This window comes from Brienomyrus brachyistius, chromosome 10 (assembly GCF_023856365.1).
Source record: "Brienomyrus brachyistius isolate T26 chromosome 10, BBRACH_0.4, whole genome shotgun sequence".
In the NCBI taxonomy this organism is placed as follows: domain Eukaryota; kingdom Metazoa; phylum Chordata; class Actinopteri; order Osteoglossiformes; family Mormyridae; genus Brienomyrus; species Brienomyrus brachyistius.
The window spans coordinates 18,730,866-18,835,559 of NC_064542.1; the positions used below are offsets into that span (position 1 = coordinate 18,730,866).

At 44.7% G+C, this 104,694-nt stretch overlaps 2 protein-coding genes and 1 long non-coding RNA gene across 4 annotated transcripts; 1 reads left to right on the forward strand and 2 right to left on the reverse strand.

Moving 5' to 3' along the window:
- The first annotated feature begins 2,215 nt into the window (after positions 1–2,215).
- On the forward strand, positions 2,216–6,930 carry LOC125750975 (uncharacterized). Its single transcript, XR_007400470.1, has 3 exons — positions 2,216–2,476; positions 5,633–5,713; positions 6,562–6,930. It is a non-coding gene; the product is annotated as an uncharacterized LOC125750975 (long non-coding RNA).
- chrnb1 (cholinergic receptor, nicotinic, beta 1 (muscle)) lies at positions 6,929–26,828 on the reverse strand. The gene is made up of 11 exons (XM_049029366.1): positions 26,604–26,828; positions 24,671–24,804; positions 23,400–23,444; positions 23,200–23,309; positions 19,598–19,706; positions 19,261–19,405; positions 18,651–18,836; positions 17,010–17,233; positions 10,865–11,037; positions 7,516–7,663; positions 6,929–7,409 (listed from the first exon to the last, which is right to left on the reverse strand). Exons 1-11 carry the CDS (start codon positions 26,659–26,661, stop codon positions 7,257–7,259), a joined length of 1,485 nt encoding a protein of 494 aa, XP_048885323.1. The 5' UTR covers positions 26,662–26,828; the 3' UTR covers positions 6,929–7,256.
- Positions 26,829–39,952: 13,124 nt separating this feature from the next.
- Positions 39,953–91,439, reverse strand: fgf11a (fibroblast growth factor 11a). 2 transcript variants are annotated; one of them, XM_049029557.1, is made up of 7 exons: positions 91,167–91,439; positions 90,859–91,028; positions 89,840–90,690; positions 62,939–63,049; positions 55,283–55,386; positions 40,717–40,915; positions 39,953–40,103 (listed from the first exon to the last, which is right to left on the reverse strand). In XM_049029557.1, exons 3-7 carry the CDS (start codon positions 90,030–90,032, stop codon positions 39,973–39,975), a joined length of 738 nt encoding a protein of 245 aa, XP_048885514.1. In that variant the 5' UTR covers positions 90,033–90,690; positions 90,859–91,028; positions 91,167–91,439; the 3' UTR covers positions 39,953–39,972. The 2 variants fall into 2 exon arrangements, with proteins under 2 accessions (XP_048885514.1, XP_048885513.1); XM_049029556.1 differs by having other exon boundaries at positions 89,840–91,028.
- Between the last annotated feature and the right edge of the window lie 13,255 nt (positions 91,440–104,694).

Sequence of the window (104,694 nt, forward strand, 5' to 3'; positions counted from 1 at the left end):
AGGGGCTGCGTGTGAGGGGCTGCGTGTGAGGGGCTGCGTGTGCGTGTGAGGGGCTCCGTGTGAGGGGCTGCGTGTGCGTGTGAGGGGCTGCGTGTGAGGGGCTGCGTGTGCGTGTGAGGGGCTGCGTGTGCGTGTCAGGGCTGCGTGTGCGTGTGAGGGGCTGCGTGTGCGTGTCAGGGCTGCGTGTGCGTGTCAGGGCTGCGTGTGAGGGGCTGCGTGTGAGGGGCTGCGTGTGCGTGTGAGGGGCTGCGTGTGAGGGGCTGCGTGTGCGTGTGAGGGGCTGCGTGTGCGTGTCAGGGCTGCGTGTGCGTGTGAGGGGCTGCGTGTGCGTGTGAGGGGCTGCGTGTGCGTGTGAGGGGCTGCGTGTGAGGGGCTGCGTGTGCGTGTGAGGGGCTGCGTGTGCGTGTCAGGGCTGCGTGTGCGTGTGAGGGGCTGCGTGTGCGTGTCAGGGGCTGCGTGTGCGTGTGAGGGGCTGCGTGTGCGTGTCAGGGCTGCGTGTGCGTGTCAGGGGCTGCGTGTGCGTGTCAGGGCTGCGTGTGCGTGTCAGGGCTGCGTGTGCGTGTGAGGGGCTGCGTGTGAGGGGCTGCGTGTGCGTGTGAGGGGCTGCGTGTGCGTGTCAGGGCTGCGTGTGCGTGTCAGGGCTGCGTGTGCGTGCGCGGCGTGAAGGAGCAGCCAGCCTGAGTGAGGAGTCAGATCCTCAGGAGTGGTTTTTAAGCTGAAATTCTGCGGTGTGTTTGTGCAGCTCTGAAGACACGTTCGATATTGTCACACACACGTACACAGAGTATATATATATATATAATCCTGTATCCTGTGAATGTGTATAAACACACATATTCACAGGATTAACCAAAGGGATTTACCCAAAATATACAGAAGGTCTTCCCCCTGGCATCTCATTGACCAGGTTCCATAGTTACACAAGCATTCCATGAATTAAAGCAGACAAAAAAAAAACACAAAAATTCACAATACTTGCATTTTATGCTTGTATTAACAATCCTCATATTTAATCCTTGTGTTTAACTGACCAGATGTCAAAGCCATGCGTACATAACACTTTATTTCAGGTTATATCGTAGGCCTACTACAGGGCTGCCAACTATCACGCATCTTCCGTGACATTCACACTTTCAGACTCTCACACTCATGCACGAAATGCTACTGCAAATCTATATTATTCCATTATAAACCTAAGCTGCATCAAAAGCGCTGGCGTAGTTTGCAAACCCTACAGACTATTTACAAGGTAATAAAACTGTTATATACAGCTAAATGTGTGTGTGGACTCGAATACAAAATCTCTCTCCTGCCAGCTGACAAAAACTGGTGACCTGGCTGCTATTTATTTGCTAACAGTAAGCTTTAAATCCTTAAAGAGGACGAAAAAATGCTCAGTTAATTCCGTTTTAAACAGCTGGACCGTGACTGTAGTTCCGTCGGTAGCGCGCGTCTGCATTTTTTCTGTAACAGGCCTGTGTGCTGCTCGGTGAACCTGAAATACATACATACAGCATTGCACAGTACTGCACTGTGAACAGAAAAAGTTTGCTATCACAGTAAGTACAAAACACAATTGCCCATATGGACATCATCTCTTGGAAAAAGCGTCAGTAGATTAAAAATTAAGATGCGTTTATCACAAGATATTTCAATTAGCAGTAGAAAAATTAAAAACACTTAATATGTAAGCCCATGCTTAATTTTAAATATCAGCCTATATGCCGTTACAACTCCCTAAATGAGCTTAGTTATTTGATATGTATTTTTATTTCTTTATGTGTTTTGAAAAGGGATAAACAATTTAAAATAATCCCTAAAACGGTCACAAACTAGATACAATACATACCAAATAAAATATCGAAGGTGAAATTAAAAGGACCCCAGACGGCACATATATATTGAAATGATACTGATTCCATATCAGACAAAAAGGATGAAACAACGTTGATCTTCAGTCTTTCACTTTATATCAACATTGAATCAAGGTTTTGCCACAATCGGTTTTTCAATATTGAAAATCTGACCAAAAATCAATTCAGTTTCAACGTCGATAATTTAACACTGACCATAATTCAACACATTTAACTGTAATTCAACGTTGAAACAATAACGTGATGCTGACTGGGATGCAGTTACATGTGGTCCGCTGGCGATATAGCGCTGGCTGCCGACGGGCAAGATCCAGGTTATTTTACATTTGGACTTTTGTCGGTCGCCTGCCCCTCGGACATCAGAAGAGAAATACAAAGTTAATGATTCATTAGATTCTAAAATTAGATTACCTTGGCTTTTACTGGTTACACTGGGAGGAAGTCCCGGGTTAAAGTTCCTGCATTTGTGAGGTTGATCGGCGGCCGAGTCCCTTCCAGTGAAGTCGGCGGCGCTTCGCGGCTTCCCATCACTGCGAGTCGGAAGACGGATCACACGGACATCGCTGCGGCGAGCCTACAGCTCACAAAACCAAACGAAAAAGGTACTCGATCCTCCTTCTTTGGCAATACAAAACATAAGAAAAGCATCCGATTGTCAATTTCAAACTGATTAAAAAGTCACATTAAAAATTCAAATAACCGTTTAAACTCTCCTCTTCGGGGGACGCTTCAGTGTTAGGAAGACTGTTGCATTCAACCGCATGAAACTACAATTCATGTAATAAAATATGAAAATAATTTCTTTGACATGTGTTAAAAGAAGTATACGTCGTATTAGGAAGACGTCTAACTGTAGTTTGATATCTGAACAAATATGTTCATGCCATCTTACACAGAGACACATGCACTCACATAGATATACACTTATATTGCTTTATATTACATAGATTTTTCGCATGAAAAGCCATGCTTTAGTGTTCATTTTCTAGGCATATGGAAGAGTCCCCTACTCATGGACTCATTAAACCCTTATTCTGGCCTTTTGTAGGTTAAGCTCTAACTATCAATTCAGCATTGATTCTCTTGCCAGGTAACAGCGCACCCTACTGGGCTTTGACTCAGGAACACTGACGACAGATTTCTGTTCTGGTTCCATCTCTGACCTTAGTCTTGGGTGCTCCATCCATCCAGTTGCTTCGGGTGGGTCTTGAGGGGCCTCCTCTTCAATTGTAATGGATGCTGGTGTGTTGGTATCAAGGGCAGTTAATGATGCTTGGATCTGCACATCTTTGCACAAGCCTCCAAGCTATAGCGACCATTGTTTAAACTGTATAGGGCTGTGGTCCAGTTTGTGTGATTATTCATGCAGGTATTCACTTTGCATAATTGTGAGCCAAAACACTGGCCCCAGGTTGGAAGTCCATTTTAACTTCTTGTCTTGATGAAGCCCTTGGTGCTGGGATTTTAGACTGTAGGTAAAGCTCTGTTGAATTGGCCATAGTAGTTCAGCAGCCTTTAGAATGATTTGAGCTGACTGACATTCTGAAGTGCTGGGGCACCTGCGACAGCCTTCACCTGTGACAGGGCCGTGTGGAGGCCATTAGCATGCCCTAGAGACTCCACTGACTGCTTGGAATATGTCTCTGTGGACTCTTAGGCCAAAATCTCTGGGACACTGTAGTGCAGCATCCAGATTGTTTTGTTGGTCATCTTCAGTTTGTACGGTTACAAAGATATCATCAGGCAGGACACACTAAACCTCGATGATAGAAACTGTGGCCCCTTTGTCGATATCCTTTCTAACTGGTTGTACTTCTAGGCGTGGTGTGACCCGGTAGCACTTTGAATTTCCATCTAGTGCTGGAATACCCACAGTCACGTCCTCTGCTGCCGAATCTCAGCCATCTGTTTCAGGAGTTGCGTTTGAGTGGTTACAGTAGCACGCACAGCATTTCTTTTCTTGGAAACTTTGAGAGCTATGCTGTGTTTCTGTTTTGGGAAACGTTCTTCTTCCCTCTGCACGCTCGACGTGCCCCTTCTTCCCGCAGGATCTATGCTGCAGCTCTTTGCACCGGTGTTCATATACATTAGCTCCCCTTCTCTCATAGCGATTGCATGCGGCCATCTCGTGTATTTTATCCATATTGCTGAGATGTTACTGTGCTTCCCTGGCATGAAGCTCCACACTTACACTAATCGCTATAGCCTTGGCTAGGGTGAGATTGCCTTCACTTGGTATCTAGTCCACACAGCATCTCTGATTGTGACGTTTAAACCTTCTCCGTGTTTGTAATGCTCAGAAAGGTTTTCTAGGGCAGCTTTTGTTCCACCTGATTTCATTTGTAAAATCGGAATCCTTCTGTTATCGCCGAAGCCTCAGAATGTGAACTTGGCAGGTCGACTGTGACTTTGTAACAAACTGAATGTTTCAGCACCCAGGCCCGACACTGTGCTTCAACTCCAATGCCGTTTGCCTTGACAAAGTATTTGAATCATTCAGTGTAAGACTTCCACCATTCCAAATTCTCAGCAAAAGGTTCAATATTCCTGAACCAGTCGTTCAGTTTTTTGTATCGTCTATGTCTCAGGTGTGGTAAGCTCATGGCTCACAGCACTAAGCAGCTAAATATTCCTACTTTTTTCACATGACTGTAAGTATAGTTAAATGCTTGTTAGAAATTGTAACAAACTGAAACTACAGAAATAACTGGTTGAATTATAAGAGCCAAGGCGTAATTTTTCTTGTGATTGCTGTAATTTCAGCATATTACAATTGAACAAATAGCAAATTTACAAGGCCTATTAAATTGTCCTTTTTCACTCACATAAAGTTGATATTTATGTTATTGTTCCTCTAATAGAAAATTTTGACTGGGGTGTCTATACCAGTCAGATACCAGTGATATTTCGGGGTGGTGGCTGCACCATATCTACTCAATGGTCCTACTTAGAAAATAAAATAATGTGTTTTTCTTTTTCATTATTTTGATGTGGGAAGGCAACAGGGGAGAGGTCCCCCCCCCTACTTAGAAAATAAAATAATATGTTTTTCTTTTTCATTATTTTGATGTGGGAAGGCAACAGGGGAGAGGTTCCCCCCCCCGGGCATCCCTTAGATCTACCACTGAGTCGGGCTTTTACAGGAACAGTAATAACAAAATAAAATTTAATCCAGTAGGCAGATTTAGTGTTTAGCCACTTTCTGTTTTGTGTAGCTATGACACAAAGGGGCACTGGGAATCCACTGCCTTCTTTGACAGTAGAACAAGCTGTTTAAAATACTTACACTAATAGTAGCAACTTGAGAATCCTGCTTGAACTTCCATTTCTCTTTGGTCTAGTTTTTTTCTTTCTGCACCAGCTAGTTTATTAATGCCTTTTCCGGGAAAATCTTTGTAAGCTCCCAGCATATTCATAATCTCCCCCGCCAAATTCTTTTTCTCCTGCTCTTGTGCACTATATGTACAGTTCTGCTTATAAGCTACAAACGTGAGCAGGTAATAGTTGAATCCGATGCACATTCTCTGATCTCTGCCAATACTCTGAAGCCTTCTAGATTTGGAGGTGTAGATATATGGCCTCTCTTCCTCATCTTCATCTGAACCTTTTGTCCATGTCTGCCTGCTGCATCCCCTCAAGCCAAGTTATCGTCATCATGTTCATCTTCATTTTTGTCATTATCTTGTGTGCCATGTCCACCCAGTCAGACACCCAGGCTCTTTGCCACTATTTTTCAAGCCTTTATAACCTCTTTCCAGCTCCTCAGTCTGGGTGACTGATCTCTGGTCTACACCCCCCAGTGAGGACGATGGCAGGGCGCATACAAGCTCCTACCACAGGTAAAACAAAGTCACACTGGTGTCTGCCTGCCTTATTACTACTTCAGCATCCCATGGGCCAGCTGAGCTAATTAACAGCTCATAGCCGTTAGATATGAATTATCACTAGTTTAGCTGGAACAGTCACTGCACCTCACCAACACTGTGACACCAGTGGCAGCTCCAGGTTATATTTTCTTATTTCCATAAGCTAGCAGCTGATGTCATCCATGGGAACGTCATTTTAAAGTGGAAAAATGGCATGACTTCACACCCACTAACTCTATCACTCCATTGTAATTTCTTTCTTTCTTTGCCTGCACTGTCTGAAGCCACAGTCTATGTTTGTTGGTCTCAAAATAGCTACGGTGTCTCTGGCTCAGCATCTCTTGGCCCATCTCTAGCTCTGCAAGTTCCCTACATGTAATAATCTTCCTGATTCTCGGCCTTGTGGTAGAGTGCTTCATCTTTGTCAAATAAGTGGCTGCAGTTACACTTACAGCCCGGTGTAGGAAAATAGTCAACCTTCCTATACAGGAGATGTGTTGGTTAAAGGTAATTGAAGTTGAAAGTCATTGGGTCAGACACTAATACGGTAGCTGTAGAAAGTGATAACTCCCATTAAGGAAGCTTAAATAGATCTATTTCTCATATAGTCTCTCCTTTCCTAGCTGCTCATTGCAGGGATTCACAGATTTCAGGATTTATTTACAGATTTCTTCTCCTGTATGTTAATGAGGTGGGCAGTCCTAACCTTTTCCTATAACATTATTGGCCAGATGGGCGAACCAGGCAGAAGGAATAGTAAGTGATGGACTTGTTGCCTTTACCTGTTTTTTTTCCTTAATTTTGTGTGTTTTGCTCTTCAGGGCCACCGTACACATCACTGTTCCTACAAACACCCCTGGCAGCAACATCATACAGTGGGGAAGTTTCTCCTACCTTTGGATTGACATTGAAAGACACGCTTGTGGTGCTTCAAAGTAAACCTGTTTTGGTCCTCTAATAGCTATAAAGTAGGGTTGGGAATGCAGTGTCTTCATCAGGACGGTGAATACAACAACAAACTAAACTAGCTTATGAAGTATGTGCTGCAGCCCTTAGATTCCCATAACTGACCCCAAGACGTTTGACAGAAAATGAGCAAATCTGGCAAGAAAAGTGGACAAAAAAACACAAGAAATCACACAAACTCATGCACAAATCTTTTCAGAAAAAAAAACATTTAGTCCAAACACCTTTGAAATAAAAAAACATCTTTTTTTTATATATCGGATGATATTTGCAGATAATCACAAGAAAGGGCATGCATAATTTGTGATGAAATATGACAGAAATACCATACAGTGGGTAATATTATGTTTGAAAAACACCATCTAGAAAGATGCACAAAACTACTGGAATAACTTGAAACACAAGTAGACACGTACGAATCCTAAGACACGGCTGAAGCTCAGAAGAAGATGCGTTCTTCTTGAGAAACTGACGCAGCTCATTTTAGAAAGTGCATCGTGGTAACCGCCAAGGTAAGGAGGGAGGGTGGTCAGAGTTTTGTAGCGGTGGTTCAAGGGTACGGGTTGACGAAGGGGTCCGTTGGCGTGTAATTGAAGCTGGCGTCAGCAAAGATGCCCAGGGTGCCAATGGTGGTGAAGATGACGAAGAGCCAAAGGAACAGCCGGTCCACCACCATGGCTACGTACTGCCAGTCCTCCTTTAACTGGGCCACAAAGAAAGGGAATGGGCACCAGTTTCAGCTCAGTGGTACCAGCATGCAATGAAATAAGAACTTGCATCCCCCCCCCCCCCCCCCCCCCATTCCTTACTGCTTCATGGTCCTTTTGAGCCTGTAGCTGCTCAGCGATGTAGACAATAGCATCGATGGCTGACTTGAGTTCCGGAGGAAGTGTGAGGTAGCTGCTGGGGCCGTCAATGAACTTGCGCAGGTCGGTACACAAACCCTCCGACTGGTACCTAGTACAGCCCAGAGGGAAGAGAAGAAATATAGCGTATTTATTCAGTCAGGCAGAGCTAAAAAGTCTTCAACGCTCGCCGAAAAACGTCACCGTATCGGTCATTAACTTGGTTTATCCTGAAACAACCCTACAACAAACAAACGTTTGCGGCACACTGGTCAAAGTCAATCTTAACTGGAGGAAACTCTTGGTAGTGGAAGCAGGCAGAAGAAAAGGGGTAGGGGGTGAAAGATAAGGGAGGGCGGCAGGGACGGAATCCAGAAAGAAAGTGCCTACAAATGACAATGTCTGAAATAAAAGTCATGCTGGCTTCCTACCAAGTCATCGCACCTCTGAGCATATTTTTACCACACATATCCTAATAAACATGCCAGCCAAACTAATAATGGGGTATATTTGCCTACTCATCGATCTGTAAGAGCCTTTTTGCTCAAAGGACCATGTACATTTTTGTTGGAGTAAAATATTATAATAATTTGGGTATACCGAAGTACTGACAGCCTCACTACTTACCTAATTAATTTGTACATGGACCAAAGGATGAAAAATGACATAATGCAACAATGAAAAGCAAAGGCGCTGGAATGTTATAAGAGTCCTGAATGAGCTACAGTTAAGTGTACAGTCCTGTATGGGCCACAAACAGGATGTTAGACATAGAGGAAGTGGTCCGCCAGCTGGAGATGTGGGTCTACTGTTTGCTTGCTCCAGATACCAGCAAGCTATTTTGCTTTAAGTCAGGTGACCCAGTTCCATTACCGGAGACACTGGGAATTTAGCAAAGGCAAGGACAAGCAGAGCGGGAGATAAGGCACCAATGACATGAGAGCTGCCTCTGAGCACAGGGTGGGCTCTCTGTCTGCGGCCTCATTCATATCAGTCCATCTGTGCAAACCAAATTAACATACAGCCGTGATAAGCACTATGGGAGTGCCGGGGTACCCGCAGCAATGCCGGAGCAGAGAGAGCAGCCGGCCAGCCCACTGGGACGGCAAGGAAAAGAGATGCCTTACTATGGTGGATCCGTTTCAGACCAGTGGTGCGAGACGGGCGATGCGTCACGCGCAGTTAGCCACGGAAAAATGGATACCCAGTAAAAGGAACGATCTGCCGAACGCATAACGTATAACATGGGTGAAGCGCTGGACTGGTCACTTAAGGGAGGATAATACACCGTACAACCAATCAGGACTTTCAGGATCACATACAAACTAACGCAATTAGGGGAGCCCCTGCCGCACCATACAGTATTCGGTATATATTCTGTCTGAAGCTGGGAAGTGCATGAGCGTGCCGAGCACATACTGAGATCTTCTGAGATGCACATAACTCACCTTAGAGATACCTTTGGATGGGTGAAAAGTACGAAACCTAACACCAGCCTTGCAGCCATGCAATGCGTCTATCCTAATTAACCGTGATATTTAATCCTAAAATGGCTACTGCAGCAGATGCTTTTTTTTCTGGGTGGGAAACCTAGCATCTGTTTTATTACAAATTGCAGCACTTCTAGCTTCCCCTAGAGGGCAGCATGGTGTTACATTTTGCACAGACTAAGCCTACAGACTGTCCTAAAAGCCCTTCACCTACTGTTCTATGTACAAGTAAGGAATGTTGCTGCAGCTGTATTCTCAAGATGAACAAGACATTTGTGGAATTAAATCATTACGTGAACAAACAATAGGCACGGTATGTGCATTTTGACTAGCCTATTCTGCATTAAGGAATGATGTGATTTGGGTACAAACCCAACAAATGAACCAATTAAAATTCCAAGGAGGTTAGAAAATGAGTCTATTTTGACTGAGGTTTGGTTCTCTAATTGACATATACCTTATACACCTGCAGAACAGTTTTATTTAGCCTACCTGATACTTTAATACCAACATCTTGAGAAGACAACTGCATAGCTGAGTCTTATTCAAAATAGATCCCGGCGGAACTGTGACGATATGATCGATATGGTGGAAATGGCACTAACAGGATAACTGCAGAACAATACGAAAACTCAAGATACAGCTGCCAATGTCCAAATGAAAAGCACCAGACCCAGTGTCTCCTGAAGGGCAGGAGATTCCCTCAAGGCAAACCACAGCAATAAGTCAAGAAGGAAAATAGGTGCCGCTCATCTGGTCCTTTCTCCCGGGGTCCTCTCCACCTGAAATCCTGAATCCTCTAGTCGGTAGATGACAGTGACTAGCCTGGGGATATGCTAAGCTTGAGTTCTGGGCTGTCAAGGCACTTGGTAAACTAACCAGGTGACTGGAGGTGGGGCACAGCTGCATAATCAGATTCCTTGGATCAGATATTAGCGACCATTTTTTGTGCCAAACAGACATCAGCGACCAGATCTGTTGTTAAATTTACTGAGACTCCAATAACGACATGTCAACTTCTTGACATGTTAAATGAAGGGGCTATGCATGGGGAAGGGTAGACTCTGTAGCTTAGGATTGCCTGTGATTGGAAGATCGCCAGTTCAAGCCGTGTGATTGGCAGAGTGATGTCATCATTGGGCCCTTGAGCTAGGCCCCTAAACCTAGTTGCTCCAGGGACTGTCTGACCCTGCCTTCTCAATTGTATGTCACTTTGGATAGAAGCATCTTCTAAATAATACATCCATTTTCAGCAGCCGCTCTTCCTATTCATGTAGTCCAAAGACTATCCCGGAGGCAAGGTAGGGTATAACCCAGGATTGAGTGTCAAGTCATCGCAGCGATACTGGAAATGGAAAATACACATCCAGCACCAAGTCAGGTCTTTCTAGAGACTGTGTGACTGAGGACTGAGTTCATAAAAGTTCACATAGCATGGTACCACTGGAGAACTATTTAAGACAAATTAATAAGGAATTGATTACTCTGAGCTGATCAGAACACGTCTCTGTACAAAGAGCAAAGTAACTTGAAGCTAAGCGACCAATCATGAGCCTACAAACTTATCTCAGGGTCTGGCACCCGCAAGCATTCAGCACTGCATAGATTTCGGAAGCGATGGGGGAGGCAGTGTCCCTCTCCATACTCAAAGAGTGTTAAATTAGGTGCATGTGGGAGGTTTGGGGGAGTGAGCTGGTTAATGCCAAAGTTTCTCCCCTAATTTCAACTTAGCTGCAAGCTCTTCTGCTATTTAAAGTGGTTCTGAGACAATGGAAGTCAAGTCACCACTGTTTATGAGATCCCTTCAAAAGCCCTCGACTCACCTATTGGTTTTGGGCAAGAGGAAGAAGGTGTTGGGCTTGCGGATGAAGTACTCATCGGCGGCCCTGCTGATGGCCATGGGTGTCTCCCGTTTTGGGTGATTCTCCAGGGCAAGGGGGGTCTCAGGTTTTGGTCGGAGAAGCCCCAGGTATGAAGGGAGTATATGGATGAAGATCTAGGAAAAAGGTATAGAGAATGAGTACAGAACTACCCGGTTGTCACGGCAGCAGTCATAGACAATGCTGACTCTAGGCAAATGCGATGTCAGCCCAGTAATTGTTTATCCCCCAGGGTAGGAGAGGAAAAAACACAAATCTCACAACACAAGAGTCACAAATGACAAGTTCACAGTGTACAAAGGCCAGCAGTCTAAAGCAAACAATACAAACCTCTGTTCTCTTCTAGGCTGTGAAGAGTGCCCGATTTTTAAAAGCTCTCTACATTTCTTGACACTGAATCTTATGTATCATCAACAGGTGAAGAACACTCATGTGATTAAACTCCATTGTGAAATAGCGGCAGGCCCCGAAGAAGGAATGTATGGTTATAAAAATGTAAATAGGCAGAAGGCTACTTTCATAGCTATACACCACAGCATTTCTATGCTAACACAAACATATGCTAATACATAGCCACACATACGCAAATGACAGCATGCAGCACTCTGAGACAGGGGGGCTGTTGGAAATGACAGCATCATGTTCCCCAGATAACCCCGTCATCTACTCCCCCTAATCTAATGCCTACTCCTCACACACTCACCAAGCTGTACAATTGCTAGAAATACTGGATAGATTCACTGGAAATGTGAAAGCCAATTTGTTTTGTTTACCTGACTAGTTGTGACATGGAACTCTGGAACTACACCTATTCATTTTTCATTTATTGCATATTCCATTTACATTCCAGTTTGCATAATCTTTTCCCCACTAGTTAGGTGGTTACCTGTATTTCCTTGTGCATTTCCTAATGTCCGTATATTAAAATATTTATATTCTTCACAATTTAAGTGTGTGCACAATTTAGTTTAACATTTCTTTGAAATACTACACTGTACTACACTAAAATCCCTAAAATGTGCATAGTTTACTTTTCTGTGCTCTCAAATTAATTTTCAATGTAATTAAATATTCGTATTTTGTTTGTAACCACAAAAGCAGAAGCTGGAGTGGAGTGAGCGAATATTATGAGTTTTACGGTAGTCAATATATTTGCTCACATGATGCATAACTTGGCCTTGTTCTGCTAGACCTGGCACTTGTTCATACAAAGTTTCAACCAAATCTGTGCTGGAAATCAGGCATTATGCTCATCTAATATGTAAAACTGCTTATGGTAATAACCAACACATGCATACACATCTCAGCCCATATCTTTATAATAATGCATAATATGGGTCCCAATCCAAATTTATTTTGCTGTCCCTTTTTAATGGACAAAACTACACTTTGTGGTCATTTAATTTCCATTGATTCCATTCTATTGCCATTCCTCCATATCAGGTAGTTCATTCTTTATAACTTTGCCTTTTATTTTAATAAGCTGGTTACACAGCTGTACATTGCTGCTTTGCTGTACATTACATTGCAACACAAACTAGTGATCAAGTCAAGACCACCTAAACCGAGACCAAGTCATTACCAAGACCAGAGTGTATTAAGACCGAGACAAGACCAAGACCAAGGCAGAGCTAGATCAAGTCAAGATCAGAAACAGACCTACATAACACAATACACTATTAAATGTTGGGGCTAGGCAGTATGGCCTAAAATTTGTGTCACAATATAATTTGAACCAAAGCTTTATCTTAAAATTTCAATATAAATTCTTTTGTATAAATGTAGCATTTTTTGAAATAACACACCTTATTGGTTGAATTTGAACTTTGAAGCATGATGTTTGAAGCAGGATGCAGGACACCCATTCACAATATTGTGTTAACCTTTGATCTATTTTTGAGCGTTTTTCTATCCCTTTGATTTTAGGCTTATTACATAATATGTACATGGGTTAGCCACATATGCTGTATGGTTTTGTTTTCAGGACATTCTGGATTACTCAGATGTGTCATAATTTGATGTGTAAATGCTGACACAGCCTTGTCCCATCTTGGATAATTCCCTGCCTTGCACCCGTAGCGTCTGGGATAGACTCCCCTACAACTCTACATTGGACAACCGGGTACAGAAAGTGAAGTTAGCAGACAAATATTTACAAATCAAAATACTTTTGACTGTAACCAGTTCTTTGCCCACAAAACAACAAGGAATACTGGCAAACCACTGACTTTATCTTGCCTAGCTGAACCGCGTTCTGAATAGTAAAATGTGGTTAATCACTCTTTTTTTTCAGACTTACACACACAAAAGTGAAGCTTGGGGTCCAGTTACAGGGTTGGCTAATTTCTCTGCTGTCCCCAGAGAACTTTGTGTGACTTATGGGGGGTCGTCTGGCCACCACTCTCCCCATCTTTCCCCAAAAAAAGTGACACAATTAAATCCCTTCACGATAAATTTCACCAAGTTCCCTACAGTATAAGGCATTTTTCCAACAGTCAAACAAACAGCTACTGATAAAGTTTGCCAAGTGGGGACGCTAGCGACCACAAAAAGCAATATATAAAGTTTCTTGGTGACACTTCACTACAAATAATGAAGTATTACTCATATATTAACCACAATTCATCATTAATGAATTGTGATGTATGTTTTCTCTCAATCAGTTTTATCTCAAGTAGTAACAAATCTGTATTTGTTATTTTATCTGTTAATTGTTTGTTAACCCAGCCTTTGTGAAATACTGAATGAATTACTAAGGAACTACTGAAGGAACAAGTAATGAAGAACATTTGTCCATCATTAATGAATCGTGACACATCTTTTATCTCTAGTAGTGGCTATATTTGTTCATGACTTGTTCATATTTTGCACTTCAGTAGTAACTGAGTTATTACTAAGTATTTGTGCCCTGTCAGGTAAAGTGTTATCAGATTGTTTTAGAATATTCAGAAAATCATCTCATGCGCCACAGTTTGAGAATCATTGACCTGTACAATGTTTCTGGGAAGTTTGCAGAAATATACATAGAATACATTTAGATGCCAGATGGCTGTGTTTGCAAGATGCAGCCCCTGTTTCTGCCCTCTGCTGCCCTCTGTCCTGCAGTTCCCATTTTGGGCTGACTTGGGGTCTATCATGGGGAAGATTGTCAGGTGTAGATTTCCATATATATAATGTTTTGTGAAGAGGTCATAAGATCCATCAAAGTTCGAATAGTCTATTGATAACAGAGTTATCCTGTTCAGAAGGATAAGCTTCTAATAATTGCATCATTCTCTTTGCTGGCACGAAGTGCTGGTGCTTCAATTTTGGTGCAAATTTCTCAAAAAATTTTAAGTCCACAGCTTCACTCACACAATGAGCCTGTGACGTTTGAAAAAGATCGGACAATTTATTTTTTGATCATCATGCTGATAAGATTGACAGAGCTACACTTCTCTTTGCTATCATCATGTGGCACTGCTTCAGTTTTGGTTTGATTTGTTTCAAAATTTGTTCAATTCCAGATCTTCACCTTCATAATGCTTATCCAAAGGTTGAAAAAGATCTGTCAAAAACCTTTTGAGTTAACGCACTAACAAGATCAAATATCTGAAACTGCCCTTTTTTTGCTATCACTATGAAGCTCTGCTTCAATTTTGTCTCAAACTTTGACACCCCTACGGTGTGTCTGCTGTCTTTGAAAAAGATCTGTAAAATACTTTTAAAGTTACTCTATTCACTAGCCCATAGGTGTGCTTGTGTGAGTGAATGGTGTGTTGAGTGTGTGGGTTGGCGCCCCATTCTGGTTGTTTCCTGCCTTGTGCCCATAGCCTTTGGGATAGACACCGGATCCCCTGACCCTGAATGGGATAAGTGGTTTCAGAAAATGGATGGACGGCTGGATATTCACTAAACCAGGCATCTTCTATAGCAGTTGTTTACTTCCTTTAATGCCACACAGTGCTGCTGCTTCATTTTTGGGGCAATTTGTCTGAAATGAAACCACGTGCAGATCTTCATCCATATAATGTTTTTGTGAAGCAGCAGTAAGATCCATCACATACATTTTAACCTTTCACATTCACAAGGGCAAACATCATCTGCTTTCACCCTTATCTTTGCTGCTAATAAGCGACAGTGCTTTAGTTTTGGGGTGATCTGTCATTAAGTTTGTCACCCATACAATGCAAAGTTTAAAAAAGATCCATCAAATGGTTTTCAAGTTATTGTCTGAACAAGCAAAACACTTCTTGTGGCAGTGGCAACAAAGTCCAAAAACCATATGTATTCCCGGCATCCAGAGAATACAATGATAATTTGAACTGGTAAGAAAAGGCAAGATAAACAATATGATTAGTATGTAATGGAATGCAGCAGATGGCATAGGCTGAGTTTGCCAGATATCTACCCACTGGCTCATCAGAGCCCAGATTCAGTACTAGCTGCACAGCCGGCACCGGTCTCCCTGACGAGTGCGATGGGAATAAGGGGGGCCAGCTGTGACACTGGTGGGAGAGATGCCGGAAGGAGTGGGAGGAGCTGGAGAGGAAATGAGGGTCCTGCTCCAGGCAGCCGTACTTCTGCCTGCTTTGGGAACACTGATGGGCGGCCAAACGGTGCCGCCTCCCATGAGTACAGGGAACCCCCAGGCATAGCTCTGTCTTCCGCCCACTACCCAGACTCAGAGGGACAGACAGGGCCAGTTTCATTAAAATACTAAAACTAATCCCATGGGTGGGATTCTATCTGTGCATGATACGGGGCAGCCAATGGCAAGGCACAGAAAAACCAAAAATGCCACCTCCGCAACCAAGGGTGTAATAGCCCTACAATGAAATGGAGGGCAAACTCATTTCTGCAGGTTAATTCCACTGCATTGGGCCCCTCATATAAAGTAAATTTCTGTACTTCTCTTCAGAGAATCCCTTTAACATTAGCTCTGGATTTCATTTAGCATCGAATAGTCCAATATACAGACTGATCCGATGACCGGAATGTGTAGGTGAATGGTATTTCCTAACACGCAGCTTCGTAAAACTTAAGTAGGGAAACCTAATACTCCTACGAGATGAAAAGCATTATATTTGCCCCCCTCATCTTTTGTGTGTCAAACTGGTTTCAGCCCTGCTGTGCACCAGGAGCAATGAGGGTCGAAGACTGACTAAGAGTGTGCTGTTCTGTGATGTGGCTAAATTCTCTATCGTCACACAGTCGTCTGATGGGCACTGCTTTTCTTTGGACCAGAAAATGTTTTCAGGAATTGTTGTAAGTTCTCTACGGTAACCTTGAGATCTTAAATGTAAGATACTTTTGAAGTCCTATGTGTGTAACTAGTTATATAATACTGTCAGAGTCCAGGGAATACTGTTTGCATACTTTCTTGTTTATCTAATGGTACTCTGATTCAATGCCATTAGTCAGATAAGTTAGGTCATTCTAACTAGACATATCTTCTAAATGATGCATTTTATTACGACGCCACACAATTCTCATAAAAAAAAAACGAAACATATAAATCCAGCATCTAGACTTGTTTCTGCTTTTCATGATAGTGGGAACAGATGGAAATTACATTTCTTATCTAATTCCTTGTGGTTTACCACTACCCTATGAAATCAGGTCCTTCACACACACACACACACACGCACACACACACATACATACAGAGAGAGAGAGAGAGAGAGATCTGCAATCATATCTTTGTGGGGACTCTCCATTCATTTATATGGGAAAAATGTTAATGCTCACTATGATGACCTTAACCCCTACCCAGCCCTAACTATAATACAAGAGTTTTTTTGCAGTTTTAGTTTTTTATTATAGTCAAGGATTATTAGAAAAGAGTTTTCTCTTATGGGGAGCAGGACACTGAGATAAAAAAGCGGGTATTCACCACATTGTAGGGACATTTGGTCCCCACAAGATAAGGTATATCTGGACTACACAAACATACACACACACGCACACACACACACACAATACTTTACAATCAGATCATTAGTATGACCACCAGTTTAATAACAAAAACCTTGAACACAGTCGCATTCTTTCCATTAAAGGCTAAAGATCATTAAGAAGCGCCAGGCGTGCTGGGTTAAGCACCCACCTTACGCACCCACAGCGGCATGTGGTGAGTGCTGGGCGAGCGGTGGTGGAGGTTCAGCACCACCACGCTGAGGATGACCGAGAAGGCGACCAGAACCATGGTGAACATCAAGTAGTTAACGATGATGGGGACGGCCAGGGAGGTCTCGGGAACTTTGTCCGCCAGCAGCAGCAGGAAGACGGTTAAGGTGAGCAGGACATTGATGGAGAGGCCCACCTTCTCACCTTCAGAGACACACAGACCATCAGAAACACGCACATACAGGAAAGCAGGCCTATCCCAAGCATTACATGGTACTTTGTTTTATTCCATTTTGAAATTATTAATATGTTGCATATCACCCATCTCTACCAGCTAATGTCCATGACTACGTATCAAATTAGGTTTATAGTGATCTAGGAGTTCTGATGCACAGTGCACAAGACTGGGCACACACACACACACAAACGTTTCTATGCATCTTTGCAGGGACTGTTAAATTTGGTCCCCACGATGTCGTTTATTCATTTTGTATTCATATCTTTGTGGGGACCATCCATCCATTTCCATGGACATAACCCTAATCCCAGCAATGACAACCTTAACCCCTACCCAGGCCTAACCTAAAATAACCAAACAAAACACAAGGCTTTTGACATTGATAGTTGTTAGATTGTAGTCATAAATTGTTTTATAATATTGAATTTCCCCTTGTGCGTACGAAAATAATGGTCCCCACAATGTCAATATAACAGGTTTTATCGCATTTTGTGAACCAGTTGTCCCCACAATGTAATATATACATGACTACACACACACATACACACACACACACACGTTGTATGTCTTTGTGCTGAGGGGAATCAGTTAGTTAATCCACACAAGCACAGAAAGAACACACATGTGGAATTGGACCCAGATTCAAACTCAGAATCCAGGATGGAACAAGCCGCTCTGCTCCTGTAATCAGAATGCAGCCCTTTAAAATGACATTCGATACAAAGCCGTGCAGCAGGGTGACATCGTGACAAAGACACGCGGGGGTCTTCTCCATAGTCCCCTGCAAAGTGACACCATGCCAACTACGAGGGGAGGGGGGAGGGGGGAGGGGGGGGGCCTTTCTGCAATCCACAGTTTGTGAGACTCACCCCTAGGGCCTCAGCAAGCAATGAGACTTTCAGCATTAAACGGAGCATAACTGAAATGCCTTCCTCAGCGTGGCTGACCGCTGGCACCATGATGAAGAGGTGCTTCACAGAGGCGCGTCGCACGCTTGGTGTCATACCTCCCTTCCTTTTTAATGGCGACGGATTTTTAAACCATACAGTAGGACTTAAACAACAAAGGACCAGAACCCATTGCCCACAGTAGAAACTGAAAAACTGAACCTATGGCTGACAGCAACATATAACCGGAGGTCTTTTCCTTTCCATTCTGCCTTTAAATTATAGTAAATTCACTTTAGTTGAGGATAGCCAGGCCCATTTATTGCTGTGCAAGCAAGCTTGTACAGCAAATAAAGCCACACGCCATGACCAAGTGTGAAATTGATTTACCAAATGAATGACTGTACACACCTTGCCCCTTTTACATGGTTCAAGGACAATAATAACGTGTTAATAGTGATCTGGATGATTAAGTGAGTGACTGACTGATCCTCACCTGCGTCTGGGGGCAGGTAGAAATTGAAGATGGCGATGATGGTGATGAGGATGCAGGGAATAATGATATTCAAGACATAGTATCGCGGCTTCCTCTCGATGATCAAGTAGAAGGTGATGTCCTCGTAATTGTCCTCTCGTATATTCTTCCTGGACGGCTTGTGTCTGATGTGCCACTCGCCACTCTCTGGAGAACACAAGCCAAAGCGAAACTGAAAATAAACATGAAACATGATGGAGGTCATGCCCATACCTACCACTAGGGACACCGAGGTCAAGTCCTCAGTGTTTTCTCTGAAACTCCAATAACCTTGATCCATTACAGGACACACCTAGGAAGGGATAACACTTTAAAAATCCCGGCTATGGCCCTGATGCAGGTGTTCCTCTACTGCACCTGTGCATTTCAACACCCTATTTTAACCTGTCCCATCAAATCAAATCAAAGTTTATCTATCAAATGTACAACGGTACAGCAAACAGCGGCAGGCAATGAAAGTAGTTCACCCCAACCGTGCTTCCAGTCTAACATCCCCCTTCCTGCTTCTGAAACACCTCGTGGGTCGTAATCTCACCCCCCATCCCACTGTATTCCAGCACGAGCCCCTTACCACTGAAGCCTTGATCATACACAATCTCACGGATCTCTTGGCCCTTCTCATCGAGCGAGTGCTGCAGTTCGAGTTCCGAGGCATCGTACGTGTAAGAGTGGAACACCATGGAGCAATTCTGCCAGTCAAATGGGAAGTACGCCACCTGAAGAGAGAGATCAACAAAATGAGAAGCTTTCAATAACATAAAGACCATAGCTGGCGATGGACATTCTTGTTCTCAGTCCTCCTCTTTGAAACATTGATTCGGTGACCATTCTCAGGATACAACAGCTTTTCCCTACACATGATTTGTAAACTCATTTTTAGGTGCTACTACATCGATGATGAACCTTACCTTGACTCCACATGAGCTGCGATATAGGGCTGGAGGTGTCCAGATGACCCTTCCATTGCTGTAGGCTTGAACATGGACATGGAGGGCCACATCAAATACCCCATCATTACTGTAGCAAAAGAAGAAGACCTTAGTTAGGACAAGGTGAGGTGCCGTCCACTACCACTGCAGAGAGGAACCGGTCCAGATTCGCTATAGAGAGGAATCGGAGTGCCATGGGGAGATATACAGCATCGTGTCACCATGAAAAAATATTGCTCATTGTTACGAGATTCAATCTCATAGTAGATAGACATACTGTCCACCTTTACTGCAGAGAGAGAGACGTGTTATTGTTACCCAGGGAATAAGGTACTGCCATTCATTACTCTGAAGAGAGAGAATTCATTTTAACAGTGGCACAAGATACAGCCCCTTCTAAGGAGTCAGGGAGATACGGCCTCCTATTACTGTGGGGAGAAATCCAGCACATCATTGCCATGACAGAGGCTGCCCACAGATACTGCAGAGACAGACCTCATTGTTATTTCAGCTCATATTGTTAATTTCCCAGAGAATGGCCCATTTTTAATTTATCCCATCTTTCTACCCATAGTCATCTGCCAGGCTTGGCCGCGATGACTCCACCTCTACCAGGAAGTTCCTCCAGCTCCCCACAGACTCCACCCTCCTTTCAGGCTGCAGATCACATGATCCACATGGAAGACTGAAGGCCTGATTCCCCCCCCCCCCCCCCCCACACTTCCTGAGAAGTGCCTGGCTGAGTAACAGGGCCGCAGTTGAACAGGAAGCTGAGATCGCCTGGCTGGTTCGTCTCTCTGCTCATTTCACCAGGGCGCTCTATCACTGAATGGCACAGATGCAAGGTCTATGCCTTTGGAGAGCCTCTTCAATGACAGTCGCTGAGGTGCTGCTGGGAAGGAATATATTACATGGCTCTATAATACAGTCCTGCATCTTATCAATGCCTTGGATATAGCCCATACACTAGTAAGGCCAATACATATCTTATCAATATTCTGTGCTAAAACACAATGTACATATACGCTAGTTACTGTACTACAGGTGACTGGGAGTTACAGAGACAGGTATGGTGCAGAATTACTATTAGTACGCATAGCAGATATAGCGTCACACAGACATATTTTCACACACACAAAGGGAGTGTGACGCAAACTGCTGTGCACAAGCAGCATTCAACACAACCCCCCCCCCCAACATACACACACACACACATCAGTCAGCCTGCATTCCTGGAGTGGAGGGTGTTTTCTGGGAACCATCTGTCTGTGCCAGTTTTATAGGAGCTTGAGGCGCATCAATGAACCACGCGCCGGTGAGCCCCGCAGCAATGGTCCGGCCCAGTCCGAGCCAAAGGAGCTAGTTTAGGGAGCCTGGCTGTTTAATTGGCTGCAAGGCAGTGATGGATTGGGTACACAGGGTATATTTACTCCACGGTAAAGGAGAGACTCTCAGCCCTGTACTGTGACCAAAGGCCGGGGGGCGGGGAGGGGGGCACCTATAGGTTTAACCAGGGACGTTAGTAGACATAAAGTTCTACTATGGCACAGGCCACCACCTCCTATTACCTGAACGTGTTACGTTAAGCTGAACGTGAGATTTTTCTGGGGTACATGCGACACCCACAGGTTTAACCAATAGCTATACAGTGACTGTATAATTCACCCCCCCTTCCCAGAACAAGAACAGCACTTTTTTCCTAGAGCCCAGGGCAACGAGATAACTGGTTATTTCACGGAGGAAAAAACGAGAAATTATAATCTAATATTAGTCCGCTGGCAAGAACAACAACTAAAGGCAAAGCAGAAGACTATAAGGTAGGTAGGTATGGCTGAGACGTTCCTGAAGTCCCGAATTCAGCTGCCGTCCTCACAGGCTGCAGGGGAAGCAGCTCTCTTTGGTTCAGCTGAACACTTTAAAAAACAACTTCTTTTTAAAATTGACCTGTCGACCCGAATCATTTTAAATCATGTAAGAGTGAGGACTTGTAATGATATTTCTTGTTAGAGAACTGTTACTGGCATGGTTCTGTTCATGAAATATGCTCACTTCATTCGGCTTAGTATCTTAAACAAACAAAACAAAATAATACTGAACTATGATTTACCTAAGCTATCATTGGTTGTTCAACAACTATGGCCAAATAATGAATTAATTCATCGAAATATCAAACATTGACAGAGCTATTCCTTTAACAGACAATTTTCCCTCTAAAACCTTTGCTTTCATTTCATTACTATAGATGAAGTTCCCAATAAGTACAATAAGAGAGAGAAAACCCTCACCTGAAAATTTGTAACAACTAATCAGTGACATTGATAATAATAGGCAATAAAAATAATTGACAATAAATTTTTTCATCGGGTGGCTGCATTTTTGCTGCGTAGAATGACATCAGCGCCTGGCAACCTTAGTGTTTGCGTGTTAAACTTCGTTCATACTTCACTTCTTTGTCGCCCGTTATGGTCGTGGACTATTGTGTATAAAGTACATTTGCCCTTGGATGCAGACGGCTGCGGTCAGTACATGCGCACAGCAATGATATTTCACCAGACCAGCAGAGGGCAAGTGTATTGCAACAAACACAAATACAAGCAGTGTAGTGAAACGGGGTAAATGTTTATGATAGGCTGCCAAAATGTGCTGGAGTGAGTGAGGCGGAGCTGAGCCGGGGGGGTGGGGGAGGAGCTCAATATTGGAGGTGGCCGTGGTTTAACCTAGAAGTGTACACTTTAGTAAATAATCTCATTGTTAGACTACATACAACCCTTATCTGTTTCACATTCACGATGTATCGTTAGTGTACTGCACCAAGATACATACATATGCTCCTCTACTTACGACTGAGATGAGTTCCGAATGGCCATTCGTAACTTGAAATGTTCGTAAGTCGTCATTCAACATCATTTTAAGGGTATACACAAGTAGAAAGAACTAGGATGCTGGGAGTACGCACGCTACGCAGGAAAAAAAATGGATGTTGCGGACAGGAAACAGGAGCCCAAGGAACACAGTTTGGACTTATAGTCCTCTTCATACGTTTGTCTGAAAGTTCGTAAGTAGAGGAGTGTCTGTATATATACCACTGCTTTTGAAACCAGCAAAACATAATATACCATGGTATAAAGTGTAATAATTAACAAGCTTAATATGGCAGAGATAGAGAATCTGTTTCCATCCCACTTTGTCACTTTAAATAGAGATCCTCTACACCATGTAAAGGTTTCATTACAACTGCGACTGCTTTTCATTACAACTGCGTTCCCCCCCCCCCCCCCCCCCAGCAATTTTTCTATAGACACTGTGTTTTGTCCTAAATAATTATCAAATATAATAATTTTTTGTAGCACTATCTAAATCAAATGAAAAAACACTAAGAGCTCAGCTGGAATGAAAGCAGGCCTGTGAGGCATGGGGGTCTGAGCCCCATTTTCCTGAAGGCTAGAAAAGAAAGGTCATATACGGACACCTGCACCTGGATTTAAATATTACTGCTAATTTTATCTGCATTTTACTGGGGCTGTGCATCTTCCTGCGCTTTTACGGTCAGTCAAACACAAGCACAAAACGGTGGCGCTCACTTGTTGATCAGGACAATGTCAGGGAGCCACACCTTCCCTGCAGGGATCCGTAAAACGTTTATGCCATCATGCTCTGCAGGATTCCAGGAAAAGCGGTAGTCCACCCACTCCTGCAGGAAAGGTGGACATGGCAGAATGTCATGGATGGAGAGGGTAGCAACACAGGGCACCAGCATTGTGCAAGCCAAGCATAAACTCACCAGGTTCATGTGCACGGTGGTGATCATCTCCTCCTCTTTCATGTTCTGTGGACAACAGAATATCATTTAGTCCCAGAACTGCACTTAGTCTCACTCACTGTTGGGGAGTGTACAGTTTCACACTTTTTGTAACCCACCCACAGAGTGGAATGACACATTTGAGGGTAGGGATCAATGCCCCCCACCCCCCAACAAAGGTGTAAATGTGAGAATAACAGCAGCGGTTCATTTAAAAACCTACACCCCTATGACTGCACTACAACAACTCCACCGACTAGGACAATGGCCGACTCTAAAACTGTAAACAGAAATTCACAGTGACATAGCTCTCACATGCTGAAGTGCTATAAACATGCCCCATACCACCCTGTACTCCATTTATATGTTTTCCCATAGTTATTTGTGCCGATCTATTTATCGTTATTTACAGAGCGCTATTTCTGCATGCCTCATCGTAGCGCTCTGCCGTCACTAGCTATCTGCTCTGTTTACCGTGTTAAGGACAGGAATAGGTGATGCCAGGAAAACCCACGGCCTCAGTTACCAGGCCTTGGGGCCGTTTCAGACTGGAGGAAACCTGAGAAGTGCTGGAGGGGGGGGTAGCTGAAACAGGACAGCTCCGCGTGGAGACCGGCTGCCGGGCGATTCTATTTAAAACTCGGGGTGAAATTAAGTGGGACAGCTGCTCTGGTCAGAAGAGGGGGCTCGGAGTGGATGGGGAAGTGGGGGTTGGGGGGCTGGGTTTGCAGTCCACAGCTGACCTTCAGCAACCCGGAAGGGAACTGGTCTATCAACAAGGGGGCAAGGATGTGACTTTCATGTCAATAACAGCAGAGAATGGGGAGAGAGGGACTATCTTCCCACTTGGGGCATCTTTTTCAGCCCATTTTCCCAGCTCCCCTTCAGCACAACTGGTCCACCAGCATCAACTGCAGCCCATGGTAAGATCACCCAGTACCTCTGAAGGTTTTAAGCAGAAAGGAAAGCACCCTCCTTCTCCACCGCTGTCATTAGGTAGCTAAATGGTCAGGAGTTTGTGGGATCATGGGTTGGATGTGAAAATGTCTAGAGTGTTCTTGTCCACTGTGGGATTGGCGAAATGCCATTTGCAAGTAAGATATCCGTTAAATCAGCCAAAACACAGAGAACTGGGATTGGAACTTCATCATCATGGCTCTCCAATTTTTGTCCAAATTCAGCACGCAAAAATAAAGTTGGAGATGAAGAAGAAGGGGGATGTAGCAAGAAGCCAAAGGCAGGGCTGCTCTTACCAGGCCCCCGAAGGAAGCGAGGGTCATGCCCACCCTCACTAACACTCTGTCCGTCATCTTCTTCGCCGGACGCACTTTCGGGTTGTAGTTACCAAGCAGCGCTTTTATCAGCGCATTCTCGGCATCTGAGGCACCTGCGGCATCCATTTCAGAAAAGAGTCGTTTTTTTCAACGTGTTCCTTAACGACAAACCCATTCAGCCATTTAAATGCGTATTGTTCAATATACGCAGCGACGCGATTAAGGAGAGACTTGTATTCATCACGTGTTTCCCCAAAGCCATCCGATTTATATCGGGACAGCGTAAACATTTTAAAACAGCTATAGCGTCGTGTTTGAGCCTATTGTTTAGATTCATGTGTACATAATGCATCTCGTTTGAGAGATTAAACTAGTGTCAATATATTAAACTAGTAAGACAGGCCCCAAAGCAGAAGTGCAAAATAAGATATCGACTCAATATGTGCGAAAATACTGTAGGTGCCTAATTGCATATTCAAATAATATCGCAATGTTAAGGTGGAAAAATAGTAATGTAAATAGCACATAAATTGTACAGTATGGGTGTTTTTAAAGTGAATGAGATTTTACCCTTCACCAACAGAACTGGAGTGCATATTAATGCGGTGTCTGACAGCAATCAAACAAAAGCCCATGAAAGCGGCAAATGAATGATGTCAGCAAAATATTTCAAATCTGAAAGTTACTAGAATGGATGCTGGCATTTTCTTCTGTGCCGGCGCCTTAGCGGGATCTCGCGTGACAGGTACAAATGACGGCGATCAGCTCGCGCGACACTCCCATTAGGGCATCCCACAGCACCAACACGCACGTGCGCTATTACGCCAGCATCCTCACTGGCTGCTGTGACCACATTTAATGTTAAACCACTAAATATTAGGGGAAGTTTTTAAGTCCTCTACGGAGTATCCCGCCATCCGTAAAATATTAGATAATACAAGGAATACAAGGAAAAGGAATACGTTTATCAAATACAGCAATGGGTATAATTTTAAATGATTTAATATTTGTGCTAATGAAAATCTTTTTAAACTTCACGTTACTATTAGTGAGAGGGGCATTTGGTGTTTTTAGCAGGCTGCAAAAATGAGAGTCGTCCTGTCAATCTGTTTCAGTAGCACGCCGGTCCCCTCCGATGGGTTCCTTCAAATAATCTGCTGACTCATGCAAAAATAATTACTGTTGCTAACCTTTATGAAAAGCGGAAAATTATCGATTAAAATGTGCTGAATATGAATTCTAGCCGTAAAATGTTTTCCCCGGAGAGCGATTCATAAGCTAATGCGGAAGGCTGGATGAGGTTATACACAGGGAAATGGAAGGGACCCTCTGAATTATACTCAAGCGGATTTGAGCAGACTGAGGAATTAACTGTGTTTCTCCAAGAAAGTGCCAAACGAACAGCGGTTGCGGAAAAATGATGCCCCTCTTGCCAGTTTTCCTGGGGCCGCCCGGTATCTCATGCGGAGAAACGACCGCTCTGGTATAGCTGTCATATAGCTACTAAAACTGCTGTCTGCTGAGAGGGTTAGTTTTTACGAGTCAATTTAGTTAAAATTGTAATTTTATGAAATACTATATTGATTAAAATGTATATTGTACCACAATTATTACGAAATGATTATGTCCATCTTGAAAGTCTGCGTGGGGCCGTCTGGTATCTCATGCGCGGAAAATACTGCTCAAATATTGCCGTCATACTGAAACTACTGCCTGCCAAGTGGATCAACTGAAACGAGTCAGTTTAGTTACAAACTTAACTTCACGGGAGATAACATAGCGTATATACCAAAATATATATCTTAGCATAATTATTAAGTTGAATCAAAGTGCGTTGATTCAGTCTATAACATACTAATGCAAATTTGTTAAGCCTAATTTTTATCTATTTATCTTCTGCGGCTTCACTTACCTATTTCGCATAAGCCATATAAACAGTAGGTTGTCAGCAGCAAATGAAAGGCCTTCATTGCGGCCAATTATCCTACATCCAACTTCGAATATCCACTGCTGTTTAGTGTCCCTTCACACAGAATACTTAGATAATCGTATCGTTATAAAAAATGAGCTCGGCGATCATGCGTGTGGCCCGGGCAAACGCAAAGTATGTCGCTGTCTGTCATTCAGCCAGGGTCGCCTGAAGTGCGCTCAGATTACTTGTTTAGGTGCGGGGGGGGGGGGGGGGGGGGGTGCAAATGGAAAACTGTCCAGATATCACTCGGTAAACGAGGATCAAACTTCCTAACGACCCATTACAGAATTACTAAGTGAACATCCAGACTAGATTTCATTTGCAGATACTAAGGTAAATAAGACATTAATGACAATTAAATGAACGATTTGTGCAAAGGGAGATCGAATGACGGCTTTATATTAATTTGTAAATATTCGATGACCAGGGGTGATTCATTCATTCTGTCCTGATCACAGTGAAACAGAAATTCAGGTGACATGGGGTTCCATCACACCCTGTGGCTTCGAAGAACAATTTCACGGAGGGTCGCAAAAATGTAGGAATCATAAAGTAAATAAATGTCAGAATCAGGTACCAGGTGTGGCTAGAATGCCTGAGCAAGACCCCAGAAGAAAGAAGTATTAAACTCCAAAGTCCTTAGTCATTTATATGATCTCATAGTGGCGGGTTTATTTCGAGGTACCTGGTTTAAGAAAGGTTAAAAACTCTTGGTGTATTATAATTTGTAGCCTGGACTATTAATTTGCATATGATAATGCCATCAAAAAACAGGGTATGATGAAATGCATGGGGAAGAAAATTAAAAATGAGGTGTGTGAAACCTGAGCGTATGTGTGACAGATTTAATTCAGGCTAGACCAGCTAACTGGAGAATTAACATGAATATTAAGGCATAAAAACGGCCACGTAAACATATTCTGTGGATAAGTCGATTATTCCTGCGTTCACCTCTCTCAAACGCCCAGTGAGGCTAGGTTTGAGATGGTTAATGTCTTTTGAACTTTTTGCAGTTGGTGAGGGTCTTAAAGTCAATGAGGGTCCTACTGTATGGCTGCAATTATGTAACACTGGAGAGCACCACTGTTGCACGACATTTCACGCAAACAAGCTGCTCAATACTTTCCATTTGCGAATAATGAGGTCGGCAACCAGGTTTGAGATAGTGTTATGGGTTTATGTGCATCATAAGTTTCTCTAGGAAGTATCTTATCTCATACTCCCTGTCTCAGTGGAGGCTGGCTCCCTCTGTGAATGAATTGAGGAACAGATGTCTGCGACGTCGGCGGGTGAAACCGCAAAAAACTGAGACTGTCATAACGGAGAACGTAAACCACGCCAGGAGAAAAGGTGGAATGAAATCGAAAGTGAAATTCAAAGGTAAGAGTCAGATAAAAGTTGTTTACAAATGTAGAAACATAAACTATATAGGCAAGGCAGAGATAAAAAAAAAAAATGCCCACCGTGAGGTCAGGCACGCCATATGTGCAGCGGCCGAGAACATTTCACCAGTCAAAAAGATAAATAAGCAAACTGTCAACACCATCGGGGTGCCCTCTGACTGCGCCTATGTCACTGCCCATGACAGCATGTCCGGTAGGCTGAATGCATGCCTGGGTGGATCGAACCTAAAAAAGCGCATACATTCAGGTGCAACCTATAATATTATTGAAAAAGAAACTGAAAACATCAAATATCATGCATACGTTGTGCAGACAGAGAAAATCATTCTCCCCTTCATCCATCCATCCATCCATCCATTCTCTGTAATAGCTATCCTATTCAGGACTACGGGGGGTCTGAAACCTATCCCAGAGGTTATGGGTGTAAGGCAGGGAACAACCCAGCATGGGGCACTAATCCATCACAGTTCTTCTTCATCTAAACAGCCACTTTGAGTAAAATAACAAAAATATTAATAGGATATTGTATGGAATATGCATAGTTCATTGTCACTGAAGGAAAGGGAGACTTGCTTTGATTTGAGACAGCCAAATGGGCCAATTATCAGAGTACACAACCCTATACCAGTAGTACATGATTTTCTACAAGACTATGTCCTACATTGTTTAGCAAACTGTAGTGAGGCTGCTACCAACTGGAGCTGAGTCGTGTCATATCAGAACATTTGCAGGTCATAATGAAATTTACACTTTTTTAACTTGCATTATTTAGCCAAAAATTTGCAGACACCAGTTTATCCAGCATCTCAGACCAAAAACAAGGGAATAAAGTTGGCCCGACCTTTGTTTCTGTAACAGTCTCTACTCTTCTGGGAAGGTTTTCCATTAGATGTTTGATGTCCATTAGATGAACATTGCTGGTGGGATTTGCTGCCGTTCAGGTTGTGTGTCAGTGTTGCCTAATCAGGTCACTTTCGAAGAGTTTAGCCTAATACTTCACAGCGGAACTTTCTCCTAGACGTGTCCAATTCACCAGCACTTCACAGGGCAACTCTGTCAGGGCAGAATTGTGAAGAACTGATTTGTTAGAAACATGGAATCCTTGATTTACATTTACATATTTAGCAAAACACTTTTGTCTAAAGCAACGTATAAGTGAGGAAAATTGCATTTTGCAAACATACATACTGTCATGGAGTCAACTAGGCATAAGTGCAGTTAGGCTGAGCTTCCAAGTAATACCCAAGTGCTAGCCTAAGTAGTACCTGTAACTCCTAACAAAGCAAGACCCTAACAAGACTACTGGAGACCATGCTATCCTATGATGATACTAAGTTGAAAGTCACCAATTAATAGGGATGTCCACATTCTTTTGGCAGCGTACGTTTGGTGTGTTCTCTGCCAGTGAGCTAATTCCCAAATAACCTCCCCTCAAAGAGTTGAGAAAATACCCGATAATGTCACTGTGTAAATATTGTGCATCAAATCAAGAGAGAAATAACAAACACCTGTATACCGTCCTGAAGCGTTTGCAAGGACGTGGGCTAACTCTGAATCCAGAGAATCGCACGACAGTGCATTTATGCCACGGTTTGTGATTTTCTCAGAGCCCCTGGGATGTCTAATAGATAAGACACAAACTTCGTTTTAGGACTAGAATACAGAAAAGCATTCTTTGCAGCTCTGACAGGCACCTAGAGGTACGTTTCTTTCCAGATTTCTAATGACAAGGGAGGTAGATGAAGCACGAAAGCCAAGTAAGCTAGGTGAGGGGAGCAGTTGAGAGAGGACACTTTGAAAAATGTACACCGTATGCCGCCGTAGCCAGTGAATTATGTGTAGGGGGATTCCTGGCCCTGTGGAGAAAACTCAGTGTTACAGAGAGCACAATATGAAAGAGCATTCATGCTAGCTAAGGGACATCTAGGAAAAGGGGGAACCAAGCAGCATTTAAAGAACAAACTACGGTGGCTTTACATGGACAAGAAAGGAAAGAAATAAGCCCGTTACAGTTGGCAGCTTGTGTAATGCCTTGGTGCGTCGGAGGTGTTGCGATTAACACAACTACCAGATACACTATGGCAAGATTTAGCAGTGGAATTACTGAGGTCGCTACCCTCAAAGTACTCAGTCCTGGTGATAGATTATTATAGTAGCTACTATTAATATTTTGTGCTCACTTTGAGAAACACAACAAAACTGAATAACATTATAGAGTCAATATTTAGTTGACGTAAACTTCCAGGCACACAAAGTTCTGATGAGAGTGATGAGAGATTCCGGTTTTGAAGATGGTACCAGACACTTGAGGGCGTTTCCAAAATGGGTTCAAGCAAATGGCCACAAAAATCGGAACACTTCAGTTATGGAATGTGTTCGGATTGCCCAGTCAGATGGATATGACTGAGAAAAGGAATGCAGGAAGTATTTCAAGGTACACAGAAGGGGTGTTCAGCCATCCATCCATCCATCCATTTTCCAAACTGCTTATCCTACTGGGTTGCGGGGAGTCCGGAGCCTATCCCGGAAGCAATGGGCATGAGGCAGGGAACAGCCCAGGATGGGGGGCCAGCCCATCGCAGGGCACACTCACACACCTTGCACTCACACATGCACACCTACGGGCAATTTAGCAACTCCAATTAGCCTCAGCATGTTTTTGGACTGGGGGGGAAACCGGAGTACCCGGAGGAAACCCCACGATGACATGGGGAGAACATGCAAACTCCACACACATGTGACCCAGGCGGAGACTCGAACCCAGGTCCCAGAGGTGTGAGGCAACAGTGCTAACCACTGCACCACCATGCCACCCCAGTGTTCAGCCATAAACCCTGCCAAACTGTGGTATAATAGAAAGATGGGAGGAAACTACCCTACCAGGGTACAGAACAAAAGGTGAAATAAACTATATGTAAATGAGCAACAACAAAGCAGCATATTCATGTGACTGTGGGAAAAAAAGTTTCAACCAGACAGGAGAACGTAGACAAATTCATCACACTGTTCAATCCAAGGCCACACCCAGTAGTGGGCAAGAGTGGAAACAGGGTATCTGTTAAATCAACCAATGGTGGCTCGGTATAGTCACTACACAACCATTATTAAGAGATATGACACAATGAGGCAGCGATGATCCAACCTGATGCTGAGAAAACAAACGGAATGTTGTAAAGACCCTATATCTGATTTCATTAATCCTGCAAGACCTTGCGTGAACCCAGAAGAGGCTGCTCCATAACTTAAGACTTTGGTTGGTTGGGTTATGTGTTAAAGATCTTACATGTGTGTGTTATGTGTTGATTGAGAAAGGAAAAAAATGTGATAGCTATCTATGAAATGAGCAGCTCTGTCGGAAAATGAATTTGCTTGTTCCCTACCAGTTTATATTTCAGTAAAGGGAGAGTGGGTCTCATGTATTGGAATGCATATCCTGTACAGTACCTTTAATTTGTGTAGGACAATACCAGCAGAAAACGAGTGCATTATGGGAATTATGGGGAAGTAAATAAAACACAAGTGCAAACACATGTGTGACTGATTTAATTCAGACAAGACCATGTAGAGAATTAGTGTGAATACAAAGCTATAGCAATGTGCAGGAACTAATGGATCATTTATATCTTCGTCTTCTTTAAATTAGAAGAAATCTGCTGTCTTAATTAACTGCCTCTACGAGTTTACTAGACAAAAGGGGTTTATTAAATAAGAGGAAGAAAAATTCCCGTTTCTTAAACAGTCTGGACACCCAACATGTCACTGTTCGGCACGGTTGTTTGTCCACTAATGGCTTTGATGAAGAGCCTTAATGAAATTTATCACCACCATGGACAGACCACTACAGTTTTACATAAATCTAGACAGACATGAACATTTGTGACACGTGTAATCCCCAAGAGTTTGTCAGTACCACTTATACGGCACGCTAAGCTCACACACTCAGAGCAATACAAAGCAACCCATTTGATCTGATGAAAATCGAGGGGAAAAATCCAATTAAAAAAATGAATAAATTGTCTTTTCAATATGAGTACAATAAAGCCAAATTGGCAAGGAAAACATTAATAGGGGCTATATAATACTTTACAACATAAAGTAAAATTGGATCCACTACTAAGAACACTGAAGATAATTAATCACTTGGTGAAGCAATTTGGTGAAGGATGATTATATTTAATGTTTGGCTTAAGTACACATTACATTCCTGATTTTTATGTATGTAGTATGAATTGCTCTTGGTTCCCTATACGATTAAATATTTTAACATTCATTTTTTAATGTTGTTTCTTTCATTCTTGGCTTTTTATTGTATTCCTTGGGACCATTCCACCATTGCTGCCAGACACGTTCTCGTTAAAGCAATAACTCAAAATGTATTTGATGGATCTTTTTCAAAATTTGCTGAGGTATTGTAGGGGTGATAAACTGGAACTGATTACATTTTGAAACAGGTCACCCAAAAATTGACGCACCGCCGCATAGTGACAGCAAAAAAAGGATGACTGCAGAAGATGCTTGACCTTGTGAAAAGGATATATAATAAAAACCTTATATGGATGAAAGTATACACCTGAAAATCTACACCTGGACACCTGAGACAAATTACCCAAGACTGAAGCAACAGCACTAGGTGGCAGCAGAGAATGGAAAGGGAGGCTGCAGCAGCCATCTTGTGAGCAATGGAATTCTGAAGGTTTGGATGTTTTTCAAACTTCCCAGGAACATTGTATAGCTCAGTGGTTTTCAAACTGTGAGGTGCGGGATGATTTTCTGAATATTTTAAAATAAAGTTTACAATTATTTTTCCTCGCCAGCCACCCCGCTCAGCAAATTTTATTGGTAGCAGTCTGGTAGCAAGTCAGCAAAATTTATAATAGGGGAATTTATTCATGATCATGTCACTTAGCCCTAGGTCTGGTCAGTACTGGCAAATGAACGTACAGGCACTGATCTGGTGATTCTGATTACACTGAGATCAGTCACACAAAGCTGGACTTTCAATAAAGACTCTTTGGAGAGGTGAGAAGAGAGTGTAAGTTAAGTTAGGGTGCTAATATTTTCAGCACACTGCAGTATTTTTGTTTGGGGAAATTTACCATGGGTGACCCACTCGTTTGTTGAAATTTATTGTGGAGGAATTTTATCGTATTACTTAGCCCTAGTCCTGTTCAACCTGACTACACTGCATCAAGTCACACAAAGTTGGGCTTATCATGAAGATTTTTGAACGGGTGAGGAGAATGCATAGGGCAGTACTACGGCAATATCTTCGGCATACTGTGATATGTTTTTTAGGCGAAATTTATCGTGGCCAAATATCACCCCCTCCCAGAAACTGGAATACTGTCTTAATATTGCATACCATAGTATAAAATGTGGATGGTATGACGGTATGAAAAATTAGATGCTGCCCAAGTCTAATGTAGGAGACTAGAGGTATGATGGTGGGTGTCAGAGGAGAATGATTAGGTGCTAGGCAGGGGTGACAGTTCAGTCTGGGGAATACATTGTAGTCGTGCCGACAGGTTCTAGTTATTATCTGATGGTAAAATGTGAAATGGAAAAAGCAGAGATCAGTGTTAACACTAGGATATAGAAGACCGTTAAGACGCACCACTTGGCATATGTGCACAGTAAGTGAAAGTCCTGTAGCCTAACACAAATGCTGTAACCTGCAGTGCATATCCTCCACAGCCATTTTATATAAGTAGACCCCAACAGGCCAACAACAGAGTGCATCACGCAGTTAGCTATAGAGATTTATGTGAGCAAATGCTCCTCAGACAGCCATACTGCACCTTGACTTACACGGCACCTAGTCTCCGAAAAGTCTTTGCAGTGCTGCTGAAACGCACTGGCGGCTCCCAAATCCAGTATCTTTAACATCGGGAAAGCTGGCAATTTAATTACAATAGAAGGTGATTAGTGTCCTTCCGGAGCTGATGTCCAAACAGGCATTATTTAAGCCGCTTAAGTGTTTCAGACATTTGTGGAAAAAACGGGCACGGAAATCTGTTTAGCAAGACATTCACAATGCATAAATGTCTACTGAACACAACATCTCAACTGACACTTCATTTCATGCTATTGTGGGAAATGTTCAAAAGGACTTTGATTACTTTATTAAAGTTCTTCTTGTTCTTCTTAAGTAACCGAAATGTTAGACGCCACATGCCTGTGAATTACATAATGAAAATGATTGACGTCCAATTTCCTGCTGCTTGGGATGCCAGTTTATCGCAGGGCAACACACATACTGGGACACACACACACACACAATAGACGCCGAAAATCACGTTTTTGGTCCGTTTGAAGAAACTCGAGTACCCAGAGCAATCCAATGAAACAAACTGTTCACACAGATAGGGGGACGGGTTTCAAACTCCTACCTCTGGAGGTGTATGAAGTGCCAACAGAAGTCTAGGGATATCGAGAGGTGGCACAAAAACATACAATGGACAAGATTTACAATCATACAAATATATTTGTTTTATTCAATAATATTCAATAATATGTTTCTCATTGTCAGTTATTATAGAAATGATTACAGGTAAGTTTGCAAATGCAGAGACAAGGGTTGAGGAAATAAGTATGGGTGTTGAGTTATTAAATATCAGGAAATTGTCTTTGTTATGTATCCAGTAAATGTTGGTGCATGCATGCTTCGCATAAATGCGTCTCCTTGCTTCTTCCGCCACAGAGCCAAAAATGTTGCTCCAAGGCGACAAAGAGCTTGTCTCACTTGCGTCCTTTTCACTGTGAGGACCGAATATTGCTGTCATTAGCAGTTCCTTGTCATAGTTCATTTTTTTAGTAACAGAGGAAAAGGTAGGCTGTAATAATTCTTTATTGGCTTTGTGCCATCTTTAAAAAATACTGTCATATGTCCCCCTGGCTTTTGATGGAAGACTGTATAATTTCTGTTTGTTGGATGGTTTGGAAGACCAGAAGAACTTTTTCATTTTTTGGAAGACTTCCTGGTGATAACCCAGATCACCCTTGCAGTACAAATCCTCCAGAGCAATTTTATACAAGTAGACCCCATCAGTCGATCACAGAGCGCGTCACGCAGTTAGCTATAGAGATGTATGTGAGCAAATGCTTCTCAGAGCAATGGGGTGCTATTTGGTTTCACTGCAGATGAAGGGGCTGGGCATGTTTTTGATTGACAGCTCATCCGATTCAGGCTCCAAAGACAGAAGATCACCCTAAAGGTGCAGATTTAAGTTCTTCTTTTTGTTTCTTTATGCAATCGCATTTTGTTCCCTTGGCCGGGGTTTAGAATTGGCACATTACATCAGAAAAGGTAAATATCACACGCTGTAAAGAAAACAATGACAAAAAAAATAACAATAAAAATGAGCTAAAACTTTCCAAATAAACAAGTACAACTGCTGCATTGATCAGGTGGCACAAAAATCCGGGCCCATAGTCCTAAGGATGGGCAGAATGGCTTCAGAACGCTTCGAGGGCAAGTGTGTTCAGCGGACGGCGTGTGACCTTGGCAGGTAAATCTGGGTTACCGGTGATCAAAAGATCAAAGGCGGAAGTGAAATACAGGACCCCAGCGAACATGGCGGGATTGCGGCTGGGAATGGCGATACAGCGCTCACAGGTCACCTTCTGAGGCACTCAGGGGAAGCGGGCGCTCTAGGTGGGCTCCCCTCTCTGCTCTGATATCGCACGGACAGATGTGGGAAAAATGGATATTCCCCCTACAGGCAGCATTCAACAAAGGCTCGGATGGGTCGTACGGTGCCCTTTGGATGATTAAATATGCGAGGATAGGATCCTGGTTTTAGTGACGGTGAGGTTTTATTTTTTTTAGTTATTCTGCTGCATTGCAGATGTGAGAAATGGGGGTGTGCTCTTCAAAGCACCAAACACAATACCTAATATCAGCAGCCGTGAGAACATTGAAGATAAATGTGAGGGACTGACACATTCATCTTTTAAGCACATATTTCCACTCATATCATTTATGTCACAGTAGCCTTATATAACCATTGCCTACTAACATTGACTATTGCCATCTGTTAATTTCTTTATATAGGTCCTTAATTTGTCTCACACCTAAAATACACACACATATGCAGACGTACACATACAGTTAGTGAGCAGAATCTCTGTGGTCTTAAAAAGACGTTTTTCTGAGAGAGCTTTAACCAGCAGGAATGACCAGGTAATCCTCAGCATCATCCTCACTGTCAACAGCATCTTCATGCACTACCCAGTCTTCAACATCTACCTACCACACACAATCACTTGCAAAGCCATACTCATTCGGGAGGTCGACTCTCAGGCTGAGGACAAATATTACAGCAGACCAGTAACCAGAGGATTAGTTCCTGGCTAGATATGTCAGTTAAATGACAATTAAATGGCTTTTTTTTCCTACTTTGATGACAGGTCATTAAACCAAAGCATGCTATCTGTTCCACCAGAGTAAAATCCTCTGTAGACAATGCTAAGGCAGTTTCTGCAGTCCCAAATCACCTACACCCCCACGACAGTGCAACCCCCAAATGCACTCATTTGAAAATGATGAGGCAATTACACTTACATTAAATCGTAATAACGATCCCCAGAGCAGAACCAGGATGAATCTGTGAGTTAGCGCGATGACATTCGTCACCATCATTCCTCCCATGATGAGATTTTCATTTTCTTTGGGGAAGATGAAGTAAAAACACAGCCTGCCGGAAAATCAAAGTCTAACACGGAGGTTTCATAAGCAAAACATTCACTTTAAATACATTAAAACACGTTTTTGCTACAATAATCAGAATATCCTCTCTGAGCACCTGTTTCATTCTGTAGTGGTGATCTCCTCGTAGGGACAGATCATCATTGTAATATTGATGGGTGTACCTGGATCAAATCAAAACCACCATAACTCGGCAATTATGAACTGAGCACGCTGTGTCTCTTTATGGGCCCAGCCAGACCCAAAAGACCAAAGCACTCCCCTATCTCTGGGCCTTCCCTGACTAAAGGGCGCCCCCTGCCTCCCTCTACACACATATGAAAGTCATCCCAAACAGGGGAACACACATTTATGGCTGCACTGTCCAACATGAAACAGGGGAACCACAGACACACAGGCATGAATGCAGATGTGCATCTATTTAACTCTGCAGTAAACAATTCCGGCAGCTGTAATCCCTTGAAGACTGAAATTTCTGAGCTCAAATGATATCCAAAAGAGGGATCTTAAAGCTGCTTGTCAACACTGCTAAATGGTACTTTCTCATCTAGTCTTTCCATTCACACTTAGAGCTAATGGATGCATTTATAATTACAGAGACACAGGCGTACATTGATTGGCAGAAACAGTAGTGGGAGAATGGAATTAGAGCATGATTTTCTCCAATCGTGATTTAATACACAATGCCTAATCTGTTTCTCAAGGATTGGTTCACACTGTAGCACTCAGTCGGCACAATGAATCGTGCACAAAGTTCTTCTGGGAAAGATACATGAACGTATGACGCAGATAAATGATATAGACGAACCAAACTTCTGACATTTGCCTCATTTAATCTCTTTCATGTTCCTCTTGAAATCTGCTCCAATCTTCGTTTCCTAATTCAAACTGTTTAGGGTAGCTATAAAGTATTTTAGAAGCAGATTTGATGTCGGGGGGCTTGCAATAATTTGGAATCTGAGCAATTTGAATGTGGAGTTGTGTTGCTTCTAGCCTAGAGGCGTCCCATTTTGGGAAACAGTAGCCCAGCTCAATCGCCTAATTGAAGTCATTAGTCAAGTAAAACAGGTAACCATTAGGCTTGTTGTACCCAGCGGACTTAGTCTTGGGCTAATTTCAACAGCCAACCTGATCCTGGAGGCTAGAAAATGCAGAGACGCTGGGAGTGTAGTTTTCGCTGAAGTGGGCATGTGCCGCAAAAGGACCTTGGCCTCCCAGTCTTTTGCACAACTTAGTTGACCTGCCTGAACACTACTGCCGTGCAGTGACTAAAGACACCCCATCCCACCCCCCCAGGCTCCGTAATTGTATTCCCTCTCCTGAGATGAGAGTCAAGTGGATGATTTAAGCTTCCTGTAGCATTCGATTGTTTCTGGGAAGTTTTGCAAGTGGCTCTGCCGGCAGTTAATTGGCCCTCAAACACCTTTGAGGAAAACACTCATGGAGTAACTTTCAACTTCAGAAGTTATCGGACAAACTGACCGTCTTAACCTTGAACAGTGTATTTCATGAGCAAAGAGTCAAGTTATTGCATTGATTTTTTTTGAAATGCACATAGAGAGAACTATGGCTGTCTTTACCACTACGTATTGGAACACTTTGGTATATTGCATTTTCTTCAGATACATTTTGGGCTACTCATGTTTAAACTAGGCTATGGGACTCACATGGTGGATTTATAATTAATAATGAATATCATCGGACACACATGACAACGTTACAGTACAAACGGCAGCACAGTATAGGTCAGTGTGCCTCAGTTTAAATCTCATTTTGATGATTTACGAGAAAACTCCTTAGCAATCTGGACCTGAACCACACAAAAGAGTCGTAATTTGACAATGACATTCCGAGATAAAGAACACCTCCCTTTAAAGAGATATGCCAATAATGATGGTAGCTATGATGGCGCTGGTGTGAGACCACGATTTCCTGACTACCAAAATGGCAAAAAAATATATAGCCCTGAGGGAAAAACTGAACCAAATTATATTTAATGCCACCATGTGTGATGATGATAATGTATGACAATTTAGAGCAGGGTGCTGATGGATTTAAAAACCTTTGTGAACAACATAACGAATTAGGTATCCTTATATTTTGATTCTGATGGTTCTGACAATAGTATTGAGATAAACTGTATCACCAACTTCCAAAAGCAGGTGAGCTGCAGTAACATGGCTGAGAACCAGGAAATGCTCCAGAGATATTCACTCTTTTAGAGGACTTGGCTATTTTCCGAACAGATGGAGCCCTTAGGTGAACACGGGGCTCTGGAAGACGAGGGACATGTTGGCTGGAGCAAATTCAAGATAGCAGGAAATCTTCAGCGTAGCCTTTGTGCTGGAGAAGCTAACCCATGTTGCTCAAGTTAGCGCTGAATTTAGTTTCTTTCATTAGCACGTGGCTTCCCTGATTTTGCACAGGCGAACAACCGCTGGAGATGAGCGCAGTGTGAAGCAGCAGGTGTAGCTTCCTTGGATAAGTGTGGCAGCCAGCGTGCTTAATTAGTCAATGCCAGTCAGAATAGCATAGGCTTGTATGCGTGTAGCTCTTTTCTGTTATTGCAGGCTGGAAAGGGTAGGGTTCATGTGGGATAGCACAGGCGTTAAATTAATGTAGTTTTCTTCAGTGAGGGTGGGATTACAAAGGGTCTCATCGAATTTACTGGGTAGAATTTTATCCTGTTAATTCAGGCATGCAGCGAATCAGATTGGCTCTGCCGTGTAACACAATCAGGTTAATGCAGGCTTGCTGTGGTTGTAGCTCCCTCAGGAGAAATGGGGCGTCAGTTTGGTGACCTCTCTGATGAAGCAGCTGAGTAGGTAAGCAAAAGGGGACAGATAAAAACCAAAGCTGATTCTCGCAGTGAGCGCTGTCTGACTGCTCATTGGTATGAGTGATGAAAGGTCATCCTTTCAACATACAGCATGTCTCCTTCTTCTTACTGTTACCATTTCACTCGAAGGTGCCACAGTTTTGTCTCTGAGTTCTACTTTTTATTGCTTGGCCATCCCAGCTCAAGTTGGGTGGACTTTATCAGACGTGAGGATGTGGGCACCCTTTATGTAAAACATTCCTGGAGGTCTTCCATTTACCCCAGGGCATAATGGGGAACTGAGCTCTCTAAATGAAGCTCAAGAATTCTTTCCCTGCCATGGACCCTGAACCAGCCGCCCCCCGCCCAATTCTGTGTGGGCTAGGAGGTATTCGTCTTGGGGGGATCTTTCTTGCTGTTTTGCAAGACAGGTGAGTCAGACGTCTTGGCAGTCTTCCTTGGTGGGCTCTGCTCGGCGATGTCATGCAGAGATGGTTCTCTGTACATAGCCACTGTGCAGGTACCATGGGAGACCAGGGAAAGAATACATAACAGAATTAATAATGCGGCACGCTTGGAGAATGGACAGTTGCTGTAAAAAAAAAACAAACTTGATTCAATGACGTGAGCATTCAGAACCATCATATAATCAACTGTCACCTACATAATGACTGCTTCCAGCTTAGTTCTCTGTATTGCAGAGGTCCAACCTCCTCTACCCCCTCCCCCCCCCTCCCCAGCCAACACCACTAAGCATCCAACCCCCAGCAAGATAACAAAAATCATTTAAATGACACTGTGCTCCCTTAATACTTGTCACTATAAAAATCCGAAACTGCGACACCTGGCTGAAATCTATTGGTGAGTAGCTGCCGAGTGTAACTGGACCGGCGGAGCAGGACCGGTCAGAAAGAGCCCAATGGACTTGTGCATAATGAGGTCTTTCTCGGCATGTACAGGTTTGGACAGAAACTCCATGTTTCATTGAAGCCGTCGTATGACGGCCGAGCCATTTCTCATGGCTTTTTTTTTTTCAGAATATGAAAGAGCAGCATTGAGAGAAGAAACCTGCAGAAAAGGGGCAGCAAAGAGAGAAGAAGCAGCAGCTCCAGGGAAGAGGCTCACCTTCAATGAGTTTGGGCAGAAAGTGGGCTGCCCCTTTGGTCTTTTTGACCCGGTTTCCCTTCATGACCTGTCCATCTCGGTTGATTCCGATGTACCAAGCCCGACCCGACTGGCTCTGCCGGTACAGGATTGAGGAGTATGTCACGTAGTAGTTCTCAAACACGCATTCTTTGAACTTGCACTCTGGCGTGAAGTGTTCCTGCGAATCACAAACACACACTGGTTACACAGATTAAATTCAGACTGTTCCCTCAAAGGACCAATACATTTCAATGCAGTAGCCAGGTGCCCCTGGCCCTTGAAGAAAGAGATTGCAACGAATACCATTAGCACAGGTGTGCTGGATATACCCAGCAAACTTACAACGGCTATACATTTCTATAGTTCTATGCAAGCACACATTTGCATACGTGCTGGCATACAAGCAAACAGACACTCATAAAAATATGACATTCGGAGGTAAAGACTTTTTAACTTTTCTGTTAAACGTATCAACCTTTTTCAGGTTCCAAGCTAGATACTGGGAAAATTGGCACCACATTTCATTGTGACAAGGCCACAGGAGCGTGCTTGCCATTAAAAAAAGAACGAACGAACAACTAAGTGATGAATGATATTTAAAACGCCTTACATCATGCCTTCACTCCCTGCTTCACACCCTGAAGCTTTAACCCAAATCTATTTCCCATTCTAATTCCACTCTCATCAAAATCTCATGTCGGGATTGTCCCTTGATTTATGCGAGTTACCAGCTATAGAAATGTCGGAGGAGCCCTGTTCATTAGCTGTAACTCCAAATGTCAGTCTGTGATATCTGCTTGGCTGTGCTTATCCTAATATGTAAATAGAGGAGCATTATTTTTCAGGGTTATTGCTATTTATAGTAATATAAAAGCTACTGAAAAGGTGTAATGAAAAGAAATAAGAAAGGGAAAGGCTGGTATGGGAGAAGACTGGGGAGGAAGAGATGGGGCCGAGGTACAATGTGCGAGGCCTGGAGGACTGTAAGGGGGACCATCGCACTAATCAGTCTTGCACACTGGACTGGTCCGGGGTCCACCAGCTCATATATTTTTTTTATAGCCCTTCCATCCCTTTATTAAGTAGCGCTGTCTATTATTATGACTCGTCTTGTTATTCCTACTTCTGGCCATAAATGGCGATGAGTAATGTGTGTCATCTCACACCACTGCTGGTTTAACTCCATAAGCTAAGCTAACATAGTCCCACTGAGCTTCACTGAAGACATCTCCGGGGAACAGAGGGAGGGTGGGATGATTTAGGTTGGGGGGGGGGTGGGGGGGGTGAGGTTGGCTGGATTAGAATCATCAACTCCCCAGCGTCATCATGTACCTTCGAGTCCCGCTTAGCGGTTTTTCAATTAGCCGCTGATTACAGCCTGAAGCCACCAGGTGGCTCGGCTTCCGAACCAGTTGAGCTTCTTGGTAATTAACACTTGAAGGCAGTGATTAAAATGAGACCTCCTCAGAGAGTGACAGTAAACAGCAGTACCGCGCTCAATAACTAGCACATGCGGACTAAAATTACACACGAAGTAACGTCTGAAAAGGCCACAGTCGCCCCCCCCCCCCCACCTCTGCAAACAGGAGGCAGCCATTTACAGCCTCTGTGGGCAGAATCGCATGGCTGCAAATAGGCCTCTTCATTATATAAACCCCCCCACCAAAGACTCTTACCCCTCCAGCCCTCCCACCTTCTCCTGAACAAGCAACGTCCCATTAAGTTAAGTCATCTATGCAGGTTCAGCAATGATTGCTGGCTCCACAGTGGGGTTAAAACATCAAGTCTTAGAGCAAAAAGAGCAAAACCGGACAACTGTACATCAATGACACCACACTGCTGTCTCTCTCTCCTCAGCACCCCTTTCTCCGTTCATTTTCTCCCACTTTCTTCAGCTGTAAGGAATCAGTGAAGTATGGGGAGTTCCTAGGACTTGACAGCAGTGGAGATCGTAAGCTCTGCGCCGGCGTCTCCCGGCAGCACGCGCGGCGTGATGTTTGAAGTGCGCTTTCAGCTCTGCGTGTGTGCTAAGTCCAGATGGGTCACTGATGTCTGATCCACTGAGGAGCAAACATTGGAATGCCAACCACCAGCGTCTCTCTGCTGTCCACAGTGTGACATCCCCAGAAATGCAGTTTGCAACTTAGCACCAAAAGAAAAGCCTCTCTCCTTCTTTATACATACATACACACTCACATACATATGAGGCAGAGATAGAGTGTGTGTGTATATACACGCACACACATTCCCTCTCTATATATTGTATATATGAAAGAGAGAGCATGAAAATTCCCACACATCCAAACCTGTTATTCCGTTACAATGCAATTCTCTTTTTCAGCCAGCAGGGGTCACACTACCCTGAGGTGACAAACTGAATGTAATCCAGCAGCCGAGAACAGAAACTATGTTTGTTCATGGCTAGTTGAGATTATACTTCCCAAAGCAAGGCTTGTTTGTGGACCTTTTAGCAGAACAAAAATCAAGAGTGTTTCAACACAAATCCATTGGGGAGGGGGATAGTTCTTCCAGAAGGGGCTGTTTTGGATTTTGGCTAAAATATCAAGGCAATGCATGGATTTGTGCTAAAACTGCAATTTTAAAGTAACTTAATAACTGTGAAAGCAATAGCACAGGACTGCCTTCGGATGTTCATCTTATAGCATTGATCACCAGTCTCATAACCACAGGAACCCAATTAATGAAGTGCATTTCACCCTGGCTGGACTAATTGCCTAGTCGAGATGTTAGTGGGGTCACCTAGGTTCGTTCAAGCAGGTTTTACAGGATGCACCGTTTCCTTGAGTTTAGGTATTTAGTGTCACATTTTCGGCGTGCTGATCTTAAAGCTACACTCTTTTTTGCATTCGATTTTATTTTTCATCAGAAATGTCATTAATTAGATTCATCCCTCCTGTCACTCTGCTCAACAGACTGTGATGCAGCTATGGGTAAAAGCGGAAAACATAGAATCTAAGCACATAGCAGCTTCGCTATCTATAGGGCGATTGAGAAATACCTGCAATGTGGGAGCACTGTCCATCTGGACGTCACTTATGAGAAAGTGACACGGGAGAGCCCTTCTACCCCACCCCCGCAGATAGCCTGGCCGACCCCAACCCTCACCTCCAAATATAGTCATGAGAGTAACAAATGTCGCCGTCCATCATTCATCGTTCACGGGCAGTGAGCCGGTGGGCAAACAAGCGGGCGAGAGATGAGGGACAGAAATAAACAGGGATAGAGCTGAACAAAGACAGATAATGCTTTTTGTTTCTCAGTATGGCCTCTGTATGCCCTGAAATTAAAAGAAAAAAAAAACCCTAACATTTAGCCTAGAAGGGCTGGCATGATGTGGAAGCAATCAGCCAGGGCCAGAAGGAGCTGCGGACAGACAAAGACAAAGTGTGCGAGTCGTGGCATATTTCCTGTACTACACTGATATATGACAAAAACAACCTTTTATCCTTGAAAGCCAGCTAGTGCATCAAGTCAATTTAGGACCCCTGTCAAGGGTCAATAGGTATTAGCACATTAAAACCAAGAATTAGTCAGAGTTCTGACATGCAGAACATGTGCCCAGGGAGTGGGGATTCCACTGAAAAGGCAGGCATGGGGTTTTTCCACTGGCCGAGCTTTACTGATGTTCCCGAGAGGGTAAATTCATGTTCTGTGATGAGAACAATGTGCTAAAGGCGTTGAGAGCATGTCAGCAGCTACACCTGTCAATCCAGCGGTATCTCATAAGGATGTCGAAAGCTTTCTCAGGGGGGTCTGAAAGACCCCCCCCCCCTTCCAAAGCGCCACTAGTCCTATACCAGAGGCACACTGGGGGGGGACCTCCCCACTCAGCTCATTTTATTACTTTCAGTTATTGAATGCCTTAGCACTAAGGAAATCAAAAGCAGTTTGCTTAAATTTCATTTTTTTTCCTCCAGCTGAAACCATTCAGTTTAAAAGCACAACCCCAGCCTCAGGCCATTCCACCTTCCACATGGTCAGTCCCCCCCCCCCCCACCTGCCTAGCTGTAGGGAGGAACAGGTGTCTTTTTAATTTCACCTTGACTGCAGTGTTCTAGGGGATTTCCCAAAGGGGAAAAATACCCCCCACCCCCATGAGCCAGCTCTTTTCTTCCAGCAAATACCTGAAGTTCACGTATCTCTGCTGCTGCGTCTATCAGACAGAGAGAAAGATCTGCTGATTTAGTGAAATAAGCATTGTTGTCTTCTCTGTGGATTGCAGAAGGTCACAAGAAAGACTACAGGGGGTTGTCAAATAAGTGAGATCAGGGTCAGGGAATCTCTACAGGCTTTGATGATACTGCCCCGTTAGCTTAATGGTCAGCACTGTGAACCAAGATCTTGAAGGTCTCTGGCTCCCGCACTTTCATTAATTCCCCCAGTAAAAGCTCTAAGGTAGACTGTGTAGAGGTGACGCTCCTGCGAACTGCGGCAATTAGCCAGGACGTTGCTGTTAGCCAAAGCAGTTCAGCAAATGAGGTCATTAGTCCTCCAGTTAGCCACTGCTGTCATAGCCAATAGCCAATGTCTCAGCAGGTGTTTAAAATAATATGTCATAATAGCTTAATTTGAAGAAGACAGAGTCCACAGCCTGGAAATCTGCTACTTTTGAGGTCCGGTGCTGTTCGCATAAACCAGGGTATCAGGGGTGGCCATGCTCCTGAGAGTCACAGCCTGAATGACCTGCCACCTTCAACAAGCCTTCTCTGAGGCATTGGGATATGTTAGATGTGAAAAAACAACAGAGTAGTTGTTTAAAATTAATTATTACCCTCATGAACATCTGCACTGGGATCATCCAGGACCCAATCTAGTATTTAATCTACAAGAGAACATTTAGATGCAAAATGTGTTTAATACAATGGGAGACAAAAGTTAGATACATTTTTTAAAACTCCATGCTCAGTCGGTCTCATTTGTCATTTTAACTTGATAAACACAATGATAATCATGTCATTTTTGCATTGCGTTTGCACTTTTAAGTGCGTACAGGAGAATGTTATTTCTGTGGTGATGCCAGCTTCATATTGTTTGTGATTAAAATATATTTACATACTTTGATGTCTGCACACTACATTTAAAGACTCTTGTTATGAGTTATTAACAGTGGTGAACGAACGGGGCGACATAATTCATTTCAAACGTTCTGGACATTTAGGGATGAGCATTTCAAGTCTTTTGCAAATTTCATAGTTAATTATTCCCAGCTGTTTATCATTCGATGAACTGATTCAAGGACTAATAAAGCCGACTGGGCCGAAACGACAGAAACAGGAGAATGAGCTCCACAAAGCTGAACTACTGGCAGGCGTGTGGCTTATTTTGTAGTCCGTATTCATCGTTAACCCCTATGTTAGCCCATCACTGCGATTACTGTTTTCATTAATACTGTTCATTTATCGGTTTGTATCCAGGTGCCTCTGATTTGCCTATTTACAGCCAGCCTTCCACATGCTGCCAAGGTGAACATTATATCACACCATCGCGGCGCCTTTAATCCACAGCTCTCCTTGGAGTTGCAGCAGCCCCCTTCAGCAGAGCCTTAGCCATCTGTGCAGAGGGATTTCTGAACAGCTCTATTAGGATGTAGCAGACGTACTCTAGGTTTCACCTTTCCCGGCTCTGCATGCCTGAGGTATCGCTAAAATGTTACCTTGCTCTTTTCAGCAAAGCTTTGTCTTCAGGACGAGCTGGGGCCCTTTGACATTAGTAAAGTAAATACACATGACATTCACAGCACAAGTTTGCTATTGGATTATCTTATACACCCGTTACAGAAAGAAATGTCCAGAGGTGTCATCTATGGGATCAGTGTACATTAACTGGAAAGGAAATCTTAAAGAAACTGTGGACATCCATCATTGTGCAAAATCTAATATCGATTATAAATGGCACCGTTTGTTAAAATCACAGCATTCAAAAATAGGGTTTTGCGGGCTGATTATTAACAGGCTGGCCTGCTCATTCAAACCAGCCAGTTCCAGCAAAAGCCTCCGGCCACTATTACAGCGCAAAACGGCATCTGCAAGTACCATATCTTAAGTAGATGCAATTTAAAAATGAATACCGATATAGTCTGCTGATTGTGTTTTTCACAGAAAGCAATGCTCGAAGCTCAAATTAAACAGTGCTGCCTAATTCTGTAGATCTTTCCATTTTCCAAAACCAATGCACCTCCTTTTTGGAAGAGAATGAGTCATTATTCCGGCCGTGTAATGTTACTTATATATGGCTGCCGCATGCTAAACGTGTGATGGTATCTTCTCTTCCTCTTCAGTCTCCCTCTTCCTACCACCCACCTCCCTTCCCGCCCCTTTCCACTCACGGAGGAATCACATGACCTGAGGTGATCTCTTGTCCCGCAGCCAGCGACACCCTGCATCTCAATGGGATGTGGCAATGCGAGACTTAGCGGGACAGGGGCCAGCGGATGGGCTGAGCAGTCATTTATCAGGAAGGCGCATGCAGATGGCGTGCACTCAAACACCACTGTTTCACTCATCACTCATCGCTCTACGCATTTCCTCCTATTATGAGCTTTTTAGAATTCTTTTGTCATAATTACCCAGAAATATATCACCTATTGATATGGGAATGTAGTTAAAGCCAGTAGCATCTTCTGTTCTTCACCTTCTGCAGCCAGTGAAGCTTTCTTTCCCCTGACTACTATAGTCCTTACAGCACTAAGAAAGAGCCAGTATATGCTGCGGTTTAAACGGGTATCTGACCCACTTTATTTCAAGCTTTTTGTTGTTCCTGCTGTATGGTTGACCTCAGGTTCCCCCCCCACCTCCTTTCCCTTTTTCTATACCTTCCTCTCTGCCTTCCTCCTCTCCAAAGTCAGCCCCTTGCTTCTGTTCAGCTCAGGGGGGTTTTTCCAAAGTGTGCAGTGAATTAAATGGGTCAGGATAGGAGTGAGCACTATTTTTACCAGACAGCAGTTTTCCCTCGTCGCCCACAGGTAGCTGAGCTGTGTGCCTGAACAAAGAGCCAATGACAGGGGGTTTCCCTCGCCATTAACCTCCTGTGGCTGTTCCTAGAAGCCGCATTCCTGCCAGCCACTAGGGTCCAGCAAGAGAGGGAGAGATGAACTCCTTCCACTGTATTTTTCACTGACGTGCCAGTTCCTGTTCTACGAAAATGATGGGGCCTGTTTGTCATTGATGTGAAAGTCTGACAGCCAGACCATTCACACCTGCTCCCAGAAAATCATAATTCCGGTCTCGCCTTTTTGCCAAAGTATCTAGTTCACTGAATCAGTCAACAATGGGAAACATGACAACTTGAGTGGGACACCAGAACCTCAGGAGTACTTCAGGTCATTATTTGAAAACAGAGTGTTGAAACCAATGTAAAAACAACTCAGTTGAGTATTAAAATCATATTTTTCCAAATGGTCTATTTTTTCTGGTTAATTTGCATGCCTCATATATTATGTGGCTTTGAGGGTTAAGACTGCCTATGGTGAAATGCTGGTTCAAATCCCATGGCGGGCAGAGTGATGTCACTATTGGGCCCTTGAGCAAGACCCTTAACCTCAACTGCTCCAGGAACTGTCGGACCCTGCTCAATGATCCTCACCTGCAATTTGCTTTGGACAAATGTGTCATGCTAAATAATAATATTTTTCAAATACCATAGGTAGGACCCATTGCCAGTTTGAATGACTACAACTTGAAACTCGAATTGACGCGTTTTAATGTGGAGTTAGCACCTTTCCTTCCATGACTTGAGTTTCTGTTTTTCGAGTTTTAAAACAAAAACTCTTTCAAGTAAAGAAGACAAAAGGAAAAACATGAAACACATCACAGGGTGTTGAATACAGACTGGCATACTGACTACAGACAGGCGTACTGACTACAGACAGGCGTACTGACTAGAGACAGGCGTAATGACTACAGACAGGCGTACTGACTACAGAAAGGCATAATGACTACAGACAGGCATACTGACTACAGACAGGCATAATGACTACAGACAGGCATACTGACTACAGACAGGCATAATGACTACAGACAGGCATACTGACTACATACAGGCATACTGACTACAGACAGGCATACTGACTACAGAAAGGCATAATGACTACAGACAGGCGTACTGACTACATACAGGCATACTGACTACAGACAGGCGTACTGACTACAGACAGGCGTACTGACTACAGAAAGGCATAATGACTACAGAAAGGCATAATGACTTCAGACAGGCATACTGACTACAGACAGGCGTACTGACTACAGAAAGGCATACTGACTACAGACAGGCGTACTGACTACAGACAGGCGTACTGACTACAGAAAGGCATAATGACTACAGACAGGCATACTGACTACAGACAGGCATACTGACTACAGAAAGGCATAATGACTACAGAAAGGCATAATGACTACAGACAGGCATACTGACTACAGAAAGGCATAATGACTTCAGACAGGCATACTGACTACAGAAAGGCATAATGACTACAGAAAGGCGTAATGACTACAGACAGGTATACTGACTACAGACAGGCGTCTTGTGACTACGGATTTATACTGCCGATGTCATCTGTTCACACACACCTTTGGTAGGTCAGAGTGATGTCAACAGAAATTTCAGCTTTAAAGATAAAAAACAAGACATTTTAGTACCACACAGTCACTCTTCAGAAGCTCATAGTACATGTATTTTTTATATGAAAGACTTTGAGAGTGGCCGTCATCCGTGAGGCCCTGGAGCTATTGGGCTGTAGAGCCTGTCCCATCGGCATATAAATTCCTGGGCCCGGCACAGAAGTACTTCAAGCGGACCCCCATGACGTGCAACCCCTCAAACCTGGGAGCCTGGGACAGCTGTCCCAGTTGTTCCCCCGAGACAGCGGGCCCAATGTAGTGTGTCAGGTTCAAGATGTTCATACCACCACCAATATGCCAGCCCCCACCACAGGCTAGGCAGGTTGGCTCTGCTTTCGGGGTCTCCCTACCCTATGCCTTCAGAGACAGTGGCTGCATCTATGCATGCTACACAAGCAGCAGGACTGCATCACCGTCAGGGAGAGACTTCCCCAGCCCATGTGTCCTCCAGCACTGCCCCCCCCCCCCTACCCCCTGTTTGCCTTTGAGTTGGATTCTGAAAAAGCCCCCTGCAAAATGGGTCACCTTTCTTCTGCTATTAAAACATGTGCACCTGCATGCCCAGCAGCAGCTAACCCATGCATTGGTGTGTGTGTGTGTGTGTGTGTGTGTGTGTGTGGGGAGGGGGGGTTCACTCTGATATTCCCAGAGATGTTTTAGATTAAGGGCAGAGAAGTGGAGCAGCCCATGAAATGGAACGGGAGGCTTGGCTTGCGGGACATCCCAGTGTAGGCGCACGCAGCTCTGTTTTAAAGGGGAAGTCGCCGAAAAAATGACCCAGGAAAACAGCTGTCCTATTAATCTTGCTGCACATGGAGTTTTCCCAGCATTTTTCCAGCCATTATCGATAACTGCATATCTACAGCGGCTCCTAGTCATTAAGAGCCTCTCCTTAGAGACGAGGTCCGCGTACGGTTCAGTGCCAACACACTGCAGCACACTCACATTAAAAACAAAAAACATTCCTACTGAAAGAATGTAGTCCACCAATACAGTAATATATAATCAGTAAACTATGCTTCCATACCAATTTTAACATATGAAAATATGTAAAAACAGTGCTGATCAACAAATATGCGTTGCTTGAATGTCAAAAGTATATTTTACACATATTGGGCAAATATATCATATATTACTGTCATAGGGGTGATATTCAAAATTTTGGCTGTATGTATATAACTGCTTTGTATTTGTAAAGAGAATTTAGTGTGATCTATTTATCTTCACATTTTGATAGAAACTTTTGATGTGATTTCTGGGAATTCTGGGATGCCGAGATCCCGAGAGAATAAACAGGGTTAACGCCGACTTCCCTGTAACCAAGATGAGTCACTGCACTCCATTGTTGACTGCACAGCTTTGGTAAGGCACAGTGTTTGATCATTCTGCACTATTACGCATAAAATACCATCCTCTGCATAGTCACCACTCATTAGGGAAGCCATTACTTTGCAGTCAATACCTTAATCCAAGAATACTTTCAGAAGCTGCCCACACTTGGGGAAACCTCTATAGGCTGCACGTTCACACGCACTCGGGTGATGCTAGTCAAAGATGCATCGGACAGCGTGTCACCGGGCTTAGCCGCATCTAGCCAATAACTGGCCAGAGATCTGACAGACGCTGGACTTCACAGCATGTACCAGGTCCTAGGAGAACCTCAGATCAAACTCAGATATGCTGAGGCAAACGTGTGAACCAGAGCTGCGTCGCCTCTCGATCGATCAGATTACCAAAGTCAAAATCAGATTATTCGACAATTAAGTTTCCACAACATTTTGACCGGATGTTCAGAGCAGCTTCATACTGTGACTGCTTAATTAAGCTTCTGGAAATGCAAATGACTGTGCAATATCCATTCACACCATTCACACATTAACTTAAATAACAAAATGCTATGTTGTAAATATTTCAAATACATTAGAAAAACAAAATAACCTTGAAAATGTTAAAGTTAAATGTTAAAAACGTACACTTTCAAAATAATACAGGTTCATTACCATAAACTGCTGATTAATTAAAAGAACACACTTCGTCTTTCAGGTGTTTTTTTGCTGGAATGATGAAAGAGTCTCGCGTCAGCGTCTGACCTGGTGAACTTTGCACTGTCCTGCTACTCAAGTCAGAAGTATGATGTAAGAGTTTAAAAATAAAATGACAAGAGAGGCAGCTTGGGAAATTTAGAAAGTCGTTGACCTTTAGCGAAAATCTCCACAGAAATCTAAACAGCATCCCCCTGTTAACACACAGACATTCCACAATATCACAATTACGTCAGAGGCCTACTCTATTTATAGATCAGGTAGCAAATAAAGCCCAACATTAATTTTGATTTTATACAGAACCACATAATCAAAATCTTCCTGGGGGTAAGTTTATCTTTGAGTTTTTACAAAAAATAATAGATATAATAGTTTCATATAATATTACATGGCAGCCAACTATGAACCTTAAAAGACGGTTGATACAGATTTAGTGTTGCCGTCGTTATTGTTCATTTAAAGGAGACTCGCATGCAGTATCACACGGTGTAATTCAGAGCACCATCAGCTCTGTGACCATGTGAAGATCAACCACGTGATAACAATGTTTTCCTTTTAAAGCATTACCTTTGTATGGAGGTTTCTGTCATTTAAACCTGCTTCATCTTTGTCCCTGGTCTCATACCCCCAGCCACATGTATGGAAAACTAACATATAGATTAATATCCAAAAGATACGGCCACTGATATGGAGCACTTACACTACATAGACAAATGTATTGGGACACACCTCTTAATCATTGAATTCAGGTGTTTCATTCAGACCCATTGCCACAGGTGTATAAAATCAAGCACATAAACATGCAATCAGGTTTGCAAACATTTGTGAAAGAATAGGTTGTTTCTAAAGAAGAAAAACAAGCGTGGTACTGTCATGGGAGGCCACCTTTACAATAAGTCAGTTTGTGAAATTTCTTCCCTGCTAGATATTCCACGGTCAACTGTAAGTGGTATTTTTGCAAAGTGGAAGCATTTAGGAACAACAAACTCAGCTACAAGCTGGCAGACCATGTAAAGTAACAGTGTGGGGTCGCCGAGTGCCGAGGTGCATAGTGCAGAAAAGTCGCCAGCACTCTGTTGACTCGATAACTACAGAGTTCCAAACTTCCGTTGGCATTAACCCCAGCTTGAAAACTGTGCTGGGAGCTTCATGCAATGGGCTTCCATGGCCGAGCAGCTGCATGCAGCCTGACATTGCCAAGCACAGCAATGCCAAGCGTCAGATGGAGTGGTGTAAAGCACGCCGCCATTGGAGTCTGCAGCAATGGAAACGTGTTCTGTGGAGTGATGAATCAAGCTTCTCTATTTGGCAGTCTGACGGATGAGACTAGGTTTGGCAGATGCCAGGAGAACATGCCTGACTGCATTATGCCAACTGTTAAGATTGGTGGAGGAGGGATAATGACATGGGGTTGTTTTTCAGGGGCTGGCCTAGGCCAGTGAAGGGAACTCTTGATGCTTCAGCATATCAAGGCATTTTGGACAAGTCTATGCTTCCCACTTTGTGGGAACAGATTGGGGAAGGCCCTTTCCTGTTCCAGCATGTCTGTGTCCCAGAATGCAAAGCAATGTCCATAAGGACAGGATTGGGTCAGGCTGATGTGGAATAACTTGACTGGTTTGCACAGAGTCCTGACCTAAACCTCATGAGACTCCATTGGGATGAAATAGAATAGAGATTGTGAGCCAGAGCCTTCATGTCCAGCATCTGTGGTCTGACCTCACAAATGTTCTTCTGAATGAATGAGCAAAAATTCACACAGACACCCTCCAATATCTTGTGGAAAACCTTCCCAGAAAAGTGGCAGCTATTATAGTCACAAAGAGGGAACAAAGTCCACATTGATGCCTATGCATTTAGAATGGGACGTCATAAAAGGTTTAATGGCCAGGTGTATGGGCACCGTGAGGTCTGATCACTTGGGGCTATAGCCCTGATTATTTTAAGCTGAGCCCCGAGTATTTTAGTCCCGATGCCGACCTTTCTTCAAAAAAAAAAGAAATGTCAAGCCCCAGGTAAACCTGACTTAGCCACTGACCTTTTCAATAGCTAAAAACACCCCTGGCCAGGTGTCCAAATACTTTTGTACATATAGTGTATATAGATAATCAATTCATAAGGTAGGGTGTCTTGTGGCTGGTTTTTACGTCACGTAACCAGACCATATGCGATTCTGAATGTTTTTACTTCCAATGCCGACACGCCTGGCAACCACAAACTTTGACAGCAGGCCTGGGACGGTGCTGTTCTCCTAAACTCCACACACCAATCATATCACTGCAAAGGAGACACAAGCAACCTGCCAGTATCTTTTGTGCAGAGATATGACTGGTGTGTGGAGTTTGATAGGAGACATCGCACTACCTTAAACAGTTCACTACAAAGTCTGTGCACTGAACGTGCTACGGATGCGTTATAAAGGTGCAGTTAGGATAAAATGTAAAGTAGTGAATCACTGACCGTTCCCATTTGATCACTGCTCGCCGAGTTGTGGCACAGGCAGAGAGGCCCCTCACTATTTTCATCTGAGTCCGCTGTGCGAACGCATTTCAGCTGCTCGTGCTTCTGAAAAGAATCTCTTGCCTTTAACATTCCCATCATCCTTTGCTCATCTGACTGTCAATAAGTCACAATGACCCAGCATTAAATCCAGGTTGTCTTTCCAGATCTGATGAAAAACATAGCTTCTATAGAATAGTTTTATAGAAGTCTGAAACTCCCATTGTTTGCTATATAGATGACATTTAAACTTTAGTCACTGTCTAAATGAGGCACTGCGGTGGTCATCCTGCGGCGAACCACAGAGCTCGTCCCGACATCATGAACTCTCATTGGTGAATTGGTCTGACATGCATGGATGAAGCTTCAAGGCTTTTTCATACCAAAGTGGAACTCGGAGTGAGCTCAGTATAACAGAGATGATTAGGTGGATGATTAGAAGGAAAACAGCTGACCAGACGAACATGCCCCCCATATGGGTTAAAGTAACTGTTTTTTGCTGGGCTAATCTTCTGTGCTTCACAAGCAGAGCATCATCAAACTGAAATCTGCAGCTGCAGCTGCTGACATCATGGCTAAGAAACAGAATAAAAAAAACACGTTTATATTCCCACCATTTACACTAGTCAGGGCCCCTGGAGCTTATCCCAGTCCATCACTGGACAGAAAGAGGAAACCTGCAGGATATAGCATGAACATCAAACCCCCTCCCAAAAAAGTAACCAAACAAAATACTCGACTTGTAGTATTTTAGGTTTTCCGATTGCAGTCACAGATTTTTATGAAATTTTATTTCCCCTTGTAGGGATGGGAAAAAATGGTCCCCACGATGTCAATATACAGCTTTTTTAATCACATTGTGAGTAAATCTGGTCCCCATAATGTAATATATACCTTACCCACACACACACAGCTTTGTAATTATATCTTTGTAATTATATATTTATTTCGATGGGGGAAAACTCAGCCCTAACCTTAATCATAGGTAATAAAATCAAATAAAATATGAGACATTTCGGCATATTTGTTTTTTAATAACAGGTTTTTATTACATTGTGGGGTACATTTGGTCCCCACAACGTAATATAAATATAATCCACACACACACATGCACACTAAAAATAGAGAAGGGATTCAGTAGTACCCCCTCCATTGGTAATGCTGATATTAATGATCCTGGTTGCATCCATCTTTGTTAAAAATACTGTAGTCTCAGTCACACTGGTAATAGTTGATAATAACACTATTAAAAACACATTGCTTATACTGACAGCATGAATCACAGTCACAGAAATATTCTCAGATGGTAACAGTCTCCTGTGAGCAATAGCAGGAAAATACCACTTGCAATAAACACTACAGACTTACTGAGGTGTACAGGTATCCATCGCTGTTCATGCCGATGTAGAGGCCTGACTTGGTGCCCTGGATGGCCACAATTCGCAGACCCACCGGGATCAGGTTGAACTGCACTGCCGGGGACAGAGGGAGAGGAAGCGGTGCATGCCAGGTTACTGTCAAAGCAGGAAATGCTGTGCTAACATTTTATCTCCCTCTTCTCCCAAGAATGCAAAATAAAATGGAACAACTGAGATCGCCAAAAATCATAAAACACGAGATAAATTCTCCTTTCTAACTGCAGTGTTGATACTTGCCATCCTGCCACTTTAACTTGCCCTGAACTGTACCGATAGCCGTCATCTTCTACACGATGTGAATCATCAAACCCTGTAGCTATCAAGCCCTGTAGCTATCAAACCCTGTAGCTATCAAGCCCTGTAGCTATCAAACCCTGTAGCTATCAAGCCCTGTAGCTATCAAACCCTGTAGCTATCAAGCCCTCTGGCTATCAAGCTCTGTAGCTATCAAGCCCTGTGGCTATCAAGCCCTGTAGCTATCAAGCCCTGTAGCTATCAAGCCCTGTAGCTAAGCTGAGCCTGGGGTGCTCTCTCAGGCTTTTGGGTTCGCTAATGCTGGCTACCCGTAGCTTTTCAGTCATTTTTAAGATTTTATTAATTACTTTTAAGGTCATGCATGAATTATTCCCCAAACACATTTCAGAGTTACTGCCTCCATATGTTTCCCCTTAGGTCTACCAACACAGCAACTCCTAGGATCCAAAGGAATACCTTTGTAATGAGAGGGGACTGTGCCTTTGTAGCAAATGCACCAAGGCTGTAAAACAGTCTACCTCTGCATTTCAAACAGGCTAAAATCAGGTTCCTCATCTAAAAACTGCCTTTTAATTAGACTTTTGTTTTTTACTGCTATGTAATTAGCATTTTTTACTTTTTTATGTCCGAGTTCTATATTTATTGTGCTTTAACTTTATTGTATCTTATTGTAATGTATTTTAATTGGTTGGATTTTATGACACTAATCGTAACAGTTACAACCTGCATCATTTCGATAATTATTTCCTATTTCTATAGAAAGGCTTTGAATGTACTTTACGAAAAAGTGCTATAACCTATAATGATGATAATTTTATGATAAATCTCACAATTATCATCTGCATTTGGAGCAGCAGGGTGATTCAGTGGGCATTGAGTCTGTTTGTGTTGGATGGGCTTCCTCAAGGCAAACGATCTAAAGACATGCTTTTTCTCCTAAAAGTTCTGTGTGTGTGTGATAAAAATCTGTTATTCTGACGTTGGAATGCAATCGAAAAAGTAAGCCGAAAGTGTTGTATTTTGTTTGGTTACTTATGGTTAAGGTTAGGGCTGGGTGGGGGTTAAGGTTGTCATGTTGGGATTAGAGTTTTCCCCATAGAAAAGAATGGAGAGTCCCCACAAAGATTAATTACAAACCTGTGTGTGTGTGTGTGCGTGTGGGGGGGGGGGGGGGGGGGATGGGGGGGGTAATACAGTACTTATCCCCATAGGGGAAAACTCTATTTTATAAAAATCAGTGACTGCTATGAAAAAACTAAAAATGACAAACTCTTGTACTTTGCTTGGTTACTTATGGTTATGGTTAGGTCAGGGTGGAGGTTAAGGTCGTCATAGTTAGCGTTAGCATTTTTCCCATAGAAGTGAATGAGCGGGCCCCATAAGGATAGGTATACCTGACACGCACACACATCCTGCCACACTGACCAGGATAAGCTGCTAGAAGATGGATAGATTGTCTGTCTTTCCATTCCACATCAAGAAAAACTGAAGCAAGTGACAACAGGAAGCTCATAATCTCATGGGTAATTTCAAAATGAAGGGAAAGTCTGTGCAATGAGTTTTCAAATGCAACAGATCTGTTTTACGATGAAATTGAGATATGATGAGTTTCCCACAGACTGGACTGCGTTCAGTGATCCAGTGATATCTGCAAGAATATGATATACCTAAGGACTATTCTCCTATTCTGTTCCGAGGGCTGAGTAATCATGGAAAGATGTCATACCATAGGATGGCTATCACAGAACTGTTAATTAATTTACATTTATATTTGCTTATTTAGCTTTCCAAGGAGCCAACTAGGCACAAGTGCAATTAGTCTAAACTCCCAATGAATGACAAGAATCAAATGTAAGTCAGCACAGGAACAAGACGTCTACAGTGCGTTACAGAGTGAAACTGCAAGAACCTAAGAACAAAATCTCTGCAGAACGAAGATAAGTGCAAAAGTTCAAAGACGATCTAGGGTAGACAGCTGACCAGCTAAGAGTTAGCAGAAGACAGCAGGACAGTGACTGGATCAGCTAGTCGGAGGTTCACTAAAAGGCACGAAAACCAAGAATCCCTGCTTTTAGGGAACCATGGCATTACGAAGACCTCATCTTACTTCACTAAAGAAGAGGTCAATTCTGAGACAGGGGATTGCCGTTGTCATTATTTATTCACAAGAGGACTCCCCCGGATCGATGAAGCATGAATTATTGTTTAGCTACCAATTCACAAAATACCGATTCAGGCCATTGAACTTGTACCCCACCTTTTCATTGATTTCAGTGTTTGCTTGTCCACAGATGCACGAAAATTTGTGTGAGACACAGTAACATGAATCCTTTTGTTTCTGCACACAGTTAGAGCAACAACGGTTTTTATCCATTAGATGGACAGAAAAAAAAATCATGTTTTTATGTGTATATATATATATATATATATATATATATATGCATATGTAAACTTCTCACCTCCCCACACAGATCACCCCTTTCTATTTTTGTTTGACCCCCAAATACCTTGTGCACGGCAGCAACACCTGCGCCCCCCCCCAAAAAAAAAAAGCTTGGGTGGCGGGGAATCCATTCAGCCACACTATGGCAATCTGTCCTCTCCCCTGCCTGCCTAATGGGTCACTGTCTGCCTTTCTCCCTCCGCAAATGTTCCAATCGGCACAGAGGAGCCGTTAGATTAATTAAAGCTTTCTGAGTTGGGGGGGGGGGGGGGGGCAGTGAGCGTAGTGACACTGAATCAATTTCGCCAGTCAATTCACAGCTTAGGATCGGTAGTACAACAGGAAAGCAGGAAGAGGTGAGATTGGGTGAGACGCCGGTCGTACTTTTTAAAAGGACTAAGGTGATTGGATGCCCCTGAATGGGAGAAGAATGTCACCTTTTTCCACCATCCCACAGGGTTTTGGAATTGGGTCTGAGGTCAGGCAAGGTTGCCAAAACCTCACACTGCTGCTGTGCCCTTGACAGTAGATGCCTTAAGTTAATACATCATCAGCACATTAATACCAGCTGTCCAATGGGAAACACTCCAGCCCCTAAAAATACTACTCCTGTCCAATAAAAAAACAGTGCGGCCGATAGAAAAACAATTTCTGCCCAATGAGAAACAGTCCAGCTCCTGAAAACACAAATGCTACTCAATGAGAATCAGTCCATCCCCTCAAAATAGTATACCTGCCCAATGAGAAGCAATCCAAACAATACCTTATGTTTCTAATGTGCTATTTCCCTCACGCAAACTGGACTCTATGTCATGACATTACTAAGGGAACCTTATCAGGGATCCATCTGAGTGTCAGGATGAACAGCAGTGAAGCGGCATCAGCAGTAATTCATTATTATTACTCCGATTTGTGGATGGACGGATTCTCACACACTCCATATACACCTACAAAAAACACACAAACGCATTATCCCACACGCACAAGCAGTTTCATTTCCAGGCAGTACAAGTGTACAGACAGCCAGAGAGACCACAAACCGCAGCTTTGGGTCAGCGTACGGTATCTGCTGATGTCTCATGGGATCGGGTTTCCAGAACAAGAGAGGTCCATAACGCTCAGCGCCGTGCAGCCACTGGTAAACTTATTGATCAGTTGAACATTTCACAGGCCACATTATCGACTACATGATCAACTGATCGAGTGTCGGGCTGAATGGACACACTCAGCTGGATTCACACTTGGTTTCGCACACCCCCAGCTAACCTAGACGGCTGGCCACTGCGCCACCATGCCCTGTCACCCTGGGTGACACCACATCCACCGCGCTCTCAGTCTTGCTCCCCTGTCCCTTTCTTCTCCCGCCTTTCGATTTTCCCTTCTCTCCATTTAACCTGCTCTCTCTCTCAAATGCAAATTTTAAAAAATGCTTTATTTGCCTGACATGCAGGCCTGGTGTTCCTAAAACAGGCAGCGCTGATACAGGAAACATGGGGAAAAAAGAATTTATAAATACAAACCTGAGCAATAAAAAAGGCTATATCCCCCACCACCCCCCCCCCCCCCGACTTTTCTCCGCTATTTGCTCTCTCTCTCTCTCACCACTTTGTTTCCTCCTTTTCTTCTCCTTTCTCATCCGCAAGCCGGTACTGTCAGAGACAGCATGCAAAGTAGGTAGTAAAAGGTTTTCTGGCTTCTAAGCGCATCGCAGATTCAAAAGGAGAAATTCGATTGGTTTGGGGGGGGTGGGGGGAATGGGTCAGAGAAAAGCCCCCCCTGAAGGAAATGAATAAACTTTGCTATTAACAGGGTGTGTAATTAGAGGACATAAAGGGAAATAAAGCTGACGGCCTTTATAGCTTTCTGGGGGGGGGGGACTATCAGGGATGTCTGCGGAGCAGAGCAGCTGAAAGTCGGTCTGGAGGCTCGCAGGCAGCCTCCTCTGTGTCCTTTGCTTTCTCACACCCCCATCTGTCTAGCCTGTAAGCCCCCCCCCCCCGAGATGGATCTCTGCAGCTGCTGTTGACTGGCAACCCCCACCTCCCAGTCATTTGGGACTGTGAGTCTCTAGCGAGTCACAGCTGTAATCTGCCGACATCCTGTCACCTGCCTCCTCTTTCGGTTTGGTGCAGAGAACAAAACCGAAATAGGGTGGGGGGGGGGGGGGAGGGGGGGGGCTCTGCATCTCCCAAAAGACTGACTTGCTAGTTTAGCTGTCGCTCAATGACATGGGATGATTTGTGCCCTTCCTGGCTTTTGGGAGGGTGGTCTTCAGGGCCCCTTCCCCCCACAGGTAGAGGGCTGCCACTATTACTGTTATTACGCAATCCCTTCCTCGCCATCCACTGGAATTTAAGTGAGGCGGCCCGTGACGACCCCCCCCCCCCAGCAGACAATGATGGAGTGCCCATCAGTGCTGAGCCACCTGCTCTTTTTGGCACAAGGGGGGCCTCCTGCCTGGTGTGGGCGGGGACCCCCGATCTCCAGTAGGGGCCCAGGGCGTCGGCTGCGGGGATCAATATGACAGGGCGGCATTAGTAAAATGAGCAATTAACTGGCAGCGGTGAGCAGCCGCAATGTGTAACGGCCCTGGCTGGGAGCCAACTGGGGCGCAGCGCCAACTACAGGCGGGAGGGAGAGGGCGAACGTGCTCACATCCAGTGTCCTCTGACAACTCCTACGGTCAACGGTACTTTTTCTGTGCATATGCTTCAGTGAGTGTGTATGACTGTATGTGTGTGTGTGTATGTATCATTGTGTGTCTGTGCATAGTGTGTTTGTGTGTGCATAGTGTGTTTGTGTGTGCATAGACTGGGTTTATATTGCATTGTGTGGACCAGATGTTACCCACAATGTGATGAAAACCTGTCATTTTGACGTTGCGGCGGCCAGTTTTCAGGTCCCCACGAAGATCTGTGAATACAATCAAAAAACTAAAAATCTCTTTTATGTTTTTGGTTATTTAGGGCTGGGTAGGGGTTCGTTACATACAGTACATGTTGTAATAAGAGTTGGAGAGGCCCAGAAAGATATAATTACAAATCTGTGTGTGTGTGTGTGTATGTGTGTGTGCGTGTGTATGTATGTATGTGTGTGTGTGTGTCTTCTCCTTTGCCAGAGAATGCAGGCTGTGTTCCACTGAAGAAAAGGAAACCTAAGCAATTAATACAGGTGTTTGGCAATTTTAATGGTTCTCAATCAGATTTACTTTTTAAAATAATAATAATAATAATAAAAATAATAATAATAATAATAATAATAATAAAGTTGTCCCCTGCCTTATGACACTAATATCCGGGATAGGCTCCCTGAATTGGACAATCGGGTACAGAAAGTAGATAAATGTATTATTATCATTATTATTATTAATTATATTATTATTTTTATTTTTATTTTTATTTTTATTTTTATTTTTATTTTTATTTTTATTATTATTATTATTATTATTATTATCACAGCCAACTTGAAAGTGTCAGTAATGCCAGGGCCAATCCACCTCACCCCCCTCTAAAGACTTCAGCCGAAAACCCCGAGGTGGCGGTGGGGGGGCTGCTTCTCAGCTGGAGGGGGGGCTGCTTCTCAGCTGGAGAAGAGGATCTCACTCCAATCTCCTAAATTATTTATCCAATTTGATGCTGAATTTGCCATTTTAGGGGCTTTTGCATAATCCGCAGTGAAGTGCATAATTATTCCCCTCTGTGTGTCTTGGGGTATACCCTCTCTCTCTCTCTCTCTCTCTCTCTCTCTCTCTCTCTCTCCGCACCCCCCCCCCTTCCACAGCCATGGGAAATGACCACTTAAAGTAAGCGGGGCGTACACGTGCACATACACACATACACTACACACACACACGCGCATACACGTGCACATACACACACATACACACAAACGTTTATACTCAAATCCGGGGACCGTCCATTCATATATGTACCCGCACACACACACACGCACACACACACACACTCGCGTGCTGCACCTCAGACAGTCACACGCCCACACCTCTTATTCACGCATGTCGTGTGCGATTCACACGCAGCGAGAGCACTGACCCTGCGATGCACACACATGAAAGCATACAGAAGCGTGCAGACGGTGCCTCGATCCTGCCGCCCTACATCACCACGCTGCAACACACTGCTGCTATTCCAAGGACTCTGATGTGTCTGTAACCCAAAGGAACATCAGCTTACCTTGGTGAACCTCATTTGCAATGCGGGCTGACAGGTGCAGAGCACTCACATGCTCACATACACTCACACATGATGATATCCACAAGCATATGCAAGTACACACACACACACACACACACACCGGTACATTTGGCCTCAGTTAAAACCGAATGAAATGGGTTTTACTCTTTTGTTTTCCATTATTCATAGATAATAACCAAATTACTATTTTCACTTATTTATTATTATGCCCCAGTGAAGCCTTTTTCTAGGTCAGAACTTTGGTCCAAGTGCTCAGAAAAAGAAAAAGAGATTATGACACATACAGAAGCCCGTGGGCCTCAGCAGACACGCTGCTGCTTTTATCAGAGGAGCCGGGTTTACCTAGAACACCCCAGAAAAACTCACTGGCAGGCAGACACACACGCATACACACATTCACACTATGCCACTGTTATGCCAACAGCCTGACATTTGGGGGAAGACCCAAAAAATTACTTTTAGGGGCCATCGGACAAACAAAAGAGAGACAGATTAAAATTAGTGGACAGATGCAGATTTTGAGAGAGAGAGTGATGGACAGCAACTGAAACAGATCCGACAACGGGATGAGAGAGAAGTGCACACTAACAAAAACTCTACAATTCAAACAGATGGAGAGGCTGATTCACAAACGCTGGAGAGGCACACACAGGCCGGCAGGCACAGAAACAGAGAATGGGTGGACGGACGGACTTACGGAAGGAGCTGCTCTCGTCCTTGGTGCCATCCATGGTACCATCCGGCTGCATCTGCAGGTAGAATCCGTGGCGGCAGTACAGGCGTGTGACGATGCCCTTCAGCTGCGGCTCTGGGGAGGGAAGGGTTAAGGAGAGGAGGGGTCAGGCAGGGTTGGGAGGGGATGGGACAGCAACGTGTTCCCCGGGACTTGCCATTTGCACACAGTCATGGCTTCCCCTGCCCTTACAGCGCCTCTGTTGACCAAAAGGACCCCGGCACAGCTGTGCGACGCGTGACACCGAAGGTTAAAATGGCCGTATTTCTAACGCAAACAGGCCACGTACTGCGAAGCACTGAATGTTTTATGAGCTGGGACTCTCTACCTTCCTTTGCTAAACGACTTGCCGTCATGCCCAGCCACTCGCTCCATCTCGGCCAAACATGAGGGCCATATGGGGTCCTCCACTAGGGCCTCGCGTTCGGGGGCCACACCAGCGATTATCAGGAGCACATATATGGGGGCAATGTGTGCCCGAGTGCAGGCTTGCCAAAAATAATGCTGTCGACCCCCTCCTCCCCCGCTAGGACAAAGAGGAGAGTGGAAAGTAGCAGGATGAATGAAGGCACTAATTTAAGTGGGTTTCTGGGGATTTCTGGGGAGAGAAGTAATAATTGGGGTCCGTCGGGCTGAAGGAGCAGCGACCAAAGTTAAGTGTGTGTGAGGAGTACAGCGGCCAAAGTGACCCCAGCTGTTCCTATGCACAGCATGGTTAGGAGTCCCCCCCCCCCCCCCCCACACACACACACACACACACACACACACCCCGGCAACCAACAGCTGGCCTTCGGTGTCATGGCAATACAGGAATGTACCTCAGCATGCAGCAGGATATTTTGTCCATCTCTACCTTTGAGATCTGGACTCTGACCAGCATTAAAAACACATGGAGCATCCGATTTGCTGATTGTCTAACACCTTGGAGGCCAATGAACTCCACCCCCCCCCCCCCCCCCCAAACCCCCCATCCCCCCCGGCACAGGCTGTGTGCTTTGCTGGTCCACCTGTCCAGCCAAAGCAATCTTAATTCTCATTAATGCGACTGAGCAGACAAACATCCTGCAAACAATAACGATTTAGGGCAGAGGACAGGCAATAACAATGTTTATCTTTATTGCTCATTTTTCATCCTGCTCAGTGAACCAACTCTGTGATGCACGTTTAGGACGCTGGTAAACTTTTGCGAGTGGGGGTTTTTTTTTTTTGGGAGGGGGGGGGGGTTCCCCCCTCCCCACCCCATCTGTATCACGGGGTGTCACGGGGGTGAGAGGGTGCTACAAATACACATAAAATCAGGAAGCGTTGAGTGGGGGGCGTATTAGCCCCGGCAGAGCGGTACACGGTGGGGGGGGGTATGTCTGCCGGCCATTTGTGGGGGGGATATGTGGGCCGGCTTCGCTCACTATGCAAAACACTGCAGGCTCTGCCAGGAGCCTGGTGACTGAACCCCTCCCTCTGGAGTGTGCTCACAGGCGTTACGGCTGAACAGAGCCATTCTGGGTCTAAGTGATGATTCTGACAGTGGAGAGCAGCTCAGCCCCTCCGCTGTAGATCCTGGAGTGTGCTCCAGCAGACTATTACAGCATGCAGCTACTCAGTTTAGTCATTAATCACCAGCACAAAAAGCAGCCATCCCTCTGTGCTTCTCCAGTCAGCCTCTATTCCTACCTCCTTGCAGTATTAATTAATGCCTTTATGTAAAAGTACCTCTGGTGTCATGTATATAGATCTTTCTAAGCGTGAATGTCACTTAAAACATTTGGTTGGCACTGGGACCCAGTGTTACGCAGAGCAGAGGTGGCGCTCCGCATCCACTGGCACCCCGCCCCAGCCCTGACCTGTCACTCCACAAAGCCAGCCTGCAGGCCTGCTGGGGGAGCCCCCCCCCCCCCCCTCCGGGATGCCAGCATCCAGACGACCACTAAAGGCTGACAGAAACACACTGGTACAGCAGCAAGTTGAGAAGAAGCCTTGCTCTCTCTCTCTCTCTCTCTCTCTCTGCCTCTCTCTCTCCCCCTCTCCTTGCTATTTCTCTCTCACTTTCTCCCTCAGACTTTGAGGTCCTGAGTTATGTAGGTTTGCGTCCCACTGAATAACACCATATATCACCCAATCAGCAGGGGAGTGCAAGTCATTACTTTTCTCCACTGAGAGGCACCTTACCCAGTACGTGTGAGTGTGTGTGTACATGAGGGTGACGTGGGGGGGACAGGGCAGCGGTGACATGGCGATTCCATTAGAATAGATTCACGATCTAAATAAAAAACGAGGCACCTTATACAAGCTGTCGATAACCTGCCCATGCATGACGGTGCTTAACAAAAGCCAGCTTGTCCAGCGAAACTCAAGTCCTGATATTTCACTTGGAAAGAGCAGAACAAACCAGCCCCCAGCCTGTGTCCCTGGCAAGAGCCTCCTCTATATGGAGGTGCTGCTGCTACTACTCCTAATGCTACTCCTATTCTTACTACTGCTACTCCTACTGCTACTACTACTGCTACTCCTATTCTTACTACTGCTACTCCTACTGCTACTACTACTGCTACTCCTATTCTTACTACTGCTACTCCTACTGCTACTACTACTCCTATTCTTACTACTGCTACTCCTACTGCTACTACTACTGCTACTCCTACTGCTACTACTATTCTTTCTACTGCTACTCCTACTCTAACTATTGCTACTCCTACTGCTCCTACTATTCTTCCTACTGTTACTCCTATTCTAACTACTGCAACTCCTACTGCTCCTTCTATTCTTACTACTGCTGCCCCTATTCTAACTACTGCTACTTTTGCTACTCCTAACTGCTGCCAGTGCTACTGCTCCTACTACTGCTACTCATACTGCTATTCCTATTCTAACTACTCTACTCCTACTGCTCCTACTCTTCTTACTATTGCTATTTCTATTCTTTTCATTGCTATCCCTATGGCTCGTGCCATTCCTATTCTTACTACTAAACTGAGTGGCTCAGAGTCTCTGTCCCTCTGTCTCTGTGATCAGAAGATTGCTGTTTCGAGCCTTGGCTTCAGCAGAACAATCAAAAGTCTGTCGGCCCTTGAGCAAGACCCTTAACCCCCAGCTCCAGGAGTGCTGCATGGTAGCTGACCCTGTGCTGTGACCCCCAAGTTACAGAGACCAAGATGGGGTTGGAGAAGAGAAGCATTTCAATGTACTGGTGCAAATGGCAAATAAACCATGTTGGGTTGTTTTGTTTCACCATCAATATATCTAATACTACTGCTGTTACTGGTACCGTTATTACTACTCCTGTTACTCAAACTGTTGCTTTTATTGTCATTGCTACTGTTAATGCAGTCACACAATCTATACCGCTAATACTATTGCTGCTGCTAATCCTTCTGCTTCTGGCATTTCTACTGTTATTCCTAATACCACCACTTAAACGTGAAATACTACTGGCGTTATTACTGTTGTTACTTTACCAATTTGGCTGTTATTACCTAATAATTAATACTTCTTAAACTTCTAGTACTACTAGCAACAATACTGCTAATGCTACTGGAACTAGTCCAATGCTGCTGCTTCTAATATTGTTACTGGACTGAGGGCTGCTTGCTGTTACTACTGTTACTACTGTTCCTTTGGCAGCTGTTGGAGTGGCTAATTTTTATAGAGAGCTGTTGGTTTGATTTCCCCCTATATTTCAGGTTGCAGACAGATCCTGCAGTTAAGATTTTGCTGTATGTCAGACTATCTCAGTGTCCCAATGCAGAGGTGGGTTGCAGCCGAAACTCCTGCTGTCTGCACCCAGAATGTCACACTTAGCAAGATTCATAGGAGGAAATGCAGAGTAAACACACATAATGGCAGTATTTACTGATGCAGTTAATCACTCTGACCCATATTCCCCAGGCACTGTGCATGTGATACATGAAAAGCAAACTAATTCTTTTACGTTTCAGGCTAATTTGCAGAGCCACCTGCTCTAATCCAGCTGGAGTGGTTGGTGCTCGATGAGACCAAAGGAAGCACAGTGACAGGAAGCTGAAGCAGTAATGGCTCCCACGTCCCCAGCCTGTGACACGGTGTGTGGCTGGGCACAGACGGGTGTCTGCTTGCCTACCTACCTGTCTATCTGCCTGCTTGCCTACCTATCTGCCTGCCTACAGTACTGTGCAAAAGTCTTACGCAGTCCAAAGAAATGTTTAAAGCTGTTTATCTGAATAGCAAGTGTACTTTGGCTTCGAACAAAAAACACAATTTAACATCAGAACATGTGCAAATTAGTAACACAATAAAAACTAGTAATAATTCTTTCTAAAAAGTTACTGATATCTAGTCGGATGGCTAGATGAACATCGCTTCAGTTCCCAAACTTCTCCTCAGGGGCACCTCAGCCGTTCCATGATTTTGTTAAATTTCACAAACAGCTCAATTAAATAATTAAATATATTTGGTTTAAAAAGTCAGTGACCAGCTGTATGAGGTGTGCTAGTGGCCAAGTCAAATAATACATGGCTGCACTGGACGGTCGCTGCAAATACTAGAATGATTTTAGCGGAGGTTCTGAAATGACTAAAGTGACACACTTTGACAGGTATAATATCATAGTTTTACATCAACACGAGGATAATCTAAACATCGTTTTCTTTGCCTGCCTAAGACTTTTGCACAGTACTGTATCTACCTGTCTGTGTGCCTGTCTACCTGCCTGCCTGTCTACCTACCTGCCTGCCTGTCTCCCTGTCTACCTACCTGCCTGCCTGTCTACCTACCTGCCAGTCTGCCTACCTGTCTGTGTATGCTTACCTGTCTGTCTGTCTGTCTGTCTGTCTGATTACTTGCCTGCCTATCTGTCTGCCTGCCTGTCTGTCTGCCTGCCTACCTACCTATCTGTCTGCCAACCTGCCTGTCTGTCTGTCTGATTGTCTATCTACCTGCCTGCCTGTCTGCCTGCCTGCCCACACAAAGGCAGTCCTATAGCTGGGTGCGCAATATTTAATTAAATGATTGCCTGTCTTCATCTCCTAGGGCAGTAACATGGAGCTCGACAGAGATGTCACTGAGGAAAAGAGCTGATGGGGGGAAATGAGTAAGCCAGCTCCAGGGGTCCCCCCACTCCCTGTCTGACTTAAACACAGACACATAGATAGACACATTCAGCCAACCCTTGCACGTATCCCTCTCCCTCTCACACCTACTCTTTGCTACAAAAACATCTTTCACCCCAGTAACGCACTCATCCTTCCCACACTGTAAATGGATTTTAACATATTGTGGTTTCCAAGCTCGCGAAGGGGCTACAAGTTAATTATAGTTTCGGTGTTAGTATAATTAGTTTGGTGTTTTGGTGCTGCTGTGCCTGGGGGTCTCGCTAGGGGGCAGAACAAGGGATGGAATGATTGATGACTGCGGGGGGACTGTAAGACCCTGAAGCTGGGGGGTTCCTGCCACAGAGAGAGGCGGTTTATGGGAGTGTTTTGCAAGCTTTTGTGCTGTATCCATCACGCCGTGTTGTCCCTTGAGAATTAGTAGCATACAAGTTTGTACGGCATGGCAGTGGCCAACAACAGCTATTATTAAACAGTTTAATGACAATGTCCAATTTATTTACTAGCGAATGCCACAACAGTCACTTTCCTCCTCACGTGCACTCACTAACACACTCACTCTCCTCCTCGCGTACACTCACTAACACACTCACTCTCCTCCTCGCGTACACTCACTAACAGACACACTCTCCTCCTCGCGTACACTCACTAACACACTCACTCTCCTCCTCGCGTACACTCACTAACACACTCACTCTCCTCCTCGCGTACACTCACTAACAGACTCACTCTCCTCCTCACGTACACTCACTAACACACTCACTCTCCTCCTCACGTACTCACTAACACACTCACTCTCCTCCTCACATACACTCACTAACACACTCACTCTCCTCCTCACGTACACTTACTAACACACTCACTCTCCTCCTCACGTACACTCACTAACACACTCACTCTCCTCCTCGCGTACACTCACTAACACACTCACTCTCCTCCTCGCGTACACTCACTAACACACTCACTCTCCTCCTCACGTGCACTCACTAACACACTCACTCTCCTCCTCACGTACTCACTAACACACTCACTCTCCTCCTCGCGTACACTCACTAACAGACACACTCTCCTCCTCGCGTACACTCACTAACACACTCACTCTCCTCCTCGCGTACACTCACTAACACACTCACTCTCCTCCTCGCGTACACTCACTAACAGACTCACTCTCCTCCTCACGTACACTCACTAACACACTCACTCTCCTCACGTACTCACTAACACACTCACTCTCCTCCTCACGTACACTTACTAACACATTCACTCTCCTCCTCACGTACACTCACTAACACACTCACTCTCCTCCTCGCGTACACTCACTAACACACTCACTCTCCTCCTCGCGTACACTCACTAACACACTCACTCTCCTCCTCACGTGCACTCACTAACACACTCACTCTCCTCCTCACGTACTCACTAACACACTCACTCTCCTCCTCACGTACACTCACTAACACACTCACTCTCCTCCTCACGTACACTCACTAACACACTCACTCTCCTCCTCACGTGCACTCACTAACACACTCACTCTCCTCCTCGCGTACACTCACTAACACACTCACTCTCCTCCTCGCGTACACTCACTAACACACTCACTCTCCTCCTCGCGTACACTCACTAACACACTCACTCTCCTCCTCGCGTACACTCACTAACACACTCACTCTCCTCCTCGCGTACACTCACTAACACACTCACTCTCCTCCTCGCGTACACTCACTAACACACCCACTCTCCTCCTCGCGTACACTCACTAACACACTCACTCTCCTCCTCGCGTACACTCACTAACACACTCACTCTCCTCCTCACGTGCACTCACTAACACACTCACTCTCCTCCTCACGTACACTCACTAACACACTCACTCTCCTCCTCACGTGCACTCACTTACACACTCACTCTCCTCCTCACGTACACTCACTAACACACTCACTCTCCTCCTCGCGTACACTCACTAACACACTCACTCTCCTCCTCGCGTACACTCACTAACACACTCACTCTCCTCCTCGCGTACACTCACTAACACACTCACTCTCTTCCTCACGTGCACTCACTAACACACTCACTCTCCTCCTCACGTACACTCACTAACACACTCACTCTCCTCCTCACGTGCACTCACTAACACACTCACTCTCCTCCTCTCGTACACTCATTAACAGACTCACTCTCCTCCTCACGTACTCACTAACACACTCACTCTCCTCCTCATGTGCACTCACTAACACACTCACTCTCCTCCTCTCGTACACTCACTAACACACTCACTCTCCTCCTCACGTGCACTCACTAACACACTCACTCTCCTCCTCGTGTACACTCACTAACACACTCACTCTCCTCCTCACGTACACACACTCTTGGAGTGATAACACACCCTTTTCCTTTTTAGGTGTAATGATCTGCAGCTTCTCCCGAGGGAATTGCAGCAGATAAGCAAAGAAACAATGTAGAAACACTCAAAAAAAGAGAAAGGAATCAGGAAAAAGGGGAAGAGTGAGAGAAAAATAGAAAGAGAAATTGTAAGGATAGAGCAAACAGCTAAAAAGGCAAGAATATATGAAGGGGCATAAAGGAAGGGGAAGGAGATATACTTAAAATACCTTTATGGAACATGTAACCTGTGCCTTTGAATTTGAATTTTGAAATAGAGATAGAGGAAGAGAGAGTAAGAGAAAAGGATGAGGGCACAGGGGGGAAAGGAGCACCGACTCCCTTCAGGACTGACACATGCAGAGAGCAGAGCAGAGACGATACTCCCCAGGCTGGCGGTGGTTCCCGAGGGAGGAGGGACGAGCAGGGGGAAAAACCACTGCAGAGGTGCGGAATCCCAGGCTCGCTGATGTTAATTACACTAACAATGGCCAGGACAGAGCCCGCGTCCCTGGCAGGCGGCCAGGAAAAGGGGGAAGGGGGGAGGCGGCCGGGCCAGCAGTGAGAATGAGAGGATCGATTCAGGCCATCCTGGCACTGCAGCACAGGGAGGTGTCAGAATGAAATGGCCAGCATGAAATGGCCAGAATGAAATGGCCGCGGACCAAATCCGTCACAAGGTATAGAAGCCGCTTTCTCAACTTACATACTCACTGTGGGGACCATCTGCCACCCCCTCCCGCCCAATTCATGTGTGGTCCTCTCACCTGCCATAATAGTGGAGCACATCCCTGAATGTTCACCCACCACCAACACTGAAACGCATTCACCTTCATACGGCACACTGGGTAGAGATCTGTGACTGACAAGACCCCAGAGTGGTGGATCCGGACAGGCACACCACTACGTTCTGGAACTATCTTTAAGTAGTGGGATTTAGTAAATAATAAATATATGATCTTCCTTAATTACAAGTTTCCCATCCAGTGACCACGTCCTCCTGATCTCCAGGTTCATCAACACTACGCTGCTCCACCTGGCTGTGGGGCCCACTGGTTCAACCTTGTGCTCAGCCCCTGATTCGCTGAGCGGAACGGAAGGCAATCTGTGCAGTTGCTAGGCTGTGACCGAGAGCACTCACTCAGAGCGACCAGAGCAACCTACTCTACGGTGCAGTGATCAAAGCTCAGTCCCACATCCACTCGGTACAACACCAGGTTTGCACTGGCCAGGCTAGCATCCTTAGCAGCGGTTCATGTCAGGTGTGCTAGGCGGGGGCAGAGTAGGGGGCGCACCCGGCAAAACAGAGCATGGATATAAATGGAATCCACATATTACAAATGGAATTTACTCTTTACTTGGAGTTGAGTGATCTGCTGGTGTGACACCCCCCACCCACCCCAACTGGCAAAATGATGAGGACCCAGTTAGCCAAGGACCCGCTGAGAAGTTAACTGGCCTCTAGTGGTGGGCCGGTTATGATAACTTCACTGTAGAGCTTTCACTCAGACAGTATGCTAGGGATCTTTCTGTAAAGCCGCCACAACTGGCCTGTCCCGGTAAGCACTGTAGAGGTCACATACAGCAGACCTGCAGGAATACCATTCACCTTCATGCCGGTTATTATTTCGCATCAACTGCATTCACGTTAACACCTGCCAGAGAGTCAATATTAGTGCAGTTCATATTTTCAGATTAAATCCCACACCCTTACTGGGGAGATGGGTGACTCCTTCACTGCTTTTCTCACCACTTATAATTACAGGGACACAGAGAGAGAGCGGCAGCGGGGAGAGACAGAGGCTGAAAGATAGAACAGAGAGAGACTTAAAGAGGCAGCACCCAGACAAAGAGAGTGTCAACAAATCGTAAAGGCAGAGCAGAGAGAGAGACATACAGTAAAGCGCAGACTGATTCTAAAAGGCAGAGCAGACAGGCCAAACGAGTGAGCAGACAGTGCCCTGAAGTGTGAATGCACAGCACTGGGTAAGTGTCTTTACATTCAAGGTGAGGCGGCTGTGCCGCTGTTAGAGACTTTCTCGCTACACACAGAGAGAACAAGACAGGGACCAAAGAGGCTGTCAGCAGGCTGGAGCTGAGCGGCCGTGACATTCCTGCTCAGAGCTGGCTGGGCGGCCACCTCCCCCGCGCCTCCGGAACGCTGAGCCAGCAGACCTGGCTCCACCCCTCCTGGCTGCCAGGCTGCACGTGGTGGAGTCACAGCAGTGGGACATGGACTTCAATGCTAATCAGGGTCCCCAGTGCGCCTCCCCCCCCCCCCCCCCCCCCACCCCCCCAACTCTGCCTTGCCAACACCGAGTGGAAAAACCCCCATCTTCCTCCTGTCAGGGGCCGTAAAAACACAAACGGCTCCCAGAGCTCTTCCGCAGGAACGCCCACTCGGATGCTCACGCGCGCCGGCAGATGCTCGCCAGACTCACCGTCGCTGCACCCAGACATTTAAATAACTTCACAGTTGTCGCTCACACCAATGGCCTGATAAACAAAGCGCAGAGCGACGCCATGTTCCCCTACAACGATGGACTGGGGAAGCGCGTTAATGTTCTCGCTCGCTGGTCATGTCTCGAAAGAGCAGTCATCCTTTTTCGCTGAAGCCTGTGGATTTCATTGGCTGATGTTCATCAGGGTGGCTGGAATGGGGCCGGACATCCACTTGCATTTCACATCACCAGGGAGACAGAACACATATATGGTTGCCTCTACTGTACCACCAGCACTTCTCCCCTGAGTCCGAGGGCATCGTGTGTGTTTACATGCGATCAGCTTCCTGGCTCGTGGGTCCTGTGTTTAATCTCATGTATCGATACTCTTTAATTAATCTTATCTGACAGCTTCCTCCCTGACCATCTCCACCTAAAAACTCATCAGTTGCCTGCAGTCTTTGCAATAGTGCAAAACCAGAAAATAAGGTTTCGGAAACGACGTGCCTTTTCTTCGCTGATGGCTGTGGCAGAGGCTGTGGGCCCTGCCATTGTCCAGAGGATTACGGGAACCCAGCACCCCACACCGATAAGCACCTGGAATAGGATCTCTACTATACTTCTTTTAGTCCTCTCCATCTTAGAGAGTGCAGCTGTTCCGTGGGGGGCCAAGTATTGTGTTAGGGTCAACACAGCTGCCAATGAGATTTGGGGGTGAAAACTGGAATACACCTACCGTACTAGTGAAAAGTCTGGAAACACCAACTGAAAGTCATTTGTTTTTCAATACCATGACAACCCTAAGCACACATGAAGGTTAAGTTTTATCTTGTAAACACTCAGATTTTGTTTAATCCCATTTACATCTGTTACTTAAGCTGACATGAGAATGATCTGATGTGTAATTAGGAGCAAAGTGGATTTCTGTGGGACCTAAACTCTACAGAGCTGGTTTGGGATGAGGTGGATCAAAGTAGAGCAAGGTAACCAGTCAGTTTGAACCCAAAACTCCTTCAGGACTTCAGGAGAAGCATTCCAGGTGGCTGGATATGGAAGCTGGTTGAAAGAATGTCAAGGGTCTGTAACACTGTCATCCAAGCATAAAGGGGCTATTTTGAAGAGTCTAAAATACAAGAAATATTTGAGACGACTGAAAAACTTCTCCTGGTCGTTGCAATATTGGTGCCACTTTACAATAAGACTACCCATATAAAGAGTTTATGAACAGTTTATAATCTGGTTATTAATTAGGTAATAACACTTTGTAAATTACTAATGGACAATTTTAAACAAGTTACAGCACAGGTTTCTTTTCATTAATGAGTTACTACCATTTACAAGTGGCAAAAGGGGGCCTTATTGTAAAGTGGTACTGCAATATTTAATATGAATAACTTCATTGCCTCAAGGCAATTTACTATAAGGTCAATAATGTAGCTAAAATTGAGATAAATGCATTAGAAGCAGGTGTGTCCAGACTTTTGACTCATACTGTAGATGCCACAAGACAAAGTTAAAGCTGGTGAGGGGACATTGCCTCCATATATGACAATAGTGATAATAATAAGGATAATTCGGTAATCAATATAGCAATTATTTGTGACCGTGGAAGGAGAAGCCAGAGTTAATGACTTTCTCTCACATCCCTGAGGGCTCATTAGGGCACATGAAAGACTTTCTGTATTATCTGCTTGTAGTAGCTTCTGAAAAGGAAGGAAACTCTAAAGCATATTCCTCTCCATTTCATTGCTTCATTTTTTTTTTTTAATTCAGCAACAAGAGAGAGTGACGCTCAGATTTGTTTCATCCCATTTTCATCTGTTAATTAAACTGAGACGGAAGTGATCTGATGTGTAATTAGGAGAGAAGTGGAATTCTGTGGGAATGGAGATCTCAGGAACTGGGTACCTGCCTGGTCCAAATCCTACAGGCGACAAAGAGGGTTGCCACCTTCCAAGGGGTGCCGACTTAGCAAACAGCTGATCTCACTTGCGCATGTCCAACTTGCTTGCGTCCCTAGAAGTACTCACGCCCTTTGCAGTGCCAGCACAGTACAGTTTTCACTTATTACATTTTTAAAATTAAGATTAATTTCATACATAAGTAAGATGCAATACTATCAAAAAAGATGGCACCAGCCATGATGTATGCCTAGACCCCCACATGGGCTGGGACCAGCTCTGATTTAAGGACTACAAGATATACAAGGATATACAAGAACTAGTATTCATACGTAGTGAGCACAGGTGTAGGATTATAACAGGTTTCACTGTGCAAATGTGCACATGTTTAGGATTATAACAGGTTTCACTGTGCAAATGTGGAAATGTTTATGATTATAACAGGTTTCACTGTGCAAATGTGCACATGTTTAGGATTATAACAGGTTTCACTGTGCAAATGTGCACATGTTTAGGATTATAATAGGTTTCACTGTGCAAATGTGCACATGTTTAGGATTATAACAGGTTTCACTGTGCAAATGTGCACATGTTTAGGATTATAACAGGTTTCACTGTGCAAATGTGGAAATGTTTATGATTATAACAGGTTTCACTGTGCAAATGTGCACATGTTTAGGATTATAACAGGTTTCACTGTGCAAATGTGCACATGTTTAGGATTATAATAGGTTTCACTGTGCAAATGTGCACATGTTTAGGATTATAACAGGTTTCACTGTGCAAATGTGCACATGTTTAGGATTATAACAGGTTTCACTGTGCAAATGTGCACATGTTTAGGATTATAACAGGTTTCACTGTGCAAATGTGCACATGTTTAGGATAATAACAGGTTTCCCTGTGCAAATGTGCACATGTTTAGGATTATAACAGGTTTCACTGTGCAAATGTGCACATGTTTAGGATAATAACAGGTTTCCCTGTGCAAATGTGCACATGTTTAGTATTATAACAGGTTTCCCTGTGTAAATGTGCACATGTTTAGTATTATAACAGATTTCACTCTGCAAAGACAAAGAAAGCAGACAGATATAGCTCATCATAGCCCATCCTATCAACAATGAAAAAATAATTAAATTCAAAAATCCAAAATTCAACACAAAATGCACTTGGCAACTCTAATTTGTCAAACAGAAGACAATAAAATGAACTTGGTCTATTAATTTGTTTTGAAAGTGGGAAAAGCATACTCATTTGCAATTTATGCAAGTCTAATTAAAAAATTAATTGAATTTGGTTTTTGAAATCAGTTATAATTACGTGCTTATGATTGCAATAACAAATAATGAATTAGCGACTTTAAGCAATCTTATCCAGTAAGGGCCGGTGTGTATGCGGGTTTTCGCTTGCAACTCTCAAATTGGGCACGAGGCAGGGAACAACCCAGGATGGGGGGCCAGCCCATCGCAGGGCACACTCACATACCAGTCACTCACACATTCACACCTATGGGCAATTTAGCGACTCCAATTAGCCTCAGCATGTTTTTGGACTGTGGGGGGAAACCGGAGTACCCGGAGGAAACCCCACGACGACATGGGGAGAACATGCAAACTCCGCACACATGTGACCCAGGCGGAGACTCGAACCCGGGTCCCAGAGGTGTGAGGCAACAGTGCTAACCACTGCACCACCATGCCGCCCCTTATATATATATATAATATATAATAGTTTAACTTTACAGGCAGACCTGAATAAGTAAAATTATTAAATTAGGCTGTATAATGTAAGGTGGGTGGCAGTACCCAGAATTTCTGGCTCTGACCCAGAGGATGATACAGACAGACAGACAGGCTGACAGACAGACAGACAGACAGACAGACAGGCTGACAGACAGACAGACAGACAGGCTGACAGACAGACAGACAGGCTGACAGACAGACAGACAGGCTGACATATCAGGCCAACAGATACGTGGCCATGGGTGACCCAAAAGTCCAGGGCTGATTTTTAACCCAAGTCCAACAAATACATAAACAAACAAATAAAAAGAGAGACATACAGATATATAACCCATCCATCCATTTTCCAAACCGCTTATCCTACTGGGTCGCGGGGGGTCCGGAGCCTATCCCGGAAGCAATGGGCACAAGGCAGGGAACAACCCAGGATGGGGGGCCAGCCCATCGCAGGGCACACTCACATACCAGTCACTCACACATGCACACCTATGGGCAATTTAGCAACTCCAATCAGCCTCAGAATGTTTTTGGACTGTGGGGGGAAACCGGAGTACCCAGAGGAAACCCCACGACGAAATGGGGAGAACATGCAAACTCCACACACATGTAACCCAGGTGGAGACTTGAACCCGGGTGCCAGAGGTGTGAGGCAATAGTGCTAACCACTGCACCATCATGCCGTCCCCAGATATATAACCAGAAAGAAAAAAAAATAGAAAAATGCATCAGCTATTACAGAACTTTAGATTTAGATTTAGATTTAGATTTAGATAGCCCTTTCAGCTGGTAGAAGTTCAATAATTAATTATTCATTTCAAAGAAAAATATTTCATGTTTTATTGTTTGGCATATTTCCCCCAATTATTATGATCATTACTATTATAACTTATCAGCACCTATGCAACACAAAGCATTGTCTGGGGCTATGGGCTAATTAATTATTCACCATGTACCTAAATATGAAAGTTACTAGACCATCAACCAAGAGGCCAAGGCTTCTCTAACAAGCAACTTAATGTAAATAAGTCTTAAAAAATAAAAAATGACAACACACGCCATGGGGCATGGTTAATTAGCAACTTTACGGAAGACAGATTAAGTTGATAAATATCCGTATCTCAAGCATGCAGGAAAGTTATACCGCTGACGACTCACTTTCTTTCGCTTAGAAATGTTCACTGGATTAATTATTTTGTCCAGTGCAGGGAAACTGGCAGGTGGGGCTTGTAATTGCGGGTTTGTTTGTGTGTGTTTGTTATTATTTCAATGTTTAATTATCGATGGCTGTCACAATCGACGTACTTAAATTTTCCCCAGTTTCCCCAGTCACTGTGCGGCAGGGACAATCGGCATCCCACACCTCCACTGTGTGTTCCCAGTCTTGCACGATGAAATCTGGACTCTGGTCCCAGCCCAACTCTGCAGATTGCACCTGGGTTCAAATGAATACCTTTTTATTCAAGCATCCATTTCTCTTAGACATCAATAAAAGTACCAGACAGAGCTGGAGACACAAAGACGAGGTGTGATGGGATGAGGTTTCTTTAAAATGCAGACATAAGCCAGACCGCATATCTTTATGAGAGTGTAAAAAATGAAAAGCTGAAAGTTGTAGTGCTAATAACTTAATGGGGCTTTTAGTGTCAGACCATTTAGGCCCATAGCTTCTTCTGAGTCCCAAAATTCAATAATTAGAATATTTATCATTTCACACACCCTTCAATATTTTTACCGGCCATGCAATAGTTTCAGTGTCACTTGGTATAATAAGTGCATAAAGTAAAATTAAATATTAATGTTAAAGAGGGGCGTTGATCCTGTGTGTGATATTTCTTATGAGTCTAGTTACTCTACAAGGGAAAGCTGTGTAATTCTAAGTGTTAGTCAATTAACTAACGCCGGTGGAGGGATTACTGGGTTGTTTTGCTTTCCTGCTAAGCAGCTCATACTCACTTAGTCACTTACAAATACTACACATACACATTGTTGGATAGATACAAACAGCCCAGCAACAGCGCAGACAGATAAACACAGTGCGAATTGTGCTTTACAAGGAGGACTGACAGCATGCACCAAAAAACACACGGAGACTGAGAAATACGGTACATAATGCCTTCGCATCCTGACGGTCCCCATCCTTAAATCTCTTCGGGATCCACATGCTGGTTTCAGTTAAATAATGTATATGCAAAAATACTCTATACCCACAATTTCTAGAGTACACTAGCCATTTACTTGCTAGGGATTCTCGTTTCAATTGATAACCTTAGAGTTTATAGCCTAGTATATTTATGCTGTAGAGTTTTTTTTGCAGAAGTTGTACTGTACTAGTGTTACTTGGATTTCAACCTTCAGTTAATTAATTAGCACTCAATCTCTTAATCACCTGTAATTAATACTGTAGGCTACACAGCTGCACTTATAGAAACATCACAAATGACACTTCCAGGTTTCCTGGGATTTTAGTGTGATATCTAACCTATGGAAAGGCTTAATTTCTGATTTGTTTATCCGTCACATACATTTTTTGGATGAGTTTGCCATTAGATATTAGTTTCTGGCAAAGGTAACCAAATTTCTACCAAACAGGGAAGTTCACATCTTCTGCTACCCAAAAGTACTGACTTGCCACAAAAGGTGGCTACCCCTGTATGACAACAGGGGGTCACACCAGTAAGACTGGAAACTCACAAGTTGACCAATTGTATATCTTTTTCTACATCTATGCCCTAGCTGTTATCATGAGAAGCAAAACAAAGTTCACAAAAATAGTCACAAATATTTTGACAAGTGCTGCTGTACACATACATTCTTGATCCTTCAGTTCTAAGAGTTCATTAAATATATTTTTGTAAAACAACACACCTCTTGATAACTCTTATGTTCAAGCTGCAAGCTCCTTAATATTAAGGATTCCAGTGAAGCAGCAGCAGAAGCACAAGAGTAGAGACTGCAGAAGCTGCCCCACAGTGAGAGCTTTTGGTGATTCCCAGTATGCAAGTCAGCTCCTCCCTGATCTCTCTCAGGTCCTCTCTGTTCCAGGTCAATTCATCTCAACATGCTCAACGCATTAACACATTATGTAAATACCAACAGAGCAGCACAGAATATCATACAACAATAAGCAATTAAAAGAATTAGATACTCTCCACTCTCTCTATCTTTCCATCTTGCTTTCTCTCCTCGCTCTCTTTCTATCTCATTTACCTCCGTATGGAGGTCAAGCTCAATCTGTCCTTGTCGAGTTTAATCAAAGTATCTACAAATTCCATTTCAGCTGCTGCGCACACGGGGCAATTAGGATGTTCATTTCTCCTGAACTCCCGAAGGCTGGGATGCCGCAACCTTTTCATCTCTGTACTCTGTATTTTCCCCTGGGAGTAAATGAGATGTCCAAGCACCCACCAGTGCTGGTGTTCCTGGATGAGGTCATCCTACACAGATCCTAGATCAGCGTTTGTTGTACTTTCAACTGACTGCCCCACTGGACATACCTCTGCTGCCTTTGGTCTCCAGTTCACGTGCATATCTGTTGTCCAGGAATTGCTCTATAACGGGGCTGCCCAATTCTGACCTTGGAGGTCCAGTCTGCAAGATATCCCTGCTGAAACCATATTCGGCTTAATTGCCAGGTTCAGTAGGTGTGTTTGAGCAGGGAAATCTGCACACTGTGTTCCACACTTGCCCTCCAAGACCAGAATCGGGCAGCTGCTCTATGCAGTCTCTTCAAAATAAATATTTAAATATGATTTCTAGAGCTCACCACATTTTATAGCACAATATGCATCCTGTGGGGTTTTTGTATTACACACAAACACACACACACACACACACACATACACATACACAGGTTTGTAATAATATCTTTGTGGGGACTCTCCATTCATTTCTATGGGGAAAATTCTAATCACAATCATTCAATAATAATATTAATAATGATAATAATAATAATAGTAATAACAACATCTGTCACATCTAACAACTTTATCTATCACCTAACCATATACCCTGATTAGCTTTATTACAGGACGCACAGGGCAGGATCCCAGGCCATTGCAAAGCACCCACACACACACACACAGACACACACACACACACACGCATACAGACACCCAAACACACACACACGCACTCAGACACATGCATTTGTACTCATATCTTTGTGTGGACTGTCCATTCATTTCTATGGGAAAAATCCTACTTTCAACATGACGACCTTAACCCCCACCCAGCCCTAACCTTAACCCCTACAAGTAACCAAACAAAATACAAGACTTTTGGAATTTTTACTCTTTTGATTGCATTCACAGATTTGTGGGGACCTGATAAATGGTCCCACAACGTCAAAAAAACAGGTTTTAATTACATTGTGGGGGACATTTGGTCCCCACAAAGTAATATAAACCTAATCCATGCACACACACACACACACACACACACACTCAACCTCTTAACCTGCCAAGACAACTGCATTTACAAAATGACATGTGACATTTGCAGGTTAGCTGGGATTCTTAGGGTGAGGATTAATTCCTGGTTTTATTATCCATCAAGTGTTTTTCTGGATGACTATGGGAGGAAGTTTCCTTTATATAATATCAGTTAACATACCTAAGCATTTTTTAACCAAGCTCAGAAGATTCTGCACAAATACACACGTGTTCCACCTCAAACGTTCCACGTTCTCCATCTCAAAATGTATCTGACTCACTTGGACAAGTTGACTCCTGTTGATGCTACAGTCCTGTCCACCCTACATGCCACGGGACAAGCTATTGGCCTTGTCCGTAGCTATTGGCCTTCTCACATAATATACTGACTTACAAAGTGCTACACCAATCAAGGGACATTTCAAATCTAAATTTTCTCCATTTGTTGCCTACCAGACAAGAACCTAAAGGTATCAATTCATGCTTCATATTTCCAAACGGCAGGTACATAACACCAGAAGGCGCAGTATGTGATCAATCCTCACGTAACGAGCCTCTGAATCATTGGTCCTCACCCAAGGACTCTCAGGGGTACCCAAACAGTCGATCGCGGAGTAATTCTCAGTCGATCACAAACTGCGTCGCAAGCATCCGTGCAGATACTCGTGTGCTGTAAACATTTAGCACGCAAACATGTCAGAAGCCAAAAGATCAAATACGTATCATTTTCATTCAGAGTAGGAAGAGGATTATTTTTTTGTTTACACAAATTCGAAGTCCACATGTCTTATATGTAATGTGAGCGTGGCTTTACCGAAGAAGGGCAGTTTGGAGCGGCGTTTCAAAATGATGCACAAAAGCTAGAAGACCGAGTTCCCTGCTAAAACAGCCATATGCAGCCGAAAACTGCGTCAGTAAGCAGCACAGCACAGCAGTGAACTTTTACCAAGCCGAACACCAAAAGTAAGGCTCAACGATAGCTCCCCAGCGCCAGCGGTCCCAGTAAGGCAGAGAAATACATTTATTTACACTTTTTCCAATTTGGAGAATTACCTGGATCTGCTGTGTGCATGTTAACTATGTAGAAAGGCAATAGCTAGAGTAATAATAGAGTGAAAGAGTAATAGCTATGACTCCCTATTTGAACTGGTAGATCTCGGAACACTGGACACTTGAAAAGTAGATCTTGAGTTAAAAAAGTTTGGGCACCCCTGCTCTAGATCATCAGTCCTCATATTACAAGACTCTATGCCACCAGTTCTCACATAGCGAGTCTCTACATCATCAGTCCTCATGTAACGAGTCTGTACATTACCAGTCTGCATTGTCAATCTCTATACAGAGTCCATACATCATCATTCCATATAAACCAAGTCTCTGCCTCAACAATTCTCACATACAGGCTGTGCATAAGTACTCATATATCTTTACATCACCGGTCTGCATCATCAGCCTGTACACTATGAGTCTCTATACCACCAGTGGCTACATAATTTTCAAATAATTCTGTACATAACCAGGTTGGCATCCTGTCCTGGATGTACCCCTGTCTTGTGTTCCAGCCCCTAGCCCCATATGCCAGACCAGAATGACTGGCTGAAAGATGGTTGGATGGATCACCAAGCTACAAAAATCTTGGGTGGCCAATCTTACCCAGAAAGGACAATTGGCTATGCGGGTTTTCATTGCAACTCCCTAATTAGATTATTAATTAGAGGACTGATTGGCTGAAGAGTCCTTGAACAGCTGATATAAAGGTAATCCCAAAACCCTGCACACACACTAGCCCTTCGCGGATAGAGTGGCCACCCCTTCTCTGCATGATCAGTTCACTTAATTCACAGAATTGCAAATCCTACATCAAATTTCTGTTCTTTGTAATATTCGATTTCTAAGTACTAAACTAAAAATATCTGATTGAGACTTATGCAGTTTTCATGAGCATTCGGTCCGTTGTTTAGAGAGATCTAAGCGTACACAGGCGAATAAGAATTACCCTAACAAGGACACAATTTACCACTGTCTTTCAACTGGCCTCCATCTGCAAATAATTTAAATAACAGCCACATTTCCTGCATTAAAAATCTTACAGCTTAGGTATCATTATTCAGGCAGTGAATCTAAAGAACAACTGTGAAAATGGAGCCTGAGAACGCATTACAGAAGAGTTTAATTAAAACAAATGCATAAATTATGGAAAGGGCATAAAACAACAACCAAGATGTCCTAGTGGGAACTATTGGTTTCATTAGAAGCTGCTAGATGCGACACAGACATTGTAGAGAAAAGTGCGTCCCTCAAAACTGCCTGCCGTGAGCGAGAGACCAAGAAGATGCTACAGAGACCCAGAGACTGGCGAAGCTGCAGATCAGTAGCTGAGGATGGACTAATGGTTCCAAGAGGACTGCAAACACTGACCACAGCAGGAGGATGGCACGTGAGAATCTTTAACTGCAGAGGTCGATAGTTCAGGTCCAGAAAGTAAAAATCCAGACCAAGATTTTGTTTCCTCCAAGCAGCTAAGTACTCTGTGACTTTATATTCAACTTCCGGGTTGAAATAAAATCTTGGTGTGGATTTTTGCTTCCTGAATCGGAACTATCTGCCTCTGCTTACCTGAAAAAGCCATTTCAAAGCACACCTAAGGTTTGCCAAAAGCTCAGTGGTGACCCACTTGGATTTTGTAGTCAGTTAAGGCCAAGAAGATGCTTTTTAGTTGAAATTAAAAGTAATATATGTGGCACAAATCTAACACTGCCCACATCTGTCAAAACACCACACCTGATAGCTATAGCTGGTTTCCAACGGCAATACTGGGAATCTTTAATCTGAAGGAAGAATGGATGGTGTGAAATACAAGGAAACACCAAAAGACAACCTGCTGGCCTGCTAAAAAACTGAAGCTTGGGAAAACTTCCTCAATGGCTGATGAACACAAAGGTGAACACTCTTTAGTCAAAGGCCAGACCACGATCCAATTTCAAATCTGTGGCAATAAAGAAATTGCTGTTTGCACGCGTCATTTGACTCACCAGAAAAGCAGGGAATAATTCAACCTGGAATAACAAGCCAAAGTCACTCCTGAATGGTGTGCAGAGCTGGAACATTCTCACCCCAAAAGCATATTTTGCTCCAAAAGGCGGCTTTACAGAAAACTCAAACGTTATCGTTCAATGCTGACTTTCAGCACTTCGAAATAAAAAATATCACAGAGAACTACATTTTAATGTAGGATTTCTAACTCGGGGAAAATTAGATGGTCAATAGTTTTGCAAGGCACTGAAATCGTTATCTGTGCATGAATATTTACAGTCTCACTTTAGTGTTCACTTTATACTCTCCTTACCTTACTAGCCTCTGAAAAAACACTGTTCCTGCATCAGTCTGTACATACTGACTGTCATTATATGGTCTGCAGAGCATTACTATGTATTACTGTTCATAGTTATCTGTGTTCCTATCCTTTAAAGGAATTACTAATCAAATTTGACCTCTGTTGCAGAGATGAGCTCTGTGAACACTGTTTCTTAAGCTGTCCACAGTCATGTCCTCTAAAGAAATACAAGCGACGAGCACTGGAGATGTTTCACTGAGCCCCCTTTGCTGCAGTGAAGGATACTGGCCTAGACAAGTTCCCTCCTGTGGGCTTTGAAAGGAAAATGAAAGGAAAAGTGATTCATCCCCCTCCGCTCGCGCTCAGTTTTAGCTGTGCGGCTGAAATTAAAATCAAACAACTGCTTAATAGGAACCATGAAAACCTCAACCAGCACATTACATGGTATCTCATTATTGCTGGGTTGTGCCAGGTTCACTGTCTAGAAGTGTGTGGCTGCATATGCGTGTGCGTGAAGTGCACATTTATAGTGATAGACGTGTCACAGACCTGTCCATCCCCAAAGTGAGGAGGGGGGGGGGGGTGGAGAGAGGGGGCAGTGAATACCCCTGAACAATAAGGAGAGATCATCCCAGACACAGATCAGAGGATATGGTCATAAGCAGCCTACCCGAGGTGTTCACCTGCTTAAGGGACGTGGCCTCCATTGCCACCGCCGCTAACAACTGCAAGCCACAGCATCATAGAGCTCTTCCTGGCTCTTGCTGCTACCGCCCACCCCAAACACAGGCACAGGATTAACGCCCCAGCAGGTGAGAACGCATCGCATGTGTGGGACGCCTGCGACAGATTAGGGTTTAATGCCGGATTTATAAACAGAACAGCAGTTTCGGGCAAGGGTGGGTGGGTGGAATGCGCTCCACATGCCAGGACCCCACAAGGCGGCCGTCCGCTCTCCTGCAGCGCGGTTAAGGAGGCGACCGAATGCCAAGACCCAGCCAGGTCCTGTCACACGCATGATCACGTGCTGTGCCACTCGCATGACCCGCCAAAGGACGAGCATATCGGGTGGCCCGACAGCGAAAACTGTGCCAAAAAAGCCAATTAATTAACTTATAGTTGCTCAGCGAGGATTAAATGTGCCCTCCCATGGTTGGCAAGCAGCGGGCAAAGGAAATGGCTCCACAGTCACTAATATTACCAGTGAAACTGTTTTCCAGCACCTTCCATTCAGAGAGGGTTAGGGTCTCTGTGGGAAACCTGGGGGAAGGTAGGCGGGAGTTGCCTGGGGGGCCGGGGAGTTGTTCATCTCCCATGCAAGTGCGACCACCGTGGGAACAGGGAGCACAGAAGAGTGATAGAAACTGATCTGCCCTGTGAAAATGATGAAAGAGCGACTTTTCAAAGCAAACTCAAACAATGCATCTCGGACGGATGCCACAGTGACCTCGTGCACCACAGTGACCTCGTGCACCAGGCATGGTGTCTAGCTGAGAAGTCTTGCCGTCCCTATGGAAAGGAGGTTATACTGTGTGGGCTGTGAAGAAGACCAATATTGGAGAAAAATCATATACAGTGTCTGTGGGTGCCGGTGCTATACTTGGTTCGGAATGGGGGGGGGACATAAACTTGTCAACTAATTGAGGGGCTTCACAGACATCCGTCATGGGTGGTGGTAAAGCACCAGCCAGTGCTACTGCCCTAATTGTGGCCTGTGGCCCACATATCGCCCCCTGCTGGTCTTTTTCTGCAGTGTGGATCATGGGGCACTTGGGTGAGCCAAACACACCCAGTCACGGCAGAGACCAGACCAGATTCTCCTGGCCTTGTTGAGGGTGTTTTTTATTTATTTTTTTTGCCAGAGGGCCGCCTTTCTGCCCCTCGTCTGTCAAGTTGGCTGCCCTCACCACATCAAACGAGCCAGATCATTCAGATCCAAATGAGGACAAACACCCCAGGCACCCTGTTCCTCCCAGGACACGTCCCGCCAGGTGGCTGAAAGCCACAGGGACATACTGAACACGCTCAGTCAAAAATAAGTCTCTCGGAGCATTGTGTCCATTTAGAGCATGGCTGAGGGGCAGCATCACTCCACCCACTTGGCTCACACAGTCCTTGTTTGTGCCTTTATATGGCTGGATGTTTGCTGAAGAGAGTCAAAGGTAAGACAACGATTCCGGTCCTGGGAGCTGATGCCCAGAGACCTCTCTGTTCCTCAGCCACTGCAGAGGAAGCTGGACACCGTGAGCTATTCCGTTGACCCTTCATTGTTTCTTGCGAGTGCTTCTGTAAAAACATTCAGCCTGGGACTACCCAGCATCCTCAGGCCTGCTTGACCTTGCGCTGCAGGGCGGGGGTGGCTACAGGGCCCGTGACGGCAAGTCGGGAGGGGGCCCCGGAGCTCTGCTCATCAGCACAACTGAATCCAGTTGCTCAGGGCAAATATTCAGCAGCACAAACTAGCAAAACTCTGGTGAGATGAAATGAATAAAGGTAATCCAGGCTTAGAGCTCCTGCTAAATGTAAACATATTAGCATTTCGCTCGTGTTTGCAGACCAAAATGCCAAACAGAGTCCCCTCACTGGGAGATGAACCTGGCCTTGACTGCCAGTCAGAACCCTCTACAGGGGCGATGGGAGGTGGGGACAAAAAGCCCACAATGGACCCCATCACAGCCTCTGACCTGGTTTCCACACAGTAACTGAGGCAAGAGGGGTGGGTCTTTCTCCCTATACACACTTTTTGCTAATTTGGTTCCCTAGCTCTAAATAAGAACCATACATAACATTAATTCTCCACAAACTCCCACAGCCGAAAGTAATTCATCCTCCCTTGTAAGGTTTGTATATCATACCTCGTCGCGTCACGTCACACAGGTGAAGGGCTCCCCTGTGACATATGGGGTTACATGTGAGGCGATGAGGACGCCTGTGCAGCAGCAGCCACCCCCCCCCCCCCCCCCCCCCCCCCGGGTCTTTCCTAATGGGTGGGACGACCTTGCCAACGGCTGAAGCGCCTGTTGAGATTGAACGTCATTAGTGTCAGTTTAGAGGGTCGTTGGAGTGACGGAGTGGAGAGAAACCGATGGCGTTGGTTGGATGATGCCCGTGGAGCGGGGTGGGGTGTTGGGGGGGGGCGGTCACCAAGGCATTTGCAGTCCCTCAATGGTGTGATTCACCGTCCGCAGGCAAACACTCACCACTAGGGGGTGGGGTGGCTCTGTTTACTTAGCCTAGATGTGCTGGCAGCACAGACACACACACACACACACACACACACAGGTTTACAATTATATATTTGTAGAGAGGGGGTGCTCTCCATTCATTTCTATGGGTAAAACCCTAATCCCAACGTGACGATCTCAGCCCCTACCCAGCCCTAATTTTAACCATAAGTAAGCAAACAAAGTAAAAGACTTTTGGCGTTTTTAGTTTTTTCATTGCAGTCACAGAGCTTTGCGGGGACCTGAAAAGTGGTCCCCACAATGTAATATAAACCTAACCCACACACACACAGCCATTCACAAACACTGTCACATTCACACTGACACTCGCAGATGCTCAGACCCTTAATCACACACAGTTACAGTGTTTCACCCACTGCAAATTCAAAGTGTGCAGCCAAAGTTACGCCGCCTGACACCCAAATGCCAGTGGTTGTAAATCCCTGGAAATCATCTGAAATACAGCAGAATATGTGGCTTTTATTTCATCACTGTTCAGATCTCATTGTATCCTGGCAAAACTGTCATGAGTGACACCTGCCACACATCGCATCACGCACCTACAGGGGTGTGGGTGGGGAGCCGGAGCTATCTGCCACATTAAAATGAATGTTAATGGGAAGTCGCAGGGAGACAGCGGCGTGCGCGTGTGTGTGTGCGCGCGTGTGTGTGTGTGTGTGCGTGTGTGTGCCTGAGCCCCCTCTCCACCCACTCGTATTTCCCTGGAATAATGGCAGCGCTGCTCTGTGCAGGTTGGCAGTTTCCACTGTAATTACCATGATGAACTTGGCACAGGGACGTCGTTAACATCCCCGGCCACAGCAGAGCACTGCGCTGGCCTGCCTTCTCCCACCGCTCAGCACGAGAAGATCCTGCATCATGACCACCGTGATGGTTTCCAGGGGCTCATCAATGTTCAGGGAAGGAATAATATTTTAATAACTGCACACTCTAATTACATAGCACATATTCATCACACACGACTTCTTATTAAACAAAATTTAAAACCAACATGGTGAAAATCTACATTTTTTATAACCAATCTCAATGTTTACTTAATATTATTAATTATTATTACAAGGCTATTATTTCACACTAGAGCATTTTTGAGGAAATAACCAATGATGACTATTGTACGTCAGCACATAATGTATTTTGAGCCCTCGTACACAAATGTCTGCCACACAAGCATCCAACAGGGGTCCCGTTAGAAGACGATTAGCCCCACAAACTCAGTGTCCACCAGCTGTCCTCAGGTACCTATTCAAACAGCCTCCCTGGTCATTTCTCTCCATGGCCTCAGTGCTCGTGATGGTGGACTCGGATCTCCAGATCACCCAAAGGTTATTTCAGCCTTCTGTAGCAAACTGGATTCCAGGGTAAGCTTCCAGCTTCCAGCATAGCTGGTACAGACAGCTAATCAATTAGGCTGGAAAGGTAAGGCTGATTGAAAACTAGCCGATGCGTAACCAGGTAGAAATCGGATGTGGTATCGCTGTCAAGTTCGGTCAAATTATGGGGAAACGCGCAGTACCTGGAGGACTCATGTCAGGAGTTGGTGAAAAATGGAAATGGGAGAGATACTTCACGCTGAGGCACCACCGACATGTAATCCTATGACCTCAATGGCCACAGTGGCAACCGGCGAGGCTCAGGACTCGAGTGAACAATAGGTGAGGCCACCAGCCATTGGAAAATAGCTATCATCATTCACCAACGCCAAAAAAGCAGGTGTTAAGCCGATCCATGGCTACCCAGCAATGCCAGTTGTATGGAGGTGCCACACGGCATCATGGCAGAATTGTAACAATGTTTCCCAGCGTATATCATAGACCCAAATCATGCTGGAGTAGCAGGGAGGTGACGGGCGACAGTCCAGTCGTCAGCACCATGGCAGGGCACCGGCTGGTGGCACCCTCCCTTTGGCAGGCCCAGCTGCACCCAAACATTCACTCTGGACTTCAGAAATCCCACCCTAACCCTTTAAATCTTTGCTACTCCAGATAAATCTGCCCACCAGCTGTGGGTATTTCTGCGCTGGAAGGAATGCTAAAGCCAGATCTACTGCAAGACCCCGATCCCCCCACCACCACATATACACACACACACACACACACACACACACACACACACGCATACATACATGCACACCCAAACCTCATATGCACAGGGGCAACTGAGGATCAAGGCTACGGTCAGACTGAAAACAATGGATCTGTTTTCACCATCAAATTTCTCATACCCAGATGGTTACGTCCACCTGAAACATGTGGTAATCGAAGGGCGGAGCCCACAGGTGCGGCGGAGGAGGGGCAGGCACTCACCAGGTCTCTTCTCAAGCCGTCGGCCGCGGTTGCTGCACAGCCGCACTTTGGAGATGAGCACCAGAATCTGCTTCTGGCAGAGAGACTTGTTGCTCTTGGGGCATGGCTTGCGCTTGTTGGACACCTGCCGGTTGGCCTGCGGGTCTTTCACCTCTCTCCGCTGGCGGATCAGGGAACTGGCAAGGGCAGCCATGGCGACCCCCTCAGACACCCCCGCCCGTCCTGGGCGAGCAGAGAGGGGCCGCGAGAGGACCTGGTGGGTCGCGTTAGTCGGCCGTTATCCCCCCACCGTGCGGTGTGGGGCGGTGGGCTCTAGTGTCCCAGGTTGGGGTCGGAAGGTGGCAGGACTCTTTTGTTGTTTGGTGATCAGAGGGTGTGGCCTAAGGCATAACCACTCCCCTTAAGCACCACCCCCCAGCAGCAAAACCATACAAAGGAGTGGGGGGAACAGGAAACCCATGAGGAAGTCACATGATTGAACCAAAAAAAAATCCCAAAAAGGTATGTCAACAGTCAGGACAGAAGTGGAGACAATGTTTCCAACTGTTAAGTCCAGCTGCCTCAAGGTCTCTCCAGCTTCCTTGGTAAAGTTGGGATGTACCGTCGTTAGAGGGATTTAGAGAACAGGCTCCATGCAAAAAGTCCAGCCAATCAGGGACCCCATCCCCAGCCAATCAGGTGAGAGCGGAGGCGATAGGTTGGCACTTTATCCCAGAGTTGCCAGAGTTACCAAGACACTTTCATTAAAGGGGAGGGGGGGGCGTAAAAAAAGGTCCGATTTCCTTTCTCTTCCAAACTTTCTGTGCCCCCCCGCTCCTCTTTTCCTCCAACCCTCCCTCGCCCCCAAAAAACTGAGCGAAGTAGAGAAAAAAAGAAATGGAAAGAAAATTAAGCCCAGGGTTGCGCTTCGAAGCGAGAGGATGACAGAGAGGGGGTGCCGCAAAGGGGAAGCGAAGGCAGAGGTGCGTGGTCCACCCCGCCAGGCACACCCCCCACCCCGGAGCCCGGCCCTCACTTACCCCTACACAGGGCGTTTGTAAATTCCAGCGGCCGGCAGAGACAGAGGTGACATTCATGAGCGGCTCGCAGGGGGGGTGGCGAGAGCGGCGCTGCCTGCGCACAGATGCAGGGGGCAGAGGCGGCAGGCTGATAACTCTCTCCGGTGAGTTCCCAGAGGCATCCGGCCGTCCTTCAGAGGGGGAGAAAGAGCGACTGGTGAAAGGAGTGCAGGCAGAGGACAGGGATACGGATGGAGGGACTAGAGAGGAGTGGAGTGGAGGATGAGTGGGTGCCGCAAGCCGGAGGGGACGGTGGTGGGTCCTCTCACCTGCGCTACGCGTGCAGTTCCTGGGTCCTCACATACTGCTCTCCATGTCCCCTTCAGCAGCAGCAGCAAGCGACGGAGCCCGCGAGAGTGTGAGTGTGTGTGTGTGTGAGTGTGTGTGTGCGCGCGCAGCGCGTGTGTCTTCAGAGCCGGGACGCTCTCCACTCCGCTGTCCGTGCACACACATGTGCGTGTGTGTGTGAGTGTGTGTGACTCCCCTCCGTGCCGCTCAGTGTGTCACAGAGCACCAGAAACATGCTTTACATGCTCCCTCTCTCCCTCTCTCCCTCCCTCTCTCTCTCCCTCTCTCCCTCCCTCTCTCTCTCTCTCTGTAAACCCTCCCCCGTCTCCCTCCTTCTCTGTCACTCAGAACCCCTCCTTCTTTCACTATCACTCACCGTTCCTCTCTCTCCACATCCTCACTCCCTTTTCTCATTCATCCCTTCTTTTCCGTTTCCCTCTCTTTATTCCCTCTAGTCTATCGTCTCCCCCTCCCTCTCCCTCAAACACCCCCACCTCCATTAAAAAAAAAAGATTAAATGCTCTTGATGTTGGCTTAAAGCGGCACTCTGCCTGCGACGGTCAGATGGCGTGTGCCAGAGTCACCCTGCGCAGTGACAGGCGAGGCAAGGGGGTTGCAAGGCAGAAGGTAGGCGGAGGGCATACAGACACACACACACACACACACACACACCTCAGGAAAAACTCCCTAGCCCTGGGCTTCCCATTCACAGGAATACCCCCCCACGAGCGGAAAAATTCCCAAAATACATAGTGCAGCGTGTTAATGTGACAGGGAATCAGGGGACCATGGGGAGTGTCTGTGTATCGACGATCCCGATTGTAGGACGGTCATTTAGAAAAGTCATTCAAATATTATCATTAGTATTATTTAATAATAATAACAACAACATTATTAATAATAGCACACACATTAATACTAATAACACACACACACACAACCCCAAAAACACACACACAAACACACACACACAGACGTTTGTACTCATATCTTCGTGTGGACCGTCCATTCATTTCTATGGGAAAAACCCTAATTCCAACAATGACGACCATAACCCCTACCCAGCCCTAACCTCAATTATGAGTAACCCAACAAAATGCAAATCTTTTGGCATTTTTAGTTTCTTGATAGCAGCCACATTTTTATAAGACTGAGTTTCCCCGTGTGGGTCCCCATAATGTCAAAATAACAGGGTTTCATCATTTCATGGGGACATTTGGTCCCCACAATGTAATACATGCATAACCTACACACACAAACACTGTGGGCGATTTCGAGAAGCCAGTTCACCTAACCGTATGTCTTTGGACTGTAACTGGAGTAGCCAGCCTAAAATTGCACCACAAAGAGAGAACAGAAAACATACACATACATATTATTATTATTATTATCATTATTAACACTCGGGGCGGCATGGTGGTGCAGTGGTTAGCACTGTCGCCTCACACCTCTGGGACCCGGGTTCGAGTCTCCGCCTGGGTCACATGTGTGCGGAGTTTGCATGTTCTCCCCGTGTCGTCGTGGGGTTTCCTCCGGGTACTCCGGTTTCCCCCCACAGTCCAAAAACATGCTGAGGCTAATTGGAGTTGCTGAATTGCCCGTAGGTGTGCATGTGTGAGTGAATGGTGTGTGAGTGTGCCCTGCGATGGGCTGGCCCCCCATCCTGGGTTGTTCCCTGCCTCGTGCCCATTGATTCCGGGATAGGCTCCGGACCCCCCGCGACCCAATAGGATAAGCGGTTTGGAAAATGGATGGATGGATGGATTATTAACACTCAGGGAGAAGACGAAGACATCAGGCAGACAACAAGTGATAAAGACACAACCGGGTTATAGAGTGGATATTCAGTCAAGCACAAAATTATATAACGCGAATCACTACAACTGACATTACCAAGATAAACATACGATCAACTAATTAGCTTAGTAGCTTGTATTTAACTGATTATTTTTATTAATCCCTTTTACTACCAATTCTCTTGTTTGTTTGATGAGAAGGGAAGGGGTTTCCCCTTAATGTGGTTTTGGGGACTGGTGTCCTGCTCTCACTCATTCACGCTGTTGGAGTCACCCCCCTGCTGGCCGTGTTTGGCCACTGCAGGGTCACAACAATGACCCAGAGGGAACCCTTAATGAAAAAAGTGAGCAGTAGTGTAACACAGCTGGTGAAAGACTCAAGGGCAGAAGGTGCCAGTACTTAAACAAATGACCTAAAGCCCTAGGAAGGACACTGCTGTTGTACCCTTGAGTAAGGAATACACCCTGGATTGATGGTTCTGAGTCACTTTATTAAAAATATATAATAATGAGATGACCCACTAAAGGTACAGCGAATCACAGCTGCAACAGAACCTGACACGTTTATGTAGCTACACACCTGCTTAGCTAAACACACGCGGGTGTGACTGAGCCACCCGGTTCAAGGGAATCCCTGCATGTGGCCAAAGCAAAGGGCTGAATAATTCATTAAAAAGCATATAAGTCAGACACTTCACAGGGAGGTTTACCGGCGTCCTCAAACAAGCATCCCTGCCCTCACCTCCACACAAGGACGCGGCGAGGCATTCCGGGCCCCTCGCGCCCCCTTATCGACCAGGGGGATGGGGTCCTCTTGGTAGATTTTTCTGTGGGGACGGACCTGGCTCAGCTAACGCTCACTGGCCACCTCAAACGCAGGTTCCTGATGTCCTGGAAGAATGATGGTCTCCAGGTCTGCACACCCCCCTGGTGCAGCCTGTATAATCAGCGGCAGCTGTTCACGTCCTCAAACGTCGCCACACCGAAGGCGGCAAACGCGTTCAGTGAGTGAGGCGCTAACTACAGGCATCGCCGATGTAATGTGACCAGGATATAAGCGGCGGGGGGGGGGGGTGCCGGGGCAGCAGTGTCAGTGTCATTTCCACACCTGCCCCACGACCGGCTCCTGTCTCAAGCCAGGCATGATGTGACACTATTATTCTGATCTTCTGATGCAATTATGCTCAATGGGACACCTGCAGACCCCCCATGACTCTCCTGCCTCGCAAAAAATTGACCCCGTTCTGTCATTCCATCTCTTCTTCCTCTCACTGAGCCCCCCAACACAAGTGGCCATGGGCCTGACTGGGGCTCTTTGACTTCCTCCATGACATAACAGTGCGCAGCACCTTGTCTTGGCCCAATGCATTTATACTGACCGCATTTTCTCCCCCGAGAGCAGCACGCTGGTACCCACAGCAGGTGGGGCTGTGGCTGATCCGTCATTAAAATGTATTCCGATACGTTTAGATGGTAATTGTGTAGCACGTGGGCTTCGCACATCCTGAAGTGTGTTTAACTGGGGCAGCGTGACAGCTAGTTTGTCAGGAGCTGGCAAAGTGGGCTCGATGCATCGCAGCACGTGCAGAGAGCTGGGGGACTCTGAGCCTTGGTGGGAGAAGTTAACACAGCACTTGATCTTCCCCCAGATCAGAGAGAGGACGCTCTTGGAAGATAGCCCCCCCCCACGCACATGCCCATATTGAGCCACGCAGGGTAACCGGGAGAGTGCCTTATCTTTAGCACACTTCCCATGAATACAGAGGATGTGGAGAGCATCAGGGCTGGGGGGGAATCAATAAGCAAGGACTGGGGAGGATTATATGAGCAAAACTCGGTATCTATCTCTCACCCAACTGGTGTGATGCACTGAAAAGCCAGAGGAAAGGCAGTGCTGAACTAGCATCAGTAATTAACAATAGGTAACAAGTTACTGTTAAGCTAAAGGTCAGACCTGAGGATTTATCTGAGGATGAAAACACGCAAAGATAGCCAGCAAAAGTGGAATAAGTGCTGTTTACAAACGACCAGCGGCTGGGGGTGGGAGAGGGGGGGCTTGTGTTACACAGCAGCACTGTCAGGCACCTATGGGACAGACTGGGAGGGTGACACAGTGCTGTCAGGGTGCTATGGGACAGACTGGGGGGGACAGACTGGGGGGGTCACACAGTGCTGTCATGATGCTATGAGACAGACTGGGGGGGTCACATAGTGCTGTCAGGCTGCTATGGGACAGACTGGGAGGGTGACACAGTGCTGTCAGGGTGCTATGAGACAGACTGGGGGGGTCACATAGTGCTGTCAGGGTGCTATGGGACAGACTGGGGGGGTCACATAGTGCTGTCAGGGTGCTATGGGACAGACTGGGAGGGTGACACAGTGCTGTCAGGGTGCTATGAGACAGACTGGGGGGGTCACATAGTGCTGTCAGGGTGCTATGGGACAGACTGGGGGGGACAGACTGGGGGGGTCACACAGTGCTGTCATGATGCTATGAGACAGACTGGGGGGGTCACATAGTGCTGTCAGGGTGCTATGGGACAGACTGGGGGGGGTCACACAGTGCTGTCAGGGGGCTATGGGACAGACTGGGGGGGACAGACTGGGGGGGTCACACAGTGCTGTCAGGGTGCTATGGGACAGACTGGGGGGGTCACACAGTGCTGTCAGGGTGCTATGGGACAGACTGGGGGGGGTCACACAGTGCTGTCAGGGTGCTATGGGACAGACTGGGGGGGACAGACTGGGGGGGTCACACAGTGCTGTCAGGGTGCTATGGGACAGACTGGGGGGGGGTCACACAGTGCTGTCAGGGTGCTATGGGACAGACTGGGGGGGGTCACACAGTGCTGTCAGGGTGCTATGGGACAGACTGGGGGGGACAGACTGGGGGGGTCACACAGTGCTGTCAGGGTGCTATGGGACAGACTGGGGGGGGTCACACAGTGCTGTCAGGGTGCTATGGGACAGACTGGGGGGGGACAGACTGGGGGGGTCACACAGTGCTGTCAGGGTGCTATGGGACAGACTGGGAGGGACAGACTGGGGGGGTCACACAGTGCTGTCAGGGTGCTATGGGACAGACTGGGGGGGTCACACAGTGCTGTCAGGGTGCTATGGGCTGGGAAAGGGGGCAGACACGCCTGACATGTTTACCACAAAGGCCCTGTCTACCCAGCATTACATGTGTGGGGGCTGTAGGAAAGCAAAACTCTGTCAGCATCTTTGACAAGAGCCAGATGGGACTGCCCCCCCCCCACAAAAAAGAAACCTGGAAAATGGAGCATAAATAACGCTGATCTAAGGAGTTTCTTCACGAAGTGGTTATTACTTAAGACATAAAGCCCCATCGGCCATTAACGGAATAAATTTAGGGAGGTGTGTGTGTGGGGGGGGGGGGGGTTGGTGGGGGCGTGATCACGTCACTCCATGGCTTCGTCCCAGTACGGAGAACATACCGTTTGTCTTCCAGCCCTCGGGGAGAGAGTATTGGGTCTGAGAAGATTTAGCGGGACCCTGGAAGCCAGCACTCCCAAAAAAGGGACGCCCGTAAGACAGGCAGGTATATCATTTCCCCCTCTGGTAACAGCACGTTTATCCTGCTCCCTTCTGGCAATATAAAACACGGACAGAGCCCCACCCCCAGAAGTACCCCACCCGCACCCCATCCGCACCCCACCCTCAAACATAGCCATTTGGAGATTCATTGAGGTCTGATGCTGTGATTCTCCACCAATCTGCACAGCTCCCTAACCCCCCCAGCAAAGCCCTTCGCTTTCCCAAAAGCCCGAGCTGGACCGGCCTGCCGAGCCAAGTCACTTATTTACTTCAGCTTCCTGATCGGCTCTCTTGCTCCAAAATTCCCTAACAAAGCCTCCACCTGGTCCTCCGCTGCAATGTCTGAGGGCTGCTGGAGGAAGATGGTGTGTGTGCGTGTGTGGGGGGGGGGGGGGGGGGGAGGCAGCTACCTGCTAGTATCGACGAGAAGCATGCTGGAGTTGCACCAGCCAATCGCGGGCCGGCGGCGACGTGCGTATGCGCTGAGTGGTTACACAGGATTCAATTAGACTAATGGGCCAGAGCGAATGGGGAGAGAGGAGAAGGAGACACAGGGAGCAGGCGGGGGAAAGGGGAAGGGGCATCCAACAAGGACAGGAGAGGGCCAGGCAAAAGGAGACAGCCCTCCATCGCAGGAGCGGAGGGAATCAAACACGCCTAACCAGGTGAGGGCAGGGGCAGGTGTAGCCTTTTAACGCACAAAAGTAAATCCATTTAACAGAACGTATTTCCTGTTAGGAAAGCGGTGAGGGTGGGGGGAGTCAATTTCTCAAAATGAATTTGGCTGAGCGGCTCCTGTAGGGGGTAGCAAGAGGAGCTCTGCTCAGTGATAAAGCATTATTGACTTCAAACTATAAATAGAAAGGCCCCCCAGGTCTACTGAAAAGTGTCTCTGTGCCTTTGGAAGGGGTCACTCGTCAAAGCAATGGACGGTTGTGTTTTTATTTATTTTGGCCATTTGAATCGCAGCATTTTCAAAGACTTCCATAAAAAGCTATACTATTGTTATCCAAGTGACTGATACGGGCAATGCTGCAGGGGCCACAGCCTGTCCAGACAGGGGGACTTTAAATCCTGATTATTTCAGAGACAAAGACATCTCAGTGATATAGATTCTGAAGAAGAATCTATGGAGTGCAAGGTATAAGGCCGTTTAACCAGTGTTCACCAGTGACCTGAGCTGAGCGATATAAACTGACCATCACGATTACGTGATTAAACTGGATTACTCAATTTTAAAAAAAGGCTTTGATTAAAATTAGTTTTCTCAATTTCGCCACAATATGGCATAAGGAATACAGAACAAAATAAAAAGCGAACGCATCAGTTGTGTGGAAACACTTCACACTGAAAGTGAATGAGAATGAAGTCGTCTGTCAGTAATGCAAAGCAGAACTTCAATACAGGGCCGCCACGATTATCACAAAACAAACAGGTGGTTTCACACTGTGCAACGTTTCGATGGCAAACCACACAACACTAGTGCTGTACAGGAGCACCTGAAGGGACAACACACAGGCACCATTCTGGATGATGGACCCCAGAATATGCGAAACCCCATAATTGTCTTTTACAATTAATACGGAGAGCTGTTTAATATCTTTTGTCATTGTAGTTGCTAAATACGGTCATTATTAAAGCCTTATTAACGTATTATTAAAGATGTCTGCTTGCTACCTTAAAATTTCCATTGAAAAAGTATTTGAAAAAAATGTTTAGACTAAAATCTATACGTATTGTACATTGATGGTACAGTGTGTGTGTGTGTGTGTGTGTGTGCGTGTGTGTGTGTGTGTGTGTGTGTGTGTGTGTGTGTGTGAAAAGAAAACGGACAGTAAATAAAAAGCAATAATTTGTGAACAAAAAATAAAAATGAAAACTATATTTACCAAAAAAATGTTTCGACCTTCAAACTGCAACAAGTACCACCACAACATCTTTTCCCCTTTTTTAACACCACAGTGTTGAAACCAAATATAGCAAATGTATTCATCACATTGTGGGGACAAAGATTATCTGAACCACACACACACACACACATCAGACACACACAACAGGCCACCTTCTTCCATTGCTCCAAGGTCTAATGCTGATGCTCACATACCCATTGTAAGTGTTTTGACACCTTTCTATCACAGCCAGCAATTTGTGCTAAAGTACCTCTCCTATGGGATCGGACCAGGCGGACTAATCTATACTCCCAAAGCCCATCAGTGAGTCATGGGGATCATGACCCTTTGGCCAGTTCACCAGGTGGCCTTCCTTAGACCACTTTTGATAGGTGCTGACCACTGTATACCAGGAACACCCCACAGAAACTCTCTGACCCTGTCATCTAGCCATCACAATTTTGCCCTTGACAAAGTGGCTCAGAGTGTTACATTTTTTTTCCTACTTCCAACATAACAACTTCAAGATCTGACTCTTCACTAGCCAAATACACAGGTATAATGGTACCCTTGGCAGATGCCACTGTAACAAGACAATCGATGTTATTCAGTATTTTAAATGTTATGGCTGATCATTATTTATATACATAGCACTGTGGATAATTTTATTCTGTGAATGTTTTGCATGCATTGAGACATACTAAGCTTCACATTGCAATATTTGCAAAAGAAACAAAGCGGTTGAAAATTTACCCAAAATCAACTACAGCCAAATAGAACATATCAACTAACAGAGTCTGTCAGAGTAGTTAGCGGTGTTGCCCTGACAAGGGTTGCAATGGGCCAGAAGATTTCCAGTAAATTTCTGGAAACTTCCCTGAAACTCTCCATGGGAAGTTAAGCTAGGGAATTGTGGAAATATTCAAACTAGGGTTTGGTGATATGGACTGAAAATCATATCTCGATATTTTTAGCTAAACCGCGATATACAATATCTCAATATTGTTTTCCAATAAAGTAATAACAAATAGACAGTTCCAAGTCAGAGCCAAATGTCCTCAATGTCACACGGGCACTTTTATATACAGACAGCTGTACATGTACATGAAAAAATGACTCAAAAATGTCAATTTGTCCTATCTTACTGCGTTTCCACAGATATATCTATCAATCGGTGCTACCTTACCGAAAATGTTATTGTAATTTTTATGGGCTGAAACTGAAAGCAGATAATGCAAAAAATAAATACGTAACTTGTCTAAAAAACACGAACTAATGTAATGTAAGCAGGCATTGCGAGTCTGAAATACCTTATAAGATTAAGTCTTAAAACATGGCAGGTATTTCGACATACAGCATAGTAAATCAGCGTGATGCTGACAGTAAAGTGTGATCAATGTATTTAATAAAATATTTTAAATGAATGAACACTGAAAAAGCAGAAATAAGCCATAACTCCAACGCAAGTTAGGATAGATCCATGGACGGTTCTTCAAGCATGAGAAAAGGGGCTTGATTTCATTGTGCGCATGCGCAGTACCCAAAGGTAGGACGTTTCCGTAGGGTAGGATGAAATGTTAGAACACCGGCATATATTATTTTACCAACCAGGGGGGTATTTCACTAAGTAGGATTTCTTGCTTCGCCGGATAACTAGTTGGATTTATGGTAATCTGGGCTAAATGAACTATATAATCATGCACTTAAATGTAGCTCAAACTACCTTAAATCTGACAAGTTATGCGGCTAAACAAGAAATCCTGCTTCGTGAAATACCATCCAGCTCCTCTTCACTAGCTTGCCTTGTGTCTGTGCCTGTCTCCATGTTGTTTCTGCATGCAAGACGTGTGAGTGAGTGGGAGGGGTGGGTCGTGTTCAGAGGGGGGAGAGGGGCGGAGCAGGGGCGCAGTTTTGTACAGACAGATAGGGTGAGGAGAAATAGGTGAAGTGGCGGTGCTATGAATATAATTTTAAAGCAACAAACTATATCGATATAAACAATATTGTCTCATCATATATCTTGTATGAAAATATATCGATATGTCGTAAAAACCCGATATATCGCCCTGCCCTAATTCAAACAGCGATATACAATCTTTTGTGAATTCCCATATATTCCTGTTAATTCCCATACATTTCGGCTAATTTCTGGAAAGTTTCCAGCATTGAAAATTCCCAAAATTTTGCAACTCTAACCCTGACACCAAAACATTGCTGATTATTTTTTTGCTCTGTTTAGTCTCTATGGAATCCAAAAGATTTCTAAATGGCAAAAGATGAATATCTTTTCATGACCAGATCTGATTTGTTTTTCCTATCTTTCCTCATTTTTTCCCTCATAGCAGGAAGGTATATCTAGTTTTCTTTAACTACCAGTTCCTGATGACCCAAGAATTAAATTGCATTAATCAGTCTTTTCAGAATCTCATTGTTTTTCCTAGATGAAAACATTTTCCAGAAGACTTTATTGCATGACTACACTGACATCTTCCTTTTGCACACTAAAAAAAACTGAACAAAATTAATGTTATTTACGGGATTAGCAAAAAGAACAATACAAAACAAAGTATTTCATCTCTTGGTTCTGTCCCTTAGAGTATACCAATTCCTTGCCCACAAAACAAGGAATACGGGCAAACAAGTGGCTTTATGTTTCGTAATGGCTGGTCATGTGTGTTGAAATTATCATTTGTGCTGTTTTAGTATCTGAGATATGTGTACATGGTCACATAGCACCATTGTAAAGTTCCCCCCCCCCCCCATTCATGTCTGATTTCGACCAAACCAGTCTCCATAGTTTGTGTCGCTGAAATATTTGTTTGTGCTGCTTTAGTTTGTTATATAAGTGTTTGCTCACATGGTAACATCACCACTGTGCAACAGTTTCAAGTTACCTATAAGTTTCAAGTTGCTGCAAGCATTCACATCAATAACATACGTTTACGAATATTTAAAAAATGTGTGTTTTTATTCATTTTAAAAATCGTTTACATTTAACTAGCATAACCGACATGTTCTATTAAATTATCAATGTATATTCAGCTTGAGTGCAATACGTTTTATCAATCATAATAACCGTATATTTAACTCGATAAGAATTGTTTCACATGTTTTTTTTAGATTATGTATTTTTAGCTCAGAATCTTCAGCCAGCTGAACTGCCAGCGGGGCTGCATGACATTTACGGTTCATTTATTGTATGGCTTTGTTGCAGGTGTTTAATGTAAAATAATTTAATATGTTGTAACTATTTTGTTCAGTTCCAGTCGGCTTCTTATAATGTTCATCCCGTTCCGACCCGCAAAGGAAATGTTTCATTTGACTATGCTTATTTTAAGCTAAAGAACAAAGACAAAAAAAAATAGTCGTCATTTGAATTTTTCATTGCACCACCTTTAGCTTTGATTATGGTGCACATTTGTCATGCCATTGTTTCCACAAGTTTATGCAACATCTCATCCTTTATTTACATCCAGATTTGCATTCATTTCTCACAGAGATCTTGTACTGACAAGTGTGTTGAACCGCTCCATAAAGCCTCCTTCAGCACATCCCAAAGACCTTCAATGAGGTTAAGGTCACAACTCTGTGGTGACAAAGTCTTACGTGAAAAGATTCCTCATGCTCCCTGAACCACTCTTTGACAATTCAAGGCCAATGAATCTTGCCATTTTTGTCCTGGAATATGCCCATGCCAACAGGGAAGGAAAAAACCCATTGATGATGGATGGAGGTGTAACCTGGCCATTCAGTAGATTCAGTTACTCAGTTGACTTTACTTTATTGCTGCATAATGTTGCTGAGCTGTAATAATTATCCAGTCTTTGGCTCTTAAGTATTTGCTGATATAAATTCAAATAGCTACTGTGTGATATTAATTTGTTGCATTTGTCAATACAGGCAAATGGCAACTGGCTCCCATTGCGGTTGCTTATAATTAAAAGGACTGCCAAATATCTGATTTCCCCTTACTTAGTTCGACCGTAAGTAGCAACATAGTTTTAAATTTATCCTTCGTGGCTCTGCCATCATTAGCCGGGCACTCACAAGGGTGAAGGAGGACTCCCGAAGTTCTAGGATAGGCTGGCTGGATACAAACCAAATTAAGCATAGTAAGCTATTTTTCCTGTATTCGGTTAAATTTGTAATGTAACTTTCCATTCACTCACAAACATAAATAATAGTTTGAATAGAGCAGTACTTATTTTAATTCCCTTTCCCGCTTCCGCAAACATATCACTGACTTCCTGCCCACTCCCACATTCAAAAAGGGAAATTTGTCCCACATCACATCCTATAGCTATAGGTCACGCGGGAAGGCAGACCTCTGATTTGGTGTAATCCTGCTGTTGCAGTAGATGGTCTGTCGCCTGTTTTTACTTCATGCCACAAACAGATCAGTTTCCACTACTGGGAAGTGTTCTTTTCTACTGCCTGCCAAATCCGCTGTTATAATAGCAATCCACCAAGTGCAAGCAACTCCTGGCTCTTTAAAGGGAATGGGAGATAACACTCTCATTGGTTCATAGCATGTTACGCCCCAAACACACCCAGGACTATGCCCTGCACAGGTATTTCTCAAAAGTTAAACTAACAAAAGCAACAAAAAAAAATAAAAAATGAAAAGGATCTGTAAAATACTTTTAGTGTTCCTGTGTTCACAAGATAAAGTGTTTCATGTAGCTGCTGTTTCCTTCCTTTGCTGCCACACAGTGCTGCTGCTTAAGTTTTGGGGGAAATTTGTTTGAAAATGAAATAAGGCATAGATATTCGTCCATATAATGTTTTTGTGAAGCAGTAATGAGATTCATCAGATACATTTTAACTTATCACATTCACAAGGTCAAACGTCATCTTTGCTTCCACTAAGTGGCATAACTTCAGTTTTGAAGCAATCTCTCTCAAAATTTAAGCAGCTCCAGATGGGCATCCATACAATGTCACTTTAAGTTTGAAAAAGATCCGTTAAACAGTTTTTGAGTTATAATCTTAAGCACACCGTCGGCAGTGGTGGACCAGTGATAAAACCATATGTACTGTATTCCCCAAACTCCAGTGAATACAAATACATGCTGGGTGGCGACTCTAGCAGAAATGTCAAACCCATTGCCTTGAACGAGCAGTGAGGCAGTCAGAGAAAATCCTAGAAACAAACCTCAGCATGTTCTTGCGTTACACCCTCCAACCAAAAAAAAGTTATTTTTTTGCATGATTTATTAAAATTAGATTTCAATTTGCAGACTGTTCAATTGGTTGTCTTTTTTCATGTTCTAAATCTGATTTAGAGAATTCCTAAGAGAATTTCAAGCAAAAATAGCACCTTGGAGTAATGAAATAATTATTAGAATTATGTCGCAATATATATCCATACCGGGTAATATGAAAAACAAAAAAATTGTGATAAAATATTTGACCATATAGCATACAAGTTATCATAAAATTTTGTTTAAACACAGATATCAAAGGCATTTTGAGGCAAAGTCACCTGACAAGCTTGCCAGCCATTTCAATCAATGTCTCATAAATAACACAATTCAGTCTTCTATTTCCTCTTGGCTGACATACACCAAAACACATGGGCCATGTGTCCTTGGCCTCCAGTGCCCATAATGCATAGATCGGTTTGCCATTCCAACCAAAGAAAATCTTACAATCCGATCTGAACAATGTTTAGCAAAAGCGACAGCAGCAATGAATCAGGGATGGAAATTAATAATTACATGTTCAGGATAATCAATATAAAAGTTAATAATCCAACCTCTATAGAGCAGATGAGTCATACATGTGCCATAAATTTGTGACGGTGCAGGATGTTAAAGTAAATTAGCTAAGTGGGTTTGAACGTCTTGGGGGGCTTCAAATAATAAGACACAAATATAGCAGGAGATAAAATTGGATGTTTCCCCAGCCAGATCCTGGAGGGGGGGCTTTGCATTCTGCTGTTGTTTTCCAATCACATTCCTCACAACGGCCTACAGCACATGGAATAAAGGAGCATGAAGATCATTAGAGATTCTGTGCACAGCAAGACTCCCCCCGCCCCGCTCTCGCCGCGTGACAGGAAACTCCACCATCGTGTACTGCAGGCGATCACGTGATATTCTGGGGGGGGGGTAATGAGTCGTACGTTCTTCCCCCCCCCCCCCCCCCCCCCCGTCCTCCACCAAAACGGGGCAGCACGCTGTTTCATTTCCTCTGGGAATCCACAGTCACACAGAGTCATTCAGGCTTGTCGGAATAATCGGCTGGACGACCCCGAGCAAAGC

Bases quoted from the DNA above. Each gene is read 5' to 3' on its own strand.
- chrnb1 (XM_049029366.1), bottom strand. From the start codon at position 26,661: ATGAAGGCCTTTCATTTGCTGCTGACAACCTACTGTTTATATGGCTTA. The intron at 23,445-24,670 runs GTAAGAGCAGCC...TGTTGTCCACAG, and splicing joins TCGCTTCCTTCGGGGGCCTG to AACATGAAAGAGGAGGAGAT. The intron at 7,410-7,515 runs GTAAGGAATGGG...TTTGTGGCCCAG, and splicing joins CTCAAAAGGACCATGAAGCA to TTAAAGGAGGACTGGCAGTA.
- fgf11a (XM_049029557.1), bottom strand. From the start codon at position 90,032: ATGGCTGCCCTTGCCAGTTCCCTGATCCGCCAGCGGAGAGAGGTGAAA. The intron at 55,387-62,938 runs GTAAGTCCGTCC...TGTCCCCGGCAG, and splicing joins GGACGAGAGCAGCTCCTTCC to TGCAGTTCAACCTGATCCCG. The intron at 40,104-40,716 runs GTGAGCCTCTTC...GTACCTGCACAG, and splicing joins TCTGCCCAAACTCATTGAAG to TGGCTATGTACAGAGAACCA.